The sequence below is a fragment of the Ochotona princeps genome, chromosome 24, assembly GCF_030435755.1.
Source record: "Ochotona princeps isolate mOchPri1 chromosome 24, mOchPri1.hap1, whole genome shotgun sequence".
Classification (NCBI taxonomy): Eukaryota; Metazoa; Chordata; class Mammalia; order Lagomorpha; family Ochotonidae; genus Ochotona; species Ochotona princeps.
In genome coordinates, this window is record NC_080855.1 from 20,971,965 (window position 1) to 21,099,019 (window position 127,055).

General features: G+C 51.3%; 3 protein-coding genes across 4 annotated transcripts; 1 reads left to right on the top strand and 2 right to left on the bottom strand.

Annotated features, from left to right (window-relative positions):
* Nucleotides 1–1,734: 1,734 nt before the first annotated feature.
* On the top strand, nucleotides 1,735–35,246 carry SCNN1B (sodium channel epithelial 1 subunit beta). Its single transcript, XM_004586815.2, has 13 exons — nucleotides 1,735–1,836; nucleotides 21,644–21,962; nucleotides 23,935–24,220; nucleotides 25,029–25,219; nucleotides 28,987–29,090; nucleotides 29,262–29,425; nucleotides 29,635–29,742; nucleotides 30,604–30,721; nucleotides 31,485–31,560; nucleotides 31,659–31,716; nucleotides 32,632–32,693; nucleotides 33,692–33,767; nucleotides 33,985–35,246. The coding sequence occupies exons 2-13, from the start codon at nucleotides 21,649–21,651 to the stop codon at nucleotides 34,375–34,377; spliced, it is 1,950 nt and encodes a 649-aa protein (XP_004586872.2). The 5' UTR covers nucleotides 1,735–1,836; nucleotides 21,644–21,648; the 3' UTR covers nucleotides 34,378–35,246.
* A 1,012-nt stretch (nucleotides 35,247–36,258) lies between these two features.
* On the bottom strand, nucleotides 36,259–87,561 carry COG7 (component of oligomeric golgi complex 7). 2 transcript variants are annotated; one of them, XM_004586816.2, is made up of 17 exons: nucleotides 87,201–87,560; nucleotides 82,519–82,667; nucleotides 81,403–81,519; nucleotides 79,682–79,850; nucleotides 76,762–76,844; nucleotides 76,042–76,164; nucleotides 68,793–68,991; nucleotides 66,294–66,421; nucleotides 64,867–65,021; nucleotides 60,423–60,539; nucleotides 58,246–58,311; nucleotides 52,433–52,619; nucleotides 50,164–50,304; nucleotides 45,095–45,178; nucleotides 42,597–42,711; nucleotides 38,543–38,686; nucleotides 36,259–37,152 (listed from the first exon to the last, which is right to left on the bottom strand). In XM_004586816.2, the coding sequence occupies exons 1-17, from the start codon at nucleotides 87,370–87,372 to the stop codon at nucleotides 36,986–36,988; spliced, it is 2,316 nt and encodes a 771-aa protein (XP_004586873.2). In that variant the 5' UTR covers nucleotides 87,373–87,560; the 3' UTR covers nucleotides 36,259–36,985. The 2 variants fall into 2 exon arrangements, with proteins under 2 accessions (XP_004586873.2, XP_058537099.1); XM_058681116.1 differs by having other exon boundaries at nucleotides 37,011–37,152; nucleotides 38,547–38,686; nucleotides 87,201–87,561.
* A 3,425-nt stretch (nucleotides 87,562–90,986) lies between these two features.
* On the bottom strand, nucleotides 90,987–118,279 carry GGA2 (golgi associated, gamma adaptin ear containing, ARF binding protein 2). Its single transcript, XM_058681117.1, has 17 exons — nucleotides 118,109–118,279; nucleotides 109,009–109,093; nucleotides 108,223–108,298; nucleotides 106,681–106,779; nucleotides 105,316–105,439; nucleotides 103,863–103,966; nucleotides 102,728–102,808; nucleotides 102,235–102,372; nucleotides 100,328–100,409; nucleotides 99,095–99,220; nucleotides 98,265–98,387; nucleotides 97,969–97,997; nucleotides 97,500–97,618; nucleotides 96,133–96,290; nucleotides 94,058–94,227; nucleotides 92,637–92,747; nucleotides 90,987–92,088 (listed from the first exon to the last, which is right to left on the bottom strand). Exons 1-17 carry the CDS (start codon nucleotides 118,206–118,208, stop codon nucleotides 91,978–91,980), a joined length of 1,836 nt encoding a protein of 611 aa, XP_058537100.1. The 5' UTR covers nucleotides 118,209–118,279; the 3' UTR covers nucleotides 90,987–91,977.
* Nucleotides 118,280–127,055: the final 8,776 nt, after the last annotated feature.

Consider the following 127,055-nt stretch of genomic DNA (forward strand, 5'->3'; position numbering starts at 1 on the left):
GGTGTTCAGCAACAGGGCCCAGTGGGAAACACTGTGGGACTCAAAACAAAAGTCCTCAATCTAAACAACATTGTTCTGATCCCTGGTTTTGTTTCTTTCAAGATTTATCTGTTTTATTTGGAAAGGCCTGTCAAGCAGGAGGCGGAGAGCCCAAACCAGCACCTGCTGTCTCTCTAGCTCTGCCTAAGCAGGAGAGCTGGGATGGGGAGCAGGGATGGGGAGCAGGGCCGGCACACAATTGCGGGAGCTGCCACAGGGAGGCAGGTGTGCCAGGTGGCATCTGCGCTGCTGTACCAAACACCTGCTCCCTTAGAGAATTTTTTTAAAGTGCCAATGATACCTGATTCCCAAAACTTTGAAAACTACTGTATTGGGGCACTCTATGGAGAAAGACACAGAAAATGAAATGTTGCATGGGTCCAGCGCAATATTCTAGTGGCATGTGTTAGAATGCCATACGGGCACTAGTTTATGTTCCAGCTGCTCCACTTCCCGTTCAGCTCCCTGTTTGTGGCCTGAGAACACAGTCAAGGATGGCTTAAGGCCTTGGGACCCTGCACCCATGCGGGAGACCTGGAAAAACCTCCTGGCTTCAGATCGGCTCAGTTCCAGCCATCTGTTGCGGCCATTTGGGGAGTGGGTGGAAGATCTTTGTGTCTCTCCTTCTCTCTCTGTATATCTGCCTTTTAAATAAAAATAAATAAAATATTTTTTTAAAAAAATGAAATGCTGCGTATCAAGGTTACCAGGCAAGCAAGTGACTGAAGTCATGGTGCGTACAACCTTGACTTGAAGGGCAGGCAAAGTGCAGGCTAGAGGCAGGGTGTCTTCCAGAGCCTTCTAATGCTAAGAACCCAGCATCGCTGGCTCCAGACTTGGAAAGATAAGTTTACTTTGGCCCGTGATTCTGATCCAGCCTTGACCATAGCCTTGCTGGAAGACTCAGGGAGTGCTGAGACTTGGCCAATGGCTTCAGGGCAGATCCCGCTCCAAGGTACCTGATACTCTATCAATTGTACTAGTGGTTTGAGCTATTCAAAGTCACCAGGACCCAATCACTTCTTCAGGGTTCCACCTCTGAGCCTCTTACAATGAGGATTCAATGTCAACCCCAGTCCAGGGCGGTGTGAGGGAAGGAGGGTTGATAAACCATACTCGGACCCTAACCTGGGCTTTGGGCCAGCCATGAGCAAGGGAGCAGGAGGACCACGTGCCCACATGCGCGGCTGAACTCGTCCCAGTACAGGCAAGAGCCGAGGACGGGAAGGTTGGAATCCAGAAGTGACCTTGGAGGGGCTGATCCAGGGGAACGCAGCAACGTCCCCGGGGGCATCAGCTCCTTCCAGGGGAAGCCCTATGCCTGCGGGGACGCAGGTGTCAGGCGTGAGCGGCCGCGGAACCCGAGTGCTAGTCGCTCGCATGGGGTAAACAGGGTGTTCCCGTGTCTCCACGGCCGGTGGTGAATCCTGGGGGGAATCGGGGGCAGGGACAGAGTGCGACTGCCCCGGTGGCACGCAGAGGAGGGTCCTTCTGGGGGGCACGTGTGTGTATTGCCAAGTGTCCTAATACGGGAAAGGGGTCCACGTGAAGGTGTCCCGGACGTGGCATGTGGGAACCCTGGAGTATGGGAGGTGGCTCACGGTGCGCAACCCAGCCGGACGAAGTGGACCGTCCGGGTGGCGGCTCCGGGCTGGCTCCGCCCCTCGGCCGCTCCCTTCCCTCGGTCTGGCCGCGTCCGCCCGGTGTCCCAGCGGCACCTGCACTCGGTCGCCGCCGCTCTCCCCGCACGGGACGACGTCGCTGCCCTCAGCGCGCAACCGAGCCACCCCCGAGCAGGTAAGACAGCAACCCCTGCACCCGCGCCGCGATCCCGAGACCCTGTGCCACCGCCCTCGCCGCCCCCTCAAGCTGTCTCGGCCTCAGTTTCCCACCGGAGGGCGCCTGAGTGCCTTGTCCTCCGCGCCGCGCCGCCGCCATCGCCGCACCCTCGGGACCCAATCCCCGGGGCGTGCGCAGCTCTGACCTCGGTCCTGGTTCCCTCCCGGAGTGTCTGGGAGCCCGGGGAAGGCGCCTAAGTCCACCCCGGAGCGGGCTGGGGTGAGCTGCTTCCCGGAGGTGCCGTCCGAACCGTTCACGCTGGGTGCGCTGTTCGGGCGTCCCCACTTTACAGAGGGGAAAACTAAGGGCCAGCCTAGGATGGAGCTGCGGCGCTCGAGGCCGGCGACCAGGGGAGGGGCGCTGTCCGGCGCCAGGTCCGCCCCTGGGGGAGTGGCTTTCTCCTTTTGGGGCGGTGCTGGCGTTCTCTAGCCCTTGAGGACCCTTTGGGGCTAAGTTCACGGATGAGATTGGCGCGTCCTTAGGTGTCCTGGACAGGGAGGGAGCTGAGGGTGCAGGATGTGCGACCTTGAGCTGGGGATTGGAGATGCTTTTCCCTCTAACGAGGAAGGGGAAACTGAGGCAGAAGCTGTCCCCCCCCCCCCGCTCCCCCATCAACCAGAGGCACTAGAGCTCCACCTCCCACTGGAGAGTGGGGAGGCGGGGAGCAGACCTGCCTAGGTCCCAGCCTGCAGGGGTAACAAGATCCGGGTCCCTCCACCGGAGGAGGTGCGGGCTTCCCAGGCGTCCTCGGATCCGCTGTCCTCCTCCCTCCCTAACTGTCCAGCCCCTGAACCCCCCAAGGGTCGCCTAGGGAGAATAAGAGGGTCCCAGTTCTACACCCGCCCCCAATCCGTGCCCACACCCACACCCGCAGCGCAAATCTTCCCCAGTTTCCTGGAGAAAGACATATTTGGGGGTGAGGGACAAGATGTATGGATTTCAACTTTTTGCACTCGAACAAGCTTAGCTGATGAAGTACGTCTTGCGCCGAGCTTTCCGAAGGCCAGCGTGCAGTCGTTTGGTGCCTGCAGCAAGTGTGTACCATGCTTGATAATGTTGTGGGCAGGGCTGTCCTAGACAGGCGAAGTGTGTCCAAATCCTGCGACTTGCCTCTTCACCTGCCCTTATTATTTCTTTGAAAGTTGGCCATCTGCTGCGTGTCCGTTTAGCCTATTTATTTCCATTAGGCTGCCTGATTCTTCACAGTGAATGCAATTCTTCATCGTCAAGCAATTTTTTGATTGATTTTCATTACTGAGTTCTCTGATTTATTATTATTTATTATAATAGTACATAAAATTATATAAATACATTATATTATATAAATTTATTAAAATATAATACATAATGTTATATATAAGTAACATCTATTATTATTAGTTTATTACTAAGTAAGTTCACATTCGTGTTCTTTGTCCTAAACTTCCTTCTTAGTCTCCTGTTTTTCCATTGCACACACAGGTAGCACACATGCCCACACCCATGTGTACACACATGTACAGACATGTGTGCACTAACAAGCACACACACACACACACACACATGCACAGGTCTCACACACCTCTGCTGTCACCCACAGCCAAGGGTAGGCGCCACATTGCTCCAAATACCCAAGGACGAATGCTGGGTCAGCCTCACGTCTGCCGTTTACTACCCAATGGGCAGAGGTCTTGTGGGCCAATCCGGTTCTCTGTAGACCCCCACCATCACCTCACCACCACTGCCATTTCCAGCTGCCAGCGGGAGACAAGAGGAGTTGAGGACCCAGGATCCTATCTGAGAACCACGAGCTCCAAGTCCCAGCAGTGGGTTTGTCCTGATGTGTGTGACAGCACCATCTGGAGTTTGGTGGAATGCCTAGGAATGTTAGAATCGATCAAAAGCTAGAGTCGCCCATGCTGGATTTACAACTCCACTTCCTGGCTTGGGCCCTTCTCTTCTCCTCTCTGGGCTACTGTGTTCACACGGGCCTGGTGATCACGGCAATCTACCTAAACTACCGATTGCATCTGTGGGGCGATGCAAACAAAATGCTCAATGCATCGTCAATCCTCGGTGAGCAACTTGTCCTGAACAGAGATGACCCCAGGGTAATGTTAGAGAACTGCTTTCACACCCCAAACGTAGGTCACAGGATCCTGAGCACAGGGAACGGGGTTGGGAGGACCAAGCGTGACTGAGATCTCTGCTTGTTGAGAGTCACAGCTCGGACTGGAGCCCAGGAGTACCACGGCATGTACCAAGAGCCAACTGTGTGCCAGCCCGGTAAGGACATTCAGAAATGCACTGAACAATGGGCCCTGCCTTTGGGATGAGGTGCAGGAGCCAGGAGGAAGGCTTGTGGGCAGCTCTGGGGGCCCCAGCCCCTCCCAGAACCTTCAATTTCTCTCCAAGATCTGAAGAGCAGGAAGTGACACCTACAGTGCCAGGTATCTGGATCCTTGTAAGAATTCAGGAAAGCTGGCACTGCTGAAGCCCAGCATTCGCTGCCCTCCAGGGCATCGCAGGCCCTACCTGGCCTGCCCCTGCCCACAAAGAACAGCATCTTAGACCAATGAGCAACAGGTTGTACAGTCAGCAGTTACAGCCGTTTGGGGAGTGCACCAGTAGATGGAAGGTGTATGTATGTATGTATGTATGTATGTATTTGCCATCCAAACAGATTCATTTCTTTTAAGCTTAACTCTTAGCATGGTACACAGCACAGTCCAACTTGCAATTGCTGCTGTTCCTGTCATTAGAATGAGGCCCATGTCCTTCCAGGCCTGTTGGCCAAATTCACACAGCTGCCCAGCCTCAAACCAGGGATCCCAGGGTGTGAATGATCAGGGCCAGTGGTCATGAACAACACCTGGAGTTGGTTAAAAATGCATGTTCTCAGGTTCATCCTGAGCCCTCTGAATGTGCTGGTGAGGGGCACCAAGCAGATTATCTCCCAACAAGTCCTACAGCCAGTTCCAGTGCTCACCCAGAAGCACTGGCCCAGAGCCCAGCTCCAAAGAAGAGCCCGCACTGCCCTCACACCCAGAGGAGGATCAATGGTGCCCACTGCGTCCTCAGCAAAGACCCACACAACCAGGTCTAAGAGAAGACCAGGGCCCAGTCCCGTCCACGGAGCCCTGGTGCCTGGCCAGACACACCACTTCGCAGATGGGAAAGCTGCCAAGTGGCCATAGCGATGATTTTTCTTTAGGACACGCTCTCCCTCCAAGTCTTAAGGCTTCCAGTCGGTCAAGCTTGAAGAATTGGAGTAATGCTGGACTTTGGGAGGTACTATTCCAGGACCTGTCGCTAGTCCATCACTGCTACCATGTCTGAGGGTCCTTGTGGGATGAGCAGTACAGGGGGTTCAAAGCAGAATCCACAATCTGTCCAACCTGAGCTGGACAACCCAGCAGGCTGCTTTTCTGATCTAGAAGGAGGCAGTCCCCGGATCAGCCAACTATTTTCTGCCCTTTCCCAACCCAAAGGATTCCCTGAGACCTCTATCCTGCATGGCAGCATTCCCTTCTGAGTCCTGCTGTCTTTTTGGATCTTTTATTGCTGAGCAGCAGTAACAGAGAGGCCCCCAGAGGCAGTCCCATGCCAGGCAGCCCGTGCCGTGCTGCATTCCCCAGGGCTGCCATGTACGGCCGTGAAGGTTGTGGACTACACAACTCCAGCAGTCACTGTCATTCCCACAGACTACTTTACGAAGGGTGTCCCCTGCACAGCCACTGTGGCCCTGCTGGTTCCTGCCTCCTGGAGAGGGTACAGACGGAGCTTTCTTGAGCAGCCCAGCTCCAGCTGTGGCTCAAGGCGCAGAGAGTGAACCACAGAGTTGCCAGTTGTGATGCAGAGAGCCCAGGCTTGCTGCCGCAGCTTGCCCACAGAAGCTGGTATGGGAAGGGCTGGGCTCAAGTTCTGGTTCTAGCTTTCTGCTAATGCACGCTCTGGGAGGTAGTCAGTGATGGCTTAGGTGCTCGGGTCCCTGCCACTTGCCTGAGAGATGTGGACTGTGTTCCTGGCTTTTGGCCTTGACCTAGTCCAGCTCCAGTTCTTGTGGGCTTGGGGAGAGTAAATCAGTGAATCTCCGCCTCTCTGAGGCCCTCTGTGTCTCTGTTTCTCTCAAATAAATTAAATACATAAATAAATTTTTGAAAAGCTTTTCAGAGCCAGCACATTAGCAAGTCATGATTTGGGGGGGGGGCAGTGTTGCAGTGCAGCAGGATAAGCTACGGCATAGAATGTCAGCATCTCATGTAAACTCTTGTTCAAACCCTGGCTGCTCTGCTTCTGATCCAGCTCCCTGCCGATGTGCTCGGGCAGGCAGCGCTTGTTTCCCTGCCAACCAATGGGAGACATGCATGGAGTTCCAGGGTCCTGACTTGGGTCTGGCCCAGTCATCACTATCGTGGTCATTTGGGGGGTGAACCAGCATAAGGAAATGTGCTCTCTCTCTCTCTCTCTCTCTCTCTCTCTCTCTCTCTCTAACTCTGCCTTTTAAATAAACCATAATAATAAAACAAGTATACATTACATGTTGACAGACAGCTGTGGATGCACTGTGCATGATTTAACACCACAATGAAATGGTGAATGAAGTTGCTAGAAAGACTCCAGTCATCATTTGGGCTGCAGCTGGTTCTGTCCAGTTTCCTCAGAGAGCCTACAGAGACAGATCAGCAGGTTTTCAGGCAAGACAATCCCTGTGGAAGAACAAGTGACGCTGCCAGTTAGGCTGGTAACCGTGACCGGGATGGGCTCCTTGCCTGCTGGGCAGCTAAGGGAAGTTTGCTGTTAAGCGAGGGGAGGGAATGGATTTGCCTTTCTTCCTTTTATCTGTTTTATTTGTTTGAAGGAATTGAGACACAGAGAGATCTCTCCTGCCTAGTCCACTCCCCACCTGCTTACAAGACAGGCTGACGCCTAGGGCTGGAAACTCAACTGGGGTCTCCTGCTAAGGGCGATGGGACCACTGTGATGGTGGCACCATCACTCCTGTCTCTCAGGACGTACAATAGCAGGAAGCTGAAATCTGAGCAGAGCAGGGACTTGAACCCAGGGACCCAGAGCCTCCCACAGGGGGTGTGGGCATCCCAAGCTGGACCTTAACTCACTGTCCCAAGTACCTGCCTCAAGGACTAGCCTCTCTGGCCATTTTCCCCTAGAGGCTGCTGCTGCCAGCGTGGACACCAGACTTGGAGAAGCACCGCTGTCAGCTTTGCTTGTGTGTTATAGCCACTCTGTCTTACCAGGGGCGGGCTGCTGGAGGTCACCCAGCAGATGTGTGCATGTGTGTGTGTGATGGGGGGGGTGTACTTTTCTAACTCAGGATAAACTCCTGGCCACCCAGGTCTCACATTGGTAATCAAGTCTTAATTGGCTTCTTTAAATAGAGCATCTATAACCAGCCCTGAGCAGTTTCCTCAGGTTCAAGCCCACAGTTTAAAGTCCTGCAGGGAAACCCCAAGACATCAGAACTCCTTGCCCGTTTGCAGCAACCTCTTCCCATTCCAAGGAGTTCTGACCTGCGCAGCCGGCGACCAAGGCCTTGTCCAAGGCAGTGTCCCCTGCAGACACTACAGGGGTCCTGCTCAAGCAGAACTGGGCCCCAGATGCAGGTCCCAGGTGGACCACACCCAGAGTCATAGGGGAGAGAGAGGGAGGGACAGGAGAGGGGCCACAGCCCACAGATAGCTGAGGCCACCCCAGCAGTGCCAGGGATAGGCTGGGCTGAGTGCCATTGGCTGCAACTGCCTTGAACAAGAATGTCCACCTGGAGCCGGACCTGCTGTTCCCCACAGCCCTTGAACTTAAGAGGCCTGGCAGCTGGCTGTGGATGAGTGAGCTTGAAGGGATCAGAGATCGTGAACTGCTGGCTTTTGTAAGCTAGCCCCTGAAAGCAGGGAGCCAGCTGCCTCCGTGGAGGCTCCCTCCATCCACTCTGGAAGCCCTCTTTGGCTTTGGGGAGCCCCTTGTGGGGCAGGGAGTGGGTGGGCAGGGCCAGTTGACAGGTGGGAAAATCCCAGGCAGCCTGATGCACACCCCATCTCCCTGCTCACCAGCAGGTTGACCTTGGGCAGACGGCTGTGCCATGGAGGCCACAGCTCCTTCCAGGGTTGACTCAAGGATTAAGCGCGATGATATTCTTAAAGGGCCGTGACAGTTCCTGGCGGACGCTGCTGCTTAGCCAAAGGTGCTGCTCCAAGCAGTATGGTAGTAGATATTAATTATGATTATTTAGTTAAGTCAACCGCCATGACACGGCATCCCATTCCCTGCCTTGCAGCTTTCCAGACACAAAGTTTACTTATGCTGAAAAAGCGGTGGTTGGCGGCAGCTGTGTGTCAGTTGATAGGTAACCCATATTTAAGTGTCGCTATGTGCTGGCCACTGTTCTGTGTCCAATATAAATAATTCTAGCAACATCCAGTATAAGGAGAACTTAGCTGAAACACATGAGCAATTAAAATGATTATAAAATTATAGTAAAAATCAACAGATGACTTCAATCATTCTAAGAACTGGTTTTATTAAACTTGTTGGGGGGATTTTGAAAACAAATGCAACGAAAATGGGGTTAAAAGATTTCTCGGGTGCAAAACTTAACTTGAATGCCGGGCATCATTTTGTTCAAAATATCCATTCCCATGAATTTGTTGAAGATCCAGTGGATGTTTAAAGTGTGATCACTTTGATCTTGGTAAGTGATGGGGATGGAAGGAGCTCCACAGTGGAGGCCGGTGATGAGGGGCCTCAGCAGAGCAGCCGAGGACTTGGCTTTTCTCTGGCAAACACCGGAAGCCACTGAGTGCATGTGACGCTAAGGTGACCGAGGACAATTGAGCTTACCAGCGTCCAGCCAGCCTCACACATCAGTCCCCTCTGTGTCACCGACTTTATTTCATTCCAACAGCAGGAACAGCCAACACACATCCCAACACATCACCAACAATTTTCTATGCAGTCTCTGCCATAATCCTCATGGAAAAAGAGAGTTGCTTTGGTGGCACTATTTACAGATGACACAATTGACTCAAGGGCTGATGTAATTCCAGCCAGTAGGACTTCCGAGGTGGATGCTAGCTGGCCCGCGTTACCTCCAGCCTGGGCAGAGAGGGAGAGAGGGAGAGAGGAGGAAGTGAAACTGAACACATTCTTTGCTGCTGGCTGTCCACACGTGCCACCCACCCTGGGCAAGCGGCCACTTGCTCGGCTGCCAAGGACGGGGGCGAGATGCTCACCGTGAACACCCCAAGTTATCTGCAGACTGGAACATGGTGGCGGGGCCCTGGCACTGGAACTGGTAGGCAGGCTTTTTTTTTTTTTTCCTGGGGAATTGTAACTGCACAGGAGAAAGCCCGGACTGGCTGAAGACTTGGACACTACAATTATCAAGAAGGGTACAGGAGCCAGGAGCCGGGCATGAATGATACAGGACTGCTTCTCCAAAATCGCCCTGTGTTCCCAGAGGGGAGGTCCAGTCCCAGGCCCCTGAGAAGCTGTGAGCAGGCCGCCTGAGACCCACCAAAGCTTTTTCCTCATTGATGGAATTGTTCTCAGGTTGCATTGCTGTTTGAATTGTCTTAACAAGAATGGAAGTAAAACGTTTGGAAAATGGGAATAATTATTAGAAAGCAGCTGCAAGCTTTTGCTGTGCCAAGTCACAGAAACTCAATCTCAGCCAACCCAGAGCCTTCCCAGCAGTGGATTTTATTGTATTGTTATTTTTATCGGAAATGCAGGGTTAGAGAGAAAAGAAGAGACAGAGAGAAAGATCTTCCCTCCACTAGTTCACTCCCCAAATGACTGCAACAGCCGGAGTTGAGCCGATCCAAGGCCAGGATCCGGGAGCTTCTTCTACGTGGGTGCAGGGTCCCAAGGCTGTGAGCGTCCTCCACTGCTTTCCCAGGCCACAAGCAGGGAGCTGGATCGGAAGTGGAGTATCCAAGCCATGAATTGGCACCCATGTAAGATATGCCAGTGCCACAGGTGGAGGCTTAGCGTGCTGTGTCACAGCACTGGCTCCTGGAGGTTGTGTTTAAATTCTAGGAAACTTAACAGGCTCTTTTTTAGTCCAGAGGCCGGTATTCACCTCGGGGATAAAGAGGTCTTTGGGACACCTGAATTCAAAGTACCCGAGTTCAAGTCCCAGCTCTGTTCCTGATTCCAGCCTCCTATTAATGCACACCCCGGGAGGCAGCAGGTGACAGATCAAGTATCTAGGTTCCTGGAACCATGTAGAAGACATAGATGGGCCTCCTGGCTCCTGGCTCTGACCTGGCGCAGCCTCAGCCACACAGCAAACCAGCAGATAGAATATCTCCCTGTCTGGCTGTCTCTCCTCCTGTCTCTCTGGCCACATGTGACATCTTATAGGGGAAGGGTCTTCTGGTTGGCATGGCCAGACACATGTCTTAGGCCCCTCCTGAAGGCCTGAGGGAATCCTATCCCAGTGGGGGAGAAACCCACAGAGCTAGTTTTGCGGAGATGCCACCAGCCACCGCAGCTGGGGGACAGAGCGGTCAGGGGGCAGCGTCTTTGAGTCACAAACTGATCTAATCTGGAGAGTTTCCGAGACAAGAATGTCTCTTTGCTGAATCCATGTCCCTGTGTGGAGCAGCACGGGCAGATGGTTTCCAGATACGCGGAGGAGTCAGTATTTAATGCCAAGCAGGATTAGAGCACGTGTGTAATTAACAACGTCCAACCTGTGATTTGTGCACATTCTTGCTCCAGACCCAGAGAAAGCAGGCACTCAAGTGAAAACAAAAGTGAGTCCACCTGAAGAAATGCAGCCGACGATGGCGCGGTTGGCTCCCAAGAGGCAGCCAAGATCCCGAGAGTGTCAGAGTCTGTTAAGGGAATGGAAAAGTGGCCAACAGTCCTCTGTGCCTTGCATCTGCCATGGGAGGCCTCTGTCTTCAGAAGCCACTTGATTGGAAAGCAGAGGGACACGGAGAGGTAGAAACGGAGACAGAGGTTTTTCCATCCGCTAGTTCTCTCCCGAAATGGCTGCATCGGCCAGGATAGAGCCAGACCAAACCCAGAAGTGATGAATTCCAACCAAGTCTCCCACATGAGTGGCAGGGTCCCAAGCATTCAGGCCATCAACTGCTGACCTTGTAAGCACTTCAGCAGGAAGCTAAACTGGGACATAAACTGGCACCCATATGGGCTTCCTGGCACTTGGAGGGAGAGGATTAGCCAATAGAACCATTGCACTGAGCCCAATCTTGTGCAACTTTTATAACAAAAAGTTAATTTAAAAAAAAGAAAGTTTTCAAAACTTTAAAATCAAATTATAGTCCTATCTGATCATTGGATGGGAAAAAATGCAGATATAGTGCCCTACTTTTCAGCCAGGAAAAAGGTATAATTGCATCATCTTTAAAATCCTGACCCCTCCCCTGGGGATGTGTCTTGGCACCAGCCAAGGGACAACCACACAGAATGTACCACACAGATGCCCCACCCAGGCCCAGGGCCCAGCACCTGTAGGCCACACCTCACTCCGTCACCCTCACCCTTACCCCACATTCAAGTCCATCCCGTATCACCACCTGGCATCAAGCTGTGTTTGTCTTGGCCCAAACCACAGATATTGGAAGCATTGCAGTTTTCTCCTCCCCTTTGGAAACAGATCACCCACCCATCCCCCACTGGCATAGTCTCTTTTTTGTTTAAGATTTATTTTATATTTATTGCTAAGTCAGATATACAGAGAGGAGGAGAGACAGAGAGGAAGATCTTCCATCCAATGACTCATTGCCCAAGTGACCACAACGGCCGGAGTTGTGCCATTCCAAAGTCAGGAGCCTGGAACTTCTTCCAGGTCTCCCACATGGGTGCAGGTTCCCAAGGCTTTGGGCCATCCTCAACTGCTTTCCCAGGTCACAGGCAGGGAGCTGGATGGGAAGTGAAGCTGCCAGGATTAGAACCAGCACCCATATGGGAATCCCAATGCGTTTAAGGTGAGGACTTTAGCCTCTAGGCTACCGCGCCAGGCCCCTGGTATAGGCTATTATGGCACACACTGGAGGGGTCCACGTGTTCAATGAAGCAGATGAGAAAAGAGAGGCACAGAGACTGGGTAGCTGGCCCAGTGTTGCACAGCACACTGAGCACGGGGAACTTGGGCTGGGATCTGGCTCCTATCCTCAACCCTTCAACCAGGATGCTCATTCTTGGTCCTAGATACTTGGAGAGAGAAACAGGTGTAAGGCCTAGTGCCCCTGGTGATGCTGCTGACAATGCCTTGTTGAGAGGTTTTGGCGAAAGAGGGGAGGCTGTACAGAAAGCAGAAAGAGAGGATGCCGGTTGAATTGCGGGAGGCCTGAGGTGTGTGCTGAGCTCCAAGGGGTGTGTTAGCCCTGTAAGAGAAGCCCAGGGACTTCCCTGCAAGCTGTGCCATGTTCCTAACCTTCACTGGGCAGCTCAAGCTCCCAGATGATCCTTCCTGTGTCTCAGTCTTCATCCCAGGAGGGCTGCTTGGAGCTGGCAGTTGGTCAGGCCCTCTGAGACACCTGCTTGTCCACTGGCCATGCTGGCTTGTGCTAAGGTCACCGTCTTCTCTCTTAACCCTCCTGGGACATGTTTGGTTACACTCCAGGTTACAGAGTTCCTGGCATAGCTGTGCTCTGGAGGAAAAGATGGTATCCTTTTTGCTCGTGCTTGTGGAGTTTTCTCTAAAGATAGATTTATTTGAAAGGCAGAATAAATGATAGGGAGAGGAGATGGAGAAAACGATCTTTCATCCACTGGTTCACTCCCCAAATGACCACAACAAGCCAGAGCTGGGCCAGACCAAAGCCAGGAGCCTACAGCTCCATCTGGGTCTCCCTCGGGGGTGCAGTGGGCCAAGCACTTGGGCCATCTGCTGTTGCCTTCCCATTTGCATTAGCAGGAATACAGGGAGAGAGTAGAGCAGCCGGGACTCCAACCTGAGCTCCAACACGGAGTGCCACAGGCAGTCCCGGGGCAGAGCCATGTCCACCCCACCGCACCGCAGCCGCCCTTTTGTTCCGGCTGCTGCAGGTGTGACTGTACTCACCAGGAACACACAAGTGAAGCCCTCTGCATTTCTCTGTCATTTTGTGTGTGTGTCTTTTACACAACTGCGCACAAGTTTTCAATGCTGTTCCACACTCCCCCTTTCTCCATTTCTGGTCAGCTCCAATAAGACCTTCGTCATCTCCTCTTGGTCACGCTGAGTGTGGCTGTAAGGGAGGCCTGTAAGTGTCATTCCTGCGACCCTATGTGCCTACAGGGGCAAACAGCTGGCCCATGGCTACACTTCAGACTTCCCCAACACCCATCGGAACAGGTGTATAAGGTCAGGTGTCCTGCGTGAGGGTGGCAGTGAGAGGTGGCTGGAAGGTAGGTGACCTGGTTTCTATTTCCAGACCTGTTTCTGATTCATTGGCACGTGCAATCCCTCTGCACTCTGGTTGCCTTCTCTGAGACAGATGTGGCCCCACCTGCCTAGATGTGCCTTGGGGGGCGGCGGGAAGAAGTGCCAAGACAAGCATGGGATATCCCTGGATTAGCACGTGCTCCCACCATGGAAAACAACTCGCAAAGAATTCCTAAAGGGTGAGAGGCAAAGTGATTTTTCATGTGGTTCACAGCATGACTATTTTTTGAAGGAGCCACCTTAATATGTATGGGGGAGGGTGGGTGGGGTACCAGCCCTGCACCCCACCAACAGAGATTGTTATCTCACAGGTGTCACATTGCTGCCTGCTCTTAGCTGCCTTGGGTGAGGAGGAAGTCATTTCAGCAAAACCTAAGTGGATACAATGTTCCCTACCTGTGGTCTTCAAAAAGTTCCCGGAAAAGGGCTACTTAAAGAATAAACAATAGGGCCCGGCAGCATGGCCTAGCGGCTTAAGTCCTCGCCTTGAAAGCCCCGGGATCCCATATGGGTGCCGGTTCTAATCCCAGCAGCTTCACTTCCCATCCAGCTCCCTGCTTGTGGCCTGGGAAAGCAGTCGAGGACGGCCCAAAGCTTTGGAACCCTGCACCCGTGTGGGAGAACCGGAAAAGGTTCCTGGTTCCCGGCATCGGATTGGCGCGCACCGGCCCCATTGCGGCTCACTTGGGGAGTGAGACATCGGATGGAAGATCTTCCTCTCTGTCTCTCCTCCTCTCTGTATATCCGGCTTTCCAAAAAAAAAAAAAAAAAAAAAAAGAATAAACAATAATGCCATTCATGAATTTCAAACCACCTTTGCATCCAAAATAAACTTGCCTTTCAATCCCACTTTTACACATTTCGAAGTCTCCCTGTGAAGACAGAATGCAAGTGACTGGTGCTAGAGAAAACATGGAATTCATAAGGGGATGTAGGAAAAGTAACATCAAATTTACAGATACATATATGAGAATCTCATGTTCAAGGTTTCCTCTGAGTTCCTGGGAAGGTGTAGGATGCGGTACATCTGGAGTTAAGCATGCTCTTTCAGTAAAGGGTCAGATATTTAGTATTTTGCGCTTTGTCATGTACTCATCTTTTCTTGACAACCTTTAAATATATATATATATATATATATATATATATATATATATATACACACACACACACACCCATCACTCCTAGCCCCAGGGCAGCACGGCGGTAGAGCTCGCACTGAGTTTGGGGCTGTGATTTACTGACCTTTGCTGTGAACGGTGGAGTTCTCCGACATCCTAGCTGCTGGCACTCCCAGCCAGGGAACGGGGTTCCTTCAGGAACAACAGGTGGATGAATGTCATTCACATTTCACTAAATCTCCCCACTTGTGTGCTGCCGCAAACTCCTGAACTTATTTTTTTTGAGGCGGGGGAGTAGGGAGAGGAGGGATATGTGTTAGTTTCAATTTATTGTGAGGATTTTTGTTGGCTGTTCAGGTGTTGGTTTGATAGATTGGTTTTGTCTGATCTTTGCCGTCAAGATCTCTTTGAAGGAGCCCTTTTGACTGCAGTGGTCTTGATATAACCCTCTACTTCCTGGTATCATAAAGATCTTCTTGTACATTTCCTGCACCAAGTTGATCATCAGCCTTTTTTTTTTTCCTAAAGCAGCCCTGATTCTTAAGTCAAGAACGAGTTCTGGATACCCAAGTCGGGGTTTTGGATAGGCAGCTAATATTGGCACTGATCAATAGAATTAGTGTCCAGTGAATGTCCTGGGCCCAGAGAGGCCCTGACTACATCCACTAAAGTTCTCCTCCCCACCTCTAGCCTGGGACAGTAAACCCACCTCCAGTTCTGACACCTGACCAAGCACTTGAAGACGAAGAGTCAGTCATGCTCAGGATTTTTCAATAACCAGAGTCAAGTCCATTTTCAAGTTAACCTGCAATTAACTGTTAAAAAAAAATTTTCAGCGCCCTACAACTCATATTCTCTGATAAACTGGGGCAATGGACATTTTGCCGTTTAAAAACAAAGTGCATTTTAATGAAAGCATCTGGCCTCAAGCTAACAGGGGTCACGAAGTCAGATGTCACATAAGCCAAAGCAGTTAATAATAATAATGTGTACGGTGGGCTGGGTATAACACAGCAGGGGTTGGGGAGATCTGGGTTAAACAGGGGACAGCTGCCACTCAGCTCCAGCAGAATGTCGCCGTGCAGCAGCTTTGTCTGTTTTTTCTGACTTTCCAAAGGAGGAAGGAAGAAGTGACAGTCTGGCCCAATGGCTAGGCTGCCTTTGGGTCGCCCACATCCCGTGCCTGTGCGCCTGGAGCAAGTCTCTGCTCCGCTGCTTCCAATCCAGCTTTCTGCTCACGCACACCCTGGGAGCCAGCAGGTGACAGCTTAAGTCCTTAGGCCCCCCGATATCTGCGTGGGAGACTAGATCGTCCTTAGGCCCCCAATATCTGCGCGGGAGACTAGATGGAGCTGCCAGCTCCTTGCTTCGGCCTGGCCCAGACCTGGCTATTACAGGAATTTGAGGGGTGAACCAGCAAATGGAAAATCTGCCTTTGTCTGTCTGGCTTTCAAATAAAATGGTTTTTTTGAAGGAAGAAAAATCCAGATTTTTTTTTAAAGCTCTGAAGTCTCATAATTTTGAAATAGCATTACATTTAAATATTTTGTTCAAATTTTATTGATATATAATTTACACATGATAAAAATCTGTCCATTACAAGCATGTAGCTTGATGAGTTTTTACCAAGATTAAAAATGTGCTTCCAAGGACACCATTAGGAAAGTGAAAGCCCAGGGCAGAAGTCTGCCCTGGGAGTTAGAATGCCAGTTAAGAGGCACCTGTCCCACCCTGCAGTGTCAGGGGTTCATGCCCGGGTTCTGCCCCTGACTCCAACATCCTGCCCTGGGAGGCAGCAGGTGACGGCTGGTGTGTAAGACCTGGTTGAACTGTCAGGTCCTGATTCTGGTGCAGACTCAGCCCCAGACGTTTAGGGAGTGAACTGGACACAGAAACCCTCCATGTCTTCTTCTGTCTGCTTCTCTCTCTCTCTTTCTCTCTCTCTCTGTCTCTCTCTCCTCTCAAATCACAGCAATAAATAAATAAAAAGAAACTGAAGAAAACAACACATAGAACGGGGGGGGTAGTTTTTGAAAAGCTTATCTCTAACAAAGAACTTCTGTATAGAATATATGCATAACTCCTGGAGCTCATTCCTAAACAGACAACCTAAATTTAAAATTGCAAAGGATCTGAATTGCTGTTGTTCCGAAGACACACTGACTATAGGTGGAGATCAGGTCCCTAGTATGTGCAAGCTGGCAGCTATCGGAGAGTGCAAATCAGAATAAGATTTTTTTTTTAAAAAAAGATTTTATTTATTTTTATTGGAAAGTCAGATATACAGAGAGGAGGAGAGACAGAAAGATCTTCCATCTGATGATTCACTACCCAAGTGAGCATAACGGTCGGTGCTATGCCGATCCGAAGCCAGGAGCCAGGAACTTTTTCCAGATCTCCCACGCGGCTGCAGAGTCCCAAGGCTTTGGGCCGTCCTCGACTGCCTCGACTGCCTTCCTAGGCCACAAGCAGGGAGCTGGATGGGAAGTGGAGCTGCCAGGATTAGAACCAGCGCCCATATGGGATCCCGGCACCTTCAAGGCGAGGACTTAAGCCGCTAGGCCACACCGCCAGGCCCCAGAATAGGGGCCACATTCACTAAGATGACTTTGATCACGTATCAAAAAAAATATATATAATAACAAATGGTACAGAGAAGATAGAACCTTTAGGAACTGCCAGGAAAATAGAAAAACAGTGTAGCTACTTTGGAGAAGGCTGGCGAGAGGGAGAGAAATCTTGCATATGCCGATTCATTCTTCAAATGTCTCCAACAACCGGCGTTGGGCCAGGCTGGAGCCAGGGGCCTGGAATTCCTCCGGGACAGCAGGGGACCAAGTGCTTGGCCATCCTTCACTGATTGACAGGGAACTAGATGGGAAGTGGAGCTGCAGGGACTCAAACTGTTTCGGTTTGGGATGCCGGCTTTGTAGGCAGTGGCTTAGCCTGCTGTGAGGCATCTCCGAACCCATCTGACAGTTTTCCAAAAGATTATATTACCAGTTATCATGTTATCAACTCCAAAATTACACCCCAGAGAAATGAAAACCTGTCTCTGTTCTTAAAAAGGAAAAGAAGATGTGTGTGATTGCTTACAGCTAGTATTATCATAGTAACCAATCAGTAAAACACTGCAAAAAAGGGCCCGTCAGTTTAGTCAGTGGGTCAACAAAATGCCGTGTCAACATCAGGTGGGATGCTGTGGGATGCATGTGAGCTTGGAGGCTGTCGTGTGCAGAACAGGAAGCCTGGCACAGAAGGCTGTATGTGACAACAGACAGCTCCGTGGTGGATGAGTGGCTGCTGGGACGGGCATGGGGTGGAGTGGTGAAGGGAGGAATGAGGGACTCTTGGGCACAGGACTTTGTGGAAGATGTTAAAATGGATTGTGGTGATGGTTGGAGAGCTTTGTGAATACACAGAAATCCATTGAACTTGACACGTTATGTGGATGAATTACAGGGTATGTGAGTTCTATCTCAATGAAGCTATCACTTAAAAATAATTGTAGGGGCGCTAGAGTTGTGGTGCAGAGAGCTGAGCTGCCACTTAGGACACCCAACTGCCTTAGTTGAGTGCCAGCTTGAGTCCTGGCTGCTCCATTTCCGATCCACTTTCCTGCTCATGTGCCCAGGAAATCAGTGGATGATAATCAAAGTGTTTGGACTCCACGCTCCGTGAGAGATCCCTCCAAGAGATCCTGGCTTGCACCTGACCCAGCGTTGACTGTCGCAGACATTCAAAGAGTCAATGACGATGGAAGAGCTCTCTCACTCTCGGTCTATCACTTAGATAAACAAATACATCTTTTAAAAGAATGATAGCAAAAACCGGTACTTTACAACAACAAACTCCCCTGCAAATCCAATACAGCGTACTCACTGGCAACCTCTCCTTCAGGGGGGAAAGTGTTGCTGCACCCTTCATCAAAATAGTATAAATACACACTTGGCTGCCAATTCACCACCACCCACCCACCTCACTCCCTACCCTCCCCATCCCCAGGCAACAGCCTCAGGGCTCTGTGAGTGAAACCTGGGGGGACAGTTGTTTCTGGAAGGCAGCAGGTGTCTTCTGCTTCTAATTGTTCGCAACTTTACAATGTTGCTATACTTTCTGCCCGGACTGTGTCCCGTGAGTTCAGGGTCAAGGTTATAGATAGTGAGCTGGGACCCTGTGAAGCGTGACTGGCCATGTGGACTCTTCCCAGTGTCAGCATTGCGACTTGGTCTCCTGTTTGCTTGTTTGGGTTGATTTAAACCATAAACTGACTCAGACTCCTCTGTAAAACCTGTGTGTACATCCCAAACATGGCCACGGACCAACCTTCCATCACCTTGAGGGGGAACCCTGACCTCAGCGATGTCAAGTTGTTGACAGGGTTCATGCAGTTTTTACTCGGTAGACAAGTCAAAGGACCAAGCTAGTTAGCGCTCAGCCTGTGCTCAGAGGACGTGTGGGACTCACCTGCTCGCATCAAGCATGACCCTTACTACAGGGACTAGACAGGGGCTTTGAGAAGTTTCACATGAAATTTGGTCTGATTGTTTTGCTCTCTTTTTTATTGTTCATTTTGTGAATTCTTTGAGAGGCAGACAGTACTCCCACATACTGGTTCACACTCCAAATATCTACAACAGCTAGGACTGGGCCAGGGTCAAAGCCAGGAGCCAGGAACTCTATCCAAGTCTCCCATGTGGGTGGCAGGGAGTCAAGTGCTTGAGCCACCATCACTGCTGCCTGCCAGGGTCTTCGGGCACTGAACATTGAGCCCAGGTACTGTGATTTGGGACTGAACATAACAACTGCTAGGCGCTAAATGTCGACCGTGCTTGTCAGTTCCACTTTCCCCTTTCCCCCACTCACATGCACTTAGGAACAAGGCTGTGTAAAGTCGCTGTATATCCAAGAATCACCCTGTAAAGTAAACCCAATGAAAACTGTGTGTTACTCATGCAGACTCAATAGTGCTGTTCAGCCAGATTCTGAACCTGAACTTGCATGGTTTCAAGGGCAGGCTGGCAGAAGTCAGAGGGCTGTGAAGGGCCTGTTAGCACCAAGCTGAGCCCTTCTCTTAACTGAATTCAAATGATGGCATGAGGGAAGAAGCAGGTAGGATGTCAGAGGAGCTCTCTGTTTATTTCTGCCTTGATTCCCTGCTGGCCCCTGATGGGCCTTGGGGGCTGGGCCATCCTGGTTGGATGAAGCCATCTTTGTTGCACCTGTGTAGTTTTAGAAAATTCCAGCTAAGGAATTCCAGCCTGTGCAGCACCTCGAACAGTCCATGGCTCGCAGAAGATGACCCAAAGCCTTGGGACCCTACACTCACATGGGACACCCAGAAGAAGCTCCTGGCTTCAGACCAGCTCAGCTTTGGCCAGTTGAGGAGTGAACCAGCAGATGAAAGAACTTTCTCATTCTCTCCTTCTTTCTCTAAATCTGCCTAATAGATAAATCTTAAAAAAAAAAAAGATCCTATATAACCACTCACCTAAACCCATATCCCTCCTCCCCTTGTCTAGCCCTCTCCTTACCCTTCCCAGCCATTCCCCGTTACACTTCTGTGAAGTGAATGCTTTTAACTTCCGCATATAAGTGAGAATATGCACTGTTTATGTTTCCATGTCTGACTTACTGCTCTTAACACTATAACCTCTGGTACCATCCACACAGTTGTGAAAAGTTTCATTGCTTTTTTATGACTGAGTAATATTTCATTGTTGGATTTATCCCAGCTTTTCTCGATCCACTTATCTGCTGATTGACAGGTGTCTACCAGTAGAAGTATGCTGGTTCCATTTGTTGGATCTTGTGAATAATGCAGAAATAAACATGAATGTGTAGATGTCTCTTCGGTGTACCAATTCCAGTTCTCTTGGGTAGATTCCCAGCAATGGAACTGCTAGATCCTACAGGACTTCTAGCTCTTTGAAGCACTTCCAGACTGTTCTCCAGGGTGGCAGTGTCCATGTATGTTCTCCTAAGCATTGTAAGGGCCTCCTTGTCCATATTTTTGCCAGCACTTTTTACTTTTGTCTTTTTGCCAGTGGTCCTCCTACTGGGGTGAGGTGATACCACATTGTGTTTTTGATTTGCATTTCCTTGATGATTTGTGTTTGCAAGTCTTCTTTAGAGAAATGTCTATTTGGATCCCTTGCTCATTTTTTAAAGCAGATTATTTATTTTGCTGCCTTGGAGCTGTTTGACTTCCTTATATATTCTGGATACTAATCTCTTGTAGGATGAATAGTTGGCAAATATTCTCTCCCATTCTGTCATATGTCTCTTTACTCTGGCGATGGCTTCTTTTGCTGGGCAGAAGCTTTTGAGTTTGCTGTAATTTCATCTACCAAGGGAGACTGTGCATTTTAAATGCACAATCAGATTAACATGCCAGTAATGGCGGTGACCTACCCAGAGCCAGTAATGGTGGTGACTGGCACTTGGGCCAGTGGTCCATCCTAGGCACCGTACTTCATCGTTACTGTGCATTACCTATGTCACCCTCCAGCAATCATGCTAATGATGTGTAATTATCATCCTCTCCTTACCCGGGGAGAACTGAGAAGTTAACAATCTGAGTAACTCGTCCACAGTGTGGTGGGTTCCCTTGCCTGTTTTGCTCATCTCTGAGTGTAGAGGGGCCAGTTCAGTGCCTGACAGCAGACACTCAGGAAACTCCTTTGTGGGGTGGGTGTGGGGTGCAACCAGTAACTTACCACCTGGGATGTGTGCAGCCAGCAGCATCCAAGTGCCTGGATATGAACCCCAGCTCCACTGCCATATCCCATGCCTGCCAATGCTACTCCCTGGGAGGCCACAGGAGACAGCTAAAGTATTTGCATCCCTACCACCCATGTGGGAGACCCAGAGGGAGTTCCTGGCCCCTGGCTGCAGCCTAGCACAGTCCCAGATGTTACAGACATTTGGGAGCAAACTAATGGATGAGAGATCTTTCTCTCTACGTCTTTGTCTATCTTTGAAGTTAATAACTTTTTTTAAAAGTAAATGCTTTTTTGTTGATTGGGTAGATAGATGGATCAGTAGGTAGTGAGTGAATGGATGGATTGGTGGATGGCCAAATGGTAGATGGTTACAGCAAGAAAAGAATAAAGGATGGAAGTGGGTGGGTCAGGATATGCTGTCACATCTCTGCCCATGAGTGGGACTTCTTTGTAGTGGAAGCTGGCATCCTGGCTGATGTACCCTCACCAGCTCATTCTCTCTCTCTTTCTCTCTCTCTCTCTAGGCACCATGATGCAGGTGAAGAAGTATCTGCTGAAGTGCCTGCACCGGTTGCAGAAGGGCCCTGGCTATACCTACAAGGAGCTGCTGGTGTGGTACTGTGACAACACCAATACCCATGGCCCCAAGCGCATCATCCGTGAGGGGCCCAAGAAGAAGGCCATGTGGTTCCTGATCACGCTGCTCTTCGCCTCCCTCGTCTTCTGGCAGTGGAGCAACTTCATCAAGACCTACCTGGACTGGGAGGTCAGCGTCTCCCTCTCCATGGGCTTCAAGGCCATAGACTTCCCCGCCGTCACCATCTGCAATGACAGCCCCTTCCAGTAGGTGGTCTCGGACGTGGGAGCTGCTCCCAGCACCGGACTGGCTCCTCCCCTTCCTCCCTTTCTCTGTTCCTTCTTTCCTCTGTCCTCTCTCTTTCTCCCCTTCTTCTTTCCTTCCTTGCTTCTTTGCTTTCACCGTTTTGCAACAGGATCCCAAGTTCACAGGCTTCTTAGGCTTAAAGAAAACCTCAAAAGCCTCTCTGGATTTCTTGTTTCCTGAGTACCTCTTATGTGCCAGGCGTGGTTCTAGGCTCTGAATACACAGCAATGAATACTGTGTCCTCCTCCACACATGCAGTTCTGCTACACCAGTCACTGTGCCACATGTCCCAAGTGGAACGTCTATCATCAACCACCCAAAGCACTGACACACTACCAGCCCCCATTTATACCTGAGCAACTGTGGGTTCAGAGAGGTGAGGAGACTGGGCCAGAGACACGCAGTGAGCGGCTGTGGGATTAGAATTTGTGCCTGATTTGGTGCCAGGGCTGCCACTTTTACACCATCCCACCATGCTACCCCTTCACCACTCAATGGCATGCCTGAAGGGAACATGGAAACTCCATATAGTCAGATTAAAGACAAAAGGGAGTCTTCCAAAGGACAGTGTCCCAAACAGTGGGACATGACATGTACAAAGGCCCTGGGGTTGGTCAGAGCCTGATATGTGTAAGGAATTAAAGCAAAGCCAGCATGACGGAGTCATGGAGGACATTCCCAACCCCAAAGAAAGACCTGAGAGTTAAGCGATTCCATTTCCAGTTCTCAGAAGTCCCTTCATGCTCCTAGGAGTCTGCCTAGGAGTGGGTTTTAGCCACTCAAGAGAAACCTTAGCAGGAACCCAGGAGTCTTGCTAGGCTGTGTTCATGTTCCTCGTAGCATCCTGCCATTGAACCTGCCCAGCAGTTCTGAGTGCGTAGCTGTACAGAGCCTGGGATGGGTTAGATTGCCCAAGGTAACACGGACATGCCAGGACTCAAACCCAGAGCCCTCACAAGCACCCCACATTCACCAGCAGCTGTGTAGCTCTAGGTTGAAGCAGCCCAGTCTGTGACCGTTCCAGTCCGTCCTATCTCCTGTGTGCACACGGGTGGCTGGTTGGATGCTCGGAGGACACGCGGAGCCAAGATTGGGCCAGTGTTAGCTCTGACTAACATATACCCTCGTGCCAGGACCCCAGTCCCACAGGACATCCCCCAACCAGAGCCAGAACACACAGTTCCAGTGACCACACTCTGGGGCCACATCTCATGTAAATTACATTGTAGTCACTGGGGACACAGGGCCTGGGTCCCCTCTACATAACCCCTTGTGAGTGGATCCATTTTTCCCAGGTAGACTGGCCACCATTTCCATCATGGGATCCCCAGGGGCTGCTGGGAGACGATGCAGGACAGATCTGGGTGCTGTCTTCGCCTCCTCGAAGGAGGTGCTGATTTCCTAAATCACGGCTGGAGGAGTAGGACCCCCCACCCCTGGACCACAGCCCTCCCCTCCTCCCTGCAGTCTCCTCTGGTCCCTTGGGGGAGAGCAATCAGAGCTCCAGGCACAAGTAGCATCCCTGTCCCCAACTGGAGAGACCATCCAACTCTGGTCTCAACCTCAGCTTTGCCTGAGAAGAGCTTGGGAACTCACAGTGATGCACTTAGCCTCCTTCCCTTGTTCCTGTGTGGGGATGATGACAGAATCAAGGGGAAAAGACAGAAAGCCACAGAGCACCCAGCGCATGGCGAGTGGCCGGGAGTTGCAAGGATTCCTTCTCTTTAGAAAGGAAAGTTCATAAGGAAAGAGTCCTGTCTGTCTTATTTGCTCCCCAATTTGCCATCCCTGGCACATAGCAGGTGCTCAGCCGACTCACGGGAGAACAAATGAACAAATGAGCGATGGAAGGGTCCAGGGAGCAGGTGGCTGCTGCACAAGACCTGCTGGAGCCCAAGAAGGGCTGCTCCTGATCAGCCCCTCCCGCTCCAGGTACTCCAAGGTCAAGCACTTGCTGAAGGACTTGGACGAGCTGATGGAGGCCGTGCTGGAGAGCATCCTGGCTCCCGAGACTCGCCAGGCCAACACCACCAATACCACCAAGACCCTGAACCTCACCCTGTGGAACTACATGCCCCTGGTCTTGATCGACGAGCGTGACCCACAGCACCCTGTGGTCCTGGACCTCTTTAGCTATGATCATGACGGCTTGGCCAGCAGCAACCCAGTGCCAGGACAGACCTGCAATGCCCAGGAGTGTAAAGTGGCAATGAGATTAGTAAGTGGTCCCAGGTACACTTCAAGAAATGGGGTCTGTTGAACAAGGTTGACGGGCGGTTTCTTTTTTTTTTTTTTTCAATGTATGCAAGTCTTGCTGGGTTGGGGGAGGGACATGGGGCCTGTTTCCTGTATTTGTGAAGGTTTTCAAAACTAGAATGGATGCAGGTGACAGCTCACACCAACTTAAGCAAAGCAGGGAGTTCGCTGGGTCATATAAATGAGGGGTCTGTTGGGTTCATATATGGCTGCACCCAGGCATTCAGATGCTGTCACAGGCCTCCATCTCTCTCCATCCTGCTCTAGCTTTTCTGTGAGTTGATTTCACCCCCAGCAGGCTCTGTCACACGGAGGGGCCCATCAGTGTCAGACCCATTTCCTACCAGCTCAACAGTGTCGTCAGCTCACCTCCCAACTAATCACTGTGGGCAAGATGGCAGGCTCTAGTGATTGGCCGGCCCTGAGTCATGGGCCCTGGAGCTGAGGCCTGAAGCCATGGCTGTGTGTGTTTGTGTGTGTGTGTACGTCTGTCGTCTTTGCGTGTGTGTACTGTGCTTCTGTGTGTGGTGTGTATCTGTCATCTGTGTGTGTGTATGTTGGGGCAGGTCTGCCGTGTAAGTCCCAGAGGCAGTGGGCCCACAGCTGGCTTGAGCAGAGCAGGATGTGTTGCTCCCAATCCATGTGTGCCCCCGGTTTAAAGCATTCCTCTTTGCCCTGCTGGGATTTGGGGGGAGCAGCCAGAAGCTGGGGGAGGGGAGTCCTAGCCTGCAGCTCCCCACACCCATTGGAACCTGCCCTGGTCCCCACAGTGTAGTCTCAATGGGACCGTGTGCACCTTCCGGAAATTCACCAGCGCCACCCAGGCAGTGACTGAGTGGTACGCCCTGCAGGCCACCAACATCTTCGCACAAGTGCCACGCGGGCAGCTCGAACAGATGGGCTCGTCAGCTGAGCGGATGATCCTGGCCTGCCTGTTTGGGGCAGAGCCCTGCAACCACCGGTGAGCGTGTGGCCCCAGGCCCAGCCTGGCTGGGGACAGCTGTGTGCACCTCCAGTGGGCTTCCCAGAGGTGGCGACCCGGCGCTGTGCTGGGTGGCACCTTTAGGACAATGTGCTGGGTGGGCATTGTTTCCATGGTCTCCCACATGGACATAATGAAATGCCCAAGAAGTAGCAGCTGCAGTGTGGGGGAAAGGTGAACCATGTTTGCACCCCAGCCCCAACTGCCTAGATCACCCTACCCCTTGGTCACCCTACCCATCCTCTCCGTGCCTCAGTTTTCTCATCTGGACAATGGAGACAGTGCAAGGAGCTCAGTGCTGGTAGGGGTTCACATGTGTAGCAGGCTCGGAACCATGCCCAGTGCACAGGAAACATGGCATGAGGTTCAACTGCATCCCTTCCTTCTTTCTGTGAAGGACCTCCCAAATGCCCCCTGGGCCGGCCAATGCTAGGAACCCAGAGCCCAATCTGGGGTCTCCCAGGGGAGTGGCAGGGACCCAGCTCCTTGGTTCAGCTTCCCTCAGCTCTGCCAGGTTCCCCTTTCCTGCCCCAAGACCCCATTCGGCAGCCCACACAATGTATCTCCTTTGTTCCTGGCAATTTCACTGACTTTCTGGTTGGATGACCTTGACAATGCTAACATTTCTTAGATTATTCTCTGGCTGGAATTTCCTCTTTCTCTCCACTGGGCGCCTGGGTTTATCATGGGAAGCATATCGCATAGGCGGGCCATCCCCTCGCTGGTCACCTCAGTCGGGGGTATGTCATGAGCAAGGTGATGTTGGCTCAGACCGCTACCTTCCTCGTCCGGCTCCCACACGGTGCCCCGGAAGCAGGTCACTGGGGTCAGCCTTTGGCCTGTGGGAGGGGACTGGGGACCAGCACCCCATCCAAGAGGGTGTCTTGGTGACTTGGGGTCCTTTATGAAGGAAGCACAGCCGCTTCTTCTCCCCACTGACATGTTGCTTGTTTTCACCAGGGACTGAGCTGTAAGCACATGGTGTGTTCTCTGGCCTTGCTCTCGCTTCGGCCCCCGGGAGTTCTTTCTGTTAGTTTTCATATCCCTGGGACATCGCATAGGCTGGGAAGGCAGTCCTGTCTTGTCTTCCATGTCCCTGGCCCATGGGCCACTTCAGTTTGTGTATGTCAGGTGAAGAAATGTGTTCCCTTCCTGATTCCTCATTCACCTTGGAAGAAACCCAAGCTCCAAGCATCGGTAAACAGCTCAGACCCATCAGCCAGCGGCGGGACTAGAGTCAGCTTGCTGGGGTCAAATTCCCCAGCCTGCCCAGGGCCCACTTAATTCTGCTGGCCCAGGGGGTGACATGGGAATTTGTTTCCTTACTGGAAAATTGGAAAAATGACACCTGACTTCCTGGGGTGACTTTGAGGCTTAAAAGTGGGGATGAGCTATTCCAGAATATTCCACAAAGGCTGGCCCATAAAATTACTCCGTGAATGTGTGATATAGAATAGAAGGCCATGTGGGTTGCATGGTGTGATGGTGAGCATTCTGGACTCTGAATCCAGAATAGAAGGTCTAACAAGGGTGGGAATCTTTTTTTTTTTTTTTTTTTTTTTTGCTGCCAATATCATTTGTGGGCCATGCAGAATGATCAACTTAAAACAGCCTGCTGTGGACCTTGGAAATTTCACGTACCTGCAGTTTCCTTGGCAGGGACAGACCTAATGACTCCCCAGGCCACACACAGCTTCAGGTTCCTAACCTCTGGAGAAGATGAGTCTGTCAATGAACTCTTCTTAGCATCATTTGACGCTCTTTGAATACAGAAAAGGAACAGGTTGTTTTGTTTCATTTTGTTTTTTAAATCACATCCCAGGATGTTTCTCAAAGCTTTTGTCTTGGGGAGACTTGAGAACACACACACACAGACCAGCACTGGATGAACCCACCTGGACCCAACACCAAACCCAGCACGGGGACCCATCTTCCAATCCCGCTATACTTCCTTGACACCAGCATCTTCATTTCTCAATAGTCCGGGTCATATCTGCACAAGATAACAACGTTTTAGCAACATTTTAAAAGTATCTGATTAGTTGAAATTGAAAGTCAGGTTCACTTCCAATGACTGACCACAGCCCAGACTGAGCCAGGCCAAAGCCAGGAGGAAACCTGTAACTTCATCCAAGTTTCCTATGTGGCTGGCAGGTGCCCAAGCACTTGAGCCATCACCGGCTGCCTCTCAGAGCACACATTAGCAGGCACTGGACTTGAAAGCAGAGCCAGGAGTCGCACCCAGGCATGCTGATAGAGACACAGGTGTCCCAAACAGGGTCAAAATCACTAGGTCTCAGGACAGCATTCTGATATAGCAGGGAAAATTGCCGTTTGGGACACCAGCATCCAATATGGGTGTTGGTTCATATCCCAGCTGCTCTACTTACGATCCAGTGCAATGCCCGTGTGCCTGGGCCTCTGCCCCTATGTGGGAGATCCAACTGAAGTGCTGGGCTCGTGGCTTTAGCCTGGCCTAACCCTCTGGCTGATGCAGCCGTATGGGGAGTGGACCAGCAGGTGGAAGATCCCTCCCCCTCTTTATCCTTCTCTGTCTCCGTAACATTGCCTTTCTGATAAACAGATAAATATGAAGTCAACCACAGCAGGCACAAGCTGCGCCAGGGAGCATCTTCCCAGAGCCCATGTTGTTGGGCTGTTGACTGAGATCCCTTGAGGAGCGTCTCCAGGAAGCTGTGTGGGGTTCCTGACCCCCTGACCTTCCAGCTGTGCTCTGCAGCCTCAGGTCCAGGGCACCCCGAGTTCCTGGGGTTACTCAGCCACTCTCAAGGTCCCAGCAGCTCCTCCAGGCAGACCCAGACCTTTTGCTCTCGAATCCTGCAAGAATTTCCTGAGCTGCCACAGGTGACCACTATCCCTAGACACAGGAGAGCACAGGTGTCTGACTGGAGGCATGGCACGACAGGGTACCCTCCCTCACCCCCTCTAGCCAGGAATTCCCCCTCCCCCGTTTGAGCCTGTGTAACCCAGCCCCCAGCTTTACGTGGGTGGTTCCTCGGGGTCATTGCCTTCTCCTCTTCTGTCTCCTACAAGGACGCCAGGCAGATAGTCCCAGGTGATAGCATTTCAAGATCATGCAAACTTAGATCTGCAAACACATTTGTCCCAAATCACGACATGCACACACCAGGTTCTGGGGCTAGGATGAGGGCACAGCTTTGGGAGCTGAGGGATATGAGACTGATGGAAGCTGTTTGTTTGTTTGTTTTTAATAACTCATGGCTAGGCCTGGCACTGTAGTGCAGCAGATGAAGCCATTACCTGTGATGCCAATCTCCCATGTGAGTGCCGCTTTGAGCCCCGGCTGCCAATCCAGCTCCCTGCTAAAGCACCTGGGAAGGCAGCCAAGGATGATCCAAGTGCCTGGGCCCCTGCTGCCCATATGGGAGACCCAGATGGAGTTCCTGGCTCCTGGCTTTCACCTGGCTGAGTTCCAGGCATTGTAGCCATTTGGGGAGCAAACCCCAGCAGATGAAGATCTCTCTGTCTCCATAAACATCTTTGAAATAAATAAATATCTTTATAAAAACAACTCACAGCTAACTCAGACAGCCAAGCCCCAATCCCGGCAAACCCCCCCTCCCCACCCCCCCACCCCCCCGCTCCTCCTTCCTTCCCATTTGTCTGGCTGCCTGGGCCTGTCGGTCATGGTCAGTCATGATCAGTGGTGGTCAGTCATGGTAGGGCGGCCCTGGTCTGCCGCCAGCCCATGATGATCCTTTCAGAAACTTCACAACCATCTTCTACCCTGATTATGGCAACTGCTTCATCTTCAACTGGGGCATGACGGAGAAGGCCCTGCCCTCAGCCAACCCAGGCACGGAGTTTGGTGAGTCTCGGTTTGTGCCCACGGGGCTGGAGACAAGAGGCTGGGAGGTGCACCTGTGAGGGTGGGTGGAAGCTCTACTGTGAGAGAGTGGGGAGGGCGGAGCATGAACATCTGGAGCAGGGGGGTCCCTCGCCCCCTCATCTCAAGGCCCTTGTCTGTCCTTCGCCACAGGTCTGAAGCTGATCCTGGACATTGGCCAGGAAGACTATGTCCCCTTCCTGGCATCAAAGACCGGTGTCCGGCTTATGCTGCACGAACAACGCTCCTATCCCTTCATCCGAGAGGAGGGCATTGATGCCATGTCGGGGACAGAGACGTCCATTGGGGTGCTGGTGGTATGGCGGCAACCCAAAGGAGTTCTGGGAGGATTGGGATTTGGGGGTGGGAGGACAGGTGAGCCCTCTGGCGCCCTCTGTGGCAAGTGTGGGGCCTGCAGCTTTCCCTGTGGGTTCCAGTCCTCTGTTCAGCAATGCTGGGTGGGAGGTAGGGGGCTGCCCGGTTCACCCACCAGCAACTGGACCCAGTCCATTCTGTCTGGACCCAGGATAAGCTGCAGCGCATGGGTGAGCCCTACAGCACATGCACCAGGAACGGTTCTGACGTGCCCATTCCAAACCTCTACAGCAGCTACAATACCACCTACTCCATCCAGGTGGGTGTAGTGCAGGTCTGGCCTGCACCAGATCTCTGTCATGCTCTAGCTGTATGCCTCAGGTCCCTGGGATGCTGGCTCTGCTGGACTTTTGTAGGTGGCCATGGGCCACTCTGGGTTCTCAGCAGGCCTGGGGCTGCTTGCTTCTCACCCCCCCACCATACCCTAGCAGGTGCATGCCCTTGGGGCCACCCAGGCATCAGGGGGATCTCACTCCAAGATCTCCCAAAAGAATGCAAACGATTTCATGTTTGACCTTCATTTGACCCCTCCAGCCATCCCTCCCACGGAGTTGTAATAGCCTAATAACAGCCACATTTATGAATATGCTAATCAGGGTAGGTTATGCAAGTGCATTGCCTATGGTACATCATGTAATCCTTTTAACGATCAAAAAATGGAGATCTGCTTATCATGGCCATCTCAGGAATGAGGAAATCTGCTCGACAGACCCCAGAAGTCAGTCCCCCTATGGAGCTGCCCTTAATCCCTCATGCTGGAATTGGCAGCTGCCCTCTTGCCTGACCCCCCACAGTGAGCCCAACCCTTGCTCCAGGCAGGGCATGAGCTGGCTCCTGGCAAACCTGGTGGCTCTCTGCCACATGCTTGCCCAGTCTGGTCTGCCTTGGTAGATAGGGAAACTGAGGTACAGCTTGGGAGCCTGGAGCTGACCTCCGTGCCCAGGAGCCCTGAGCGTGATGGTGTAGTTTCTTCCTCACTCCTGTTTGTTCAGGTGCCCCACTCCACCCTCTGGCTGACTTGGCCACCTCTGGCTGCCACCAGGCTCTCTGGGTCCCTTCCCCTGGGCACCGATGGAAGGATGTCCCAGCCATGTCTGTGTTCTCTTCTCACCCACCCCAGGCCTGTCTTCACTCCTGCTTCCAAACCCACATGATCTACAACTGCCGCTGCGGCCACTATCTGTACCCCCTGCCCGCTGGGCAGCAATACTGCAACAGCCAGGACTTCCCGGACTGGGGTGAGTACAGGCTCTGCCAGCTGTGCCCACTGCCCACAGTGGGCCTTGGCCACCATCAAGAGGCAGAGTACAACACTTCGCACGGCTCCGCTGTCCTCCCGTGCCCGCTCGCTGGCCTCCTTTCTCTCCTCCTCTGTTGTGCCAGGCGTGTGCTTGACGTGTCCATGGATCAGAGTGACTCTGTCTCCAGGGGGTGCGTCCCTGCCTTCCGGTACACATGTGTTTAGGAACGCTCTGGGTGTGTCTGTATGTGTGTAAGTGTCTGCGTTTGTGCACTCTGGATTCTGTGCCCTGTGCATGTGTGTGTGTGCGTGTGTACTGAGTGTCCATCCATGTCTGCGTGGGGTGCTGGAGGAGGTTGGGAGGAAGCTCCTGTCATCATGGCAACCTGCAAGGGCTTGAAACCCGAAGTCACTGAGGCTGTGGTAGAAACCCTGTCCCTCTCAAAGCCAACACAGAGGACAGACAAGGGAGGCTTGTGTTCCTTCTGGCCACTGTGCCCTCACACATGTCCTAGCCCTGGCTGTTGGACAGCCAAGGCAAAGCTGTCGGACCCCATTGAGCCGGGTCTCAGGTGTGCGGAGTGCGCGACTCCAGGCTGGGCTGGGGGAGCCGAACCAGAAAGCCAGGAGATGCCCTCATCCCCACTGGCCTGGGCGGGGAGAGGAGGGCGGAGGGGTCAGCCAGAGGCTCCATGGGGGAGTACTGGGCCCCTACAATCCCCTCTTCAAGGCCCTGTCCCCCTGTCCTGTCTCTTGCTCAGTCTCTTGCTACTTGGGTCTACGGATGAGCGAGGCCCAGAGGGAGACGTGTATCCACATGTGCAAACAGTCATGCAAGTGAGTGATCTGGGGGCGCAGGCAGGTGGAGGGAGAGGGGCTGGGGCGGGGCTGGGGCAGGGCTGCTGCACAGCAACAACTGGAGTTGTCTCTTCCAGTGACACCCAGTACAAGATGACCATCTCCATGGCTGACTGGCCTTCCGAGGCCTCTGAGGTGAGACGGAGGAAGGGCCAAGCTCCTGCCCTGCCACCTTGGCACTGGGAACAGACTGGGCTAAGCACTTTGGGGTATAGGTCTTCCCCCCTTTTCTCTTTCCTGCTTTCCCTTGCTCCCTCTCATTCCTCACTCCTTTCCTTCTTTCCCCTCTTCTCTCTTTTTCTCTTTTTTCCTTCCTTTTTCTCCCTCACCCTCCCTTCCCTCCATCAGTACTCACACACATTGCTAGAAACAACAGTAGTCCTGAATGAGGCTTCACAGTCCATGCCTCACAGATCGTGTGCAGTAGTGGGCCAGAGATACTACACAAGGGAACTTCAAAACGTTCATGAAAAAAATGACATTAAAAGATAAGCTTGTTTTGGTGAAAACCTTTGGGAAATCCATGCAGCATTTTTTTTAAACAAGGTGCACTTCTTATGAGCTTTTGAAAGAGATCTTATTACTTCAAGGCACGGTCATAGCCATGTGTGCATCCGTGCTCAGCGAGTGTGTGGGGTGCAGGCTGGGAGGGGAGAGCACAGAGGCCACAATCTTGAGGGGGAAGACACATGGCAAAGTAGAGGGGAAGGGATAGCCATGAGTCGCTCAGGGAGGTGATCACGCTCAGATCCTGCAGGCTGTGGCTGAGTCAGTTGGGGCAGAGCTGTGGAGGCCTCCAGGTGGGGGGCAGCAGGTTCCAGGCCCAAGGAAAAGAAGGCCTGGCGACAGGACAGCTGGGCTCCTCTGCCCTCTCCCGGCAGCCACTGCTTCCCCGGGTCCTTCCCCTAGCTCCCTGGCCTAATCCGTGGTCCCCCCAGGGACTCTGGGGAGGTGTTAGCCAGTGATCCAGCTCCACACGGGGGTTGGGGCCCACAGCCAGGAGGGAGGGTGCCACTTTTCTCAGCTTCTGCCTTCTCAATGGGGTTCCAGGATTGGATCTTCCACGTGCTGTCTCAGGAGCGGGATCAGAGCACCAACATCACCTTGAGCAGGTGAGATTGGGCAGAGCCAGGGATGGGCAACAGAGAAGAGCTAGCGTCTTGGGCAGGCTGTTGGACACAGGGCAGCTACCTAGACACTCTCTCATACTGGACAGAGGCAGGACAGGCCTGGAGAAGGAGGCCATGGGAGTGAGAGCCAGAAGGCAGCCAAGAGACAGAGACCACCCCCATCCCCTGCAGGGAGGAGCCTGTTCTTCCATTTGTCATCCATCTACTCATTCCTCACTCATCCATCTGGAGGTCTGCCTACCCTCCATCCATCTGTCCCTGCCTCCATCCACACCTACATCAACGCATCGAATCCATCCATCCATCCATCCATTATCCATGCCTCTGTCCATCTATCCATCCATTCATCAATCCATCCATCCCTCCATCCATCCATCCCACACAGACCCACACTGAGCACCCAGACACAAGGTCCACACATCCAGAAGCCCAGGAGATCAATGCAGGGAGAGGAAATCAGTCTAAAGAGGAGGAGGAAGAAAAGGAGAAAGAAAGGGGAGGAGGAGAGGAAGGGGGAAGAGGAGGAAGAGGGGGAGAAATAGGAGGGGAAGGGGGAGGAGCCATTCAGTCCAAGCAGAGGCAACAAGCCTTTCTGAAGACTACAGATGCTAAGTGGGGATGCCTGGACCAAGTGGTGGCCTGGTGCTGGCACAAGGCTTCAGAGCCTTGCCCCGGGACCCAAGCTGGGAAAGAGGAGAGGGGAGCCCAGGACTGGTCTGCAGGGCTGTTTCAAGCGGAGAGGAAACAGAACGGGTGTGTTGGTAACACAGCAGCAAAGGCCAGCGAGCATTAGCCATTCTTATTTGGATATCACCCGTTTACGGCCATATCACCCTGATCGCCCCCGACCTCGTCTGGATATCATCACCTGCCGAGGCGGGCATGTGAGGGCTGGGGAAGGGGCCCTGGCTTGCATGGCCTCTGTGTTGGGGTCCCCATGGGAGTCTGGCAGCCACAGCCCTTCTTGCTGCCCCCTGCAGGAGAGGAGTGGTCAAACTGAACATCTATTTCCAAGAATTCAACTACCGCACCATTGAGGAGTCAGCCGCCAACAATGTGAGTCTAGGGGTGAAGAGGGAAACCTGTACCCCTGTGCCCTGACAGTGGGAGCCATTTAAGCCCCATGGGGGGCAGTGAGGATGTCCCTAAAGCAGTACCCTGGGCTGAGACGGCCGGACAGTCACACACACTAGCGTTCTCAAGGTTGGACTGAGTTCAGGGGTGTGCCGAGCCCTCCACCAAGGCCCTCGGTCCTCTGTCTCCCCTCCCCCAGATCGTCTGGCTGCTGTCCAATCTGGGCGGCCAGTTCGGCTTCTGGATGGGGGGCTCCGTACTGTGCATCATTGAATTTGTCGAGATCATCATCGACTTTGTGTGGATCACCGTTATCAAGCTGGTGGCGTTTGTCAAGGGCCTGCGGCAGAGGAGGGCCCAGGCCCGCTACGCTGGCCCACCACCCACTGTGGCCGAGCTGGTGGAGGCACACAGCAACCTGGGCTTCCAACCAGATGTTCCCGGTCCCAGCGGCCCCAGCGGCCTCCGAGCCGAGACCTACTCCCACGAGCAGGCTCTACCGATCCCTGGCACCCCGCCCCCCAACTATGACTCCCTGCGCCTGCAGCCTCTGGACATCATGGAGTCTGACGGCGAGAGCGACGCTGTGTAGAGCCTGCCCCTGCCCTGGGCAACCCAAGGACTCACAGCCAAGAAGCGGAGGCCAGTTGTGGTCCATGGTCTTGTTCTGTGACGCCTTCTGCAGCAAGAGCCTGGGCCAGAAGTGTCAGAGGCCAGAACCCCGTCTCCCCACAGAGAGGCCAGCAGTGACCAGTCAGCCCCACGGCAAGGGCGTGCCTCTCTCCAGGGTCGCGGGGCTGGCACAGGAGGAAGCTGTGCTCTCCCCAGCTCCTGCTGTATGCCTGTCCTGGCAGCTGCCCACTGCCCTCCCAGTGCCAGTCGCTCTGGGCCTGAGAGGAGCACACGGCATGCCCTGAGGTCCATGCACCAGGTTCGGGCTCCCTTACCCTCCCCTCCTCCCTCCTTCCCTCAAGGAACAGCATCAGGTGTGGGCACAGTCTTCATTCTGGAAAATAAAAGTAGAAAACTCCAAGTCAACCCCTGTTCTTTACAAGCTCCAGGGGCTACTCTCTCTTTTTGAAAATTTATTTTATTTTACTTGAAAGTCAGAGTTATGGGGGTGAGGAAGAGAGAGAGAGAGAGAGAGAGAAAGAGAGCGAGAGAGAGATCATCTATCCACTGATTCACTCCCCAAATGGCCACAATGACCACAGCTGGACAGGTCCAAAACTGGGAGGCAGGACCTTCTTCTGGGTCTTTCACCATGGGTACAGGAGCTAAAGGCCTTGGGCCATCCTCTACTGCTTTCTCAAGCCACAGGCAGGGAGTTGGACTGGAAGTAATAGCAGCCGGGACTAGAACCAGTGTCCATATGGGATGCCAGTGCTGCAGAGGGTTAGTTTACTATGCCACTGCATCCGCCTCTCTTCTGACTCTCGAAGCTCCTTTCAGGTTGTCCCTGAAGCCTTCCTTAGGTCGCCAATACGGGGGGGGGGGGGGCATTCAACTTGAATAGGCTGCTCAGATCTGACCAATTTGGATCCACCTGCCCTGCCCAGAGTGTGCCAGTGGCCTGACTCCTAGGTATGCCAGCTGCCAAGCTGCTCTTCAGCCTGATTCTCAGATAGACAACACATGACGCTTTCCATGCAAGAACATGCATGCAATATTTGGGACACACTACAGTAATAAATCATTTGTTGTGGTTTTCTGAAATTCACCATTATGTGTGTTTGCATTTAAGTTGAGAGAACGAGCGAGCAATCGCTCTCATCTGCTGCCTCATTCCTCAGATACTCACAGCCGGCCTTGCTGAGGCTAAAGCCGGGAGTCCAGAACTCAACCCAGATCTCCCCTGAGGGTGGCAGGAACCCAACCACCTGAGCCACCCCCTGCTGCCTCCCAGGGGCAGCAGGAAAGCCACAGGGCAAGCCCAGGCACTCCGGCAGGGCAAGCGCTTCAATCACTGCACCAAGCACCCATTCCTGTTCTTCACGGCCAAACAGCAACTCTGAAGCTGCTACTGAAGAACGGGGTCTAGCAGGTGCAAATCACCTGCCAGCTCCAGGTGACAAAGGACTCTGGGTTTAGCACATGACCTCTGAGGCCCAGCCTTCCTGGCCCAATACCGTGGGATTCTTAGTCTGCAAGGTGAATGAGCCAGCCTATCGCCAGATGCCCGTGGTAGGGGAGACACTGATGTCAAGGGCAGCTTTGCCAGGTGCAAGCAGTGAGGGCCTGGAGGAAGCCACGGTCCCCCTAGTGCAGAGCCAGGTTCTTCAGCAGACTGGAGCCCCGGCTGTGCGGCTCTGCGTGGTTACCATGCTGCCAGCTGTGCCCGTGGCTTTTATTGGGAGCAGCTGTCACCACACTCCCTGTTATCATCTGCTGGCAGTAAACAATGGCTACATTGTATCAAGTGTTTGCCACATGCCAGGCACCCGGCCAGGTGTGATTTCGCCAGGTGTGATTTCTTCCCATGCTCATAACCACTGAGAAATGCTACCAGCCCATTTTGCAGATAAGCAAATTAAGGTTCAGAGAGGGGAAGTGAGGCACCCAAGGCCACCTTTCTAGTAAGTGACAATGCAGAGGCCTCTGTCACTAGAGGGAAAGAGGACATGGTGGCAAAGGGGGTGGTTTAGCTCCCTGACTCCGCCCAGCCACTCAGTCAGCCTTTACCTGCCGACATCCAGTTACTGAGAAAAATTAATCCACATTTCTAAGTCATTCAGAGCATGTTGTATGTTACAATGTTATCCAAAAAGAGCAAAATTCACATCATCCTGCAAAGTTTTTCTAAAAAGAGGGTTGGGGAGTGAAAGCCACAATCTTTACCTGGGCTTACAAGACACCCTAGGACCTGGGTCCCCCAACCTTTCCCCTTGATCCAGGCCTGTGTGCTTGTTGCCTGTGCTCCCTAACGCTGCCTCCCACCCAGATGAATCCTCCCTCGCTCTCCTAGCCAGCAGGAGCCTTGCCCAAGCACTCACTGACCAAGGAAGACAGGAAACTTAACGCCTTGCATTTCACCATATCTATTCAGATCAGATCACTTACAAAAAATCGTCTGCAAAGTCCCGTCTGATAAATAACACCCCTCCGACTTATGAGCTTTGTTCAATGAAATGGAGAACCACGTCTTGGTAGGACAGCCTCCCCACAGTTGCTGGGAGGTCACCATTCCTGCAGTTGCGTCCTCAGTAGGTCACGCCCCGCATGGTGGCCACGGTGGCGGCGAGGCGGCGCGGCAGGCCCTTGCTGGCCTGCCTGTAGTCCTCGGGCTTGCTCTTCAGCAGTGTCAGGATGTTCTGCAGGGTGCGGGAGGGTTGCAGGCCCAGGGCGTCCATCACGTTGATCAGGTAGTCTGTGGGTGCGGCAGGGGGATGGGAAGGAGAAGGACGTGGTGGCATCAGACAGGATGGAACCACAGAAGCTGCCCCCACCCCAAGGAACAGAGAAGACCTTCGCACACAGACGAGGTCCCTCGGCAGGTGGCCTGTACTTGGGGATTTTCCAAGGCCTGAGTGTGAAAATTTTAAGAAAACTAATGTCCGTCACCTCCACTTCTATAATACACACACACACACATGCACACACACAGGCATACACACATGCCACGATGCACAGACACACTGCACACACACCCACCCATCCAGGTAGCTGGGGTCCCTGCCAACCCTATAAAATGCTCTTCAGGGACACACGAGGAGTTTCGGGGCAGAAGGACACCAGGATACCTAACACAGAGCCTATCGTTAATACAGAAGGGTGGAAGGGGGCAATATTCTCTCATAGCCTGGCCCTCTCTGTCGCCCCACTGCCCCCTTCCCAACAGCCCAGTCCTGCCCTCACTCATGTACAGGACACAATCCCCAAATCACATATCCCCTCCAGCACCAGTCGGTCCTTGCCGCAGCTGTGCAGCTGTGCCTGTCAATTTTCGCATCTCTTCTAACTCTAACCTAATCCTAACCCTGAGCCGGGCTGGGCCCCATGGCCACTCCAGGTTCCAGCTCTGGCTGGTGCCCTGGGAGCTGGTTGCTAAGGCCCCTCCCACCCTCTCTCCTGGCCACAAGAGCTGCCTTGGGCTGAAGAACAGACCAGCTGGTGCCAGGACGCAGGGTCAGGATGGGAGGGTCTCCTGTGTCACATGCCAGTAGCACACCCACACTTAGAGCATCACAGCTGAGCAGCGAGGCCAGCAGTGATGGGAGGGTTGGGCAGGGCAAGAAGGCATGGCCCCGAGATTGGGCGGCTTTCACACCATGGCCTTGCAGGACAATGGCTCTGGCCCTCCACTTCTCAAGTAGCAAGGACGGGGACCAGGCACCTGCCTCCTGGCAGAGCCTGGCATTGCCTAAGGTGATAGGTACAGGGCTTGGTTTAGTGCCTGGCATGCCTGGTATGCAGCAGGAGCTTAATAAACGTTAGCTGGTAATTATTATACCAACGGAGCAAAAGCCAGGCAGATCCTGGCTGCGTGACTTGCGTCACTGAAGCCTTCCTCAATGTGCAGTCTCCCCTGGGATGTTTTTTGAAATTCAGACGTCAGGGATGTTCACTGTGCATTCACTGAGTCAGATCATCTTGGAGGGGTGGGGGTGAGGAGCTGAGGTGGGGCGGCCTGGAGAGTCTGCTTTCCTAGCTAGTTCCACAGCCAAACCTTTAGAGAGATAAGAATTCCTGCACGCTGAGGGGCAGCAGGGAGGACCTGCCCCTTCTGAGCCATCGCCCACCCCCACATGGGGACGCACCCACGTCAGTGGCCAGCTGCTTGGTGGAGTGTGGGGTCAGCTCCGGGATCTGCAGGATGGCGTCACAGTAGGTCTGCATGGTGGCCCTGGCGATGGAGCCCAGCCAGTTATCAGCCATGTTGTCGAGCTCTGGCAGGTCATCTCCTGGAAGGGGAACAACAGGTCACCTGAAGAAGTTCCCACTGGGCAGCCCTGCCCAGGGCTCACCAGGGGGCTCATGGTCTCAGTGGGAAGAAACTCCAGGAAACAGAGGCAGCTGTAGGTCAAAGGACGCTGCCTGAGTCTAAGAGGCATTCTGCTGAAAAGGAAGCAATCATGTGAGGCCAAGCAACATCAATCTCGGGAGGCTGGCAGGAGGGAGAGGACAGCCCCAAAGAAACAGGCAGAAGGTGGGCAGCTCTGGCACAGGGGGGCAGGACAGGATGTCCTCCAGCAGGAGGCCAAGGCTACAGCCAACTTCCATACACATCACCTCCACACTGAGACTGGAGTTCAAGGCCATCCATTACTACCTATGAATGGTGCCTAAGCTCCTTGAGACTGGTGTGCAGCTGTGAAGCAGAGATGACCACGGCTCTGACTCCCCAGGCACTGTGGGATTCAGAGAAGGGGCTGAGTAGTTCACTCACCACCCGGGATGCCTGTATCCCATGCCAGAGCCCCAGCTCCGGCTCCTGATCTCATGCACACCCTGGGAAAGCAGCAGGGGCTGGCTCCAGGGACTGTGGAAGAGTTTGACTGAGTCCCCAGCTCCCAACTGCCTCCTGAGCTGTCTGTGTGGATACAGGCAACTGGAGAGTGCATCAGCAGACAAGGGCGGGGGGGGGGGGGGAAGAGAGAGAGAGAGAGAGAGAGAGAGAGAGAGAGAGAGAGAGAGAGAGAGAAATGTCTAACTCTCAAAACAGAAGGATGTCCCTACTCCCTGGGATCATCACAGGTCTGCCACCACCCGTCTTCATAGGAGCTGCCCCGCCTGCCTCTCAGCCAGGCCCAGCACGGATGGCGAAGCCTCGTCCATGCCAGTAACATGTTCTCCATTGACCCACTCACAGACCCCCAGCAACCACTGCTGTCTTCAAGGGACTCCCGCCACCACTGCCCTGGGCCCGACACGGGTGACCTCACTCAGGACAGGACAAGGTCAGGGACAGGGCCAAAGTTCTGCTGTCGATGACTCTGCTATAACTCACCGTGTGTGACACACAGACCTAGGATACCTGGACTTTCCCAAATTTCTATTTCCTTGTAGGAAACACACACACACACACACACACACACACACACACACTTGTAAATTTTTTTTTTTAAACCTCCTTCTATCTAGAAAAAGCCATTCAGGAAGAGTGCTGGACCAGCAGCTAGACACCGCCTGAGATGCTCACGGCATCCCACATCAGCATGCCTGGATTTCGGTCCCGGCTCTGCTGTTCATCCCAGCTGCTTACTAATGATCACCCCAGGAGGTCCGTGGATCTCAGACGGCACCTTCTGCCACCAGGCCACAGTGCCAGGCCCAACAGGTACGCAGGTCTTTAACGCTTACCATGTTATGTCAACAACCCTGAGAAATCCAAACTGTATCACCAAGTTGTTTCCTGCACACTTGCCAACATTAAGTGTAATCGTTCACATACACACACAAAGTTTGATACTGAATTGGCATATATTTCCATTTGCAGTTATTAGAAAATTAACGAAGTTAAACTGTTTTCCTGTGTTTTTAGGTTACATGAATGCCTTCATGCTATTTACTTATTTTTCAGTGGGGTGTTTACTTTCTCTTGATAAACTGCAATGATCCGTGACATGTTTTACCAAGTGAGAACATTTGTACTCACCATGGTTGGTCATACTTGTTATTTCTGCATTTCAACACCTAACTTCCACTTTTCGTTACTGTTCCTACCTTTACTTCCACAGTGTCTCCCCTTCACTACCCTGGAATTTTTATCAACATTCAACCATATTTTAGCTTAGTAAGTTTCATATTTAAAATTTTAACTACAAATAGTATTATTTAAAGGTAAGCTGTATCGGGCCTGGTGCAATGGTTCAATGGCGAAATCCTTACCTTGCAAGTGCTGGAATTTCATATGAGTATTGGTTCATGTCCCAGCTTCTCTGCTTCCCATCCAGCTCCCTGCTTATGGCCTGGATAGGCAGTCGAGGACGGCCCAAGGCCTTGGGACCCTGCGCCCACATGGAGACCCAGGGGAAGCTCCTGGCTTCGGATCAGTTAGACTCCAGCCATTGCGGCCAGTTGAGGAGTGAACCAGCGAAGAGCTTTCTCTCTGTCTCTCCTCTCTGTAATGTCTTTCCAACAAAAAAAAAATATATATATGTATATATATATTTAAATTATGAGTATCCTTCTATGATCCTAAGAAACATAAGGTGCTTTTATCTGTACTGCTTTTACAAATGCCTGATGGAAATTTGATAATATCTATTCTCTGAGGTATAAAGTTCATGTGTGGGGCTGGTGTTGTAGCACAGCACGTAAAGCAGCCACCTATGAGGCTGGTATTCCATATGGGTGATGGTTCAAGACCTGACTGGCCCACTTCTGATTCAGCTTCCTGATAATGTGCCTGGCAATGCAGTGTAATCCTTGGGCCCCTGCACTCACATGAAAGACATGGAAGAAACTCCTGGCTCCTGGCGTCGACCTGGCCCAGCCCTGGATGTTACAGCCAGCAGGAAAGTGAACCAATAAATGCAAGATCTTTCTGCCTGTCCCTTTCTCTCTATAACAGTGCTTTTCAAATGTATGTTTAAAAATAAAATGACTGCTTATGAAGGACTGTACTATTGTAATGATGTGGGGAAAATCTGTCGGAGAGAAGGAATATGGGGAGGGGGTGGAGAAATCCCAGACTCTATGGAATTATACTATAAAATTTAAAATGAAAAAAATAGCTTATGCGTAGGTTAAATCGAGTACCTCAATTAGACTGCTCAATTCTTCTTTTACCCAATTTTTCTTTTTGCTCTGTGAAAGCCTAAAATAAAGGTATGGGGTTATCTGCACCCTAGATGGTTCTGTGGATTCCTCGGGTGTCTGGTAGCTCATCTCATGTCTCGCAGAACTGTGGGGACCCGGATGGGCACTGGCCACTACAGGCTGCCGGGGCGCCCCCTCATCCGCAGGAAAGCGTCACTCTCCCCCCATCTGCTCTCTTCTGATTTGAATTGCATTTCAGTTATTAGGAATTGTGGTTGTCTTGCTCTCTTTGTATTTGCATTTGCACAGGAAGTCTTTCAGTAACCACCGACCTATCACCCGGGGATATAATTTCACCTTCCGTGTGGTGATGCCTCTGAACCGCTTAGCCTTTTATAAGCCACGTGTTGACTTGTTTGCTTTACTCAGCCTTGTCGTGGGAGACCTATCAGGCCCCGATATTAGGAGTCAAGGTGAGTTTGGCTCGGCAAGTATGGAGTCCCTGTTCATCTCGGTGAGGCCGAGAATGAGAACATGGACACGTGTTTGCCTTGGCTGTTGAGAGATCCAGGAGTTCCCAGGAGCTGGGAGCAAGCGACAGCCAGAGGCAACTAGCCAGGAAATGCTACCTCAAGATGGAACAGCTTCTGTTTGTCCTAACAAGGAAAACTGTTTTTTTAGGAGGTGTCACTTTACATGGCCTGGGGCCCTCTAAGCAGGGAGCAGAGGGGAGAAGGTGCTGGCTGGGACCCTGCCCTGTGAGCTCACTCCCATCCTGCCAAGAGCTGAGGCCCCGGGCCCTCAGGATCACTGCCTCCCCAGCACAGGGACATTGCGGTTCCCTGCAGGCATCTCTGCTCCCAGACGGTGAAACAGTCAGGCCAGCTCTCAGCTGGAAGTGTGTCGCTCACAAGTGGCTCAGAGGGGGCGGGGCGAAAGGTGGAGGGTCCAGCCTCCCTTTATTTTGACCACAATTTCAGTGGGCGTCTGGAGTGGTACGTGTGCAGCGCGTGGAAGGGTGCAGGTGTGAAATGTGTGCACCCATCTCATGCCCACTGCCTCTGGGATGGCAGGTGCGGCATCCTGGGCCTCTCTCTGTCTCTCTCTCACCTTGTTCGGGGGGAAAGGGCAGTTTTCCGGCGTGCAGCGCCAGCTCCAAGGCGGAGTCCTCCTGCGTGACGAAAGGCTCAAGGTTCAGGGGCAGAGACATGATGTACTGCCCGATCTGAAACAGAAGAAGGCACTGATACACACCAGCCACTATACTCCGTGTGGCACATCCCTGTGCAGGCATAAAACGGGGAGGCAGTCCAGGCCTGGTCTTTCCAGCAGTGATGCTAACGCTCGTTAGGACAACACCTGGGAGGGGTAAAAATATACTAGGGTGCATCAAAAGTCCACTCATGGAAAAACTAGGCAAGGGTGTCAGCATTATTTTGCACCAAAATAAACTTAATTCCATTTCCTATAACCTTTCTGAAGTCAGGTAAGTTGTCACATGCCTCCTTCGAGTGAAATACTATACTAAGCAATGAAAGAAAAAGAAAGAAAAAACCCACTGGTGTAATTTCTTGTTAACTCTCAGGATTTCTGGTTGGACGAAAGTGAAGCTAATAACTTTTGGCAGCACCGCGGACTGTGGGATGTTTGGCCAGACCACAGCCGGAGGGATAGGCACGTAAAGCAGCCGTCGTGCTGGCAGAGTGGCCCCCAGGGAAGTGGCTGCTGTTTCTTGGCCCCCGCTGCCTCTCCCTGCCCTCTCACAGATGCGACCTAGACCACGCACGCCTCACTTGGCCGACGCAAGCATACACCATCCTTGTTTGCGGTGTGTGCCCAGCAAACGTTCCTCTTACAAGCTCTGCTCGTCAGCCTGCGGGGCGGTGCTGCAGACCACTGAAGAAGCTCACAGCGGCAGGAAGCCCACCCACCCACTGCTGTGACTCGCCCAGCCTCCCTAGCTTCTCCACGCCTTGCTGTTGTCAACCTTACCTCTCCACTCCCTCCCAGCAACACCATGTTCTAAATCAATCTAGGAAGAGATATTAATTATATTTTCTTTTTTCAAAGATTTATTTATTTTTATTTGAAAGGCAGATTCACAGAGAGAGAAGGAGAGAGACAGAGACATCTTCCATCTACTGATTCACTCCCCAAATAACTATAGTGGCTGGAGCTGGGCAGATTCAAAGCCAGGAGCCTGGTGCTCCCTTCCTCCAGGTCTTCCACATGGGTGCAGCAGCCCAAGCACTTACAGCATCTTTCTCCACCATCCCAGGTACACCAGCAGGGAGCTGGATCAGAAGTGGAGCAGGGAACACTTGAACTGGCACTAGTATGGGATACCATACCACAGGCAAAGGTCTAACTCACTATGCCAAACACCAGCCCCAAAGCATATTCTCTTGATTCGAAAAATAAGCCCATTCCCATTGGTTGTAAAGAGCAGCCCACATCCTCAGAGGTTCACTCCGGACACTCCTTCTCAGAGCAACATTTCCTTCAAAACTGCCTTTGCAGCTACTGCTGTGCAGTCACTCAGGACCCGGATTCTCAGGCAAAGGCACAGGCAGGCATTACTGGGAGAGGTGAGCGGGCAGTGCATGCGCACAGACCTGAAGAGCGCTGAGCTGGGCTGCAGGGAGGAAGGGAAGCGAAGGCCACGAGCAGATGCCCTGGGTGACCCAGTGCCCGGGACGGGGGCTGAGAAGGCATGAGGAATCCATGTGGTCCTGCTCCCCCGGAGCTTCCTGCATTTTCCTTGAGGAAGCTGCCATAGCCCACAACTTTCCCTACAGGACATGTCTACTGCCAGGAAGCTGAACATGAAAACTCTCAGCACAGGGCCTGGCACACAGTACAGCTTGCTCGTTCAAAGTCGGATGAGTTTGATTTCGAAACTACGTAAATGCTGTACTTCTAAAAAACAAAGTCAGAGACAGGCCACCTGCTTCCTGACTCCCCAGGTTGGAGTGTCCCATTGGACTCCTGCCTTCGAGGCCCATAAGCACTGGTTATATCTCGCCTCGGTAGAGGTGGGAAGGGGTGAGGATGCGGCAGGGTGTGACGCCATCGCCTGCCTCTGCGACATTCCCTTAGCCTCCAGGACCCAGGTGTGACTGCCCACAGCAAACACCCACCAGTGCCAACGTGATAATGAATCTGTAACCTACAAGGGCCAGGATCAGAACCCATGTCGGGGGAGCATCTGGTACAGCAGTACACAGAGTCTGAATTTCAGTCCTGCTCCCCTCCCAATGTCAGCTTCCTGCTAATGTGTGCACTGGGAGGGAGGTTGCAGGTGATGATGGCACAGACAGCACACAGGCTCCTGCAGCCCACGTGAGGGACCCCGACTGCGTTCTACGCTCCTGACTTAAACCTGGGCCAGCCCCAGCTGTCGTAGGTGTTTGAGGAGTGAATCAGCAAATGGAAAGTAGCTCTGCTTCTCTCCCTCTGTGCCTTTCAAACAAATTAAAAATATATAATAATAACAATAATAATAATAAAGAAAGAATTAAAAATGTCAAAAGCCCTGCAACCTCAGGGTGAGGTCTGAAATTCTATGGTCCATTCTGGACCATAGCTCAGCAGCCAGAAGCACTTACGTTGCTGATGTATTCGAGAGGTGTGAGGCTGAAGGCAGGCAGCTCGTCCGTCAGGGATTCTCCGATGCCGGCCGTGTTCCAGCTCTGGGGAAGCAAGCAGAGGATGTGATGATGCCATAGTCTCTGGGCAGGTGCCAGGCGAAAAGGCCTGGAGAACACGGCCTTCCCAGAGACGTCGCTTGGGGCCAAGGCTGCCCTTCGGAACCACCCCATCCAGAAGCCAGGGACTCCTTCTCTCTCGGCCTTCTGAAATTCCCAGTCCAGGGGAAATGTAGGATTCTTTTTCTCTGTGTTCTTGCAGACCCCTGAATCAGCAACTTGGCTTTTTCATCTGAACCTTGGCATAGGGCCCAATCCCTTCATGTATCTGAGAGTGAAATGAGACAGGCATCTTTCAGTGTGAGTTTTTGCGTGGGACGAAGGGCTTCCTGTAAGAAGTGGCCTGCACAGACAGCCTCGCTCCGCCTTCCCTCCCAGGGTGGGGGGCTCCAACACACAGAGTCCTCCATGGGGAGCACCTGACCTGCTTCCACAGGGGGACCCTCGCTCACCAACACTACTGTCCTTCATTTCAAAGTCGCTAAAGGACTGCTCGCTCCCTTCTCAATCCGCTTCTCAGGCCCCACTCACCCACCCAGCAGCCACAGTCCCTCTGCCCTCGCGACCCCTCTCTGACCAGGAGAACCTCAGCAGAACCGACCTGCGTTTCCTGGAGTTCAAGTGCCCTTCAGCCTTCCTGGCATTCCGTATGGAGTTAAGTTTCCAGCACACACATGTTTACACAGTTCAGCCCAGGGCCCTCAAAAGAGCCTGGGAAAGGCCCTTTCTGGCCACGCTTGGGAAGCAACTTTTGTGGCCACCTGCTGCCTGCTCCAGTTGCTTGATGCTTTAAGTCGCATTCCGGGACTTGTCCGCCCCTGGGGTCCCCGCCCGGGGCAGAGGTGGAGGGTGGGGGGAGGCTGCCCAGCACCGTGCCCTGCCCTTTTTCAGTTTTCTAGACTCCTTTTGGATGCTATAGAGAATCCTCGCTCCTGTGAATGCATACTACCTGGTTCCCAGCTAACTCGTCATCCACTGATAAAGAACACTCCAACCAGCCTTGCTAACCTGGACGTACCCAGGATGCACATTGTCTCCTGCTTGGCTTTGCAGAGACAGAGAAATGTGAGTTACCCAGCCTGCATCCCCCCATACCAACCATCATGTCCTCTGTCCTATGCCCTTGCATGCACACACACACACACACACACACACACACACACACACGCAGGCTTCCGCTTCCAGAGTTCTCAGTGTTAGATGTCACATTTTTGCCAGGAGAAATCTGGACAGCAAGAGGAGGGGCTGGCCATGGACGCATGAAATCAGACTAGGGGAAGGCAGAGCTCTGAACACCAGCCTAGGAAAAGGCTTTTTTTGTCTACAAAGGCTATAAGGTGAGAAGGGAAATCTGATGTTCAAAAGAGACAGAGAAGACAAGTCAATCAGCTGCAAATCGCAGGATCCTGGCCCAGCTGTCAGAATACATTACAACACTTCCAAGATGACTGAGTATGGGAACACTGACCAAGCATGTACAGGAATTTATTTTTCCTTGGAGGTCTGAGCACGGTGCCGGGATGATAGTTTTAACCCAGAAGTGAGGGTCATGGGGCAGGATGGAAGCAAGGATTATAGGACAGGAAGGGCAGAGAGAAACATCCCCACTGCCCAGCCAATGGACAAGCACCGTGGTAGGCTGACAGCCCTGGGAGAGGCCTCGGAGAGGAGGGGAGATTCCAGGGAGCAGGCAGTGGGGACGATGGCCAGACAAGGCTGCCTCCAGTCAGGAGCAGCTACAGGAGCAGACAACTGGGAAACAACCAAGAAGACTTTTCAGTTGCTGGAAAGGCATTGAAAATGTCCTTCCACTGGGCTTTTCTCGCCATCTGTCACCACATAAGATCGGCAAGAGTCAAGAACTCATTTTGAAATGGAATGTAGTGTTGGCTTAGCGTCTTATGTTATAAAAGGACAATACAGTTAACCAGCAAATGTCAAAAACAAATATTTCATGAGTCGAGTTGAATTTCCAAACCCTTCAGGCCCGAGTGTTTGCCCTGGCTTTGTAAGCCTGTGGGCTCCCACACCACCACCGCCACCCCTTGGGCTGCTCCACTCCCAAACACTCGTGTTGTGGCCGTGAAGGAGAAAAGGAGATCCCAGGGACCCAGAAATAAGACCTCACTGTGGGGTCTGATGCCATGGCCTAGCAGTTAAAATCCTCGCCTTGAATGCGCCGGGATCCCATATGGGCGCCGGTTCTAATCCTGGCAGCTCCACTTCCCATCCAGCTCCCTGCTTGTGGCCTGGGAAAGCAGTCGAGGACGGCCCAAAGCCTGGGACCCTGCACTTGCATGGGAGACCTTGAGGAAGTTCCTGGCTCCTAGCTTCAGATCAGCGCAGCACCGGCCGTTGCGGTCACTTGGGGAGTGAATCATCGGACAGAAGATCTTCCTCTCTGTCTCTCCTCTCTGTATATCTGATTTTGTAATAAAAATAAATAAATCTTAAAAAAAAAAAAGACCTCACTGTGGACTTGGAAATGCAGAGGGACAACTGAGCAGCACCAAGGCCATTTAAGTCTGCAACGAAGACAAAATAACCAGGAGAATGGAGGTTTCAGGAGGTCAAGATCCTAAGCTTTGCCAGAACCAAAATAACAAAACAACTGAAGCAGGAGGCCAGAGAGGAGGTGTGTGCCTCAAAGGAAACACTTTTACCTTGCAGAACAGGTCAACCAGTAGGTGCCTGAAGTGCAAACTTGATTTCCACAAAACAAGACCCTGCACTCTCAATAGCTGTATAAATTACGATCTTTTGGGAGTTAATGTCTTCTGTGATGAAGAACCAACATTTCAAGTTTCCTAATTCTTGTTATTTCACTTAGTTTCTCTTTTGTTCTACAAATTGAAATAACATTTATATAGAGTACATTTTAAAACAACAGCCTATATAAGGGCCAGTGTTTGGCACAGCAGGTTAAACTTTATCTTAGGATGACAATATCCTATATTGGAGTGCGGGTTTGAGTCCTAGCCATTCTGCTTCCAATTCGGCTTGCTGCTACTGCCATCTGGCAAGACCGTGGCTGATGGGCCAAGTATCTGGGTCCATGTTATCCATGTGGGAGGCCAGGATGGAGTTCTGGACTCCAAGCTTCAGTGTGACTCAGCCCTGGCTGTTGAGGCCATTTGGGGAGTGAACCAGCAGACGGAAGTTATCTGTTTCTTCTTCTCTATTACTCTTTCAAATACATACATTCTACATACATAATTTTTCTTAAGTGGAGAAGTATTTTTTTTTTTTTAAAAAAGTCATCCTGTGAGGCTGGCCCTGTGGTGCAGTGTGTTTCAAGGGCTGCCTGCAGCAATGACATCCCACGTGAGCGCTGGTTCAGGTCCCAGTTGCTCTGCTTCCTGTCCAGCTCCTTGCTGATGCGTGTGGGAAGGTAGCAGAGGATGGGCAAGCGGGCCCCTGCCTCCCGCTAGGAGACCTGATAGGTTCCTGGCTACAATCTGGCTGGCTGTTGGCAGCTATCTGGGGAATCAATTAGAAGATAACAATTCTCTTTCTCTCTCTCTCTGTCTCTCTACCTCCCTCTCGCTGTGTGACTCTGCCTTTCAAACCACTCTTTAAAACATTGCAAGCCTGGTGTAGTTACATGTTTCTCTATATATCTACCTATCTTTTGATGTCCATTTAGCCTTTAGCGAGTGTATGACTAGAGTAAAACAATGCCTAATTGGATGCACACCAAATGCTTACACTGTTTATTTCTAGATAGAAAATTTTAAAAGGATCTCTTGCATTTTTTTCTTTGTATTGATTTGACTGAATTTTTGAAAATGAATCAATTCAATGTTTTTTTAAATTAAAAAATCAATTACATCATTTCTCTTTAAACAAATGAAAATCACAGCAAGGAAGAAAACCACCCTTTACGAAGCACCCACCCTGGGCTGGGGCTGTGCTCAGCTCTCTCCCATAGGAAATCTCCCCCGAATCTCACCAACAATACCGTGCGGGATGAGGAGGCGGTGGCTGACCACGCACCTGCCACAGCTGGCAGTCACCCACATAACCTCACGCCTCCCTCTTCCTCTCGATGCAGAAACGTGCAACCTGCATGGGGCAGCTCTCGTCACATTCTGCCCAGAGAGATCATAGCGAATGGGAGTCTCCCAATTTCAGGAGGCAGAAAGACCCTCCAACTCATGTATTTACAGAAGGGGATTCTGAGACCCGGAGAGGGGAGGAGACTTGGTCAGGGTCACCTAGTGGCCCTTGACCCCCAGACTACTGGGCTTTGGGGTGTTGCGAGGAACAACAGAAAGCAAAGGGTCTCTTGGTTGCTAAAGGCCCATCACTCAAACTGTCTCCCAAAGAAGACCGTACCCCCAGACTGGAATCCAAGTCAACCTGAGGCATCAGGAAGATCAATTAACCAGGAGGCTGTCCTGCCTGGTAATGCAGTGACATGCAGGATGGGTGAGGGGGGTGATGAGGGGGTGGACAGACAGAGTAAGTCTTCAAAGAATCTGGACAACCAGGAAACAGAAGAGGGTGTGAGGCAGCCAGACACAAAAGGCAGCAAGGGCAGAAGCCGCCAAGGCCGCCTCGGAAACACGTGACCACATCTCAAGTCAACCGGCTCTGGCCCGGCAAAAGGCCTCAGTCTCAACCGGCTCTCCTGACCGGCCCGCCCCAAGCAGCGGCATGTAGTCGGCCTTACATCCCCCTGCCGGGGAGGCGCAGTTAACGCTGCTCCACAGGGAAGGTTGGCCAAGCAACGTTAAAAATCCTAAGAAACAGCCCGTAAATAAAACATCCGATTAACTGCAATTAAGATAAGACATGTGCATTGAACTGCCTCTTTCCAGCCCAGGGGAGTTGAGGTGGAAAGCCCTCAGAGCTGGAACACGCTACAGGAGGAGGCAGCTCCCCGCTGCAGGGGGCTTTGGGGGTGGGAGTGGGGCATCACAGGGGCGGCCATGTCATGGGAGGGGAAGGGGGCAGGGGAGACTCACATCCATCTTGGGAATGAGAAGCAGCTGCTGTTTGATGCGCAGGAACACAGAGTCGAAGGCCAGCTGGTGGGCCTGCTGGTTGAGTCGGGTCAGGGCGGTGCGGGGCGCAGCCAGCAGGTTGTGATTACTGGACCCTTTTTCCTAAGGCGAGAGAACCCCAAAGAGAGTGTGTGAGGCCCTGAGTCCAACTAAGGGCTCAGCGGGGTCAGCATTCTAAAAACTCCTGGAGGGAGAACAGGGAGGACTCCAAGACAAGAGTGGGGCCCAAAGATGCTCAGGTGCAGTTAGACAGGCTCTGACCCCAGAGCCACTGAGTCACAGTCCACCCACCCTGGAACTCGGACTCTTCCTTTCTTTTCTTTCCTTCTCTTTTCTTTTTTCTTTTCTTTTCTTTTCCTTTTCTTTTCTTTCCTTTTCTTTTCTTTCTTCCCTTCTTTCTTTCTTTTTCTTTTTTTCTTTTAAGATTTATTTATTCCTATTGGAGAGGCAGATTTACAGAAAGGAGAGATACAGAGAAATCTTCCATTCGCTGGTTCACTCCCCAAACAGCCACAACAGCTGGAGCTGAGCTGATCTAAAGCCAGGACCTAGGGGCCTCCTCTGGGTCTTCCATGTGGTTTCAGGGTCCCAATACTTTGTGCCATCCTCTACTGCTTTCCCAGGCCCCAAGTAGGGAGCTGGATGGGAAGTGGAGCAGCCAGGACATGAACCAGCACCCTATGGGATGCTGGTGCTTACCAGTTGGAGGGTTAACCAACTGAGGCTTTGCACCAGCCCCTGGACCCTGTGTTTTCAATTCACTTTCTCACCAAGTCTCTGATGCTCAAGGTTGGCAGCTCAGAAAATGAACCCTGAGAGCACCCCTCAGGAACAGAGCAGGAGCAGAGGGGAGGATGAGAAGCTTCAGGGTAACCCAGAGTGATGGGCAGAGCCCCAACTGCCAGGAGGCAGTGGGTGAGTTCCGTCGCCTGACAGTCAGAGTACGCCCGGCCCTGTGTGGAGTCCCAAGGAATGCCAAACAGCCTGAGAAAACCCAGAGACGGAAAATGGAACCTTTGCTTTGCGATTATAAATGAACTGATTAGCACAGACATAAATCAGATCAGCAATAAAGATAAACAGAGTTGCTTTAACCTAATCATGCGGGCATGGATGAACGGCTTCCAGTGGTGTGTTTGTCAAGTTCAAAAGTAGCCAGTGGGAGGGCCAAGGTGCAGGCAGTAGGTGAGGCCCTGGAGGACGATGCTGGGCCCTCAGACCATGCAGGCCCCTCCTATGGTTCATCCTGTGACATCTGCAGTGCAGGGGCAATGGCGTTTCCTCTGCCCTGCACTCACAGAATGAGGATCAAACCAGACAATGTGGGGTCGGAGTGCTCTGCAGAGAGTGCCCACCTCAATCCCATCACCCCAGGGCCATTTCCCAGGAGGTATAAAGTTCATGCCATCTGTTGGGAAGTTCAGTTTCTTGAACCCTAGAAGCCCAAAGTTTTTTGGAAGTCAAACTAAGAACAATCTAGGAAGGAGACCAGATACGCAAGTCGTCCTGTTTCCCTGTAAGCATCTTGCCGTAGGGTGTGCTCCTGGCATCTCTAACCGGGTCCTTTTCCCCTGGGGAAAGCGAGGGACTTCTCTGCAGCCTGCCTGGGGTCTCCTTTTGTGGCTCCCACCTACAGGCAGTCCGTGTCTGCCTCCATCTCTGTCGGTCAGTAACAGAGGACGATCCAGCTCCACTTGTCCTGGTGATGGCAAACTCCCTGGCCGCAGTTCTGAAGCCCTATTCTTCAACCTGGTTTATATCAGAGATAAAGACCCATCCAGCTGACTTCTACGTTTGTATGTCTGTGGGTTTTAGTCCAGTTTGGCTGATTAGCTCCTTAAAATCCCAACATGGGACCAGTGTTGTGTCGTGAGTTAAGCTGCTGCCTGCAGTGGAAGCCCCTGGTTCCTGGCTTCAGTCTGGATCCAGCCTGTCGCTTGCAGCCATCTGGGAGTGAATCAGCAGATGGAAGTTCTCTTTCTCTCTCCCTCTCTTTCTCTTTCTGTAGCTCTGCCTTTCAACTAAATAAAATAAATACTAAAAAAAAAAAAAATTAAAGCAAATAAACGAACAAATGTCCCAACATATGTCAGACAGAAGAGAGGTGGCACTGGGTGCCATGGCCCAGGGCCCACAGCCAGAGCCAGAAATCCTGGGTCCCAGAGAGGGTGTGACAAGGAAAAGGTGCTCTTTCGCAAGCAATGAGCATGCCACCCGTCTCGCCTCCTACCTTAAGGGTATAAAGTATTTCCATTAGGCTGGCATATTCAGCAGGGCTCTCCTTCTGGAGGTAGTTATACTCTTGCCAGGGGTTCTTGGCAGAGCTCTTCTTGTCTGTCAAGATGCTCTCCTGAAAGCCAGCCAGGCTCCGAGGGCTGTAGGAGTCAGAGAGGTACTTGCCAGCCGTCGACAAAATCCTGTAAGCAAAGTGATGACCATGGTGCCCTGAGCTGTTTGGCAGGAACTTCCTGTTGGGAGCAGTCGGCAAACAGCTCCTTTAAGGAAGCCCAGGGCAGCTTGAGGAGGCAGATGGGATTAAGATCGCGCAGTCTTTAAGGAGGTGAACATGTTCATCACCATGCATGAGGGGGACAGACCCGGATGCCCACAGAAGCCACGTGCTTTTCTTTCCCACGTTACCCTAATGCCAACAAAACATGCCATCTTCCTCGAGTGACCTAGAGGGGCACAGGGTGTGGCACAGGTCCATGCCTTGGTGAGCCACAGGCACCACCATCACCCAGCGTGTCGGGCAAGACACTGGACTTGCTGGTTGGGACAGCTGTTCCCTGTGGGCCTCTGTCCATGGACTCACCTGTCCTCCAAGCCGGGCTAGTACAGTGAGGTAGATTTTTGTGATTTAGGGGATACGGGGAGATCTGCAAAGAGAAGCTGGCACCTTCCAACTTTGTTCAGAAAGACGATTGCCTAGTCGAGGCTCCACAGGGTAGCTAGCTGCCAGGACAGCCGGGAACCTTGAATCTCCACCTCTAAGCTAAGATTTCAGCTTGGCTTCCCCCCGGCTCTGCTCTGTCATTTTACATGCTTGAAGTGTACAGAGATCTTTCCACAGAAAAACTTCAAAAAGTTCACAGAAAATTTAACTGAAGCTAAGTTAATGTTAGTGTCAAAAAAAAGTCTGAGCAATTTTTTTCATAATACACATTTCCATGAACTCTCTGCAGATCCTGGGAAGGCATCTCCAATACGGCTACTTTCCTGACCTCTTTGCTGTGATATCTTATGAAGACCTTGCTTCATAAGCAGGGTCAAGTTGGTTTGTCCTGTTACTTAAACCTACAAGTAACTTGGGTTGGGCCTTTTGTCTGTCGAACAATGGCCTGCCGTGGCCCTGTTGTCCTGTACTGACCTGTTGTCCGTCTTCCTCCTTCCACTTTCCCTTTGCGGGTCTTCCTCAAGGTTAGTAGGACGAACTTTCCAAAGGCAAATCTGATTTTGTCTGCTTCCCAAAGATTCCTCAGTTCCCGAAGATCAAAGTAAAACCGCCCAGGCCGGGTACCCAGGGCTCTTGTTGCTAGGCCCTTCTATCTATCTACTCACCCATCCCTCCATCCCCCGACAACTGCCTTTATCCATTCCTCCTCTGTGCCCCTGGGGAAATCCTACTCTTTCTTCAGGGATTCATTGGTTCCCAGGCCTTTAATTATAGCACAGTGAGCTAAGCTACCACCTGCAGTGCAGGAACCCCATATCAGAGTATCATTCTAGTCCCGGTTGCTCTGCTTCCAATCCAATTCCTTGCTAAAGCACCTGGGAAAACATTAGAAGACAGGCCAAGTGCCTGGGCCCCTGCCACCCATGTGGGAGCCTGGATGGAGCTCTGGGCTCCTGACTTTGGCCTGGTCCTGGTCCCGGATGTTGTGGCCATCCGGGAAGTATAACAGTACATAGAAACCACCCCCCCCTCCCTTTCCCCATTCCCTTCTTTCTCAATCTGCTTTTCAAATTAGCTAATTGTAAGAAAGGGTTGGCTCCCAAGGCTTTTCCCCTGCTACTTTTTCCTAGTGTACCACATAGGTACTTGGTCTCCTTTCCCATCAGCCTCTTGCCTCTGCTATGCGGGGCTCACACACTGTCTCATTTCTCTCCCACTGGACAGTCAGAGAAAAAAAAATACAACGTGTTCTTTATCCTAGAATCCCCAGCTCCCAGCACAGTGCCCATGTACGGCAGGTACTCAGTAACCATGGAATGAATGATAGGTGACCAGAGTTTGGTGGCCAGAAAGTTACAAGTCAAGATTCCCTGGCCATCCCCAAGGAAAGTCTGTTCTTTGCAGGTTTACTGCAGCAGGTGTGTCAGGTTCAGGGTCAGGTGGCCCAGGAGGGAACTGAACTTACAGCAGCCAAGGTGAAGATAAACAGGTATGTCAGGAATGCTTTAGGAAATGAAGACTGTAGTTTAAATGTCAGAATAAATGCAACTCTGACCTCAAAGAAATAAACAGTATCTTCTTCCTATCCCCCACTTGATCCACTAGATGACCTGGTCCTTGGCGTCCACTGTTTAATTTCCTGGTATTGACCAGAGTTGTGAACTAAACCTTTATGAAATGAATACTTGATTTCTTTATCAAAAGAAAATTCTCACATCATTGAGAAATGATGTTTGTCTGCCAAACAATGACCTAGGCTGAGTTTGGGGATATCAGATTCTTAAACACACTCCTTACCCTCAGGAAGCTCAGAGATGAAGGTGGGGGGGAATCCAAGAGGTGCCAACTTGCTCACTGCTGTGCCAGCAGAACCAGTAGCTGCACCCACAGGAGGGGGCGTCACAAGTCCATTGCATGCCTCAATGCAGTTCCTCTTCCTGCCAAGTCACTCCCTAGTCATGGAAACTTGTACATTTACACTGCATTCCCAAACTCTGACTGCCTGACCGAATTACTGCACTAACGTTTCTGATGACTCCTAGACTTACAATGAGATGACATCCCATAAACCCACCACAACTGAAGACACGTTAAGTCAAAATGCACTGAATCCACCTAACCTACTCATCATCCCACTAAGCCCGAAGCAGAGATGAGACCTGGAGCTACAGCTACCAAGCTGCCCAGCAACACAAAACAGCACTGCATGTCACTAGCTTGGGAAAAAAACAACAATCAAAATCCAAGATCCAAAACCCAGTTTCTACTGGATTCATGTGGCTTCTGTCCCACTGGAAGATCAGAAGGCATAGGTCAAACCTTCAGGTGAGCAGGGTTCACCTGAAACATTGGTCCAAAAGTGGGCTCAGGAAAGGGAAACATGCCTATCTCCCTGTGTCTCCCCAAGATGAGACAGCGGACAATCCCTCGGGTGACTTCAGCCTTGCTTTCCTGAATCCTAAAGTCACAAGATCTCCTTGTACAGAAAAAAAAAAAAAAAAGAGTTGACTTTAAGAGCCTGATAGGCTGAGTTTGGCATGGTAGCGTAGTGGCTAAATCGTCACCCATTTGGTCACTGGTTCTAATCCCGGTTGTTTCACTTCCCATCCAGCTTCCTGCTTGTGGCCTGGGAAGGCAATGGAGGATGGCCCAAAGCCTTGGGACCCTGCACCTGCATGGGAGACCCAAAAGAAGCTCCTGGTTTTAGATCAGCTCCGTTCTGGCCATTATGGTCACTTGGAGAGTGAACCAGCAGATGGAAGATCTTTCTGTCTTTCCTTCTTTCTGTAAATCTGACTTTCCAATAGAAATAAATACATAAATCTTAAAAAAAAAAAAAAAATGGAGCCCAACAGGCAACGTTATCCCAGTGCCAAGGCAGCCTGGAGAGTTCAGTGCCATCACCTGTGCTGACTGTGGGGAGCGGTCCCCAGCGGAGCCTGGATTCTGCAGGGGAGCTTGATAAGATATGAGATAAGATAAGCTTTACAGGCAGCTGTCACACATGTGCCAGTTGCCTCCTGGCTGGGAACACAGATGGGTGGCGATTCTCCCTCCCCAGGGACCGGGCTTCCAGGATGATGTCGCCTGTTACAGAGGCTACACACCCAGGCTGCTCATGTCTTGGACCAAAGTTCAGGCCAGGCTCTCAGCCTCTCTGTGCTGGTGCAGGTGGAAAACTTCATCCTTCCTCCATTGTGCCCCCACTCAGCTTCTGAACCAGCTCCCTCCTAACTCCCTGGGCTGTCAAATCCATTAATGGACGAAGGGAAAAATGGACTTCTGGATGTAGCAGGATGTCTGGCCCAAACCCACATGGCTGAGGGCAGACACCGCTCGGTGACGTTCTCACACACTGGATGACATGGGCCATATCAAAGTGCCAATTGCCGTCTCTCAAACACAGCTACAGCAGCAAATCTTTCTTTCTTTTGTTTAATCTGAATTGCTATTTCCTATGCAAATCCATACCTCAAGCCTCTCTGTAAAAATGGGAAGAGGAGAAACACCTGCCTCTTCAGCCCTGGGAGGATTAGTGCTCAATTTACTCCAAGTCCTTATATGCCAGAATGCAATGAATGCCGTAGGGTAGGAGACTGTTAGCAATGTCTTTTCTAGAAAGAAGATGGGTTCTAAATCGAGCAGATTTTCAGCTTTCATTTTGTACACTGTTCTGATTTTACAATGAACAGCTACTTTAACAAAACAAAGGGGCAGGAATCTGGATTGGTGGTTAAGGCACACATTAAGATGCCTGCATCCTATACTGAAATACCTAGATTCTGTATACAGCTCCACTAACTCATCCCGGCTTCTTGCTAATGTGTACTCTGCAAAGTGGCAGGGAATGGATGGTGTAACTGGATCCCTGCCCTCCACAGGGGAGGCCAGCATGGAGTTTGAGGCTCCTGGCCTCAGCCTGGCCCTGCCCTGGCTGTTGGGGACATTTGGGGAATGAATCCGTAGAAGAAAGTTCACGCTGTCTCATTCTGTGCCCCTTGCCTCTTGAACCAAAATACAGGCATAAATAAGTGAAAAATAAGAAGCTGCATGCATGCATGCCTTTCTATTAGATGTGTAAATGCTACATTTCAAGTCCTGGGGGTCTTTGTGAGCGCCCCTAAACCTCAGACTCCTCCCCACACGAGCATGCACGTGTGCAGGAGTGGGATGCTGGAACCATTGCTTTGTTTACAGTATTTATACACTGTCCCTCCCTTGCCTGTGGTGCCCTGTGCTGTGCTAGACTCAGCAACAGCGATAGCTGCTCCCGCCTGCCCCGTGGCAAGACCTTCCCATGAGGAAAATCACACACACACACACACACACACACACACACACACATCCAGCTAGGGAAGGTAGGCTATTGGCTGAGAGACCAAAGGAAGGCAGCAGTCGCCAGCAGGAAGGGCCACCATGGAGTGCAGGCTCCAGCAACACGCCACCAGTTCCCACCTGCTCCTGCTGGGTCCCACTCATCCTTTGGCTTCACACCACACCCCAGGATTCTGCACCAACACACACCTCCCCACCAGCCCTGCTGAGATCCAGTGAAGGATCAGGACTGGGGAAGGAGCCACCTCCCAGAGAAACAAGGCCTGTCAGTCTCAGGTCAAAGGAGACACGATAGACTTTTTGTAGGTCGGACCCCAGAAACTCTCCTTTGACACACATGGCCAGCCGCAGCCGCAGAGGATTTCGCTGGAGAATCCGGAAGGCAGGCTTGTCTGGGTCAAAGTTGATGCTGTGTGCTGACCCTGAGGGCCGGAGCGCTGCCTGTGACACCGTTTCTATGGGGAAATTTATTTTAAGTCCCAATAACTGACTTGCAAACACGCAGCAGGAACCCAGCCCATTTGTAATTCAGAAACAAGATGTACTGTTTCCTGGTTTAGACTGAAACTTCTATGCAACCAAAATCATGTACTAGGTAGGCCAGAGCTTTGCCCTTTATAGATGCCCAATAAATGTTTAATGATGACAATAATGACACCTTGTATCTAGGGTACAGACAGTTCTTGGGGCCCTGTGGCTTCCCGTTTGACCCACACACTCTCCCCTGCTGTGCCAGGGCCTGGAGACACTTTGTCCCCAGCAGAAGCTCAGGGATTGGCCCCTAGAGGACAAGGGCTCCTCCTCTCTCCTACCTGTTTGCTAGCTGCTGCTCGAAGTCCCCACACTGCCGCAGGAGCTCTCCACAGGTGGCGATTATTCTAAACAAAACAGAAAGCACTTCAAGTTCAAGTAGTCAGCAGTACCAACATTTGCAGGACAAACACATAGGCTCATTCATAAAAAATTTTAATTATTTGCTCCTTTTGGTGATGCTATGTTCTGGGAAAGTGGTTAGTACCTGCAATGGCTCCTTTGCTAGGAACAAATGTAAAAGGTAAACTCCTGACTTCTGTTAGGAGTTAGCTAACTATGTTAGCCTCTGTTAGCTAACTGTGGCCTCCAATAAGTCCTAATTTCCAAAATACTGGGTGCTCTCTTTAAAAAAGGGGGGGTTGGTAGATCGAGGACTAGCTGCCTGCTGTTGGCAGTGTCTGTCCAACCACTTTGATACCAGTCTTTCCCTCTGTTCACACCAAAGGCAGATGGAGGTTAATTCACTTGTTTCTCAGAGCAACATATCTGTATTTAATAATCCTTTAATTATCAAGTGAATTTTATGCCAGGCTCTGAATTCCAGCTCCTGAGTCCTTCAACGCCAAAGTCATAATGTCGGGACAAATCGAAGGATTAAAAACATCTCAGGTCTGGTTAACTTTTAACTTTTCTCTCATCACCAGGGTATCTAGGCATTCCATCATACGAAAGCTTTTATGAGAAGGGAAAAATATTCCACTTGCTCCAGGTACAACTGGACAAACTTGTATGTGATGTTTTCCAAGAATAAATGCTGGTACAGCTGGGTTGGGGGGGGGCAAGCATGCAGAATGCTGGATTTGTCAGAACAAGGCAAGGCCAGAACAGAGTCCACAAACTGACAACCCAGAATGGCGCTGGATGGCCATGCACCTGCCCTGAAGGCCGCCAGTGGCTCTGCATCTATGCTGGCCAATTGCACTGAAAATAGCTCGTGTCATGAGTAGCTCTGCGCCTGTCATCTAGGCCAGGGGTGAGGCAGGAAGGTACCCGGCAGAGAGCAGCCCAACTTTCTAACGTCCATCCTTAAAGCATGGCTTTAAGGGAGGGGAGACTGTGCATTGCTTTCCGTGTGGTTGTCCATGGCCCGGGAAGTGGGGAGAAGTGCAGGACAAGAGAGAAGGCACGTCCACTCTACTGGAGATCTCAGAGGCCAACCCCTGCAGAGCTAATATTTTAGGCAACATTTGGAAAATTGGATGATGCAGAATATGGTTTTTGAATATGTTTGGCAATGAATCCAAAATGTCCTTCATGCCAGAATCAGACAAAAGATGTCGGAAGGTCCCAACCCAGCAGTCTGCACACCACACGGCATTCGTTGTCAAGGATCAAACCTTTTCAGGTCACTGCCAACCACACTCCTCCGGGGCCTGGGGTAAGGCTGTCTCCTGGGTGTGGCACACAGGTCACAAGGGAAACCCCACAGTATGGTCAGGACGACCAGTTGTGAAGGTCATCCGAGTGCCTCCCGCTGCAGCCTTGCCTGTTTCCAGGCCTAGTAGTAGTGCCTCACCATTTGGTGCCACTGTCCTTAGAGCCAACAGGGGGGCATTTTCTCAAATGTCAGCTCTGAGTTATTTTAGGCCTGCAAAAACCTTAGGCTAGGGCTAGTGTTGTGGCATAGTAAGATAAGCCTTTACCTGCAGTGCTGGCATCCTGTATGGGCAGCTGGTTTGAGTTCCAGCTGCTCTACTTCTGACCCAACTCCTTGTCAATAGCCTGGGAAAGCAGCAAAAACATGGCCCAACTCTTAAAGTCCCTGAACCCACTTGAGAGACTTATTAGAAACTCCAGGCTCCTGGTTTTTGACTGGCCCAACTCTGCCTCCAATTCTGGTTTCTTGCTGGCACACACACAGGTGATGGGACAGGTGATGGCTCAAGTACTCGGGTTTCTGCCACCCACGGGGGAGACCCTGATGCAGTCCTGGTTGCCCGACTCAGGTCTGACCCAGATCCGGCTGTCGCAGGCATGTGAAGAGTTCACCAGAGAACAGAACGTCTCTGTCTTTTTCTCTCCACCTTTCTAACAAAGTAAAAATTAGCAAATTTTAAAAGGCATTGTAAGGAAAAAAAGCACTCCCGACCAACATGTTTATCTGCTTCATGTACCACTTACATATGTTTATGCTTGCTGCCCCAGACACACACTCATACTGTAACACCAACTTCACCTGATGGAGTTCTGGAAGGCCGTCCAATCTTCCTGAAAAAAGGCGTTGGGGGGTGTGTCATCCAGCTTGCACTTCTTCCGTATGGACTGGAGAGCGCTGGTGAAATCAGACACATACCTGCAGGCAAGGGGAGAGCAACAGAGAGAATGTCACTGCCTGCTTGCGCTCAGGACACCAGGCACCATGCAACCTGCACAGCCTGCCAATGGCCTGGACACCTTTGGGGGCAGGAGACTGGGGGAGGGACGCTCCCACAGAAGGCTGAGACGGCGCTCCACCCACGGACGAGCTTCCCCATGAGGCCAGACCGTCTCAATGGCCCAACACAGCAGCTTAGAGACACACTCAAGATCCGGGGGGAGCGAGAGGCAGTGGACAGCCCCAGGCTGACTCTGGTGACCCACCACGAGGGAAGATGCTGGCACACTCCTCCAACCCAAAAGAACGAACAAATGCACTTCTGCGGAAGCAGGTTTGGAGAACTGTTGGAAAACATCATGGAGCCACTGCAGAAAGTAGATGTGACCTTGGGGACAGATGAGGTGAGGGTTGGAGGAGGGAGGACACAAGACATGTTGCTGATGCCCCAGGACTCAGCAGCATCCTGATGGACAGAATGGAGACCCAACAGCCAGGGCAGAGAGATTCAAGTTTCGTGGTTGGCAAGAGCACAGGAACCCAGAAGTGGACACAAAACCTACAGACCCTACCGTGGAGCCGCTGCTGTCTGCTCCTTCACAGTACCCAACACACTCACAACACCAAGCGTGAGTCTGTGTAAAGCTTAGCGCTGCTGCTGCAGGCTCTCCCGTCTGTGAGAACAGGCACTGTGCCTCTGGAGGTCCGACTTAGAGCCCCAGAAACCAGCACAGCACTGGGCATGAGGCATCCAGGAAACAGCTCCTGGGGAATCCCAGACTGGCACTGCAGCTGCGGGAAAGGCCCTCGGTGCCAGGGCCTCGGCTTCCTCATCTTTAAAACAGATGCGGGGGTGGAAGGGGTGGGCAGCATCTCGCCTTGGTGATTAAGATGCTGGTGAAGATGCCTGCATGCCACACCACAGGTCGTGCCTTTAACTCCAGCTCCTGAATTCCGTTTCCTGCTCAAGCAGACACCAAGAAAACAATGACGATGGCTCAAGTAGCTGGGTTCCTGCTGCCCATGCAGGAGGACCTGGATTGAGTTCCCAGCTCCTGACCAAGACCTCGGCCAGTGCCGGCCGTCACAGCACGTGCAGCATGAATCACAGATGGGAGTATTCACTTGCACTCTTTTCCTTGTCTCTCAAATAAAAATTTTAAAATGGATTTAATAATGCTTCTCTATTGCCTGACGGCACCGTTGTGAAGTTAAATAAATGGCAGAGTAGGGCAAAATTAAGCAACAGAAAAAAGTTGACATGCACTGGTGTTATTTTTAAGGATGTAAACTTCTTGGAACATGAGCGCATACGTGCACGTGTTCAGGACAGTGTGGTGCGGACAGGGACCAGAAGGCCCCATGACAACAGGTGAATCATGGGAGGCCTTTCCCCTCCTCCTCCATAAGCCACCAGCTCCTAGACAGCAAAGTGTGAAAGGCAAGCTGCTATGGCGGCCCCGACAGAGACACCCTGCTACCACCACACTGTAAAGCCCCTTACCTGTTATCCCCGTGTTGGCTGCAGGGCAAAGGGGTTTTGCTCCTTCATTAGCCCCATTTTCTGTTCCATCCCTTCCCCTTGCCTTCCGTAGCACATTTCCTCAAGCCCTCCTCATCACTCATCAATGTTCCACTTGAACTCTGCTCAAGGCAGCTTCACACTGTTCTGCCTGAAATCTGTCCTAAACATTAACTACTGTGGTAACTTCAAAACCTTCCCTTCCAGAGAAGGTGACCCAATTCATCAGTACCATCTGAACTACGCTAACTGAGGGAGAGACCTTTAAGAGCCCCAGCCCTCACTTCTCACGGTGGAAGGTCAGGAGCTTTGGCAGTGACCGAGAGCACTAGGGACAAGGGCGCTCCGTGTTCAGAGGGACACCCGCGGTATATCCGACCAACAAGCACTCCCTAAATTTACCACAGCAAACAGCACTCGGCTCAGCAGAAGGCAGCTCCAAGGGCTCCAGGCAGCTTCGCTGTCAGAGGCCACCAAGGACGGCTCTGGGGTTTGCCCACCAGCTAGAGACAGTGGGTATCAACCGCCGGGGGACCCCACAGCTCCATCGCACGGGTCAGAGAGGCCAGCCTCATGAGGTTGCCTCTTTTTTCTAACTAAATGTCATTTCTATTTTTCCCTTCTTTCCTTTTTTCTTTCAATTAAGGTCTAATTAATACAGAGTACAACTCTTAATATATTTCTGGGGTTATACATCGTCACGACCTAAGTACATTTTCATCATCCCAAAAAAGACACCTCATATCCTTAGCAACCATCCCCAATCTCCTCTAAAGTCCCTCAGCCACAGGAAACCACAAATCTATTTTTTTCTCTCTAATTTACCTGTTCTGGGCATCGCATACAGATGGACTCTCAGAACATGTGGTCTACACTGCTTTCCTATTTTCCATTCTTAATTACATAAAAATATGAATTTGCATATATATATTTTAAAAAGATTTATCTATTTGAAAGGCAGTTACGGAGAGAGATGACCTGCTGGTCCACTCCCCAAATGGCCGCAATAGGCAGAGCTGAGCCGGGGTGAAGCCAGCAGCCAGGAGCTTCATCTGGGCACTGCCATCCTGCCACAAGGTGCCAAGGATCCAAGTCCCTGGCTGTCTTCCACTGCTTTTCCCCAGTTACAAATGGGGAGCTAGATTCGAAGTAGAGCAGCCAGGACACAAACCAGCGCACCTACGGGATGCTGGTGGTGCAGGTCGTGGCTTAACTTGCTACGTCACAATGCCGGTCCCTATGTTCCTTCTTTAAACATTTCCAAATAACAAAGAGGGCAGGCCCTGTGCATTAAGTTCAGCTGCTGTGGAGTGCCCGCCTCCCCTACTGGAGCAGCAGTTGTAGTAGCTGCTGTCTCCCACTTCGGAACCAGCTTCCTACTCACACACCTGGCAGGAGGCAGGTGACAGCCCAAGTATTTGAGTTCCTGCCACCCACAAGTGAGACCCAGAGGGAGCTCTGAGGTCTCGGCTTTGGCCTGGCCTCACCCTGGCTACTGCAACCATTTGGGGAGTGGACCAGTAGTAGATGGACGATCTCTCTCTCTCTGTCTTTCAAATAATATTTTAAAAGATAGTGCAGGCTGGATCCGGTGCAATAGCCTAGTGGCTAAAGCCCTCGCTTTGCACATGCCAAGATCTTACGTGGACACTGGTTTTAATACTGGCTATTCCACTTCCCATCCAGCTCCCTGCTTGTGGCCTGGGAAAGCAGTTGAGAACAGCCCAAAGCCTTGGGACCCTGCGCCTGCATGTGGGAGATCTGGAAGAAGCTCCTGGCTCCTGGCTTCAGATCAGCTCAGCTCTGGCCATTGTGGCCACTTGGGGAGTGAACCATCGGACAGAAGATCTTCCTTTCTGTCTCTCCTCCTCTTTTTTCCAATAAAAATAAATCTTTAAAAAAGGAAAAGAAACAAGATAATAATAAGGCTAGAACAACTTTCCAAAAAAAAAAAAAAAATAATAAGTAAAAGCTATGATCACGGTCCCTCTCCGTGTCCCTCCAAAACACCATTGCTCAGCAAACTTCTGTTACAGGCCTAGTGCCGACTATGTGTAAACACTTTTGGCTTTTCCAGTCACCAGGTCTTTGTCCCAACTACTTCACTCAGCCCTCTTAGTGAAATGAAGTTCAAGGGCAGAGGTAAGTGAACAGGTGTGGCAGTGTTCCAGGCAAACTTTATTTACAGGGCCAGATGGCAGCCAGGTTGGACTCCTGAGCCGCAGACGGCCCACCTCTGTCCTGGAGGGATCTATGATGCTTTTTACAGTATTAAAAAAAAAAAAAAAAAACCTTACATCAGGGCTTAGCACTGCCAATTTATTTTTTGGTAAATAAAGTGAGACTGGAACACAGCCACACCTGTGGATTTATGGACTGTCTCAAGGGCAGCGCACATCCTAAGGCCCATGAGGCTAAATACCCAACACCTGCCCTTTGTGGGGCAAGTTTACCAAACCAACTACAGGAATGTGTTAGATCCTCTATGACTCCGCACCTTGCTCTTGTTGCCCATGCATTTCTGAGATCGGCACTGACAAGTGTCCATGTGACTGATATTAACTGTTGCATACAGCTCCCTTGTATGACTCTATCACGGCGTTTGGCCTCTGCCTAAGGGATGGGCATTTTGCTGCACCAGACATTTTAAGTAAGAACGGCTTCTTGGGTCGGGCATGAGTGTTTTTACAGGGTTCACAGCAAGAATACAGCACACATACATGTTTAATGGGGACAATCCCTGCCCTCCCAGGGAACCAGCCCCATCCCCACACCCCCTCTTACTTGGCAAAGAGGGATTTCAAGGCTGTCAGCAAGCCACACGTCCCCAGGCCATTGGTGAATCCGGCGCACCGGTCAGTGGCGGCAGAGGCCAGACCAAAGAGCTTGCCCACCGAGTGGCTCAGCTCCTGCACGCAGTCAATCACTTCTCCATGTTCCTGGTGAACCAGAACAATCAGAGACCACATCAGCCTTGAAAATCCCCGGAGAGGCAGCATTAAGATGGGGAGGTGTTGGGGTTGGGGAGAAGGAACGCCAAGACCCTTCTTGGGGTTCCCATCACAGGACAGGGACATCAGGAACACAGGCCCTAACTCTCCCAGTTCTTTTAGAGTGTGACTCATGGAAAGATAGTCATGGTCAATATGGCAGAAAGATAGGATCAGAAGCCCAGTTCATTCTTTCATTTTTCTTTTCCTTCCTATTTGCCTGTGATCATTAGAATGGTCCCCTGCTCTCTCTATCTCTGGCTCCCAGGCTAGGACTCTAATTCTCCATATCAGACACCCTTCTAAAAGAATGCAGAGGGCCCCACACAATGGTCTAGTGGTCAAATCCTCACCTTACATGCCCAGGATCCCATACAGGCACTGGTTCCTGTACCGGCTGCTCCACTTCCCTTCCAGCTCCCAGCTTGTGGCCTGGGAAGGCAGTCAAGGACGGCCCAAGGTCTTGGGGCCCTGAACTCAAGTGGGAGACTCAGAGGAGGCTCCTGACTCCTGGCTCAGGATAGGCTCATCCCTGGCCATAGCAGCCACTTGGGGAGTAAACCAATGCATAGATCTTTCTCTTTGTCTCTCCTTCTCTCTGTAAATCTGACTTTCCAATAAAAATAAATCTTACAAAAAAAAAAAAAAAGAATTCAGAAAAAGGAAAATGTTTCCTTCAGGGGCCTGAGCATAACTGAAGTGGAACTGAGTTTCTAGGTATATCCCTAGAAAACAGGGAAACGGCAAGAAGCAACAGAGTTGAACTAACGAGGATCAAGCCTGGGACATCAACTCAACACTGGACAACCTCCGGTGACTTGAAAACAAAACAGGATTTGAAATGAAAATGGCCGAGATTCCCTTGGCTGGTGCCCACACATAGTGAATCTGCCCTACAGCATTGTCCATGAATGCTAAGCTTTTGAGCCCATTTGCATAGCTTCCTCAAACAAAAGCACATTTACACACACACACACACACACACACACACACACAATCAGGGAGATACACAATTTGTTCCCTGTGGCCCCCCTGTCCCGCCAAGATTTGCTTCTCGTTTATTTTGCTGTTGGGGGTTTTAGATAGAAAACAGGTAGCACCCCGCCCCGCCCCCATGGCCATCCCCCACCCTGACCCCCTGCCAGGACTGGGCAAGGGCCTGGCACATATACAGAACGCTGCCTTAAGAGTACTGGGGGTCCCGGGGGCTCGGTGAGTTACCAAAGGCACAGCGCTGATCTGGACCAGCAGGTGTTTCTCCTCCAGGCTGCCATACTTGAGCTGGTATGGCTTGTACGGCCCGTACACAGCCTCCACCAGCTCCACCACCTTCACCACACTGTGCTCCTCTTCAGGCGATCGGAAATGAAAAAACAACCATGAACAACGAATCTGGAAAGAACTGCTGGAAAGCCACAAGAGAGACGGGCTGTTCTGGAACTTTTCCTCTTCCGTCCTTGGGGGTGACTACATCTTACTAATCTGCCAGAAGCTCTGTCAATGCCCTCTTAATCCCATATCCCATCAAACTTAGGAAGTCCCCTCATACAGTGGCTCTCAGCAGCGTCAGGAGCAAAAGAACTACTATGGAGAGAAGCACTCTGTCAGGAGAGCATTTTCCACTTCCTGTGTTCCTGGGCACTCACAACATCACATACACTAGGTATTCCAGAAATTCCTAAGGTCAGCTCCATGAAAAACTGAAAACATTCATGTCAACAGTGTAAATGTTCTATGATATAACAATTCAACTTCCAAGATTATCCCAGAGAGAACAATGAAGATGAAGAGGAATATCCTGGAAACCTGGGACCCGGCACCAGCATGGGAGATCAGGAAGAAGCTCCTGGCTCCTGGCCTTGAATCGACTCAGCTCTGGCCGTTGCAGCCATTGCAGCCATTTGGGGAGTGAACCAGTGGATGGAAAATCTTTCTGTTTCCTCTCCCTATAACTCCACCTTAAAAATAGTAAATAAATAAATCTTTTTTTTTTTAAGAAAAAAGCCTAGTAAAACATCTGACGGTATAAGAAAATATTATTATGAGCAAAAACAAATACAAAACTGTATACAACTAATATCTTAAATATTTGATATATTTAATCTGTATAATTCTATATAAATATATAACAGGGCCTCGGCCAGGTCTCCTAGAGGCTAAAGTCTTCGCCTTGAATGCGTCAGGATCCCATATGGGTGCCGGTTCTAATCCCGGAAGCTCCACTTCCCATCCAGCTCCCTGCTTGTAGCCTGGAAAGCAGTCGAGGACAACCCAAAGCCTTGAGATCCTGCACCCGTGTGGGAGACCTGGGAGAGGCTCCTGGCTCCTGGATTCAGATTAGCACAGCACCGGCCATTGCGCTCACTTGGGGAGTAAATCATTGGATGGAAGATCTTCCTCTCTGTCTCTCCTCCTCTCTGTATATCTGACTTTCAAATAAAAAATAAATGAATCTTTTTTCAAAAAATAATACATATAAATATATAACAACCATTATATTATTTGCTTACTGTATGCTCCTTATATGCTTATGTCATGGATATTCGTGCATGTGAACAAATGTGTATTATATCTGAATTACTGGGAGGAAACAGCAGAATGCTGCCAGTCACTCTTTCTGAGTAATGAATTAAAGATCATTTTTATTGTTTTTTAAATTTCCATGTATATTATTAACTTAAAAAAAAAAAAGACCTCTTGGGAGAACCTCAGCAGGAATCACCAGAGGTAGAGACACACATGGCCGACTGTCACATCCGCCCGGCTCGCTCCCTGCAGCATCCATCCCTCTGGCGGGAACGCACCTGCTGCTCACCCTGCCTGCAGCCCACCCTGCTCGAGCGTCCACGCCCCTGAGCCACATGGACAACAGCACCAGAGGGCCCTGGTAAGCTACCCACATGCTCCGTGCCTCTCCCACAGCTGAGGTCTGACCGGTGAGTGTGCCAACGACTCCTATGAATCACTGGGAACCCGAACAATAAACACCCTCCCTGGAATGTATGAGGTAATTAAACACAGATGTAATTAAAGAGAGTAACTATTAAAGAAACCAAGTGAGCGACACACGGCAGCCACAAACAGAACAAGGCCTTCCTGGGGTGATTTCCTGATTTGACAGCGTCACGAAGTCCGAGTTATTTAACAATTTATGGTGCTTTTGACACGGATGGAAAACAGCTCAGGAAAAAAAAAAAAAACGTAACACAGCAGGCACTGTTTACCCACAGGGGACTAAGGAGTGCTGTGCCCTCCACTGGCCCCTGGGAAAGCCTGTGCTTCCCCAGCCACCATGCATCCTCACCAGGGTTGCCTTAATCCAGAAAGCTCCGCTGTCCCTTCAGAAGGCACCTCCAACCCAGCTCTTCCCTTTCCTTTGCAGGGTGAATTTCCTGAGGTTTTACCCCCAAAGGAATGAAACGCTCCCTCGCAGCATGGCCTGCTGCCTGCTCCTGGCCACTTACGGCCTCTTGCCCCATGATGAGGCCTCCCTCACCTTCTAACTGCCCTGGCACCACCAGGAGTGCCCATCACATACCCGGACCAGGCAGTAGCACCCACTGGCACGAGGCTAGGCAAGTATATGCACCACCTATCTGCCAAGGGCAGTGTTTTGATGCAAAACACCCATGCCCTCCCATTTCTGTGAATTTAATCTGCTGAAGCACAAATAAGCCCCGGCCCAGCCAGAGAGGGAGAAGCGAAAGGCAGAACACTTACTTGAGTCAGGGAACAGGGCCATCTCTAGCCCCTTGGCGAAGTGGGCGGTGGTGTCGTAGAACTCCAGCAGTTTGGTGAGCTCCAGCTCAGGCCCGGCCCTCTCCACCGCCGAGCTGAGGCACATGGGCAGGGAGGGCACCAGGGCCCCCAGGGTCTGGGTCAGCAACACCGTCACCACCTCGTGGGGATTCTTGAAAACCTGTGGTCGGGCAGAGGCACGTGGCGAAAACAAACATGCTCCGGAAGTGAACCCCAGAACTGGCCCAGACCCACGAGCCACGCCCCTGGTGCCTCACTATTGTCAAATCCACAGAATGCTGTCAAGGTCACCACAAAAAGACGAGAGAGAGGACCCTGAAGGTGAAGAAGGAACGCGGGGAATAAAATGGGATGAGGAGGAACAATTGAATGAACTGGGGCCGGAAGGATCTCCAAGCGAGTTTGCAGGTGGCCTGTAAATACCTCTCCCATAGACCCAGACGCTCAGTGGAGATGGATTTCTCAGCTCATCCAATGGTTTTGTTTGTTTTTTCTTTTTTTAGATTTATTTATCTTTATTGGAAAGTCAAATTTACAGACAGAAGGAGAGAAAGAGGAAGATCTTTCATCCACTAATTCACTCCCCAAGTGGCCGCAACAGCTGGAACTGAGTAGATCCAAAGCCAGGAGCCAGGAATTTCTTCCAGGTGTTTCACGTGGCTTTGGGCCATCCTCTAATGTTTTCCCAGGCCACAAGCAGGGAGCTGGATGGGAAGCGGGGCTGCCGGGATTAGAACTGGTGCCTGTATGGGATCCTAGTGCTTGCAAAGCAGTGATTTACAAATTGAGCTATCGCTCCAGGCCCATGGGATTCCCAGTGCTGATTAAATACTTTTAAAAGAAATTGCAATCTAACCTGTATCTGTGCAATCATGAAATGAGATATAAGAGCTGCTCTTAGGTAACTCTAAGGTCAAACAAGATACATGTTTTAAAACTATAAAATAACCTTCAACACTGTATTAGAAATACCTTGAGACAAATGAAAATGAAAACACAACATATAAAAGCTTACACAACGAACTTAAAGCAATGCTAAGAGACATTTACAGCTATAAATGCATACAGTTAAAAAAAAAAAAAAGGTGCCCATCTGTCACCTCAGCGTGCCTGGGCCTGAGTCCTAGCTCTAGCCCACGACTACAACTTTCCATTGAGGCCCACCCGAGAAGGGAAGCGCAGTGGCCCAGGAACTGGGGTCCTGGTTCCTGCCACTCACAGGAGACGTGGCCTGAGGTCCCAGCTCCTGAGGGGGGAGCAATGGATGACAGTGCCTACTTCACTCCCCACCATCTCTCTCTCTCTCTAGAAGGATCTTCAATCAAGAAGCTAACTGTACGAACTGAGCAGTTAGAAAAAGAAGAGCAAATGAAACTCAAAGTTCCCACGAGGAACAGATTAGAGCAGATTAGAGCAGGAATAAAGAACAGAAATCAATCATCGGACAGACCGGAAGTTAGCTCTTTGAAAAGATCAACAAGTTGAAATCGTTTGCCTAAACCGAGACAGGATTCAAATTACTAAACTCAGATAGGAAAGAGAGAGTAGTTTTACAGAAATCGAGAGGTTCCTGAGAACTCTGGGAATAACTGTATCACCAGTTGAATAACTTGGATGAAATGGACATATTCTTAAAAACTGATTTTTTTTTTTAAAGAAGAAAAACAACGGAGAGGACCAGTAACCAGTTAGGAGACTGAATCAGCGATCAGCAAGCTCCTGACAGAGAAAAGCCTGGAACCAGCTGCCTGCACTGGCGAACCCACAGAACGCTTCAGCAGTTAATACCAGGCCATCTAATTGTTTCCCAGCAATGAAAGGGAACATGTTATATAGTCTGAATTATGTCCCCCTAAAATTCCTAGATTAAAATCCTTATCTTGAGTACCTTACAATGGGTCTACACCTGGAGATACGTCTTTGAAAAGGTGAGGGAGTCAGCATAACATCACCTGGGTGGGTCTAATCTCGTACCAGCTGGAACCGGTGTGCTTATGAGAGGAAGAGGTTTGGGCGCGCACACACACACACACACACACGCACAGGCTGCGTGCAAGTCGGCAGAGCAGGGCCTCAGCAGAAACCACATCTGCAAACACTCTAAGACGGAATGGTGTCTGCTACCTCAACTGCCCGGCCTGAAGCACTCTGTTAGAGCAGCAACTAGCAAGTGACCCCAGAACACTTCCTAACGCCACCTGTGAGGCTGGCACTACCCTGATACTAAACCAGACAGACACCCTAGGCAGAGCACTGGTGAATACACAGCCAACACCTTTGACAAAACCAGTGAGCCCACTGCGGCAGCCCAGCAGAAGGATTCTACTCGGAATCCAGGAACGGTTTAAGACACCACGAGTCCCTGGAACACGCTGCCTTCACAGAATGAAGGGGCAAACGTACGTGATCAGCTCAACTGAAGCAGGAGAAGCATCGACAAAACTCAACTTCATCACCCAAGTCCTCCAAGAACCAGAAACAGAAGGACACTCCCTCCACACGACAAAAGCTAAAGACGGAAACCCACAGCTACAGCCACCGTCGTACGCAGCGGCCAAAGACCACACGTTTCCTTCGCTTGGGAAGGCCTGCTTAGGCCTCGCTGCTCGCCTTAAGAAGGGGAGTTCTAGCCAGGGCAACTAGGCAACAAGAAGAAACACTGGGGCCCGGCGGGGTGGTCTAGAGGCTAAAGTCCTCGCCTTGAACGCGCCAGGATCCCATATAGGCGCCAGTTCTAATCCCGGCAGCTCCACTTCCCATCCAGCTCCCTGCTTGTAGCCTGGGAAAGCAGTCGAGGACAGCCCACAGCCTTGGGACCCTGCACCCGCGTGGGAGACCTGGAAAGAAGTTCCTAGTACCTGGCATCGGATTGGCGCAGCACCGGCCGTTGCACTCACTTGGGGAGTGAATCATCGGACGGAAGATCTTCCTCTCTGTCTCTCCTCCTCTCTGTATATCTGACTTTGTAATAAAATAAATAAATCTTAAAAAAAAAAAAAGAAGAAGAAACACTGAAAGATACCCAAATTGAAAACAGGATTATTTCTGCTTTCAGGTGACATGATTGATAGATAGGAAAACCCTATAGAATCTATCAAAATGCTGCTATAATCAATAAATACACATCTAGCCATGTTGCAGGGCATGCTATCAACTCACAAAAAATCAGTGGTATTTCTATATGTTGAAAAGGAAAATCTGAAAAGGAAATTATTAAATCAATCCCACTCACAATTCCATCAAAAACCAATAAAACACTTAGAAATAACTTTAGCTGAAGACTTGAATAATGCATATACCAAAAACTATAAAACATTGCTGAAGGAAATTTTAAAAGACACAAATCAAAACCAAGACATCCTGTATTCATGCCTGGAGACTTCACATACAGATGGAACTATATCAACATTAGAAATGCTTATGCTTCAAAAGTTCTCTTAATAAAGTGAGATGGGGCCCATCATGCTAGCCTAGTGGCTAAATCCTCGCCTTGCACGCACAAGGATCCCATATGGAAGCCAGTTCATGTCCTGGCTGCTCCATCTTCCCATCCAGCTCCCTGCTTGTGGCCTGGGAAAGCAGTCAAGGACGGCCCAAAGCCTTGGGACCCTGCACCTGCGTGGGAGACCCACAGGAAGCTTCTGGCTCCTGGCTTCAGATCAGCTCAGTTCTGGCTACTGAGGCCACTTGGGGAGTGAACCAGCAGATCTTTGTCTCTCCTCTCTGTAGATCTGACTTTCCAATATAAATTGAATGTATAAATAAATGAATAAATCAGAAATGACAGCCACAAAACAAGGGAATATATTTACAAATAATTTATCTAATAATGAAATAAATAAATAAATCTAGAATGAAGGAAGAACTTCCACACCCCAACAACATAAAATCAACCAGCCTGATTTAAAGGGCAGCAAACCACCTGACTGGACATGGCTCCAAAGAAAACAAGGCAGACAGCTGATAAGGCTATGGACAGAGGCTCGGGAGGCTGGAGTTGTGGTAGGACAGGTTGGGCAGCTGTCTGTGACGCCAGCGTCCCATGTGAGTACCTGTTCGAGTCCCAGTCCCACTTCCCATCCAGCCCCTCACTAACTGGAAGGCAGCAAATGGTACAAGTTCCCTGAGCTCCTGCCATCCACACGGGAACCTGGACGGAGTTCCCTGCTCCTGACCCGGTCCTGGCCACTAGGACCATTTGGGAAGTAAATTTAAATGGAAGAACTTTGTCTCTTCCTCTCATTGTAACTCTGCCTTTCAAATGAGATAAATACACCTTATTTATTGGAAATAATAATAATAAATAAGCACTCAACTGGCGGAACCACTTTCAACCAGTACATATTGCATTCGCCACTTCCTCCAGGTCTCCCAAGTGGGTAGCGACGGCCCAGGCATTTGGGCCACCTTCCGCAGGGAGCTGGGTTTGAAATGGAGCAGCTGGGACACGAACTGGAGCCTGTATGGGATGCCAGCATTGTAGGCAGCATCTTTACTTGCTACACACCAACTCTGACTTCTGAACGCATTACTTCTATGCTAGATGAAAAAAATCACATTTTGGATTTGTGAGTATCGCCAAGGTTCACCAACCATTAACATTTTGGTGCTGTCATTTCCTCCCCCCTTTTTTAGCCAGCCCTGGGGAGATAACAGCTGCGCCAGGTCACACCCAAATCCAGACCTCTGCCTGGGCCAGGGACTAGAAGAAATAAACTCTGAAATCTATGTGACAAAGCACTGGATCTAGAAACACACACACACACACACACACACACACACACACACACACTCCTACAACTCAAAAATAAAAGAGGGAAATGATCCCATTTTTTTAATAAAGTTAAAAGAATGAAGTTGACACTTCCCAAAGGAAGACATGCAAATTGGCCAACCAGCATGAAACAGTGGTTCAGTGTCCCGAGTCATCGGGGAAGTGTCAACGCACAGCACTACACACCCACCAGCGTGGTCAAAGTCAGAACGAGTGCCAACACCTGCTGCGGGCGAGGATGTGGGGCAACGGGAACTCACACACACTGCTCTGGGGGTGGGGGGAGTGCAGCCAGAGCACAGAGGGGTTGGGTGGTCTCGCACAAATCTAAATATACTCCTCTGTGACCCCCGGAGTCCTCGCCTAGCTATAGACCCAGGAGACGTGAGTTCACGTGCCTACTGAAAACCTCACGGCACAACCGTCAGAACAAGTGGAGGTGGGCCAGCACAGCAGGGCCATGGAGTAAGTCACCGCTTGCAACGCCGGCATCCCACAGCAGAGTGCCAGCCGGAGCCACACCTGCTCTGCTTCTGATCCATAGTTCCTGCTCATACGTCTGTAAGGACAATGCATGATGGCTTCAGGGCCACATGGGTCCCTGCCACAACCAGGAGGAGTTCCTGCCTTTGGCCTGGCCCAGGAATGAAAAGATCTCTCTCCCTCTCTGTGACTCAGCCTTCAAATGAATACATACATACGTACCTTAAAAAAAATTAACCTGTTGTGAATGACCTTTGCTCTTTTTGTTAACAACTAATTTATTTATTTATTTATTTATTTTATTTGTTTGAAAGGCACAGCTCCAGAGACAGAAGGGGAGTCAGAGACCTCCTAGCTCACTCTCCCAAAATGGCCACAGCAGCCAGGGCTGGACAGGCACCGGAAACTTCATCTGGTCTCCTGAACGGGTACAGGAGACCAAGCACCTGGACGGCCCTCCATAGCTTTCCTGGGCACATTAGCAGGGAGCTGGATCAGAAGCAGAACTGCCAGGACTCAAACAAATACCTATACGTGATGCTGGCACGACAGGCAGCAGCTTTCCCTGCTATGCCACAATGTCAGCCCCAAGAAAAAAATCATTTAAAAAGCAGTAAGGAGGGTGAGGTGACAAAATTATATAATAAAATATGAATCCGCAAAGGGTCTTTCTAGTACCCAGGAGGTGAGTGCTCACCGTACAATTCTTTCAACCTATCTATATGTGCTAAATTTTTATATTAAGATACTAGAGGTGGGGCCAGTGCTGTGGTGTGCCTGGGATCCTCCATGAACTCCAGTTCCATGGCTAATGATTACTCCACTTTTAACCCAGATTCTTGTGGATGCACCTGCAGTGGCTCAAACACTGGGCCCCTGTACCCACGTGGGAGACCCACATGGAATTCCTGTCTCCTGGCTTAGGCCTGGGCCAGCCCTGGTTAACTGGGGACATTTGGTGAGTGGATCAGTGGGTGGAATGTTTCTGTCTGTCTATTTTGTGCCTTTCAAATAAAAATAAGCAAATAAAAAAATCTTTTTTAAACCATTGGCAGTCATGATAGCAAGAGAATACTTAAAAATAAATGAATTTATGGGGACATGTTCACTGGGAAAAAAAAAACCCTGATGATTACACAAAAACTGTGAAACTTCAAAAGAATTTGTTGTTCTTTTAAAGACAGAAACCAAAGACCCAAATCTCTATCAGGTTAGTTTCAAGGAAAACAAGGCAGGACCAAGGGAAATATTCCAATTCAGCTTGAATGACCTGGCCTGTAACTCGGGAATTCTCTCCAGGGACAACAGAGGACATTCTGATGAATGAGTGATGAACATCCCAAGAGTGAGTCACCGCCCGTTGTGAAAAAGAGGAAAAGACCAAGCCAGGCCATAAACAGGTGCAGCGGGACACAACCCCAGCAGAGGGCGACTGCGCCCCCTGGCGGCCCTGGGCAAAGCCAGCGCTGGAAGTTTCCTCCAGACCCGCCCATGGTCCCCTCTGTCTCTCCTCTGCCCCGGTCATGGGTGCCTTTCAAACGATACCCTTGCTCTAACTCCCGTGGGAATGAGGAAAGCTAACTTCAAGCCAGGTAAATTTTCCGTGAAGATTAAAAAACAATCTGATTCACTCCCAACACCACCTGACCCTGGCCGGGCCTCCTGCTTGGAGATCGGAAGATAGCGGCCTTCAGGAATTCCACCAGGCCCTTTGCAGAGCAACAGGCAACAACACCGTCCCATTAGATTCCATTTAAGATACAGATAGGAGGCGATAGGAGGAGCTGTAATGGACTCCTCAAGAGGTCCCTCAAGTTTGGAGACCTGGGGGGCGGGGGGAAGCAGGGATACAGGGGCCGGCTGCCAAAGGTGGGGCTCTGCGGCTGAGCAAGGACCCACTTCCTGGTCCCCACACAGGCTCTATTCTTTCCAGAACCCAAGCCAGCTGTTTACCTGCGCGGCCCACTGGATTTGCGTGTGCCAGGCACCCAGCAAGGCGTCATAGAGTCCCGTGAGCTGCCGGTCCAGGGGGAGGTCACTCTGGCATAGCTCCTGCCAGGCTGTCAGGAGCTGCACCTGCAGAGCCAGCACAGAGAGGGCTAAGGCAGGGTGCCTGCCGTCCTGGCACTCGGGTACCCACGGAGGTCCCACGACTTCCTAACAAGACCGATGGTCACCGTCCAAGCTGGGCCCTGTTCCCACCTAGTGTCGCCCTTCATCCCACCCCACATGCACTCCACCCCTCTCTTGGACAGACCCCAGACATGGCTTGGAGGGTTCGCGGAGGCCTCCTGTCCCAGCCTTACTGCTTAAAAGACCCAGAGGCATCAGGCTTGAAGGAACTGAGCTTAACCCAGCAAGCTGTTGTTTGTTTTTTAGTAACCCAATTTCCACAACCCTAGAAAACGTAAGTAATTCTTGAAGCTGGCTCGGGGCATGAAGACGCTTAAGGCATGACTTCAAGGACAAACATGAGACTAAGACAGCTTTTCACGTCTGCACCTGATTCAGCTGCTATGCACTAAAGACGCAGCAAACCGAGGGCGCCACCTGGCAAGGAAATGAATCCAGGCCTGCGACAAGGGCACCCCCTAGTGGATGCTGAGAGAAAGCAGAGACTTGGTGGGGACTTGCGCATTCCAGTCGCCGCAGCGCACCTCCTGAGCTTCTCACCTTGTGACACTTGTAGTAGTATGCAAGGAGCTGGGGCATCCGGTCAATCTCCGTAAAAATCTTCACGAATGCTTTGGACTGGTCTAAGGGACAACAGAAGACATGCGTTATGTTGCTTTCAGAGAAAAGATTTACCAGGCTGAGCTAGCTAGTAGGCCAAGGTTACTGCTACCTGGGAGAGAGCATTTAATCTGCACGGAAGGAGGCTGGCTAAGACACCTACTTCTCACAGTAGAGAACCTGGGTTCTATGGCCTGACTGGGCTTCTAAGTCCAGCTTCTGGTTAACGCACACCCTGGGAACTCCAGGGATGGATGGCTCAGGTAACTGGGTTCCTAGCACCCCCGTGGAAGAGATAGACTGAGTTCCCAGCTCCTAGATTCAGCCCTGGGGACAGTTCTGGCCATTGCAGGCATCTGGATAGTGAACCAGTGAATAGAAGCACTCTCTCTTTCTCTCTCTCTCTCTTTCAAAGTAGCAGCAGCAGTTCCTACCTAGCTAACAAACTAGCTCATGTTTGGAGATCGTAAATTTGAAAAACAGGTCAAGTTACCTGCAGGACGCATGACTCAACAAGCCGACATTTAAGCCCTGGCTTGTGAAAATCCTGTTATTGCTGCTGTAGGATGTAGCATGCTGCTGTAGGATGACACATGTGCACAGCAATCACTACATAGGAATGGCATGACTGCCCACAGACAGGCCGAGGGCAGGAAGAAGCCGGGGGTGTCCACTCGGGGCTGTGCCGGTCCAGGTCCTAACTGGCCACTATCACTAGCAGGTATCCACAGTAGCTGCTCCACATGTGACGGGGGAGGCGCCTGAGGCCCCGGGTCAGCGGCAGGACCGCCTGGCCAGAATGCAGGTGGACCCTCTGGAAATGGCGCTATGCAGGTGAACCCTCTGGAAATGGCGCTGTTCGCCCAGCTGACCTATAAAGGCAGTGCTTTCACGTGACTCCTGCTGATATTTACATGACCTGAAAAACATGCAGACGGACAGGCAGGCCTCTAACGGTGGTGCCAACGACACAGCAAGCTCTTCAGTGCCCCAGGGCCTACGTACTTACTGTGCCTGCAATCATTTTTTTTTAACATGTATTTATTTATTTGAAAGGCAGAGCAACAGACAGAGAGTGTGTCTCCCCTGCTGATGAGCTCCTCAAATGGCTGCTACAGCCAAGGCTAGGCCAGGCTGCAGCCAGCAGCCAGGGACTCCATCCAAGTCTCCCACGTGGGTGGCAGGGACCCAGGTACTTGGGCCATCAGCTGCTGCCTCCTGGGTGCATCAGCAGGGGGGTGGATCGGGAGTGGAACCCACCCTGGTCCTTTGACATGGGATGCCAGTGTCACGGGTGGCGGCTTAACCTGCTATGCCAAATCACCAGTGCCTATGACGACCTGGCTTCTAATCAGCCAGCCTACACCAGTCTGTCCCTGCCACTCCGTGTAACATCATCTCTTCTTAGAATAAATCGTAATCTCTGCTTGCTTGATTTAGATACCTAGACACTAGCTTATTGTTTTCCCACCCACGGAAACATCAACTCAATAACAGCTGTGACCTTTCCTGTCTCCAGAAATACACAACAAACAGTAAGTATGCATAAACACATGCTAAAGTAATGGTTGTTTTTAAACACGCTGTCAGCATCAAAAGTGTTCACATTTTTAAAAAAATCAATAAAAGTAGCATGTTCATGGTTAAAAAAAATAGAAAACAAAAAGACAAGAAATAAGAAGAACTGCCTAGGATCTTATTTCATGGTGTTAAACACTGTTTAACACTTAGGTAAACATTCTAAGAATATTTTTTTAAGTTTGTGTTTATTTCACTTATTTGAGACAGAGAGATCTCCCAACTATTAATTCACTCCTCCCACGATAGCCAGGGCTGTTCCAGGAGCTGGCCACTCAATCCAGGTCTCCCTGTGGGGGGCACAGACCCGACAGCGTGGGCCACCACCCCGCCTCCCTCCCCGAGTAAGCCGGAAGGGACCAGGGGCTGGAGCATAACTAAACAGCTCCCAGTGGACACACAGGTGCACGGATGGGCAGACGTGCTAAATCCAATGTGGCAAAGGGCTGATGCTCCAACCTAGACGGTGTGCTCATCGTACTCGGGTCGACTCTGCTGTCTGTTTGGAGATGCCTGACACAATGCTGAAAACGTGCATCAGAACATCACAGAGCTCCTGCCAACCTAACGGGGTCCCTCGTCCAGCGAGTGACGCTCCGACACAGGTGCTTGCTCTTATGAGGATTTATTGAAGGACAAACTAATTATATAACATAACAAAACAAGAAATCCAGGTATAATACAGAAGGGCAGTAACTACAGCATATTTACAGGCTTCCTCTTCTACTACTACTACTACTCTACCACTACTCCTCTTTGTTCTTCTTTTTGTTCTCTCTCAAACTTAGGTTAAAACCCTATCAACGGGCTTGGCAGCATGGCCTAGTGGCTAAGGTCCTCGCCTTGATCCCATATGGCCGCTGGTTCTAATCCCGGCAGCTCCACTTCCTCTCTGTCTCTCCTCCTCTCAGTGTATCTGACTTTGTAATAAAAATGGAAAAAAAAAAAAAAAAAAAAACCCTATCAACAGCCAATTCCAACAGGGCTGCTTGGCCACCCATCAAACACACCAATCATAGCCTTGATCACGCACGCACACACCAATCACAGCTCTGATCACGCACACACTATGCAAACTGCATGAGACCTTGAACCAATCTTCTGCAACTTCCTAAAACTTGTTTACTGCCTTTGTGCCGTGAGAAGACAATAACAAGCGCCATCTTGGGGCATAGTCCCGCTCTCCACACCAACCCATATAAATTCATCAGTATCGAGGCACTCTAAAGCCTGAAGACGCAGAAAGAGGAGGGCCCAGAGGTGAAGAAGGGCCCAGGCTCACCTACGGACTGCGAGGTGAATGCGGCGATGATCTGGGGGCTGGCCAGGGCCTCCAGCCGGTTCTTCAGCGCCTCCAGGTGCACACACTTCTCGGAGTAATCCGGGGTGTCGACCAGCATCACGAGGCTGTTCTGCATGCCCGTGAGCTTGGCAGAAATCACAGCCACATCCTTGGAAAAGGCCACAACAGGAGGACGTCATCTGAAAAGACCTCTGCCACTTGCAGTGCTCAAGAAAACGCAATTTCTTGAACACAAGAAAAAGCAATTCACAAAATAAGAAAGTGGCCCATAAAGTCACTGTGCTCAATAGAATGAGTCTTCAAATAAATGCTCTTTAACGCAGGGAACTCTCAAAGAAACGAGACGCATATCATAAAGGCAAAGGCATGTGACACAACTTCAGCAGGCTTGTGGGAAAATGAAATCAATTTATTTTAATGCAAAACAAAATTTGAAATCCCTACATAGTTTTTCTATAATATGAACTTTCTGTTAACTTTATGAGGTTCTCTCTTATGAATGAACTTAAAACTATTTTGTGCCAAAATAATTTATCTTTAGTTTTCACAAGCTTTTCAAATCATCCCTATACTGCTGAATAGGTTCAAGAGTCTTAAAAATATTCACACCTTTTACTTGGTATTTGCTAGAACCCTGACCTAAGAAAATAATCAGAGAGATAGGTGTACTGAGGTATTAAAATTCATTAGTGTGATTTTACTGGTGTAATAACAAGAATTCAGAAGCAAGTGGAATTTTCTGTAACAAATAAACTAAAAAGTCATTCAAAATGGTGAGTTATGTTTTTGAAAAGAATTACATAACAAAATTTTTATAACTTAATGCCATAGAAATAGGCACTAGAGCTCCAATTTTGCTTCATACAATGTACATGTACCTAAAATCATTTGCATACATACAAGATATATTCATAAACACAAACATGGACATCCAGGGAAAAAAAATACCTAAGAGACACAAAAAGTATATTACTAAGACACAGGAACATCAATCATTTTGTTTGCTTCATTTTGTTTGCTTCTTTAAACAATTTCTGAAATTTTTAAGACACACATATATCAGACTTATAATAAAAAATAATAAACATTGTTTAAAAAAAAAAAAAAAACAAGCAGGCCCAGTGCAAAAGCTTAGTGGCTAAATCCTTGCCTTGATGTGCCGGGATCCCATATGGTCACCGGTTCTAATTCCGGCTGTTCCACTTCCCATCCAGTTCCCTGCTTGTGGCCTGGGAAGGCAATGGAGGATGGCCCAAAGCCTAGGGACCCTGCACCCGCGTGGGGGATCTGGAGGAAGCTCCTGGCTGCTGTCTTTGGATTGCCTTGGCTCTGGCCATTATGGCCGTTTGGGGAGTGAACCAGTGGATGGAACACCTCTCTCTCTATAAATTTGCTACCTCCCCTGCAGGCCCAGGGGGTGCATCACCCCTCCCACCCGTGTCTCACACTCTCGTTGAGCCCCCCATTACTAGCTGGGCATTTTCAGTGAGGCTTCTGAAAGCACTCCCCGTCAGGCAGCGGGAACAAACCAAAGGGGACCAGGAGAACTCAGAGCCGGAGCCAGAGCCGGTCCCATGGGCCCCAGCCTGCGCGGGAGGGCTGCTGTGTGCGGCTGCTGGCTCTCCCCACCGGTCTCATCAATGGCTCATCGAGGTTCCACCTAGATGAATTTCCCAGCTTCCCCTCGATGAGAAACCCACCTGAGTCTTGAAAGTGTCCTCGATGTCGGCGCTCAGTGTGCTCCACTTGTCCGCTTCCTGCAGAGACTCGGCAGCCAACTGCATCCTCGACTTCACCTGATCGATTTCCACCAACACCTGGGACAGAAACGAGGGCGGAGGTACCACAGGGCAAGTCCTTTCATAGGTGACATGAAACAAGCGTCGTGGCATGCCCCTCTCTTCAGGAGCTTCTGCATCCCCCAAAACACCAGTCACCAGACTCTGTTTATTGATCAGGTCCTGAACGATCAATAAGCTAAAAGATCGAGGCGGGGGGCGGGGAGTGTGAATGCTGGTAGGATTCTGAAATGAGAAGCAAACACCAGGCCCGGCACGGTAGCCTAGTGGCTACAGTCCTTGCCTTGCATGTGCCGGGATCCCAGATGGGCACCAGTTCATGTCCCAGCTCCCCCGTTTCCCATCAAGCTCCCTGCTTGTGGCCTGGGAAAGCAGTAAAGGATGGGTCAAACCCTGGGACCCTGCATCCGTGTTGGAGACCCTGAAGAAGATCCTGGCTCCTAGCTTCAGGTCAGCTTAGCTCTAGCCGTTGCGGCCACTTGGGGAGTGAATCAGTGGATGAAAGATCTTTCTCTCTGTCTCTCTTCTCCTTGGTATATCTGAATTTCTAATAAAAATAAATAAGGCATTAAACAAAGAAGCACCATGTTGCAGCACACTGGGACCGCAGCTTGACACATGTATACCCATAGATGAGGGCCAGTTCACATCCCCACCACTCTGCTGCTGATCCGGCTTCCTGCCACAGCATCCAGGGAGGCCGCAGAGGATGGCTCAAGTGCTTGGTCCCCTTGCTCATACAGGAGACCCAGATGGAGGTCTAGGTTCCTGACTTCAGCCTGGCCCAGCTCTGGCTGCTGCCAACTTTGGGGGTTTGAACCACAGGACAGAAGATTCTCTCTCTGCTTTTCAAAGAGATGAAAATAGTAAAAAAATGAACATTCACAAAAACATTTCGGGGTCAAGATGGGCTTCTCATGCATGATATTCTGTCCTAAATCCCTTAGGAGAGTAAGACTTTTTTTTTTTTTTTTTTTGAAAGTAAGAATCTAACGTTCAAGACAGAAGCCAAAATACCTGCATGGATTGCGACGTATCCTGCTCAAATTTTTGAATGTCTTCCTTGACGAGGATCATTTGTTCTTTCAGAAAAGACGCCTCCTGTTTCAGGGCTTCTATGTCACAGAGCACCTTGGGCATGTTCTGCAGGGCCTGGTGGCTTGTTTCTACAGGACAAACAAGACCAGAACAACACGACAGGTGACAATCAGAACAGTCACCAGTGACCAACAGGAAACGAGGCCGAGGAAGCCGAGGCTGGGGAAGGGCCATCTCTGCCAGGGGTTTTCTGGTCCTTGCCTCATTCAATGTCCATGCCAGCATTACCAGCTTCCTCTCCAGTGGAGAGAAGTGAGGCGCAGAGCGGAGGCTCCCCAGCCCACCTGGCACAGCGCTGAGACCAAGTGTCACACGCATTTGTGTCACAAGCTCTGTGTGCCACGAGCCTTTCTGTCCTGCTCCTTCCAGCCCCATGCCCAGATCCTCTGGCTTTGTGAGCTTTTTCCAGGTTGGTTTTTCTGCTCATTCCAACACTTTTTAGAAACAGACTTGACTGTTTCCTTGTTTACAGGATGGGGAGTGAGAAAGTATTATTTTGAAGGTCTACCCAATGTTGAGAAGAAAAAAAGTTTCTTTGATGGGTGACCTTTGAAAACAGTCTCCAGCTGCTCTGAAAATGAAATTGAGCTAAGAAAACCCTTACGGGTGTCCACCCAAAACATGCTGCTGCGGGAGTCGCCTTGGGACCTTCCCACCACCCGGTAGAGACAGAAATGGGTGACACAGCCCACACAACGCTCCTGTTTCAAACTTCAGCTGCCAGGGAGGCATTCCAATGGCCAACTACAAACGCTGGACCCTGACCTTGCTCTGGGTTCTGGTCCATCCTGCTCCTAACTGAACTCTTTGGGGGGGTGAGGCCAAGGACAAGAATAGAGACACATTTGCACTACAGGCAAGACCAAGCCTTGCACACGCCACTGACGTTTGCTGGGCTGACTTAGCCCTACCTTTCTGGCCAGCGTTGGTGTAAGCAGTCACTCCCCGGGAGGTGCAGTGGAAGCTGATGACAGAGAGAGCGACACCCCGAATGGAGATGCTGTACACGTTTTCAGAGAGTCTGAGGGTACATGGGCGGTGGCCCAGCAATGAGCTCCTGGAGGCCACGGTAGCCAGGCTGAAGGCGGTCCACAGCACAATCACCCACGGTTCCTCGTTCAGTGGATGCGGGGGCAGCCCGTTGTTCACGGCTACCGCATCTCTGGACACGGCTGCTGGCACCTGGGCTGCCCAGCGAGATTCACCGGACTGCTCCTTCACAGGAGCATCAGTTTGAGTCCCGGCTGCTCCACTTCCAGTCCAGCTCCCTGCATATGGCCTGGGAAACGCAGCAGCTGCAAATGACCCAGATCCTTGTGCCCCTGCCACACATGTGAGAGACCTGAATGAAACTTCTGGCTTTGACAGGCCCCGGCTTGGTTGTTGCAGCCATCTAGGGAGTGAACCAGGGAATGGAAGATTCTCTCTCTCTCCCCCTCTCTAACTCTTTCAAATAAACAAATTTTAAAAATTGCACCCTACATCTGAACTGGAGCATCACGCACCTGTTCACCGGGTATGCACGGCCTGCACAGTAATGCAGCAAGAAGCAGCCGGCCGGTTTGTTCAGGCAGCGCTTTCATAAATGGTGGCATCCCTGATGGTGGACGGCTGTTTACCATTAAGCTACCTTTCCGAAGACAGTTACAAAGGAAGTTGAAATAGCTGAGGGACTGGGGTTCCTCCTGGCTCTGGCCCCAACCCAACCCTGGCCTGTGCAGATATTTGGGGAGTGAATCACCAGATGAAGGGCTCTTTTTCTCTCTTACTCTGAGTTCCAAGTAAATAAATTAAACAAACAAAATAAAAATCTTGGGTCTGAGGCAGGTGTTTAGCCCGGCAGTTCAGACCCTAGCTGAAACTCCCTGTGCAATGTTGGAAGGCCTGGGCTTAATTCCCAGCTCTAGTTCCTCTTAATGCACACCCCAGGAGGTAATAGTTGGGTCCCTTAACCCAACCCATGTGGGAAACCTGGATATGACACGAACCAGCAGACAGAATCAATATAACCTTCTCTCTTTCCCTGCCACTCAATAATAATAATAATAATGGGGTCCGGTGTGATAGCGTAGCAGTTCAAGTCCACGCTGGGACCCCATATGGGCACCGGTTCTAATCCCGGCAGCCCCACTTCCCATCCAGCTCCCTGCTTGTGGCCTGGGAAAGCAGTAGAGGACAGCCCAAAGCCTTGGGACCCTGCAGCCATGTGGGAGACCTGGAAGAAGCTCCTGGCTCCTGGCTTTGGATTGGCTCAGCTCCAGCTGTTGTGGTCACTTGGGGAGTGAACCATCCGACGGAAGATCTTCCCCTCTGCCTTTCCTCCTCTCTGTATATCCATTTTCCAATCAAAATAAATACATCTTTAAAATAATAACAGCAGCTTGAGCTCTGGAAGCAGTTTTGCTTGAGTTCAATCAAGGCTCTAACATTCATGAGCAATATGCCACTTCTCCCAGTCTGTTTCTGAAGCCAGAAAGTAGTAATAGCAACAATGCCAATCTCAAGAATTACCCTTGCAGCCAGTGTTATGGTCTAGCACATTAAGCTGCCACCTGCAATGCCAGCATTTCATACAGGCACAGGTTCAAGCCCCAGCTATTCCACTTCCTTAAAAAAAAAAAGTATTGGAAATGCAGACCAAATCTACAGAGAGAAGGAGAGACTGAGGGAAAGATTTTCCATCCACTGGTTCACTCCCTAAGCAGCCAGTCATGAGCCAGAAGCTTCTTTCAGGTCTCTCACACAGGTGCAGGGCCCCAAGGACTTGAGCCGTCCTCCACTGCTTTCCCAGGCCATAAGCATGAAGCTGGATGGGAAGTGGAACAGCCAGGACACAAACCAGTGCTTATATGAGGTCCCAGTGCATGTAAGGCAAGGATTTAGCCATTGAGCCATCACACCAGGCACAGTTGCTCCACTTTTGATCCAGATCCCATCCTCTGGTTCACTCCCCAAAAGGCCACAAGAGCCAAAAGATGAGTTGATCTGAAGCCAGGAGCCAGGAGTCTCTTCCACGTCTCCCACGTAAGTGCAGGGGGCCCAAGGACTTGAGCCCAAGGACTTCACTTTATTTTATCAGCATGCTTTGTTTTATCAGCACCCCACTGCTTTCCCAAGTCATAAGCAGGGAGCTGGATGGGAAATGGAGCAGCTGGGACACGAACCAGCACTCACGTTATGCCAGCACTGCAGATGGAAGATTAACATGAAAAGCTACTGCACTGACCCCAAGCCTCTCTTATAGCTTAACTGTTTGTACATCTTCCCCACAGGCAGCAAGTTGAAGCCGACTTTTCACTCTCAGTACCCGTTTTTCTCACTTTTCTAAGCTCTCCATCTCCTTTTTAAAATTTATGTATTTATTTGAAAGGAAGGAGTAGATAGATAAATATCTCCCAGCTGCTGGGCTAAACATTATCTTCAATTTTGGGCTAGCCCAGGCTAAAACCAAAAACCAGGATCTCAAACTGGGTCTCACATCCGAGCGGCAAGGACCCAACTACTCGGGCCATCACGTGCCTCCCACAGTGTGTGCCAGCAGGAAGCTGGGCCACTGGCAAAGGGGGCAGTGACCAGGGACTCACGTACGGGATGCAAGGGTCCCAGGAGATAACCCAGCATCGAAAGCCCATTCCCCAGTATAAATTTCTTGATACATACATAGAAGACGCTCATAGAGGATGGTAAAAGACGCAAAATAGAAGAAACCATGCAGGGACATAGAGCTCTTTTCTTAAATAACAGGCGTGCTGATAAAACGAAGTGAAGTTGTACTTGTCTGGTTCACTTACTTCCCGTGGAAACAGCATGTGCCCCAACTTTGCAACAGAGCCCTGCGGAGACTGGCGATCAGTCTGTACTGAATCAACACATCCGAACAAGTCGTACAAGTTGCAGAGTTTCACGAACTAGTCGCCGCTTTGTGCTGTGTTTCATAATTATCGTTTTAAAACCACAAATGGGGTGGGAGGAGGTGGCCTTGTAGCACAGCGAGGAAAGCTGCCGCCTGCAAAGCACGGGCTGCTCCACTGGCGACCAAGCTCCCTGCTAATGCACCTGGGAAACCAGCCAGGAGAGCTCACGCGTGGGCTTGTGCCTCTGCCCCCACTTGGGAGACCCAAAGCAGCTCTGGGTCCCTGGATCGGCCTGTTCCAATGTAGCCACTTGGGGAGCACTTGGGGAGTGAACTAGAAGATCAGAGATTCTCTCTCTCTCCCCATCCCGTCCTTCAAATAAACAAATAAATCTTTGAAACAACACCAAATCCAAGTGTTTAACGACTCCATTCAGGCCAGCCCATCTTCCTCAGCACACAGTAAGATCCACTAAACAAAGCATCCTTAACTTCTTGTCCAAACATTCCCAGTCTGTCGTCAAACTCAAGGCTCTGCTGGCAATGCCTGGTCGCTCTCGAGTCACGCCCTCGAGTTTTAAAAGGAAACTTTCTGACACTGCCAGAGGCGGAAACTCGGCACCCCTCAAGGAGCAGCTGTCGAAGACAGCCGGACACCCAGCTGGGACCTGCATGGGGACACCTCAGGCATTCTCACCAAACGCCCGCCCCGGCCCCGCGCCACCGGCCAGCCCGCCGCGCGGCTCACCCTCCACGGCGTGGTTCACCTCTTGGATGAACAGCTGCAGCTTCATGACCAGCGTGGCCGCGTGGCTGTCCGCCTTCCCGGCCGCCGCCGTCTCCTTGGGGCCCGCCTTGAAGGCCGCATTGATCCACTCCTTTACGTCGAAGTCCTCGGCCAGGAACTTGGAGAAGTCCATGGCAGCACACGGGCCTCAGCCCCAGCCCCTCTCGGGGGCTCAGGCCTGGAGGGCTGGCTCTGGAAGTCAACGAAGATGAAGCAGCAGGCGATCGTGCGAGGACACCGGGAGAGCCGGAACTCACCGCCGGGATAGGTGACCAGCCCCTGGACGAAGCGTCCGTCTGTCAGAGCGCCGCGCAGGCAGCGGCTGGGACTGAGCCTCGTCGCGCGCCGTACCTCTCCCGGAAGTGGCTGGCCGTTACCATGGTGACTGCTCGGCTCCGGGGTGTAGTCCGCCTGTATAAATTTATACAGCCCAGGACTGTATAAACCTCCAGCACTGCGAGCTCCGGGTAGGTATGGCCAGCCCACGTGTGTTCACATTTGCTGAGCACTAAACTGTATGCTTCCTATAAAAATCTCTATGTAGATGAGCGCACTGAATTCTCTCACTGTCCTCCTGAAGGCTGCTGTGTAAGACCTGAGACAACTGACTGTTTCAGGCAGGTAGCCAGCAGGTGGCACTCTCAGGGTTTGAACACAAGCATGCTGGCCACAGAAGACCGCTTCACTGCCTTCCTGAGGTGGCCTCTCCGCATTCTGGCCACCCTAGCTTCCCTTCCGTTCATGAGTAATTGGAAATCGTTTTTGCCCTCTTTCCATCCCCTCCCCAGGCGTACTCGGACTTATGGTTTTCTTTGACTTATTTGTGGCCTGGGGCAGTGGCATGTCAGAGCAAACCTCCACCTGCAGCACCAGCATCCTGTATGGGTGCTGGTTTGAGCCCCAGCTGTTCCATTTCTGATCTAGCTCTCTGCTTGTGGATGGAAGAGCCGTGGAAGATGGCCCATGTGGGAGAGCTGGTAGAAGCAGCTCCTGACTTCACATGGGCCTAGCTCGGCTATTGTGGCTATTTGGGGAGCGAATCAGCAGAAGGAAGATAACTCTCTTCTCTCTCTCATCTACCTGTAACTCTCCTAATAATCTTTTTTTTTAAGCATATATAGGGTGTGACTGTGTGTGTATAGTTTATAAATACTTTCTCCCAAACTCTAGCCTCTATTTTCTTGATGTCTTTTGAGGTGGAAAACTTTTATATTTTGGTGAAGTTCATCATCCCATTTTTCTTTATGCTTTTGGTGGTGTATCAGTCTTTGCCCGACATAATCTTGGAGAATTGCTTCCAGATTTCCTTCTAAATTTTTAAGTTTTAGCTTTTACAGTTTGGACCTATGACATGTATCGAGTTCATTTTCTGTGTATGGGGTAGCTAAAGGTCTCCTAAACACTATTTTACTGTCTCCCATACATTCTGAACTCCCTGCTTAAGGCCTGTGAAAGCAGTAGATGGCCAAAAGCCTTGAAATCTGCACCTGCATGGGAGACCCGGAAGAGGCTCACGATCAGCTCAGCTTGGGCCACTGCAGCCACTGGGGGAGTTTCTCCTCTCTATAAACCTGTTTTTCCCAGTAAGAATAGAAGCTAAAAACAATAAATTCCTGGAAAACGTAGTTTTTGGTGGTTAAAATAAAAGTGCAATCTGTGGCTAGTTTTCATAACCTACTTTGGTGAACTTTTTGAAGTCACTGGAGTACTTTCCAGTTTCAGTTGGCTCCAGCTCTTTCTGGGTGAAAACAATCAGGCTGCACTTTGAAAGAAATAAAACCATGGTAACAATCCCTGGATTCTGTCCCATTTCCTTAAACAACAAACCCAGCTCTTAGTTGATCACAACTACAACGGGGCTAGGGAGGCACACTGGGCAGACCATGGGGCTGAGGTCGCGTGGCCAGGCACCACTCGTATTCCAGCACAATGCCGGAGCCTCCTTCCCTATCTCAGCCTAGACTAGTTGTCTTTCACAGCAATGCTCACCTTCTTTGGTCTTCATTCGCCTGTTTGCAATGTTGACCATCTCCATTTATCTTCATATGGTGACTAAGAGAAAAGGCAGCATTTTAAGCCCAGTGTTAATTCCTCATCCTTCCATGAATGTAACTGTATGTAGTGAGAAGGCTATGAATGAAACCACAGCATTACCAAAGTTGGAAGGACTTTATTGTGGCTGTGGTGAAGTGTGTTCTACTCCTGGCAGAGGTGCTAGGAGCGCACTGAATGCCAGCACAAATGATTTGCATTTGTTCAGGGCTCAGATTTGCCAGAGTTCTGATAGCAGCAAGAATGACTCAGAATTGGCAGGCAGGCTTCTACGCTATCCAAAAAGGGGATGAAAGCCCAAACCAGGGCAACGGCAATGAGAACATGAGGGAAGGCAGGCTGTAGTGGGCTGCAGGAGACAGAGCGCACAAGGACCAAGCTCCTTAGCAGATGTAGACAACGCAGGAAACAAGGATCCACGGAGTCTCAGATGCTCCCAGGAGAACATAGCATGTAGCAGCGGAGGGTCAAAGGACATGTTCTAGCCTCAGAATTCAGAATGGGAAGCAACTGTGGCACCTCCTGATCAAGGTACCCACTCAGTCTGAAATATGGACGGATGGCAGCAAGGAGTCGCAAGCCTGAGCCAACCATCCAGCACCGGGATTCACTGACAGACCTGTGTGCAGGCTCAGCAGAGCCTTCGAGTGCCCACCACATCCGAGGGACAGAGGATGCGAAGCAGACACAGAGGCAGCCCAGGGTCCCAGCAGAGCTCGGGGGAGGAGTAAACCTTGGTGTCCCAGCTGACAGGACAATACAGAGCTCAGGGCAGCTGCTCCGTGACTAGCTGCGGAGTAAAGGAGGGACTCTAGGTTGTTCCATTAGAAAGCACTAGTGACACAACCCAGGGCCATTTTCAGGACACCTTTCTCCCCTCCCCCTCACTGCGAGTCCTTCTCCTGGAAAACACACCCTTGGGGTACACATGCACACGTGCACCCTGCACTGCCCGTCCTTCAGCATGTAATTCTCACTCACCGCCAGCGATGGCATTCTTCATAGGAAGACACCAACACGATGATGGAGACCTATTAAAGACTGTACCTAACAGCTACAAAACCTGGAAAAGCTGCAGAGGACTTGAACATGTAAGAACTTCAAACTAAATCTTACATGAATTCTGCTAAATGAAGAAATAATCCCATCATGTATCTGTTTTACAAGTTTTCACATTTGCTGGAAAACTAGCATACGCTAACCTGTTACACCGTGCCACATACCCACCCAGTGAGTGCTGGCAGACTGCCCACAACACAAGGCTATCAGAAGGCCATTAGACTACAGACAGAAGTACCAGATCTTGTGAAGGAAAGCTCCCAATAGGCAGAAGCGCGCCCTGGTAGGGCGGTTACTCCAATGTCAGAGCCCCACGTCCAGCCGTCTCTGCCAGCTTCGGGTTGTCTCCCACCGATGAAGCTGAGCATGGCTTGCTGAACCATGCATCCCAGTTGCCAGCAAGCAGCGGGTGTTCACTGAGTGCTAAGTGATCACAGGCCTCAATTTCCCCTTCAGACTGTAAAACCTAAGACATCCCCCCATCCTCCGATGGTCAGGGCTTCTTGTCACTGAGGCAGGTAAGGGCCTCTTTATCCTTCATGAAGTTGCCCTCCCCTCTCAATGGAAGACATCTGTCACCCTCTAAGTGCCAAGTGGCATGGAGGAGCCTAGTGACTCAACACTCTACAAAGCAGATTGGCTACACGATGTTTATTCAGCGACTTCCTGTGTATATAGTGGCCACCTAGATCCTTGCTAGGTTTCCTTACCTCTCAGCATCACGGTTCCCCAACTGGGGTTGGGAAGGCCACAGCCAGGGCTAGCTTGTTGGCTGTGATTTATAATGACTGACTTGACACGATGGCACAAAGAGCTCAGAAGAAATGCTTACGGACAAAAAGTAGGAGCAGGGAGGGGGGTCCTGCGGCAGGGCCCAGAAAGGCTGCCCATCCCACGGAAACCTGAGGCAGGTCCAGGAGCTGCTCTCCCCTCCGCCCCAGGGGTGTCCCTCAAGAGGGGATTCTAAGGCACAGTGGTAAAGGGCATGATTGGCCCACCCAGCGTGGTCCTCTGGGCTCGCAGGCAGCCCTTCGCCCAGACACAGTGCAGCAAGCTTGCCATCGAGATCTTCTAGAATACACACAAGCAGCAGCAACCGTGGATGGAAGTGGAGACGAAGTCTGTCTTGGCAAAGAGTGCCCCAGGAAGGGGGGTTGCTCTCTGCCCTGAGACCAACCAGGTCCCTTGGAAGGTCCCTGAGAACAGCAGCCTGGGAGCAACAAGACTTTCAGAGGCTGACAAGGCACACAGTGGATGAATGAAAAGGTGACGATAACACGGAGAGAAACTTTGGCTCATAAAGCCTCCCAGCTGAGGCAGGGAAGCGGTGTCCAGGAACATGCGCAGATATGATGACAGCAGAGATGATGGTCAGAAATGCTTTGGCATTTCCCACACTGCCCACATCCCAAGCCCTGCTCTGCCCTCCCCAGACCCCCCACAACACACACACACACACACACACAGAGTATCTGCAGAACTAAGCCAGAAGTTGGCATTCAGAGCCTGACATCAGGAAAGAACTCTTGGCACTCTGCACTAAATCACTGTGACGAGTCCTGTCTAGACTCAGGAGCAAAGGTAACCTTGGCCTAAGCTTGACTTGAAGGGTCCATCCTGTGAGCACTTAGGCTGCACCCAAGACAGCCAGGTCGGGGAAGTCTTTTACTTCTCCTACTTCGCTGAAAGGCTGTCCACCTTGGTTGAATGTCAACTTATATCGTAATCGGATGGGTTCCTGGAATATGAAACAACAACAACAAAAAGAGCAGTATGTTAGTGGGCAGCACCACAGAGCCCAGGGAAAAGGTCTCCACCCACCCAGCAGTCACCAAGGAGCAGTGTGAGTATGTGCATGGCATGTGTGTGACTGGGTATATCTGACCCAGTCAAGGGCTTCACCCAACAGGAGACATCATAGATCAGCCCCCCAGGAGCCCTTTCTGCCCTTCTGAAGGCTGAGATGAACTGCAGTTCCAAGAGACTGGCTAACGAAGAGGCCTCACCCTGTGAGACAGCCCTGAGTCTAGCCGAGATGGCGTGATGAGTGGCTCGGAAGTCTTGGCCAGGGAGAATCCATGTGGCCCTCCCTCAGTACCCCACTACTGGAAACCCATCACAGATCTGCTTCCAATAAGCTACAAGGACAGGAAATGCTGGCAAGGGCTGGTTTACCACCACCCTCCGCTGGAACCAACCATGCTTTGGAGGGAGGCCTCAGAAAGCCTCTCCAGCCAGGAAGTGACCCCCCTTCACTTCCCTGCCACCAGAGACACCAGAACATACTTTGTGTGGATTGTCGAGCAGCAGCATCTGAGAAATCACCGCTGGAGGTGTCAAGGGACTGAACGCAGGCAGCTTGGAGCTGGATGCTGGCTGCAGCTTCACTCTCATCGACTATTGGGAGGGAAAAACCCAGCATAAGCCTTATTCCCAGCAGCTTCACTGAGCAAGAACAAATGGGCTTCATCCCCACAACCCCCCTCCAACAGGGCATGCGCTCTCAGGAAATGTGGTACTCCAAGGCACCAGCAGGAGTCCAGCCAGATGTCTTCCAGTGACTGAGGGAAGTACCTAAAAGGCTTTCCATCCATGCAGGAAATGGATCTAAAAATGGGGTTCAACAGTTGGCATCTGAGAAGCAGAATAAGGAGCCGGGCATATCAGATTGGATTTTAACTGCTTCTTACTAGCTTTGTAACCTGGGACAAAATGTTCAACTTCTAAGTCTTGTGTTGAGAATTCATAAAATAGGGTGTTTTAGAGTTTATAAAAATACTAAACCTTATAAGACTACCTTTTCCCTTTGTTTTTTTCCCTGACGCCAGATACAGGGTAAAATGATATTGATGTGGAAACAATGGTATTACCCACTTTCACCCTGTAGCCCTTGACACTTTGTTCCCTAATCAACTAAGTAAGATTATTAAAAAATAATTAAAAAAAAAAAAGACTACCATGAGGATTACAGACGCATGTCTTTTGTCTTTTCCCTTTGTGGATAACATATACACATCCTATGCCAATGAATTTCTTTCTGAGATTAAAAGTGAAAAACCACATAACCATGGAGCCGTTTTGTGGAAGAAGAGTAAACCCAAGGAGAAGAGTTGATTCAAGAGATGGAAAGAGGGCCCGGCGGCGTGGCCTGGCGGCTAAAGTCCTCGCCTTGAACGCCCCGGGATCCCATATGGGCGCCGGTTCTAATCCCGGCAGCTCCACTTCCCATCCAGCTCCCTGCTTGTGGCCTGGAAAGGCAGTTGAGGATGGCGCAAAGCTTTGGGACCCTACACCCGCGTGGGAGACCCGGAAAAGGTTCCAGGTTCCCGGCGTCGGATTGGCGCGCACCGGCCCGTTGCGGCTCACTTGGGGAGTGAAACATCGGATGGAGGATCTTCCTCTCTGTCTCTCCTCCTTTCTGTATATCTGGCTTTCCAATAATAATAATAAATCTTAAAAAAAAAAAGAGATGGAAAGAGACAGACGATAAGGAATCATCAATAACCTACCTGGAACGACTGGTACCCGATGTCACATAATCAGGAACGCTAGCCAGTGAGCCAGTAAATTCCCCATTTCATATGAAGTTAGTATAAGTGAAGATTCCATCCCTTATACCTCAAAGATAATGCCCCGGCCAGTGACCCAGTACCCAGTAATGACCAACTGCAAAGTCAGAAGGAGTAGGCCAGAGCAGGTAGACTCACCTTTGGCACAGCCACCTGAAACATGATGTCCCACACAGGCTGGGTGGCAGTGCTCATCATGGTCAACAGCAACACCTGCACCTCTGGGTGGCCCGGGACCCCCGTCTGTGAGAAGTGGAGCAGAATTCTGAATCCATTCCGGTCATACACGATAATAGGAGGCAGGTTACCTGTTGGACAGGGATCCAACCAAATGGGTTAACACTGCTGCCAAGCACCCTGACAGTCAGGGCTAAAACAGAACGGGCGTGTTATTAGCAAATGCTGCTGCTGCTCCATTTAGAACAGTGTTGGGCCTGCACCCTTCCATGGTGCCACAACCCGGTTCTTCTGTGAGCCTCCCATGACACTCCAGATTCTCTTTTCCCCACCATCTAAACAGCATTCTACAAGTTTTAAAAATAAGACTTTTCTGGAGGGAGATGTGATTATGGTTAAAATAATGTTAACATAGGAAATACAAGAAATCAGAAAGAGTGAAATTTAAAAATGTACCCAGAAATTAACTTTTAGGCTTACTGTCTTGTGATATTCATCTCCTACACATGCGTGTTTCTCTCTCTCATCTCCTAATACTTAATTTTACCAAGGGGTGAGGATAGATGAAGATCCTCTGATGGGGTTCATGAAATTCCAATGCTAATCCTATGTTGCTAAGCCACTCTTACATTAGCTGGAGGGGTGGGCAGGACATGTGATGCCACGAAGTGAGAAGAGGAGCAAGAGGGGTAGGGTTATCAGCATTGACAGAAAGCTGAAGATGAAACAGCTTCTCGTAAGTGGAGTGGTATAAAACAGAGCAAGGGACGCTGGCCACAGGGAAAATTACAAAAGGTGTCATCCAACCTTGGAGCGCATGCATCGGGACTGGGCCTCCTCAGCTGCCAATGCCTGTGCAATGGACAGCACATCCAGATACATACAGCAGACATGACGGCCAGCTCATCTAGGCCAGCAAGGGACACTGATTGCCTCACCAGAGAATGGAAAGCAGAACAGGTTGGACAATTTTCCTGGCCAAGCTTTGCAGCCTGTCCCCAGGCCTGTGGATGCGCCAAGGTGGACTTTGTCAACCAACAGACCTTGGAAAGATTTTCTCAACCTTAGAGCAATGAAACCGACAACATTTGCAGGGCGATCAAAACCACTCACGTAACACCCTCAGAACACTCTTCACATCAGGGTCTCTTGGGCGTCATCATGTCCCCCATCCCTAGGTAGCAAGGAGCGGCCCCCTCCCCTTCCTCCTCTGTGTACACAGGAGGAGAAAAAAAGACTGAAACGTGTGTCCACCCACCTTCCTCCATAACTGACCCTCCCTGCCCTAATCAGAGGCACACGTGGGCATTCATGTGACATGTGAACGATATTAAAAATAAATTTAAAAAAATAAATGAAGCAAGGACAGATGCAAATGTAAGAATACAACGTAAGAATATATATTTGGGGGTTGGCATTGTGGCAAGGGGAGTTAAGCCACCTCCTGGAATCATAAGGTACCGAATACTTTCTATTTTTTAAGATTTTTTTTCCTTTTCTTAAAGATTTATTATTTTTTTTATTAGGAAGTCAGATACAAAGAGAAGCAGAGACAGAGAGAAAGATCTTCTGTCCACTGATTCACTACCCAAGTGACTGCAAAGGTCAGAGCTGCGCCAATCCAAAGCCAGGAGCCAGGAGCCTCTTCTGGGTCCCCCCCCAGGCGCAGGGTCCCAAGGCTTTGGGCTGTCCTCGACTGCTTTCCCAGCCATTTGGGAAGTGAACCTACAGATGGAAGCAGAGAGCTGGAAAGGAAGTATAGCAGCCAGGATACGAAACAGTTCCCATATAGGATCCCGGTACATGTAAGGCGAGGACTTTAGCACCTATGCTACCAGGCTGGGCCCCCTCTCTAACTTTGCTTTTCAAGTAAGTAAATGAATCTTGTCAAATAAACAAACAGCCCAACCAAAAACACCCGTGAAGCCAATTCTTACCCTCACCTCGGGGAAGGTCCACATTGAAAGGCCACTCCATCCACACGGAGGGGAAGGAATGGCAGTCTAACAGATAAGGCGACATCAAACATCACTTACTGGGCTTGACCGACTCCAGCGGGACAAACACTTGAGCCAGAGGTGTATTCTGCGAGGCTGGGGAAGAAGCCAATGGGCCGGCTTCCCAGGACCAACCTGGCGAAGACTTAGTGCCGGGTGGAACTTCTTTGGGAATAGTTTTTTGTGGAACATAATTCCTGGAAAGATTAAAAAATTATATATATATATATGTATGTATGTATATATGTATAAATACATATATGTAAATATACACACATACATACACACACATATGTGTGTATATACACACGTGTACATAAAAAGACTAGCGAGAAATGCAGGAATCTAATTAGGCTTTCAGGACAAGATTAGGAAGGGAACACACACACACATAGGACTTCAGGCAAGGAATCTCATCTAGGCCCCGTTTCCTCATCTGTTAAGTGACAACAGAACAGTCTACCCCAGGGGACTGCAAAGGAGAATGCACAAAGCAACAGCCTGGAGCTACTGGGGGGAGGGGGACTCGGCAGCAGTTGTCTGGAAATCCCCGAGGAGTAGTGGCTGGCTCAGGTCAAGTTTCCCAAATGCTGTCCCCAGAGCCGTAAGAGTGAGGCAGAAGACACACAGATTAATGTCATGCTACACTGCATGATTATGCCCACTGGGAACACAAACTGAAACCGTTCTAGGGAACTCTGGGGAGTAACCCATCCAAGCCAGAATGATGACTGGCATGGTCACAAAACCACCAACAGGCAGCTGATAGGTGTGAGCTCCTGGCACAGCTCTGGGGTCATGGTCAGGGACACTGGCACCCTCAGGCTACTGGGCGCGCAGTGAACTACTGGGGCTCCTCCGGAAGCCAAGAACACCCCTATCATGAGCACAAGGGACCTTTGGGTATGCACTATAAAGACACTGTTGGATACATCGCCCTGGCAACTGTGGACACTGCCAAGCAGATTACACTCAAACATGTCCCCACAACGACTCATGATGTGTTTATTAAAACAGCAAGGCACATTTCTAGAAACACACATGGGGACTCTAAGACATAACATTTTACAAAATAAGTTAGCCTGCAACACGTTGTAAATTACGAGCCCTGCGTGAGACCACAACACCAAACGGGAAAAAGTAGAGGCGTGCCCACACTGTGTTTAGGCAGTGATACTGAAGCTTTGTGAATGAATCTGCTTAACGTCACGTGACAACATCCTCACCGACTACTGCCCATCTTTAAACACAGCCCACCCCCCAGGCCAAAGCTGATGTGTTCCTATAACCCAGGATAAGAGGGGAGGAGGAGGAGAGGCGGCCAACTGAACAGTGGGCCGGCTTAGAGTGCCATTCCCCAGCCCTCGCTCGAGGAGCAGCAGCAGTGGGCAGCTTCTTCCACTCACAGTGGGCCCGGAGACGGCTGGGCCGAGAGCAGATCCAGCAGGTTCCTGTCCGTAGAAGGGTTCTGAGCACCGCCACCAGTGGGATTCTGCTTTTCCTTAGAGGCGTGCTGGCCAGGGACCTGTCAAACCAGGAATGGCTGAGAGTAGGCCAGGAGATGGGTGACCACCAACTAGGCTAAGGCTCAACACGTGTCCTGGGGCAGGGGGAAAAGGGCAAGAGCACAGGGCTCCAAGGCCCTGTGGGCATGGGGTCCTGAAACAAATAAGACGTGAACCCCTTGGGGTGTTCAAGTCACACAGGATGGTGAGGAAAGCTCTGCGCCCTCTCCCAGGCCCACACTCTCCCCGGTCCCCCAGCAAGCACAGGCAGCAGTACAGTGCTGCAGCACCCCCACCCCTAGGTGGCGCTGCTCAGGGAGGCAGGTCTGCAGGACCCTTCCCTCTGCTCCCCAGTCCTCTCTCTTTTTACCTTGCTTCCAACAGGGGGGTCACCGATCCCTGTAAGAAAGCAACAGGGATGCACAGTTGTAACTTGACCTGCTTCAACATGGAGATCAAGGCCATGCCCACCGTTTCTAAGACATTTAGAAAGACTGGACCAGCCACAGGCCTACTGAAGGCCACGTGCCAAGACCGCTCTCAGCTCTGGAATGAATGTGCACACCTGAGCAGCCAGGCACACTGAGTCCCCTCGAGCAGCTATTGCTCCCTGCCCTCTCCTGACCCAGCCCGCACCATGCCTGCTCCCGCCAGCACTGCCCGCACCTAAAGCCTCCAGGTCCTGATGAAGCAAAGATGGCCCCACAGTTTCAGCCTGCTCAGTCGCACTGTCCACCTCCAGGTCAATCAGGGGGCAGTTCTTCATGCAGCCAGTTGGGTTCTGGAAGACTACAAGAGGCAGGGTTAGGGCAGGCTGTCAGGTGAGAGTCAAGTCTTCCCAGATACCCCGTTAGCTTCCCTCAGGCATCCTCCTTTGCTGTGTGCCCTCTCCCAGGCTGAACAGGCATCTGGATACTGAAGCAGCCACAGACCTTCCTACCCAATTAGTGCTCAGAGAACTTCCCCTCATCACCCCCCGCCAAAGTCCATCAACCCTGGAAGGAGCAGTATGGGCGTCTCTGCCAGCTCCGAGGTTTCTGAACATGGCTGCCTCCCAGGCTAACAGCCACACACGGCCAGGCCCAGCTGTCCCTCAGCTCCTCCCACCCCCATGAGACTTGTTTGAAGAGATCCAGGCCATGGACCCAAATGACCAAGTGCCCAATGCATCGTGCCCAACGGACCAAGTCACAGGGCTTGCCAGGAACCATGAGCCAAGGCTGAAGACTGCTGCTCTTGTCTGGCACCACAGGATGTACCTGGGAGAACCAGGGCCAGGCACAACACAGTCATCGCTTCTGTGTGTGGCCAGAGCTGGGGTCCAGCCTGAAGGCAGTGTACAAGGACTCCTGCATAGCTGTCCTCACAGGGGGCAGATGGAGGGCAAGCTCATTTCTCCACCCTCTCCACTTCTGGGGGGCCTTTCCTCCTGTGCGACTTGCAGGCTGCCCCAAGGCAGAAGCAGGAAGAAGCAGCATGCGGCTCGGAGCACCTACCTCTGGAGACAGGTATGTCCCCCAGTGAGTTGGACGCTGTGTTCCCAAAGGTGACACGGCCTTCCATCACCTGCTTGTAGAGCAGGACTCCCTGTGTGAGCAGATCATTTGCCTGCAGGATCTCCGCTGAGGAAATCAATCAGAATCCCACTTATTTAAGAGGTAGAATGAGTGAGAGAGAGAGAAGATATTTTCCATCATGGTCACAATGGCTAGGCCAGGCCAAAGCCAGAAGCCAGGAATTCCATCCAGGTGTAAGTGACTTGGCCTATCATTCGCTGTCTTCCCAGAGGCATTTGCCTCCTCCAGACTGCAATCTCTCAAACATTGACATCCTTAGTTCCCAATGGAGGAAGAAACATTTTTTTCAACAGGCACATTTAATATTATTCAACATGACACGCTTGAAATGTGGAAACATGACAACTCAGACCAACGATATGTATGCATGCACGCGAGAAAATAAAGATCCGGCCGGCACTGTGGTGTAGCAAGTAAAGCCTCCACCTGCCGTGCTAGCATCCCATATAGCACTCGTTCGAGTCCTGGCTGTTCCAGCTCCAATGTAACTCCCTGCTAATGTGCCTGCAAAAGCAGCAGAGGATGGCCCAGATGCTTGGACCCCTTCATCCAGATGATGCTCCTGGCTTTGACCTGACCCAGCCTGGCCACTGCAGCTGTCAGAGAGTGAGCCAGGGAATGGAAGATAGTCTCTCTCTCTCCGTGTGTGTGTGTCTGTCTGTCTTAAAAAAAAAGACTACAGAAATACCAACCAATGATGCCATAGTATGTCCTAGTCTAACTTGGATGTATGATTAAGGAGAAATGATCAGGGCAATCTACACACTAATATCTGATTGCTTCAGGATGTTTAGAATTTGTGTAGTGGCACAAGGAGAGAAACAGGCGGGCCAGGGGCCAAGGGGCAGAGACCGGTGAAGAGGGACAACTCCCTAGTGTCCCCCCCCAAGCTCCCCTGAGTTCCCCTGCAGCCTGGCTCTTCCGGGTCTCTCACATGCTGGAGAAACCTTGGGCACCTACACCCCTGGCTGTCTCGCTGAGCCTTGGGGGACTGTCCCTCTAGGCTTTCCTTGCTGCAGCCTAGATCTCGCTGGAAGGCCTTTCTGAGGCAGGCCTATCTTTCCCATGCCCACTCACCACCCTGAAGTCCCTCTGTCCCGTCCCTGGCCCACAAGGACCACGCCTGTGTTACACCTGGGGAAGAAAACTCACCGAGTGCGTCATCGTCATCTGTGGTGTCGCTAGCCAGCCGGAACAACGTGGGCCGCAGCTTCTCACACCGTTCATACACCACCTGGAGTGGGGCAGGGGCACAACTTGACTCACGATGCACCCGGACCCCGCAATGCAGTCAAGCTACAGCAGGCCTAGGGCTGGGAAGTGGGGGTGGAAGGGCTCCCTGGTCTGTCCTGCAGACAGGTGATGGGTAGTTTCAGGGAAAACCTGGGTTGCAAGCATTCTGAGTTTCAAAAAGAAAAGCAGGTAGGAAACATAATATAAGACTTCAGTTCAGCAAAGAGCCCACTGTCTCTGAATCCACCGTTCAGGTCCCCGCCCTGTCCCGTGCTGTAGCAACACGACGGTGTCCACCTCTCACCACCAACACCCTTACTCCCTGACCTATCCATGCCAGCATCTCTTGGGCCCAACACTCCTGTGATGCCCACCCTCAGGTTCTCCCTCAGCCACACCCAGCCAGTGCCACCTTCCTCATCCCAGGGAGAGTGTGCCCCAGGTCATTCCATCCTCATCACTGCCAGGGAGAGGACACTGTTCTGCACACCCCACACTGTCTTCCCTGAAGCCAGCCCAGCTGCATGTCCTCTCCTTCAAGACGGCCTCTCTCTCCTGCTCACTGTCCTCTCTGTGGGCAAGGGAGCTGGGCTGGCACAGTGCTCAGCATGCCAATGCCCTCCCTGAGGCACCTGCTGCTGTCTCACCACAGGAGGGAGTGGACTCGGCAGTGTCCACCTGGTCCAGTCTTTCTGCCCCCAAGTACTGTCCCCTCCACCTGCCCACAGAGGGTAAGTTCAGCGAGAATCTCCCCAAGCCCTGTGCAGTCCCTGTCCCAGCTGCCTGAGCCAGCCAGCATATGCTGGAGACAGGCTGCCAGACAGACTGGAGTCTGGAATTCCACTGGTCCATGGGATGGGAGCTCTGTGGGATCTCCCACGCCCAAACAGGACCAGCTGCAGCATGGAGAAGGCTGACGCCAGCCTGCAGGGAGAGGCAGAGAGCACCCTGCATGCAGGGCAAGAGAGCCAGGTTGGCTGGGCAGGCAGGGCAGTATCACAGCCTCCACGGACAGACCCAGACTGGGCTGGTACACAAAGGCACCAGCAACAGAAGAAAACACACACACAAACCGAACAGCACTGAAATTCAACATTTCTGCACTTCAAACGATACTACTGAGACAGTGCCAATGGCCCACGGGAAGGGAGGAAATCACTTGAACAAGGAAATCACTAGAACAAGACCAGCGTTTCTCCAATAGACAAGTGGCCAGTAAGTGCACAAAAGAATGCTCAGTAGACTCAACATGGCCAGGGGAAGGACAGAATTGGACTGTGACACCACTGCACATGAGCCAGGGTGGCTTGTCACCAAAGACGGACAGAAACAAGTGTTGGCGGGACATGGAGCCTGGGACCCCCTGAACTGCTAGGGGGTGAGGAAAGATCATAAGGCAGTCTGGTTAATATAGACTTAGCCCATGATCCAGCAATTCCACCCCTAGGCAGACACCCATGAGAACTTAAGACTTAATGTTTGTGGAAAAACCTGGATTAGTCCTAACAGCAAAACAACCGGAACAAGCCAAGTACCCTTCAGCTGAGAATGTGCCAACAAGATGAGGTGCAGTTGTTCAACGGAGTGTTACTGCACCATGAGAAGGGAGGGGAGCACCGACAGGTGCTACAAACAGGAACAGTTCTTGAACACAGAAAGCTGAGTGATGGAGGAGGCAGGGGACAGAGGAGCGGAGGGAGGATGACAGGGAGACACAAGGAAGTTATGGTGACAGCCTGGTTTGCTATCTTGATAGCGCCGAGAGCTTCCCAGCTGTCAGCAAGTGGAGATAGGCCTGATCGGGCTCTAAGTCCGTGGGGCATTACCTGCAGGGCCTCCTGGTCTGGCGGCGCCTGCCCCGGCCTGCGGTACACGCTCAGCATTTCCTGCAGCACCTTCACGTGGCTTCGCACTTCCTCCACCGCACTCACTCTCCGGGACACCTTCTCCGATTTCTCCTGCTCCTTTTGGGAGGGGGTGGAAGGAAGACAATGTGAGGCAGTAGAAGCCCTGGGTGGAGTCTGAAGAAGGAAGTGGGGGGCAGGAGGGGCACAGGGGAGTCTGGAGTCTTAGGTGAGGTGGGTGCTCACACAGTGGGCGAAGGTGCCCAGGTCAGAAGGTGCCCAAGGCACCACGGCGAGTGGCTGGGAGGCACAGGAACGTGACTGTGTAGGAAGCTGCACCCTTAGGCGGCCTGCAGGCAGCCCCAGGCCCCAGCTCTGCTCCCAGCCAACTGCTCAGCCACATGCTCAGACACGCACGCTGTCCCTCAACCCTTGTCCCGTGCAGGTCCTTTAGATTCAAGGGGAAGACACCCACCTCTTTGACCAAGTTCTTGATGAGCCGGTTGGCCGCCTGCAGGTCCTCGGGATGGCTGCTCTTGAGCAGCCTGGTCAGGAGCTGAGGAGAGAACACAGAAAAAGTGGGTGGGGCCTCTGGTCTGAGCAGTGGCGTCATGCACATGGACATCACCCAGAGCAGCAGCCCACGCTTCTTCCGCCATCGGCTTACAGGCCGTCACAGTGACGCCACAACACGGGTGACTGGGCTCATTAGGGAGGGGGGAGTGGGAAGAGTTGGCAAGATCATATCCCCGGGGGAACATCTGGCAAAGTTGGAGGACAGTTTTAGCTGAGGGACCTGGGGAGTGGGTGCTGATGGCACTGGGGAACTAGAAGAAGCTTCTGGCTCTTGGCTTTGAACTGTGTACCCTCAATCAGTGCAGTCATTTGGGGAGTAAACCAGTGGATGGAAGATTCTGTGTGTAGGGCCCGGTGGCGTGGTCTAGTGACTGGGATCCCATATGGGCGATGGTTCTAATCCTGGCAGCTCCACTTCCCATCTAGCTCCCTGCTTGTGGCCTTGGAAAGCAGTGGAGGACAGCCCAGAGCCTTGGGACCCTACACCCATATGGGGGATCTGGAGGAGGTTCCTGGCTCCTTACTTCGGATTGGCACAGCACCGGCTGTTGCGGTCACTTGGGGAGTGGATCATCAGATGGAGGACCTTCCTCTGTCTCTCCTCCTCTATGTATATCTGGCTTTCCATTAAAAATAAATAAATATTTAAAAAAAGATTCTGTGTGTTAACTCTGCCCATCAAATAAGGGGGGGGGGGGCGGGGGAAAGAGCTGAACCAACATACCAGCAGTCCCTTGCTCTCCAGCATTCCCCAGACCAGGGCCACATGGCACCTGGCCAGGGCCACTGAGCCACTCTCCCACCAGCTCATCCTGGGGAGCGTCTCTCCAGGAGAACCCTTGCCTAGACAAGCAAGAGGAACGCGCCAACAAGCCAGTTCATGCAGACCATATGTGGAAAACCCATCAGCCCACCTCCCCACACATGCCCAACACTTCAGGCCAGGATCACGGGGCAGTCTCAGGACAGTCCCTAAGAGAAGGGCTCTCTGATCCCACTCCACGCAGCCGCTGCCTTCAGGGTGGAGTCCTCACCTTTGACTTCTCCTCATCATCATCGAAGATGGAGCTCTTGGGCCAAGGAGAAGGTGGGGGTAAAATTTTATCCACCGGCAGTTTAGGATCCTGCTTGATGATCCCTGAAACATGCAATTCACAAAGTTAGGCTATTGACATGAGTATCTAAAGTCTTCAGCAAGACACAGGGTAAGTCCATTCTAGGAAAATATTGTAGCGTCAGTAGCAAGCCCATGGTGTAACTAAAGCTCAGCATTGTCTCTCAGGAGAACCCAAGAAACCACCATGAAGTCAGGGGCATCAGAGCCAAACCTGTGAGAACAGAGCCAGACTCACAGCCTGTGCCCCATGGGCCCCATGGGCACTGATACTGTGTGCAGCTGCACAACCACCCGGGCCCCGGGAATCATCATTGGATCCCTAATCAGGTGCCCGCTGTTGACTGCAAGGGGCAGAAGAAAACAGCCCACCCTGAAGCTGAGTTTTGCTTCTGAAGAGCAGAATGTAAAAGAAATGCACACTCCCAGCTTCTTCACAGGATGCACACAGGCAGGTGACAGGGGCCCAATGCCAGACCACCTGCGAACTCACAGCCCCCTTGAGCCAATCAGAGAGCCAAGACCGAGAAAGAACAAACAACTCTGAAATCTAAGGAAAAGCGCCTCCAAGGAGAGGCAAGCACCAACACTTCTAGGAATAACTCAGCCCAGACTGTCTACAAACAGCTGACAGCCCAGTATGAGCCAAGGAGAACACACAGAATCTCAGAGGGACACAATACAAAGAAATAAGCTCTTTTCCCCACAGGCCTTGCCAGGTATTCACCAAGAACAGAAAAGGCCTGAAGCCCCAGCTAAATCCCTCCTTCCCTCTTACTCCCTCTACAAGGAATAAAGGTGTTCACCTGCTGGGGAGGGGCTCCAGATCCTGCAGCATTTACAGCACTGGGGGAAACCCACTGCAGCTGAGAAAGAACACCCTAGGGTGGGGTAGGCATTACGCCCCCAGCCCAGGTCTCCCTGGGGTGGAACACTATCATAAATACATCCAGCTAAGACCTAGAGACCTAGTTGTAATGGCTATCTACAACCGAGGCCCACTCTGCAGGAGCTATCTAAGTGTAGACAGGCAGAAGCAAGAAGAAAGATCCCCTTTCCAGGAGCACAGTAGAGGAATACTAGCAGCCAAAAGCAGAGCAGGAAATCAGGCCCAACCTAAACACATGCTAACCCACAGGAATCTGGGATCTGCTATAACGAAGGCAGCTAAGGCAACCAAAATCTCCAACTCTGCTTACCCCCGCCTGCCCAAAGGAAGTCAGCTCACTTACAGGAACAAAAAGACTCCCTCCCTTAGTCACAGTTCCAAGCACAATGTCTAGCTTTCGACAAAACATTACAAGGCATATAAAAGAGCAAGAAGAAAGGACACTGAGTCTAAAGGAAACACAACATAAACACCAGAGTCAGACCTTGTTTCTTGAGCATCTGATAAGCATCTCGGATCTTGATATCTTCTGGAAACCAGACTGTCCAACTAAAGAGAATTTCGATGACTCTTCCTTTAACCTTTTCTGTGGCCCAGGACCCCAGGTACTGAAAGGAAGAGACGCAGACGTGACTTTAGAAAGCATGCAAACTGGCACTCCACTTCTGGGCTGGTTAAGTTCCAGAGGCAAGAGCTGCCAAGAGCCAGTTGGAAGTTGAAGCCCAACTAGAGGCCAGAGCATATGGCACATGGCCCCAGCCCCCTGCTGGCATTCAAGCCATCAACTTCCAGAGCTGTTCTAATTAAAGTCCACACAGGGGCAGATGTTTAGCTCAGCTATGAAGACATCGGTTAAAAACCTAAGCCCCTCCTCAGAGTGCTTTGGGTGTAATTCTCAGCTCTGGCTCCTGATCCCAGGCCTCCTGTGAATACAAATCCTGAGAGGTGGCTGGGTCCCCGCACTCATGTCAGAGATCTGGACTGAGTTTCAGCCAGGGACCCAGTCCTGTCTACTCCAAGGGCATCTGGGGAATGAATTAGTGGATGGGAGCACATACTCTTTCTCTGCCCTCATTAAAAATGATAATAATAATTCCCCAAATGAAATCCACCACATGGGGCCTAAGTCAGTCAGTGGGCACTGTGCCCATGTCTCCAGTACAAACACCCTGCCCTCCAGGTCACTTCCCTCTGCAGTCTTCACAATAAAATAGTAGAAAGCAATCTGCTTTCCTTTGTGCTGCGGCACATCCTAGTGACGTTCAGAGCCAGGAGCAGGGGTCATGGGAACCCTGCCATCTGTAGTGGGCAGCACATCACAGCTGCTGCAGGGGACAGGGGGACACAGAGACTCCCAAGTCTCATAGCTTGCCTCACATTCAGACAGGACTGAGCCCTTAATGTGAACTGAACTGAGTTGTGGGAGGCACAACAGGTGTCAGGAACATTGCTGGAATGCAACAATGGTGGGTTCACACAAAGGTGAGGCGTGGGCGAGAGGGCCAGGAGGAAAGATGCCAAGCACAAGGCAGGTGAGTATGACACACCAAGTCACACCTGACGTCTGTCACCAGCTCTGCCAGGAGACCTGTGCCTCCAAGCTCATGTTCCCCGCCCCATCCCCTCTGCCAGTCAGACCCAAAGCTTAAACACCAGCGCTGGAGGGGAGGGGTCATTCTAGCCTACGAGGAGAAGAGCACTGTCACCTGCCTGACCTCCTTCCAAGAGTTAGACAAGGTGGGCAGGTTCTCTCCATGCCCAAGTCTGCCCCCTGGCCTGAGAAATGCCACAGGAGTTTGAAGGCTGGGTACAGGGGTGGCACAGAGGACAGGGACAGCCCGGTACTCACCTTTGGGGACAACACCTTGATCAGCTCATTGAGGAAGCGGAACTTGGCCACCTCGCGGTGGAACTTCTCTCCACAGTAGTTCATGCACATCTCCAGCACCTGCACGACCCCAGAACCCCGTGAGAGGAGGGCTGGTAGCTTGGGCTCACCTCGCAGCCGAGGGGCATGTGCTGCCCGCCCCACTCCGTCACAGCTAGCCCTGCCCATTACCCATGAAAACAACCACCACTCTCAGATCAAGAAAAACATGCGACCTGGTCAACAGGGCTGTAGCACCCAGGGAAGAGCTGAGAGGGGCGTGTGTATGTGTGCACCCTGAGGTCACCCCGCCTTCAAAAAAGACCCTGTGGGCAGGCAAAACTAGCCCTTCCCCCAGAGGCAGACACCTGGTACTGGCACTTGAGAGGAGCCCTTACCAGTTCACCCACTGGCACCCACCAGGAGAGTAAGGCCTGCCCATATTCCTCGGGTCCACACTGTGGTTTTCTTTCTTTTTTCAAAAGATTTTATTTTTATTGTATAGGCAGATTTGCAGCAGTCGGAGCTAAGACGATCCGAATCCTGGAGCCAGGAGCCTCCTCCAGGTCTCCCACATGGACTTAAGGTCCCAAAGACTTGGGCCATACCCCCACTGCTTTCCCAGGCCACAAGGATGGAACTGGATAGCAAGTGAAGCAGTCAGGTCACAAACTGGTGCCCAGATGGGATCTGGTGCTTGTAATAGAGCCAATGCACTGTCGCTGTGGTTTTCAACCTGTCAAATTTGTGATCAACTTTTAAAAAGCCAGAAAATTCATTTGAAATTCTGGATTTCAGTTTCTTTTGGGGGGAGCAGGGAAACAGGAAATTCTAGCATTTTTAGGTTCAATTTCACGCCTGGTGGCATCCAGGCTGCCCTCAAACACAAGCACCCACCCAGGCAGAGCACTACTATCTGGTGTTGTAGTCTTTGCCCGATGGTTTCACTCATCTATGTCACCAGCTTGTTCCTATTAGACCTGAACTTGTCAGTCTTGGTCTAAGAAGGACATACAGGAATGTAAAGTCTTCCTGAGGCTGGCGTTGTGGCACAGTGGGCTGAGCTGCCACTGGCGATGCCAGCATCTTGTATCCCCATGTTTGAGCACCAGTTCAAGTACTAGCTGCTCTGGTTCTGATCCAGCTCCCTGCTAATGCAGCCGGGGAACTAGCAGGAAATGGCCCAAGGGCTTCTGCTCCTGCCACCTACAGGTCAGGGATTCAGACGGAGCTCTAGGCGCTAAGCTTCCTTCAGCCTGGCTCAGTTCCAGCCACGTGGCCATTTAGGGGAACCACAGCAAATGCCAGACCTCACATTTTCTCCTTTTCTGTCACTCTGCCTAGAAGAAACCCTTCCTTTCTTCCCATTTCCCAAAGCAGGTTCAGCCCTATTCCAGGACGGGCCGCCTGGCCGCAGTCTCCCTCTAGCCTGCTGTGCGAGGCCTGTGAGGGTGAACCCCCGGCAGGGCGGTGCTGCAGGCAGACTCCCTCTCAGAGCATCAGTACAAGGCAAATCAAACTCACCGTTAAGGCATACAGCGCTTCCTTCTCCTGTGGAGACTGGATCTTGTGGGCCAGCAGCCAAGGTGCATGTGTGGAACTGAAGGAAAACAAACAGACCCAGACTGGGCAGGGAGGAACAGGCAGGCACTCCGCCACCACTCCCCAGGAGCCGAGTCCTGGTGCACAGGTGCCACATACTGCACACGGCCCCACGCATGCGTCCCAGCCAAGGACCAATTCCCACAGCTCTCACTGCCCTGGCCAGGACCTCCTTGTGCTTGGGGTCCAGCCTCACAGCCCACGTGGAGCCAGGTCTTAGGCAGGCAGTATGTCCCAACTCTGGGATTACTTCAGAAGAGCTCAGTTATTCAGTACCACAGGGTGGCAACATCTGCACGCAGGCCCCAAATGCTTCAGCTCCAATGCAGATGTATGGAAAATAGCTCAAATGAAACCCAGCCCTTTCCCTTCATTTTTATGACACAAAGGAGACAATTTTTTATTATGGCATGTACCCTTACGTGCCCCAGCTACACTCCAGCAGGAATGTGCAGTGTTTATTATACTATGCAAAATACTCGTAAGTACCTGGCAGTTGCTAATGACCATCCTAACACACACACACACACACACACACACACATAAACTTATTAATCTTAGAAAACTACTGTTTCCAGTATACTGTTGGAGGCAGGGAAGTAGGAAGAAAAAAGTCTACCCCCAGCACAGCCCTGAGAGATGCAGGCCTGTGTACAGTCTGGGGGGGTGGGGTCCCCAAAGCCAGGTGTGTGGGAGGCTTCACCTTACCCATTAGGGTCAGTGTTCACCTGCTCACAGAAGTTCTGGATAGCTGACCAATTCTGTTGTGCCACGCTTGGGTCTGTGGCTTTGTCTGTCAAGAAAAAAATTTAAAAACGTAGTTAAAATGTGATACAAAGACACATATGACCCATTCTCCATCTGTGATGGCGCACACCTGTCACAGAGAAGCAGGTACATCATGACTGCGGCCACCATGCCTGGGCCACCCACCAAGCACCGCATCTGCCACGAGCCACGCCCTTAGTGAGGGTTTGCTGAGTGAGTGAATGAGCCAGTGAATCAATTAAACAAAGCAGAGGTCGGCCTGCACGTGCCTTCCTCATGTCCCGGCCAGGATGCCCCCACCCCAGCCAGGCAAGGAGGATGGGAGAAATTGACGACTATCCAGAGGCTGTTCAGCTGCATGATGGGAAGACTTTCATAAAATCCCGATACCCTCCACGCAGCCTGGCCTGCGGTCCACACCATGCAGCCCTGTTGTAGCAATCGGAAGCGAAGGCGCTGGGCTGTTACTCCTTCTGCCCAAACAGCCACTTCCTCCATCTCCACCAGAAGATGATTCCCCACGGCTCCAGCCCAGGCCCCTCCCGCCCTGCTGGTCATTGAGGACTGCAGTCACCCCAGGGCATGAGCCATTGCTGACTGACAGCACTCACGCCAATGTCACGAGGAAGTCACGTGTGCCAACAGCGGGGCTCAGAGGCTGTGCAATTGCCTGCTAAGCCCCCACTGTCCTGGTTCCAGGTGGAGTGGGGAGACAAGATGGTCCATTCCCAGGAGTCCCTCACTCCACCGGGGCTCTCCCCACTGGCCTCTCTCAGAAATCCTGCCCATCCTTCAGGTCCCCAAAATACCGCCTGCTCATGAAGATGTCCTCAGTCTGTTTATGTCCCACTCCACAAGGCAACGGCTACCTTTTCCCTCTCTGAACTGTAGCTCTTACGTGGGCTTTATTTTTTTTAAGACTTATTTATTATTTTTATTGCAAAGTCAGATATATATACAGAGAGGATGAGAGACAGAGACATATCTTCCATCCGATGATTCACTTCCCAAGTGACCACAATGGCCGGTGCTGCGCCGATCCGAAGCCAGGAGCCCAAATCCTCTTCCGGGTCTCCCATGCAGAAGCAGGGTCCCAAAGCTTTGGGCCATCCTTGCCTGCTTTCCCAGGCCACAGGGAGCTGGATGGGAAGCAGAGCTAGCTGCCAGGATTAGAACCAGTGCCCATATGGGATCCCAGCATGTTCAAGACGAGGACTTTAGCCACTAGGGCCCAGGACTATGATTTAAAGGAGACAGTGTCTTACAGCAGTATGTGGTAAGTAATCAATAACCCTTCATTACTGTGCCACACCTGACAGAAGCCAAGAACAAAACTCCCGAAGGCAGAAGCCACCAACCACAGCTGTGACTTACAATGGGGTTATATCCCCATAAACCCAGTCTGTTAAGTTACAAACACACTTGATATGCCCAGAAGAACTGGACCCCTAGAAGTCAGACTGCCAGTGGCTACTTGCCACACCATTTATGTGAAACTGCAGGTCTTAGAATCTGCCTTTCAACTCCCCCAAGTAATTCTACACTGGTTAGGTCAAGGTTGATACTTCAAAGGAATTCTGACTGCAACAGGTAAACACACCTCCAGTTCAGAAAGCAGGGGGTGGGGGGGCAAGCTCACCTGCCAGAATCCTGCCCCTGCCAGGTACCAGTCTTTAGAGAAAGAAGCAGCCTCCAAGGTCATGTTCTGAACAAGTCAAGGCCAGCAGCAGAGAGGTCTCCTACCTGCAAATCAGTTCCTTTTATTTTTTACTTGCTAGAATCTGTGTCTTGTGGATTTGCTGAAGTTTCAACACAGCTCAAAACTAAGTAACAGCTGCCAGACCTACAGGGCCAGCACAGGGGTATAGCAAGCTAATCCTCCACCTTGTGGTGCCAGCATCACATATTTGCACCACTTCCTGTTCCAAGCTGCTCCACTTCCAACCCAGTACCCTGTTATGGCCTGGGAAAGCAGCAGAGGATGGCCCAAAGCCTTGGGACCCTGCACCCACATGGGAGAACTGGAAGAAGCTCCTGGATCCCACCTTCATATCAGCCCAGTTCAAACCAAGGCAGCCATTTGGGGAGTGAACCAGAGACTGGAAGATCTCTGTCTCTCACTTGCTCTTTCATAAACAAATTTAAAAAAAAAAAAGAAAGTTACAGCTGTCATTTTGGAAGATTCCTTATTGCGGGCCGGTTACCATTCCATGTTCTTGGCACAGCTGGGGCTGCACTGAGCGCCCAAGCACATCTTTTTTTGCCGTTGAATATGGAAACATCACCATTACCTTTACTGACACATTAGGGCCACTTTTGTTTTTAAAGAATGATTCATTATTTTCTTGCAAAGGGAGATCTGCAGAGAGACAAAGATTTTCTGTCCACTAGTTTACTCCCCAAGTGGCCCCAATGACTGGAGCTGAGCTGATTCAAAGCCAGGAGCTTATTCTGGGTCCCAAAGCTTTCAGCCATTCTCCACTGCTTTCCTAGGCAACAAGCAGCGAGCTAGATGGGAAGTGGAGCAGCCAGGATACCAACTGGTACCCACATGGGATCCCAGAGAGTTCAAGGTGAAGATTTAGCCATTGAATCACAGCACACCACTACATGGGCTCCCACCACCACCATTTTACACTGGGACAATCCCAGCCCGCTGCAGAGTACAAGAACAGACTAGAATTCAGCCCCCAAGCCCTGAGGTCTCCACTGCTCCTAGGAGGCAGGGTTTTGTTTGTTTTCCTTTTACTGGGCTTGTTTTGACAAAAGCAGGGGGGGCCTCCTCTTGGGAACTGGCCTTGCTTTCCTGCCCAGAGTTTCTCAGGAACCCTGCTAGCTGCATTGGTGCCTAGGGGGGATCTTGGCACTGCTGTCTTTGGAATGAATGCACTATGCAGCGTCTGCCCAGTTGGCTGGACACATGGCTGCTGCCAGGAGGCGGCTGTGTCACTTCTGAAACAACAGTCTTCACACACAGTCTGCTGTGAGACACTCCAGGAAACAACAGCCCTCACCCCCACCCACTGCCACTGGAGGCCCAGCAGCTGTGTCCTATCAGCCACTGACACCATCTGCTGCTCCCAGGAGCGGCCAGGGCCCCACAGGCCTAGCAAGGAAATCCCCCACGCACTGCTGCAGGGCATGGAGGCACTGCCACCAGAGAAGGCAGGGTGCATCTGCAGGGCGGGGGATGGGAAAAAGCAGGCACAGGGTCCCAAGTATTACTCTATGGCCCTACACAAGGGGACTTCATGAAGCTCAGAGAAAAACAAGAAGCTCCTGGCTCCTGATTGGCTCAGCTCTGGCCGTTACAGCCACTTGGGGAGTGAATCATCCAACAGAAGATCTTCCTTTCTGTAAATGACTTTCCAATAAAAAGAAAATCTTTTTTTTTTTTTTTTAAGTATTTTAGTGTAAAAAAATCTTGGAGTCTGTGCATAATTTTTTCTTAACATACATTTTCCATGAACTATTCAGATCTCATTATATAAATGGATTTCAAGATATTTTTTGCACCAAAATAATCATTTTAATTCCATTTTCCACAAACTTTTTTAAATTGTAAAGTCAGATTTACAGAGAAAAGGACAGCGAGAAAGATCTTCCATCTACTGGTTCACTCCCCAAGTGCCCACAACAGCTGGAGCTGAATCAATCTGAAGCCAGGAGCCTGAAGCTTCTTTTAGGTGCAGGGTTCCAAGGTTTTGAACCGTCCTCCACTGCTTTCCCAGGCCACAAGCAGGGAGCTGGATGGGAAGTGAAGCAGCCAGGATATGAACCAGCGCTCATATGTGATTCTGGCTAATGCAAGGTGAGGATTTAACCACTAGGCTAAATTGCGCTGAGCTCTCCATGAACTTTTTTTTTCCTCCTCCACAAATTTTTTTGAAAGCCCCTCACACTTGCTTAATAACAGCCACATGTGTGTGGTTCACATGGCACTTGCTACATGCCAGAGGATTAAGCCAACAGCTGAGAACTCTGGTTGTGTGTGAAATGGTTCCTCAGAGTGTGACTAGTTCAGAAACCAACTTACCTCTTGACAGCTGGCAACTCCCAGGATCACCACCCCAGCACGGGGGATCCCTGAGGCTGCGAGCTACAGGATTCAGGCCCTCAACAGCTAGCTCACCCCAGAGTGCTTCCCTGGGGGTGCACGTAGAAAACAGGCTTGGCTCCCAGAGAACACACTCAGTCTGCAAGAAACTCGAATTACAGGGCCGGTGCGAGGGCTCAGTTGGCTAATCCTCTCCTTGCAAATGGCAGCATCCCATATGAGTGCCAATTTGTGTTCTGGCTCCTCCGCTTCCCATCCAGCTCCCTGCTTGTGGTCTGGGAAAACAGCAGAGGATGGCCCAAAGTCATGGGAACCGGCACCCACGTGGGAGATCCAGAAAAAGGTCTTGGTTCCTGGCTTCAAATCTGCTCAGCTCCTAGCTTTGGTTAGGCTCAGCTCTGACCATTGTGGCCACTTGGAGAGTGAACAAACAGATCTTTTTCTCTCTCCTCTCTGTAAATCTGACTTTCCAAGAAAAAAAATCTTGAAAAAACAAAACAAACAAAAAAACTTGTATTATAAACAGACTGCAAGCCTGGCCTTCCCAGAGCAAGAGAGGCAAGAAGGTGGGGTTGGAGGAAGGCAAGATACTAGAACAGGAGGACCAATCATTGCTGTTACAAACAGCACAAGAGGGGGTGGGCTAGTGAATTCCAGTACTTGCAAATAGGGAGGAGAGCAGTGTTACCTGTAGTCACATGAGGCTAGGGCAGGGCAGGGCAGGGCAGGAGAGGCCATGAGCAGAGCACAGAGCCACTGTTTGTACTGTTTATTACTTTTTAAAAAACAAGACAAAAACACTTAAAGAGTTACAGAAAGAGGGAAAGACCTTCCATCCACTGGTTCATTCCTCAGATGGCTGCACCATCCTCGGCTGGGCAGGCTGAAGCCAGGGGCTTCTCTCATGCCTCCACATTTGTGACAGGGGCCCAAGCACTTGAGCCCCCTTTTGCTGCTTTCCCAGGCCATCAGTGGGAAGCTAGATGGGAAGTGAAGCAGCAAGAACACAAACCGGTGCTCATATGGGATGCGAACATCATAGGCGGTGGCTCAACCCACTGTCCACAAGCCCAGCCCTGCTGAGCGTATTTTTAAAGAGTCCCCAACCCTTGACGTTCCCTTGGGGGAATGCCACAGGCGAGTCTAGGTCCAAAGACTAGGTGGGTGCACTTTCACTCTCTACCCACCCTAGGGGTCTGCATCCTCGTGTTTCTTCCTCCTGGCCATCTTCACCCGCCCCCCCCCCATGGATACCAGGCACAATATGGACGAATGGTCTAACCTGGACCAATAAGTGGGAAAACCACAGCTTTCTGTCAATGGGAAAAATAAATGATTTCTGCTGGCTACACAGCAAGGATAGGACAGACAGCAAATTCAAGACAGGACAAGAATCTCCACCCTACTGAGGGCTCCTGGGCGAGCTCAGTCCACAGCAGGGATTCAATTCTTTCCTTCTACTGATGTCTGGGCTAAACTAGGATGAGTGAGTGCTCAGCCACTTCAACTGCAACAGAGATAAGAACTGCAAGCACTTACTGGCCCTGCCACTGGCAGGCACTATTTTAAGGGCGCTCCATGCACTCACACCTCTGATGCTCCACAACTCCAAGCCTTTCTGTTCTCATCTTCATAACACCACTGCCCTGCGTGCTCAGGTAAGATCTGTCAGTGAGCCAGGCTTATTTAATCCTCAGGCACCTGCAGCAGGCACCTGCCTTCAACCGCAGACTGTGCTGAGCCCCCCCTGCCCTGGGTCCTACAACAGCTGTCTCCCCATCCACCGGTGTCAGTTTAAACCACAGTTCACCTTCTCTAATCCTACTCCCAGAAGGAAAAGAACATGGTCACACAGACTGCAATTCTTGTCTGAAGTCCACTGGACACCCCAGAGGGGGACCTCCCGGGGAGCAGGGTGGAGGAGACCCTGCCCTTCCCCCACTTCCCCAGGAAACCTGGCAATGACTAGGGGCACTCTTCGTGGTTAAGCCTGGGAAGGGGAGGGGCTGGCATAATGACTAACCCTCCACCTGCAAGCACTGGGATCTCATAGAGGCATTTGTGTCCCGGCTGCTCCACTTCCCATCCAGCTCCCTGCCTGTGGCCTGGGAAAGCAGTGGAGGACGGCCCAAAGCCTTGAGATCCTACACCCACATGGGAGACCAGGAAGAAGCTCCCGGTTACTGGCTTTGGATCAGTTGAGCTCCGGCTGTTGCAGCCATTTGGAGAGTCAGCTAGTGAGTGGATGGAAGATCTTTCTCTCTGTCTCGCCTTCCCTCTGTAAATCTGATATTTTGATTAAAATGTATATATAATAGCTTAAAAAAGAAGATTTGGAAGGGGAGATGTATTACTGGCATCTAGTGGGTCTTGGCAGAGAGGCAGTGAATGAGCAGGCTCCCAGGCCGTCAGGGGTCAGAGGCTGGGCAATGCTTGTGGGAGGGAGACTCCGGTTTCTCTCACCAGCTGTTTCCAACCTGCTAAGTTCTGCCTCAGCCCCCAGCGCTCAGCAACTGGGGCTGTGGAACTGATAGCTCACTTCCACGTGTAGTCCTCTTGATCTCCTTCCCTAAATACTCAAAAATACTGCCCTCCCTCTGACTGGGGCAGCCCTTCCAGCTCTGGCCTCCTCCTCCTCCAGCACCTGGACGCCCCCTGCAGAGGGCCAACTCCACCATCCCCCTAAGGAACATCCAGGTAGAAGACCCCCCTGATCCTTCCTCCTTGTAAACTCCTTTACATTCAAATTCCCCCTTACCACCCTCTCCCCTCTCCCACATTCAAGCACACCTTCCCATTGGCATACAGATTCCAGCCTTCCTTCGGAAACCAGAGGGGCCGGCCACTTTGGACAGCATCCCCCCAAAGAAGCTGGAGCTGCTTGGGCACCTCAGTCCAGACACTTCCTCTTGGCCTCCCCCTGGATGAGCTGCCCGTTACCATGTGACCCGTCAAAGCTGTCGACGCTTCCTCCCAACTGTCTGTGTCCAACTCCGTGAGAACTAACAAGTGACCTGCTGGCTCCTAAGCTCAGAGCTGCGCCTTCTCAGCACGCTCCGTAAGCAGCCAGAGTGCCAACCACACCCCACCTGCACCTCCCTGCTCTCCAGCTTCTCCCTACTCACTCTCAAAAATAATAATAATACAAAAAAGGTCAGTTTTATTTATTTGAAAGGCAGAATGACAGAGCAAGAGGGACAGAGATCTTCCATCTCAGATTCACTCCGCATAGGGCTAGGAACCCAGACCTCCACTCGGGTCTCATTCTCACGTGGGTGGCCAAGATCCAGGCACTTGGACCATCTTCTGCTTTCCCAGGAAAATCAGCAGGGGTTTGGATCACAAGTGGAGCAGCTGAGACTTGAACTAGGCTCCAATATGTGAAGACAGAGTTGTAATCCGTGGTGTAACGCACTGTACCACCACGCCAGCCCCCTTTCCTCCTCTACTCATCAATATTGGGGCTTTCCAGGGCACGTCTTCCAAATCGCTGCTCTACTTAACATGCAGCCTCAAGGGCAGTGTATTCCATATTGGAGGGGTTGGGGTCCAAGTCCTGGCTCCTCCACTTCAGATCCAGCTTCCTGCTAATGCACCCGGAGGTTCAAGTGTTGGTGGGCCCTGTCACCCCCTACGGGAGACCTGGATGGAGTTCCTGGCTTTTAGCTTCAGCCTGGCCCAGCCCTGGCTACTGTGGATGTTTGGGGAGTGAATAGCAAATGGGATGTATCTGCCTTCCAAATAAATAACTCTTAAGAATACAGTGTCGCCAGGCAACCGGCGACTCCCAAACCTCCTCTTTGACCCAAACTGCCTGGGGAGCATCTCTCAGCTGCAGCTGCAGCCCTGCTAGCCGCACAGTGGGCTCCTCCTCCCAGCCCAGGCTCCCCCAACAATCATTTATGTGACCCTGAAACCCGGGAAGCCCGCCAGACTCCACTCCAGAGCTCCAGCAAGAATCAGCCCTACCACTCCTTCCTGCTCTCCTCCTGCTGCGGCCGGTAAACACCGCCAAGAGAGCTTTTAATCACCTCTCAGTCCGACTCTATAACCAGTTCCTATGGGTTACAGGCGGCGCCTTTAACCAGCTTGCCGGATCACACTGCCCTGGCTGGACTCGGCCCAACAGCCCCCGACACGCCAGAAGAGAACAGGGAGGAACCGCCTTCCTGCAGCTGACCCCCGAGGGATGCCGGCCCCCCTTGCCTCAGTCAGGCCTGCACCTTCTTCTGCACACTCCTCGCTCTCGCGGCTTCGCCCTGGATGACCTCCTTGGGGCCAGAACTGTTCATCCTCAGCCCTGCACAGGCAGGTTCCTCGGCCTGCAACGGTGACCGGCAGCTCCCCACCCCCAGCACCATGATCGCCCCTCCCCCAATCCCGTTAACCAGCTGCTGCTGGTGTCCAAACTGTGTCGGTGAGCAAGGACATCCCCGCGCTGGGTTAGGCGTCTCAGCATCCCCAGCCCCTCCCACAGCCCTACACAAAGTGTGCGTGTGTAGCGGGGAGGGGCATTTTATCCCTTTCCACTCTCAATTCCTCCTTGGTAAAAGGGGCCACAAACACGCCAACCCCTATCCGCTAGGGCTCCGGGAAGCCCAACCTAAGAAGTCTGGCGGGAGAAACACACACAGAAGGCATAAAGGCCTGTTTTGACATTAAACGCAGCAGCCCGACAGCGACCGTGCAGTCCCTCACCACACCGCCTGCGTGTCCTGCCCGACACCCCCCGCGGCGGACAATCGGTGCTACCCTGGGGTCCTGAAGAGGGCCTTGGGCACAGCGCTGGGCAAAGGGGCGCACACACGCCGGCCACCGTGCAGCCGGAGCCGGGGCTGAGCAGCGACGGGTCTGCAGCCCTGGCGATCCTGAACACGAAGCCGCTGGCTGGCCTTCCCCGCCGGAGGCAGGCCCCGGGCGGCGGGAAAGGAGGCCTCACACGCCGCACTGACCCTCGTTGAGGGGCGGCCGCAGGCTACTCACTGAGCCACAGTTCCAGCGCCGCCGCCGGCCCCGGGGGTCCCCCGGACGACTCGGTCCCCGCCGTCGCCCCCGTCCCCGCCGCCACCGCCGTCGCCGCCATCAGCCCAGCCCCACCGCAGCGGCCAGCCCGGGTACCCGGCCTTCCAGCTGCCGCCGCCTGCGCGCTCCCCGGCTGCCGACGCGGCAGGCGCAGGCCGGCACGTGACGGGGCGGGGCCGCTATTGACCACGCCCACCAACAGGCACCGCCCCCGAGCTCAGACCTGTGCCGCGAAGGTCTCCGTGCATCCATCAGGCTAACCCGGCAAAACTTATGCCCTCTCTTCCCTGGAGGAAGTGGGGTTACCAAATAAAGTAGTGGCACGGCGGACAGTTAATCTTTTTTTTTTTTTTTACAAGATTGACTTTTATTGGAAAGTCAGATATACAGAGAGGAAGAGAGACAGAAAAGATCTTCTGTTCGATGATTCACTCTCCGAGCGGCCGGCCGGAGCTGAGCTGAGCCAGGAGCCTCTTCCAGGTCTCCCACTTGGGTTCAGGGCCTCAAGGCTTTGGGGTCATTCCTGACTGCTTTCCCAAGCCACAAGCAGGAAGCTGGATGGGAAGGTGGGCCACCAGGCTCCCAGCGCATGCAAGGCCAGGACTTCAGCCACTAGGCTACATGCGGGGGCCCAAGTTAATCTTTAATTCAGACGAACAACGCACCTCAGTATGCTTTAGGGTTTATTCCCCTCCCTAAAACGATGTGTTATACTTTTTTTTTTCATCAAATGTAAATTTATTAAGACATTCAGCTATGTCTGTCAGTCTACATTCAAAATTTGCTGCTAAAAGTCATATTCCACACTAGGAATATGAAGTCTGAAAAAAAAACAATTTATGAGCCAAGCCTATTGTATAAATAAATGAGTAGTTTCCTCTCATGTCAAAATTCCCATGAAAAATTACATTCCTCCCACCCCCGTTCTACACATAGCCGTGATGAATGTAAAAATTTAAATATGACACATCCTTGTGAAAGAAAAGGTGCAGTCTATTAACAGCTTTAAAAGTGGCATTTGCAGAGTGACCATACAGTTAAGTACTCACTCCCAAAATGTAAACATTGCCATAATTTAGCACTGTTTTGATTCAGTTGCAAGAATTAAACATCACACAGGGTTGGAAAATCTTTATTTTTCTTGGAAAGACATATTTACAGAGAAAACGGAAGAGAAAGATCTTCCATCCACTGGTTTACTTTTTTTTTTTTTAAGATTTATTTTTATTGGAAAGGCAGACATACAGAGAGGAGGAGAGACAGAGACAAAGATCTTCCGTCCGCTGGTTCACTCCCCAAGCAGCTGCAAAAGTCTGTGCTGCTCCAATCTGAAGCCAGGAGCTCTTCCGGGTCTCCCACACAGGTGCAGGGTCCCAAAGCTTTGGGCCGTCCTCGACTGCTTTCCTAGGCCACAGGCAGGGAGCTGGATGGGAAGTGGAGCTACCGGAATTAGAACTGGCACCCATATGCGATCCCAGTGCGTTCAAGGTGAGGACTTTAACCACTATGCTATGGTGCCGGGCCCTGGTTTACTCTTCAAATGGAGGCAGAGGCTAGAGCTAAGCAGATTTTTTTTTTTTAAGATTTATTCATTTTATTACAGCCAGATATACACAGAGGAGGAGAGACAGAGAGGAAGATCTTCCGTCCGATGGTTCACTCCCCAAGTGAGCCGCAACGGGCCGGTACGCACCAATCCGATGCCAGAAACCTGGAACCTCTTCCAGGTCTCCCACGCGGGTACAGGGTCCCAATGCATTGGGCCGTCCTCGACTGCTTTCCCAGGCCACAAGCAGGGAGCTGGATGGGAAGTGGAGCTGCCGGGATTAGAACCGGCGCCCATATGGGATCCCGGGGCCTTCAAGGCGAGGACTATAGCCGCAAGGCCACGCCACCGGGCCCGAGCTAAGCAGATTTTAAGCCAGGAGTCAGGAGCTTCTTCCGGGTGTCCCATGCAGGTACAAGGTCCCAAGGCTTTGGGCTTTTTGGGCTCTCCTCCTTTCCCAGGCCACAAGCAGGGAGCTGGAGCAGCGAAGACACAAACTAGACCCATACAGGATAATGCCACTTGCAAGATTAGTCAACTGAGCCATTGCACCAGGCCTACTCGTTTCGTGGAAGGATAACACACACACACACACACACACACACACACACACACACACACACTCTGCCCGTCTTGATTATCACACTGGGAGAATGCCAGATGCTAAATAGTGTATGTGTTTCTTTAAGCAAGGTAAGTAAGCAGGTGTGATCAGCAGCCCGAAGAAGCCAATGGACACGTGTGTGGGGGACAAGGCAACGCTGAAAGCTCCATGTGGAGAAACGGGAGACAAGCTTGGCAAGCATCCCGAGTCGTCGTGTGAGTGGAGCGGCAGGAATTGCTTTGCCCGTGCATCAACTTTCAGAGTTCCAATGCTTCTCAAAGAGGGGCTAGGCCACGGACGGTGGGCGGTGTAGACAACGCACAGTGTTCTGTGACCAAACACATTTGTCCCTACAGTCCCTTCCGTTTTTCTCCAGCTGATACACTAGGTAGGTACACTATCTCAAATAAACACACTATCTACCTTCGAAAGTAACAGCTGCCTCGCTAGTTCAGCTCCAGAACAGTTCTAGCCACACACCTTTCCCCGTCTGACTGTTCTCACACCCTTCCACGTGGAAATAGGGAAGCCGTGCTCGACAGCGAGTGACTAGACTTGCTGTGTGCCAGGTGCCAACTCAGGCTGTTATAACACCACAGCTAAGTGTCTTAAGCAGTTAAAAGTAAGTGCAGCAGATGAAGCTGTGCCCCTGTGATGCTGGCATCCCATGGGCTATCCTGGCTGCTCCACTTCCAATTCCTGCTAATGGCCTGGGACAAGCAGCAGGCAGATGGCCCAAGTCCTGCCAGCCACCCATGTGGGAAACTCCCAGCTTTGTTCTGCTCTACAACTGCTGGCCGTTGTGGTCATCTCGGGAGTGAACTAGTGTGTGTCTCACCTACTCTCTCTGGAACTCTTTTCAAAATAAACATCGTTATCAATAAAACCCCAGGAGCTAGGGGAAGCCAGTGCTTGTCACACTGGCATTTCTGAGTGTTGACTGCAGTCCTGGCTACTCTGCTTCCAATCCAGCTCCCTGTTAATGTGCCTGGGAAGGTAATGGGAGATGGCCCAAGGGACTGGGCCTCTGCCATCCATGTGGGAGATCCAGATGGAGTTCCTGGATCCTGGCTGTGGCCCAGTTCAGGTCAGGCTGCTGTGGCCATTTGGAGTGAATCAGTGGACAGGCAAATTCCTCTCTCTGCTGCTGCTACACTGGCTTTCAAATAGATAAATAAATCTTAAAATAAACCATTAAAACAAACAAAAAAGTAGCACAGCAGACTTGGTTCTCACCCTTCTGGAAGCTGCCCCCAAATCAGATTCCTGTGGGAGGGGGCTTGCGCTCCAGCTGCAGCCCCCACTTCCCCGCCTTCTGCTGGGCCCTCACGTGGCAGAGTGACAGAGGGAGCCCTCCGCTTCCTTCCTCTTCTTATAGGAACACTAATTCCACCGTGGCACCCACCTTCGGCCCTTGACAGTGATCAGGGAAATGAACCGGCAGATCTATACATGATTTTGTGTCTTGAATGACTAAATGAATCTTTCGAACCACAGAAATCCCCCCTTCCCACATCTCTGTCGCTGAGCAGCTGCATTCACTGGGCAGAGGCCTGGTCCTTCCTATTCTCTCCTCCTCATGTGTCTTTCATTACATTGCCTGCCTGGCTCTTTCCAGGCGCCTGAATTGCCTAGTACCCTAGGAGTTCATTCACTGATTAACACACACTCATTTCTCTTTCATAGACGACAAGCTAGGCATAAGGGCACACAGGGAGATGAGAACATGGATGTGGCTCTTGTGTCTAGGGGACCACAGTCCAGCAGGTGAGAAGGACAAATGCACAAGGACACCTGGTCCAGTCAGAGAGGGACAGGGAGACCATTGGATGAGGAAATGAAGACAGGGCCCACTGCAACGGCTCAATCCTCATCTTTCTCACGCCAGGATCTCAAATGGGTGCTGTTTCCTGTCCCAGCTGCTCCACTTCCTGTCCAGCTCCCTGGCCCAAAGCCTCGGGACCCTACACCGGCATGGGAGACCCAGAAAAAGCTCCTACCTTCAGATTGGCTCAGCTCTAGCCGTCGCATGACTGTTTGAAGAGTGAACCAGTGGATGAAAGAGCGTTCTTTGTAAATCTGATCTGCCTTTCCAAGAAAAATCTGAAAAAGGAAAAGATAAAGCTGAGGTCTATGAAAGGGCAGGCAGAGATCAGCATACACAAAGGCCTGGAGCTGCTCAAGCTTAGGGCCTGTGGCCTGTATCCCCAGCACCAGTGCTGGGCCTGACCGGGCACAGCCGATCTCACTGAGGCCACCCTCGGCTCCCCATGGTGCACTCTGGGTCCCCGTGCCCCTGCCTATGCACACTGCTCTCTGTTCCTACTGCCTGTTTCAAGCTGTCTGTATCCTGCCCCGCCAAATTCTTAGGACAGTGTCTAAGAGCAAACGTTTAACACCTAATAGGCACAAAATACCTGTGCATGGAGCCTGACTCATGGACCCTCCTGCCCAGCTTGAAGCTGGAAGCCATGTGGAGTTCGTACCTCTTCTTCCCACTCTATGCTTTTGGATGCTGTGTCCCCCCAGCCTACAATGTTCTTCCACTGTTTGTCCAGCACCTTAGGGTTAGGCTGCCAGGTTTAGCAAATAAAACAGCAGAATCCCAGATAAATGTTATTTCTAGCCGACTTGTATCCCAAATATTACTTTGAACATGCTTATGTAAGATAATGGAATTCAAATGAAAGGAGTGTCCCGCTGGTTGACCTGTCCAAGGATAAGCAGATCTGCCTATCAATCAGTTTGCTATGAGGCTCGCCATTTCCCAACTTGTCACTACAGTCTAGGAGTAACAAGGCTCTTTCTGGCGGCCTGGTACAGTAGTCTAACAGCTATAGCCCTCAACTTGTATACGCCAGGATCCCATATGGGAACCAGTTCTAATCCTGCCGGCCCTGCTTCCCATCCAGCTCCATGCTTGTGGCCTGGGAAAGCAGTCAAGGATGGCCCAATGCCTTGGGACGCTGCACCTGCGTGGGAGACCTGGGAGACTCCAGGCTTCTCGCTTCGGATCAGCTCAGCTCCAGCTGTTGCGGCTGCCTAGTGAGTTAATTAGAGGACTGAAGATCTTCCTTTCTGTTTCTTCTCTTCTCTGTACTTTCCAATAAAAATAAATCTTACAAAAAAAAAAAGGCTCTTTCTCAGGCACAGCCTTTAAGTTTCTGTTCACTGTTTCAAAATGTCACTATTTATTTGAAATAGAGACAGGGACTGACAGTGAGACATCTTCCATCTACTAGTTCAATCCCCAAATGCCCACAACAGCCAGGGGTGGGTGAGGCCCAAGCCAGGAGCCAGGAGTTCCATCCAGGTCTCCTGTGTGGGTGGCAGGGACTCCTGTGCTTGAACCATCATCTGCCACCTCCCGCGGTGCATGTGAACAGGAAGCTGGAATTAGAGTGAAGCCATCATTCAGATCAGGCACTCTTACGGGAGCTGCAGGTGGCCCAGGCGACATCTCAGCTGCTCTGTCCAACACTTGCCCATTTAACAGGCTTAGCAAGCAATAATAAATCAGGGTAACAGACACCTGTGGACTGGGCACCCACAATGAATGTCCAGTCGTATTGCTCTGTACCCTCAAGCCTACCATGGCCCAGCACACAGTGAACATGTATCAGATGGATAAATAAAGACAATACTGGATGGCCTTAGCCACGAGGGGTTCTCTAACCCCCTCCCTTCTAGCCATCAGATTGGGACAAGGGTGGAGGGCAGGGCTTCGAGTGACACTGGCCTGGAGGGGAAGACCAGGACGCCAATGTTGTGCCCAGATGTGTTATAAAGCTGGAAACCCCCGGGGCATAGTAGTAAGTGCCAAATCTGCACGACCTCCTAAATGCAAAACACTGTCACTCACATTTACATCACGTGCCTCACTCGCAAAAACAGGAACCACAAACGATGCGAAGTTCCTCCACAATGCAAATCAGTATTCTCGCGAAGCAGAGTGGGTTCAGGGCAACCAGCTCTTGTGTGCTTCACTGCACAGCCGGAGCACCAGATCCCACAAGGTGCACGTCCAGTTCTGCCTTCAACCAATACTCACTGGGTTCTAACTGGGAGGCCCCTGGGGAGGTGATAATGGAGCAGAGACAAGGGCCAGTGGGAGAGGACAGCAGTGCCTTAGAAAGAGCATGTGGACTGCAGCAGGAATGGACACGGTGTGCCCAGGAACCCACAAAAGGCTGCTGTGGCTGAACACTATGCATCAACAGACTGAGCAGGAACAAGTGTGGAAGGAGAGACCGACATAGGTGGGATCTGTTCGGCCCTGATGATTAATATTCTTCTTTTTTTAAAAAACTGCAGTAAAATATATGTAAAATCTATCATCTTAATCATGTTTAAGTGTCAGGATCAGCACTGCTAAATACATTCATTGTGTGGTTCAGCCATTACTACTGCTGTCACCGTTACCTCCACAGGTCCACTTGGTGGGGTCATGGTCACTGTCCACCTGGTGGGATCATGGTGAGCTGGCTGAGCAGCTTCTTTGGCTGCCACAGGTCCACTTGGTGGGGTCATGGTCACTGTCCACCTGGTGGGGTCATGGTGAGCTGGCTGAGCAGCTTCTTTGGCTGCCACTGTGAAGCTGTCTCTGGAGACTAGCATGGGGCTGGTAGAAGGAGTAAGACCGGCAGTTCTCCCTGCTGGAGGCCTCCCCCAATCCTGAAGGCCTGAGTTAAACAGTCACACAACAGGAGGAAGGGTGAATGAACTTGCCTAGATCACTCGAGACGGGACAGGCAGGCCCTCTACCGCCCCTGGTTTGAGGTTTGGGCCTGAATCACTTCCTGGAGAGCCCTCATTCAGCTCTGCAGGGCCATGCTGAGCAAACATGGCGACAGGGGCCCAAGCACTTGAGCCATCACCTGCTGCCTCCCTGGGTGTACACGGCAGGACACTGGATGGGAAGCAGAGGAGATGGGTCTTGGACCTGGGCAGTCGCTGCACCCAACACCGGCCCCAACAAGAATACTGCCATAGCACATCCCTGCTTATAATGTTCCAGGGGCTCTGCAGCTCCTTGGCTTTACTCATTGAGCAAGTCCTCACTTTTGTCCAGGTGTCCATCAGTTCCCAACTCAAGAAACAGCAGACCCCACATCTGCTGAGCTCTGCGTCGGGCCGACCTTCAAGGACCCTTTCCCCGCAGCAATCGATGGAATCAGAAAGGGGGAAGTTGGGACAGGGAGGGTGCTTACAGAAAAGGGTCATTGCTTTGGAGACAGCTGCAGGTAGTCACCCTTTCCCTGACCAGATCTGAAGGAGGAGGAAGTGAAAAGAGGCCTGAATGCCTCTGGCAGCCGACCAGGAGCAGAACCAACCTGGGCTGCTGTAAGAGCTGGGGGCAGTAGAGATGGAAAGACCCTGAGCTCTGATGGCGCCACCAAACGCATAATTACCCAAGCCTGCAGCCTGTTTTACCCTGACCTTCCAGTTTGACGGGATAGTCAATCTCTTGGATTGAGAGCTGGCCACTGGCATCAGATGGCACCCTGATACAAAGCCGGGTCCCTGGGCTGTCGCCTCAGCCTGCACGCCCAGCAGCCACCTCAGCTTCTTCCCCAGCTGCCAGCTTGGGTTACAGTCCTATCCAGCTTGGTAAAGCTCTCACTACCTGGGCACTCTTTCTGCTACCTTAGAACTCGATCCAAAGCTCAGAGAGCCTGCAAAGGCCCCTGACAGGCCTGCAGAGCGTCCTATTCTGGACTCTTCAATTACTCACAAAGTCTTCAGTTGCTAAATACTCATTATCCTGGTTCCTGGGCAGGTAGAGAATTTTACCCCAAGTCAAATATATTAACATCTAATTTTAGGACCCATTAAACATACATCCTTTCCATATTTAACCACCCCATCTGTTCCCCAACTCTTTTACTTTTTTTAAGATGTATTCACTTTTTTATTGCAAAGTCAGACATACAGAAAGGAAGATCTTCCGTCGATGACTCACTGCCCAAGTGACCATAATGGTCGGTGCTGCACCGATCTGAAGCCAGGAACCAGGAGGTTCTTCCAGGTCTCCCATGTGGGTGCAAGGTGCCAAGGCTTTGGGCTGTCCTCGACTGCTTTCCCAGGCCACTAGCAGGGAGCTGGATGGGAAGTGGGGCTGCCAGGATTAGAACTGGTTCCCATATGGGATCCCAGCACATTCAAGGCAAGGACTTTAGCCATTAGGCCACTGCGCCAGGCCCCTTTTTCACTTTCAAGTCTTCATCAAAAGCAGTTTCCTTGGGGGTGGTGCAGTGATTCAAGCTAACCTTCAACCTTCAAGTGCCGGCATCCCTTATGGACACTGCTTCTTCTCTCAGTAGTATCACTTCCCACCCAGCTCTCCACTTATGGCCTGGGAAAGCAGTAGAGCATGGCCCAAGTCTTTGGGACCCTGCATTCACGTGGGAGACCTGCAAGAAGCTCTTGGCTCCTGGCTTCAGATCAGCTCGGCTTTGGCTTGTTGTGGACACTCTGGGGGGGAACCAGATGATGGAAGATCTTTCCCTCTGTAAGACTATCTTTCTCATAAAAGTAAATAAATATTTACCAAAAACAATAGTGTAAAGTCCCATCAAACATGCCTAGAAATTCTAAGCAGAAGCCTCAAAAAAGACAGCTGCTTGTTCCAGAGTCCATTTCCATGGAAGAAGCAATAACTTTACATATTTTAAAAAATTGTGGCAAAATACACACAAATATAAAATTTTCCAGCTGAGCCATTTTTTTGGGAACCAGTTCAGTGTTGTCAAATACAT

Coding starts and splice junctions, on each gene's coding strand:
- SCNN1B (XM_004586815.2), top strand. CDS start 21,649: ATGATGCAGGTGAAGAAGTATCTGCTGAAGTGCCTGCACCGGTTGCAG. Junction 31,561..31,658: donor ATGTGCAAACAGTCATGCAA/GTGAGTGATCTG, acceptor TGTCTCTTCCAG/TGACACCCAGTACAAGATGA. Junction 32,694..33,691: donor ACCAACATCACCTTGAGCAG/GTGAGATTGGGC, acceptor TGCCCCCTGCAG/GAGAGGAGTGGTCAAACTGA.
- COG7 (XM_004586816.2), bottom strand. CDS start 87,372: ATGGACTTCTCCAAGTTCCTGGCCGAGGACTTCGACGTAAAGGAGTGG. Junction 52,620..58,245: donor GAGCAGCAGCTAGCAAACAG/GTAGGAGAGAGG, acceptor CTTTGCTTACAG/GATTTTGTCGACGGCTGGCA. Junction 45,179..50,163: donor TTCTCATTCCCAAGATGGAT/GTGAGTCTCCCC, acceptor TTGCTTCCCCAG/AGCTGGAACACGGCCGGCAT.
- GGA2 (XM_058681117.1), bottom strand. CDS start 118,208: ATGGCGGCGACGGCGGTGGCGGCGGGGACGGGGGCGACGGCGGGGACC. Junction 106,780..108,222: donor AAGCGCTGTATGCCTTAACG/GTGAGTTTGATT, acceptor GGGGTCGTGCAG/GTGCTGGAGATGTGCATGAA. Junction 98,388..99,094: donor GGACATACCTGTCTCCAGAG/GTAGGTGCTCCG, acceptor TGCCTCTTGTAG/TCTTCCAGAACCCAACTGGC.